We start from the raw sequence: 144,179 nt of genomic DNA, 5'->3' as shown, positions 1-144,179 counted from the left end.
TGCAAAATAAATTGAAATGCTGGGTCAATGCGAGACAGTTAGGAAAATAGTTCTCTTTTCCTTGTGAAATTACATAGATGAATTCCAGGGGGTTCATAAAGTCCAGAGAAATCTTTAATATTAGTGTGTTTGTACAATTATAATCTAAAAAGTATATATTGCCAGTTATGTTGATAGGTTTTCTTTTACAGTGAACTAGTCATTAAAAGCAATTTTCAAGAAATAAAGTGTTTCGTAAGCTCATATTTTTCCAGCTATAACTCCTCCAGAATTAAAGATCTTTTCTTTTTTCTGCTTTAATGGTGCTATGTTACTCAGTCTAGGGAAGAAAAAGCAAAAAACAAAGTCTTAATTCATCTTTAAAAACATAATTTCCTCAATGCCATGCATTCTTAGTCACAAGAGCTTAGTGGTATTATCCTTTGAAAAAAGAAAAAACTTTCCCCCACAAGTTCCCTTTTAAGAATTTATCTTGTATGAAAAATTGCACAAATATTTAAAGATGTATGTTCAAGGATGTACACTGCAAAAAAAAAGAACAGGAAAATTGGGGGGGAGCTCAACAAGAGGGTACTGGGTAAATACATTAGAGCACTTTTGTATGCTGCAATATGTTGCTTTTTGAAAGAACGAGACAGAACTGTTTTTATTGAAAACATAATATGTTAAAGCAAATAAGACACAGTAGTTAAAACAGTAGATGCCAGGCCTATCACCTTAACTCTGATTCCTGACCAAAATGAGAGAGATGGCAAATGAACCTCCTAGTAGATGCATCAGCCAGGGACCCAACAGGGAGCAGGTGGCACACTCTAGGGGGGGTTATTTATGAGGTGTGGGCAGGTGTGGGGAAACCATAAAGAAGACTGAGGTGCCCCTGGGCTGGTCATGCCAGGTGTTACAACCTGTAAGCATAAAAGATCAAGAGGAGGAAGCTGAACCCAGTGGGAGAGAGTGTGGAAAAGGTCACCTTCAGAGGAGCTGTGACCTTTGGACTTTGGTGGATTTTTTGCAACCAGCCCAAGGCCACTCTGCATGGAGGAAGCCAGGAAATGCAGAAACTGACTCCACGGGGGCTCCCCATTGGACAAACCCAGAGGGAAACCAGACACCAGGAGAGCTGGTCAAAGTGATCTTCAGTGTCTGTCTCTGAGGCAGAGGAGGGGGCAGAGGGCGAGAGGCTGGTGGGAGGGAGGGAATGGAAGATCCCCGCACAGTGCACAGTGCACAGAGCACACGCTATTTCATATCATTTCTTTTATCCCACTTTTTACTACTAATTACCCCACTAAAAAATACCTTATCACTATGGAAAAGTGTCCACTTTGTTTTAGTTTGCTTCAGATATAATGAGGCCACATAATAATAATTATTCTTATAACAATAACTTTTTTTCAAGAAACACTTTAGTGAAGCATTCTTTAGGCACACTCTGATCTAGCTGAAAATATATGTATTTGTGAAGATAATTTATTCATTGAATTTTGGATGTGACTCTAGGCAGGGAGAATAATGTAGCATAAGAAAGGACCATGATGAAGGTTTTCAAAAAGCATTTGAAGGGCCTGCATTAATATAGTTTGGAAAGAGGGTGGTTATTTGATTTGGGTTTGCAATTGTATTGAATGGATGGAAGAAACACTCAGAGTTCAGGGCAGTTAATACTTACATTACCTGCAATGAAACAGCTTTGCCATCCCGTGATTCTGAAACACACTGTAAATCTTATCCTAGCCTTGAAAATATATCTTCACCCATGAGTAGATTACCATACATAGATATTATTCAATAAGTACTTATGGATCACACATTCAGTGCCAAGCACCATTCTTGGGGCTATTGAAAGCACAATCGATAAGACAGACTTTGTTGCAATACTGATTAAAGCTTTGTTCAGACAAATCTTGCACAGAAGTCCATTATATTTTCATAAAAGATAGAAGATGAATAATGAAAAGAGCAGATGTTCGCACTTAATTAGGTGTAGGCGTCACCAGAGAAAAGCGTGGATGGTCTTTCTCCATTGCTAATGGGAATGGGGTTCTTGGGGTACCACTGGAGTAAGTATTCCTGGAGACCCCCATGGGAGGATGAGATGTGGTAGAAAGCTTTATTTGCATAAAACTGCATTCCTCAGCTTTCAAAGTCCCATTTCCTTTCATCCTGTCCAGGATGATGTACAGGTGGAGACTCAGTAGAGCTAGAAGCAAAATCAGGGTCCAAAGTTTCTGTTCCATGATAAAATTGGGTCCAGTTTAACATTAAGCTAGTTGCAGTCCATTAGTCCATTTTGTGGGGTCCACATGGCCACAGGGAAGCAAGAGAGCACACCACCTGCAACAAGAATCCCCAAAACACAAGAGAGTGAACTCCTTTGCAGGGGATTAAATATTTCAAATCCTCCAGCACTTGCAATAGCCACACCTACTCTGGCCAATGACCTGTTCCCAGATGTGACTGACAAATAAGTACTTTCCCTATGTCACCCAGACTTTTCTGGGCAGGGGTCTATTCTCCACCTTGTTCTGGCCCCTCCCCTGTGATCTGCAGGAAATGGACCAGTGACTTCTTGGAGAGTGTTAAACTGCAGCTTCCTGGCAAAGCTGCATAAGTGGCATGCCCATAATACTTGGCCTTCCCTCTGTTCCTTTTCCACCGTTAATAACTAGGTTCATTATAATGGTATCATCGGGAGCCTCGAGCCTTCTGCTTCCCTATTTCTTCTGTCTTTGGACCACAGTTCATGAGTAGGAAATCACTATCCTTATAAGCTTCACACAGTATTATCAACTCAGGGTTAAGGGATCACAGTGTCTACTGGAAGGATTAGACTCCAATAAACCTCACAGATGTTTGCCCATAATTTGCATTTAAAGCTTTTAGTGAATTATTTACATTAGTAAGTTTTGAAATACTCTAGTTTTATCATCCATCCATCCATCCATCCACCCATCCAATAAATGAGTACCTTCTGTATGTAAAGAGCTGAGGATACAGTGATAAAAAGACAAGATCCTTGCCAGGAAGATAGATTTTAACCCCTTAATCACATAATCAATTATTTAGTGACAATTGTGATGAGTGCTATGAAGAGAAAGTACAGGATGCTTTGAGAGCATGGGGCTGTGCAGGCTTCCTTTAGGAAGTGATCTTCCTGCAGATCAATGCTTGATTTGTAGAGATTGCAAACTCCAATTCCTTCAGGATGGCAGGCAGGTAACACACATGACAGAGGCAAGACTGATGGAAACATTAAGGCCCTGGGCAGACTCAGGAAGTTGACTGGCCTTAAGGTATTCAGATTCACACTTTAATCTTCTCAGACTGGTCAAACAAAAGTGGTCTGCAGCCAAAGACAGCAGAAGTGCTGGCAGGCTGCTCATGCTCCAATGATTCAGAGAGGGGGAAGAGCAGGTGCAATGGCCCTGAGGCAGGAGGGAGCCTTCTGTTTTAGAGAGCATGTATGGTGGAGTACAGAGGCTCAAGGAGAGAGTCACTCCACTGGGCAGGGAGAAAAGCCAGTCACTCAAGGCCTCATGAGCAGGTTATTTGGTCTTTATCCCATGTACCCTTGGATGCATTGAAGCATTTTAAGCAGAGAAGTGAATTAATTAGATTTATCCCTGAATTCCTCACTCTAGATAAGCAAGTTGGATGCTTTCTTCTTAGTCCTGACTCTGACAATGAAATTACAGGTGTCTGAGCCTTGAAATAAAAAGATTTGAAAACAGCTCATACAAAGATTCTTCTACCTGCTGGCTGATATGAACTTTGGTTCAATTACGGAAACCAAGATGGTCAAGACTCCCTATTCTCAAGAAATTCACGTGACTGGGGAGAGAGAACCTTAAGCCAATGAATATGAATAGCTGTGGTGCCAACAGTGCAATGCAAATCCTAAGTATGATGGGAGCTTGAAAACATGAGCCCAACCTGCCAGAGGCGGAAAGTCAGGTGAGACTTTACCTGCAAATCTAAACACTGTTGCTAGATTTATGATTTGGTTTAGTATTTTAAAAAACAACTCTTTTAAAAAAATGATCTCATGCCAACTTTTGGCAACTAACAGATATAAATGTATAAGATTATATTATTTGTGTATGTAAATAATTTTCATTGTCAGTTTGTCCTTTCTTGGTGGCATCATTTTGGTTATTAAGTAACCAAGGAGAAGGTAAGTGCTATGAGTCAGCAAGTCTCCATAATGTTCATGTAAAGGTGAAAACTTGAAGGTAAGGCCTGGCCAGTGTGGCTCAGTGGTTGAGCATCGACCCATGCACCAAAAGGTCACCGGTTTGATTCCCAGTCAGGTCACATGCCCAGTTGTGGGCCTGGTCCTCAGCTGGGGACATGCAGGAGGTAGCCAATCGATGTTCACTCTCATTGATGTCTCTATCTCTCTCTCCCTGTCCCTTCCTCTCTCTCTCTAATATCAACAAAGAAAGAAACTAAAAAAAAAACAAAAAAAAACTTAAAGTTAGGAAAAAAAACTGAGTAAGCCAGACACATATTCTTCTCCTTTTAAAAAAATGGAAATTACAAGCTTTTGCAACTTTTATACACAGTTCGACATGATGTATTTTTGTTTTGTTGTTATTGCACAAGACAAATTGGGTGAGCATGCTGATGTTAAAATTAACTCACTTTTATTTTCAGCTTATTTTTCCACTGGTATATTTTGGCTCAAAATTAATTTCTTCTTCATCTTCCACTTCTTATGACTTTGTATAAAACATGTTCATAAGGCATTAATGCTACGAATAAAACATTGGGATTAAATATCATTTCCTTCATGAAAATCACCTTTCTTGATATAATAATCCTTTCTTTTTACGCTGTCTCTAGATCTGGATTCAAACTGTCTAGACTTATATTAAGTTAAGATTCTACTTTATAGCTATTTCATACTTGCATAATTGACACAACACCTTGCGGTGTTGGAAAATCACCTTTCACGCAGAGATTTCTGCTCATGCTCAACAGAAGGGCTCTACCCTGCAATCTCTAGGGACGAGGAAGACTCCCAGCACTCCACATAGTGCACTGACGATGTGGATGTTTCTCTGACATCAGCATTTTGTTCACACTTCCGTGGATAATTGGTGTGCAGCTGTGGGATGGCCGAGCAGGCCAGGAGTCAGACAAGGCTGCCATCATCATGCTGACTGATTCGTTTTGCACAATGCTGCTCCCATGTCTCAGACACAAGCCCAGACATCTGCCAAACTGCTTTTTCCCTCCAAGCAACAAAAAGAAAAGAAAATGGCAGTTGTCATCAGCTCACTTTTACCCTGATTTATACAGTCCTTAGCAACCAGAATATCTACATTGGGACACATTGCAATGATTGTCATAACTTTGAAAAAAAACAAATCTCTGATCTTTTCCAGAAAAATGTGTCAATCCTTTGAAGATAAAAGCCATTAAAACCTAAAATTGAGAGGCAAAATAGATCATATCCAACTAAAAACTATTCAAACCAGACAGCTGACGGGGTATGGAGTTATTAGTGACAATAATAACTAGTGACTACTGTGTGCAATGTGTTAAGACTTCTAAACATATTATTCCATTTAATTCTTGCAACTATAAATGGTAATATAAGGTGACTGTTGTTTTGATGTTTAACATGTCTCTTCTTTATGTATACTAAAAGCTTGAAAGGATTAATGAGATGGAGAATTGGTACAGTGTCTATCATATAGGAAACATTCAATGCATTCATTTATTCAAATAAGTATTCATGAATAAGTGCCCAAGTTGTCTTTCGATTGATATGTCTTCTAATGTGGCTATTTAGGTGCCTTTAAAGCAAAAAGCACATTTTGAGAAGCACTACTAAAATGAAAATTCTCCTTCCTATTCTTAGAGGCCTACACGTTTGATATGCTGAACACATTGTTGGAAAAGTGCACCATGGGAAGCAGAGGCGGTGAAGTGGGGAGAAGCAGGACACTGGGCTGATTGCTCACCGACCTACCACCAATGAGTTCCAGCCAGCAGCTGGTGGTCAGGTATCAGACAGTGAGACAAGAACACTTTCCTCCATCAAGATCTAGATGGATGTTAGGGTCACATTCCAGTGGACCGACGTGGAGCCCCCCAAGGGCACCAACCAGTGTATGTGGGTGGCTGTTCAGGGTGTGACTCAGGGCAGCCAGGTGTTAGGAGCTCACCACAAGTCCACCAGGTGCAACCTGGAGAGGGCGGAGACTTCCAGGGTATTCCCTGCTCTGCAAAGACCAAGAACAGTGTTTCTCTGCACCTGGGCATCTAAACTGAGAAAGTTTAAACTCCTTAGTTTGACACCAAGTACTCTCAAGATCTTGCTCTAGCAGAACCCAACTTTAGATGTGAGCTCTACATCACCCCAAAAGGCATTCAATTTAGGGTCCAGAAAGTGCTCAGCATTTTCATGGGGCCATCTGCTTGCTCTCACTCCCCCACTACCTGGGGTGCCTCGTCTCCACCCACCCTCCATTACTCGTCCAAACCCCCACCTCCTTCAGAGCCCCCTGCAGAAAGCATTTCCTCCGCAGAGTACTCCCTGACCCACCCACCTGCGAGTCAGGCGTCATCGTAAGGTCCTCAGAAATTTTAAGTACTTTCTTTGTATTTTACATTTGCCACTTCCTGTTGGAATTAATATTTATACCTGTGGCTTAATCTCCTTTATTAGAGTAGAGTCTCCTAGGAGAGCGAGTAAGTCTTCTACATTTTTGTACTAACCATAGTACCTGGGCCCAGGACCTTAATTGAAGTGGTTATTCAATAAATGTCTAGTAAGTTGATCACTGTCCGTACTGCTGCCTATTCTACTGAGAGTGAATAAATAGCCATAATTCAATGAGATAGATAGATACACACACACACACACACACACACACACACACACACACACAGAGTTATTGCCTAAGAATAACTAAAGTAGAGAAAGCAGATTATTATACTGCAAAGTACAAATGGTGACGTGTTTAAATTAATGCAAAAACATATCGCCAATAATATTGCCTCACTAAAAGGTAACCAAAGATCTATTTATTATTCATCATAGCACAGGTTTTCTGAAAACCTCCAAGGAACAAGGAATGAGGTGAAGAGAGGGGCTTGAAGACAGTAATTTCAGGCTTCCTTTGAGAGCTGGCGTGCCGAGAGGCAAGAAAACCTGACTGCCTCCTGCAGCGGAAATGCATCCACAGTATCCGATCATGAAATGCGTGGCTTCGTGACTTCAGTCACCCTTGCTTTACTGAGAGCAACTGAGTGAGGCTGTGAAGAGGCCCGCTGTCTACTGCACCTCTCGCCTGGGACTGCACGGGAGCCACAGGGAGCCGGCTCCCTCCCTCCACCTGGCGTTTCCCCACCAGCCACATTTCCTGCCTTCAAAGGCCAGAAACACCAACCAAGGCAAAGGGGTGTTTGGATGCAGGCCAGGAGGAATTCACTGTATCATCAGCCTAGCTAACCAGGAGGTCTCACTAGTTGGTTTCATTTAGCTGGTTTTGCGATTGAGATAAAGTAGCTTGTTTGTGCAGAACTGATTTCCATTCTGGAAATGAACATTTAGTTCTCATCTGATGGGCTGGCAAAGTCCCCATGGTTTTTGTCCTCGGGAGTGTTGGGTACTCTCGAGAGTGTATGTCCCATTACACTGGTAAGCAGGCGCCCACAGCCAACGCCACGACCAGAGGCTCAGAAGGTGAGGCCTGCACACTGCTGGGGAGAGCCCCTGAGCAGAGCTTTCCACGTCCCTTGCTGCCCACATTCCCAGACAACCAAGGCGGCACTGAAGGAGGTTGCCTCTGGAAGGCCGCAGGCCCTGCCTGATGATGAGCTACAGCAGGGCCCTGAAGGACAGCTAAACAGATCTTCATTACTTCACATTAGGAAAATGTTACTTATTGACTAAAGGCCAGGGATTCAGAGCAGAAATGAAAACACAGACAATTCAAATGAGATAATCTAAAGTATAAGTTTAATTAAATTAACTAAATCAAATTCCATGTACTTTCATTCTAAAACTCTATTTCCATGAACTCCAATTACTTCCCTCTGTGTCTCTGACTTCAAATGGATGTCAGTGGTGACTGCACTGAATTCCTGCCCCCCCCCCCCCCCAGCTTTCATGGTAAAGGTGCAGTTATTAAGTGATTGCAGCTGCCAAATGTTAAGTGCCTTTGGTTCAACACAGGGACAGACACCAGCTAAGGACACCACCTAAATGACCGCACTTCAAAAGACTGGGTTCCTTTTGTTGTTTTTGCCCAATTGTTGTCCTTGCCCCCTCCCCCTCCAGAGAGGTTTATATGTGGGCGTTCCTCATATTGTCCAAGAGGTTAGCAACTTAGGTCTCATAAATGCTTTGCATTTATCTTTCACCAGCCTCAGAAGCCAGCAACCTGACTCATAAAACTCGGTCCATCAGGGTGATGGGAGCGACATCAGACAGAAAGGGCATGTTACAGCTGAACAGGCAGGTGTCCAGGGGGCTCCCTCCCAACGGGTGGAACCCGGTGGAATCGTTCTGTCCTGCAGTCACTGTTCTCAAAGCCAAACCAGCCTTATCCTCGCCCGCGATCACTCTCACCAGAGTGATTAACCTCACTGACGAGAGATCAACACGTGTGCCAAATGAAAATTTCACAGCTTTGACGGGCTCTGTGGACGTAGATCTGCTCCGGACTAAAGTCCCCCAAATCAATCAAATGTAACCTAATGACAAAAACATCCCAGGTGATTTTGTTACATTTTTTGAACTTTATAGAGACTAAATTCTCTAAAGCTTTGAGGTTAGAAACTTTATGGCAAATTGAGAAAAGTTTTCTCCAGTAATTTTGCTGACTAAATTTCCTGCTGAGTTTTGCTTCTCGGCAGTATAAAAATATGACTCTGGGAATTGTTACGACTACTTCTCCGTTGTGTGATGGAAGATCTCTCTAGCTGGCTGAGGGGCTGTCATTTAAATTGTGAAATGTAGTCAAATTCGCGGAAAAACCTCAACCTGAGATAATGCCTGCATAAACTATTCAACTGTTAGAATGTTATCACATCAAGTTTTCTTGTTGGTGATGGTGGGTGATTTTAATCAAATTGACTTTTATGTCATATCATAAAGCTAGCATTGGTTCTCAACATTGGCTACACTTAGAATTACCTGGAGGCTTTGAAAAATATGATGCTCACGCCCTACACTAGGCCAATTTCCTTGGATGGGCCTGGGTATTTGAATATCTCAAAGTTCCCTTGATGACTCCAATATGCAGCAAGAGTTGAAAACCACCAAGCTGTAGCCTGAAACCCAAATTTAAGAGGTGTTAGGTGTGGAAACACAAGAAAACACAATTAACTGAACTAAACTCCTAATTCACTAAACTGACCTCTATCCTAGGCACTTCAAATAAATTTCTAGTTATCCAAGTCCCCAAATTTCCATTTTGGGGACAAAAAGAGAGCTGCAGTATTTTATTTTGTGCAGACTGCGTGATTGCAGCACAGTAGGCGTTAGTGCAAGGAGACCTCTTAGGATCACGTTTCTGGAGAAAGCTGGGACTTGATGATGGGGAGCCTGGCAGGAAAGCCTGTGGGATGTGCTGACTCACGGTGGTCCCAGGAGCAAAGCTGCCCTGCTCCCTCCCCTTAGCCTCGGGAGTAAGTCTGTGAAGAGCTGAGTGAGGCCTTCCATACCAAAGAGGTGATTCCTTTAGCCAGTGTCCTCCTTGCATGGTGCACAGAGCTCAACTCATCAGCAAGAATTAAGTGACTCAGGCCTTTTCCTGACCTGGGCTGACTCCACTGTGGGAAGCTCTGTCGTGGCCAGCAGGGTTCATGATCCCAAACGAGGTCCTCATCTGCCTCTAGGAAGGGACTGACTCAAATCCACAGGATTTAGCTGAGGAGTTATTGTTATTTTATATTTCCAGGAAATTTTTTAAAAAATTAATCTGATATATCACCACACTATTAAAATTGAGTATGAGAAATGATAGGATATCTGGATGTCAAGTAACTCTCATTGATGATGTATACATAACTTGGCCTTGTTATGGCATTTTTTGTGTGTAACTCCCCCAGTTGGTAAATGGGTTCTACTTAGGCCCAAGGTCCAGAATGCAATGGCCCCTCCTCTCCAGGGCACGTCAAAACCTCCAGTTGAACTTGAATCTGCGTTTAAAAGACATGCACACCCCAGGTCAAGTAGCAGCCAGTTCTTAGACCCCAGAGATGGGAGGTGAGCACAGGAACCCTGTGCAATTTGAGCACAAGGACAATGACTATAACAGTATAAGTTACCTCTGACAGTGGTCTCCCGAAAATGAATAGGATCTTTTTAGTTAGGACTTTATTAATGTGAACAATATGAATATGTTTCTGAGGCATTACAGCCCAGCTTGCGTCTCTAAAGGAAACAGTAAGAAGATCATTATCTTCCACTGATGGATGCCTGTGAGGCCCTCCCACCGCCTCTGCAAATCCCCTTCTCCCTGCTCCGACTCCAACTTCCCCCAGTCAGGCATTCTACGGCGGCCTCCTTGGCTGCTGGACAGGGAGGTATAGCAATGTCCCGTGTGGCTAACGTGTCAATCCTTAACTCTTCATTTACCTACATATTGGTCACAAACACATTGTTTAGATATTTTGCAATTTGTGTTTTCAAACCTATGTCTAAATATATACCAGTTTAACTTAATGGAGAGTGTTATTATTGTTGTTATTGTTTTGGGGTTGTTTTTTTTATTGATTTTAGAGAGAGAGGAAGGGAGCAGGAGAGAGAGATAGAAGCATCAATGAGAGAGAACAGTGATTGTCCACCTCCTGCGTGCCCCACACTAGGGATCAGCCCACAACCTGGGCATGTGCCCTGACCGAGAATCGAACCGGTGACTTCTTAGTGCATGGGTCAACACACAACCACTGAACCACACCGGCCAGGCATTGTTATTGTTATTATCATCATGTTTGTTTTATGGAGAAAAGAGGAATGCAGTTTTGGGTGACTTCAACATAAGAGCACTAATATAAATATCTGTGGATTGACTGCTTGTCAAGTAAGAGATTTGACTAAATGTTTCACCTGGTATCTGATAGGACATGAGATAGACCAGGAGACTACAGATTAAGGACCTTATTATGAAAAAGGTCAGAATGGTGAAGAAAGAAATAATGGAGCTGAAGAAAATGTTCATGAAGGAAACATGAACCTGTAAGGTAGAGAGACACAAACAAGATGCCAAGGGAGTTCCAGACACACAAAAAGTTGCTGTTCACAATGGAATGGAATGAAATTGGGTCCGTGAAAGCCACCCAAGGGTCACTGTCAGGACAAGAGGAAGGCCACTTCCCTTAGAGCATCCCTGTCTGAGGGAAGTAGGTTTGGGTAGGTAGAGGATGGAGTTGAGACAGAAATGGGGTTGGAGAGAGAGATGGGAGAAAAAGGGGAGAGAGGAGGGGGAGAGAGAAAATGGTCGATACGGTAAAACTCTCCAGAGAGAATCCCTCTCACTGTGGACACCAACCAGACACATGATGCAGTAACTGGTGTCACCTGCACTTTAAGATAAGGCACAAACATGGTTATGTGATTTGCCCAAAGCCCTACTGAGCTGAAATTCTGACTCCTGAGACTGCGTACTTAACTGCTCTGTGTTAGAATTGAGAAAAAGAGGGCTCACATAGTAGCATCCCCTATTTTATAGGCATCTTATTGTCCTCCAGCCATCAAATTCATAATTGTACCTAGGGAACAAATAAATGGAGACAGTTTAAAAGTAGAGATAGCTCTGACTAGGGTGGTTTAGTTGGTTGGGTGTCATCTTGTGCACTGAAAGGTTGCTGGTTCGATTCTCGGTCAGGGCACATGCCTGGGGTGCAGGCTCAATCCCCAGTAGGGGGCGTGCAGGAGGCAGCCAATGGATGCTCTGCTCTCACATTGATGTTTCTCTTTCTCTCCCTCTAAAAAAATCAATTAAACAATCTTTAAAATTATTTAAAAATAGATGGAGATAGACTAGTTTGTAAATGTGCAGATTGGAGTAATCTGGCAGCTATTAATTAAACAAAACAAAACAAAGTCAGATGTAAAGGCTGCTTACCACATCCTAATAATTGATGAGGAGAGAACAGATATCGAAACCTGGGTGACAGTGCTTCGTTTACCCAGCCATCTATAGGAGAGTTAAAACTGGCACTTATCTATTTGCGAGGGTTCTCTAATTAATTCCACAACAAATGGATTCTAACAGACCTTGTTCTTTCACTCTAAATAAGTTATTCATGGAGGTTGATTTATGTGACTCTTTCCCCCCCTTAACATTTCATTATAGAGATTTTCAACTATACAGCCAAGTTGAAAGACTTTTCCAGTGAAAGTTTGGTGTACACAGCACCTAGATTTTTCATGCAGTTTACCCAGCAGAGTCCTTAGGAACAGCATCTTGATTGATCTTAGCTTCATCTCTGAGTCATCTCACAGTGCCCAGCATGATGTTTGTTGTTACCGAGGCATTTGGATGAGTGCTGATCATTCACTGTGCCTGAGGCAGGAATAAGTGATGAACAACTAATCAAGAGCAGAATCCAAAGAAGCAAAACAAAGAGTCCTTTTATGTTGTGCATGTTATTACTGGTAACCTCTCTCGTGAAAACTTATGATCAACAGTCACCTGGTGGTTTAAGTTTTGAAAAGATATCAAAGCTATAACATTTGCATTTTAAGCAAAGACTTCTTAGGATTATTTTTGTCCCTTATTTTCACTCCTTCTCTTGATTTTCCACCCATAGAGGCTGATGAAATGGGATGGAACATGGTGCATAAAGGGACATGTATTCTCATATGCACTGGCCAGATAATACTAAGTGCACTTGAACTTCTTTTCCAGCAATACTCAACCCTCCAGTAGAACATGGAGACCACACTTACAGACATTTCAACCTTTCTCTCTTTAGAAAACAAGCATCATCAACTGAGATAACTGAAAATACTGCAAGGGCAGCACACACCATAAACCACAGCTGTGAGAGCCATTGCCTACCGTCTAATGTGATGGTTGGCTAAGTGTAGCTGTTGTTATGGGTTGAATGGTGCCCACTGAAAAGATGTGTTGAAGCCCCAGAACCTCAGAATGTACCTTATTTGGAAATGGGGTCTTTACAAATTTAAACAAGTTATGATGAGGCCATTACAGTGAGCCTTGTAAATTCGGTATGTCTGGGGTCCTTGTTAAAAAAAAGGGGGAAATTTGTACCTAAAGACAGACACACAGATAGGGAGAATGCAGAGGTCAGGGTGCTGTGTCAGCAAACCACCAGAAGTTGGGAGAGAGGAATGGAACAGATCTCCCTCACAGTCCACAGATGGAACTTGGTCTCAGACTTCTAAACTCCAGCACTGTGACACAATAAATTTCTCCTGTTTAAACCACCCTATTTGTAGTATGTTTTTACTGCAGCCTAGCAAATTCATACAGGGATGTGTGGCAGGAGTTCAGAGACCATTGCCTTTGAAAATATCATCACACACACACACACACACACAAATAAAATTAAAAATTTATTTCTTTTTTTTCACATCTTCCCCAACATTTGTAGTTTGTTGATTTATTGATGATAGCCATTCAGACAGGTATGAGGGTGGTATCTCATTGTGGTTTTAATTCGCATTTCTCTGATGATTAGTGACCTTGAGCATTTTTTCATGTGTCTATTAGTCATTTGTATGTTTTCTTAGGAGAAATGTCTATTCAGGTCCTTTGCCCACTTTTTAATAGGATTGTTTGGTTTTTTGGTACAGTCTCATTATGGTGTAGGACTGGCTTCAAGGTAAGTCTTCTATAACCCTTCGCACTCTCGCTCTCTCTCACACACACGCACGCACACACACACTCTGTGCCAGCTCCTCTGGCTTCTGCACGAAGGCCACCGATTATCCTACAGCATCCTGCACTGGAGGTATGTGGGTGTCGGTAATGGGAGAGAAACAAGTTTTCACATATAAAGGCTGGATTATCATTCCATTCTTCATAGAAAATACTACAAAATTGTTATCTTTTGAAGAAATGATGCAAGACTCTGCAGCCAAAAATTATTGGGAAAAGAAATTACAGAGTATGTCAGGCTAATAAAAATACTTTGTTGTTCTTACGGATTTTGTAATACATATGGCATTTGCCAGCTTTGTAAGATTTGTGATTCTTAGTATTTCTTTTCTCATTATAGATATTCACTTTTATACCTAGTTTTGTATTTCTGATTTGTACTCTTTTTCTTAAATAAGACCTATGTCAAGTTGTATAAGCCCCCGAAATGCTTACAAAGAAACTAAGTATTCCAACTCCTACTCTGATGAACCTTGCAGCCTCTCGGGTCTACCCAGCCCATTCACATAGGGTCAGGAGCAGAAATGACCATGGAGAATCTGATCAGTGGTAATTTCCACCAACAGTAGGTTTTTGTTTTTTTTTTCTAATGACTTGTCCATGTTGAACAGTTTGATGCCATGAAAAAAAAATTGAGAAATTTCCCTTTCTCCATCCCAAGCCTCCATCCCAGTAGTTTTCCTTTATACACACAGCTCTTCATTTCCTGATTCTGGTCTGGGCTTGAAGCAAAGGTACCTGAATCCAGCCAGAAAAGCTGTTATTACAATAGTTTTGGCTTAACAGAGGCAGGAAATACCAACAACCTCATGTGAGCCATTTCCCAATGAAGATCCAACCTGAATGCATGGACGTGGGCCCCTGCATAATCCAGATGAGGTTCCGATAAGATACGGACATCTGGAAACACCTTTCCTCCTACTCTCAGGGTCCACTGGGTAGGTACAGCTTCTGCACGATGAAATGCTACAATACAGGGCTGGAATAACAGTTTTTAAAAATGCAAGCCCCTGAGAAATAACAACTAACATTTGTATTAGGAATATTGTTCCAAATACTAACTTTAATTGTCAAACAGAGAAAAAGATAATATTACCAACAAAAACAGAGAAGATTCAGTCTTATTTGTCGGGGGGGGGGGAGGGATTATTAGGTTCACTGTTCTCTCCTTGCACAATTAAGTGTTTCCACTTCAATCAGGCTCCAAGTTAAAACAAAATAGGGTTTCTTTCCCCAGTACATTCAACGGAAGAAATAAAGAAGAGAGAGATGCAGACTGCCTGATCCTCCCACAAAGACCATAAGCCAATTCATAAAACACATGAAGCACATACATTCCACAACATTATGCATCTTTTTTTCAGTGAAACGTTACTAACAAACTGATGTTATCATATCGATGTTGTGAAGCTTGAAACTTCATCGTACTCTCCAATATTACCTTAAATCCTTGTGTCGGGTGTTTATGATCATTTCTCTCATATTTCACCTCTCATATTTCACCTTCTCTCAAATTGTAGCTTTGCAATTTTTCTTGCTATTTTCAGTATGGACATAATTGTTCTGTAGCCGTTTACTATGCTAGTGATGGCATTCAAGTGAAACACACATTGTAGCAATTGTTGGCCTTGTTGTGACCTACTTGATGAATCACCCTTGGTCTACCAGCCTGTGGTTTCCCAGAACTGACACAAAGCTGTTTTTCCCCATTAATTGGAGGAGCCTGTTTATACAGATTTAAATACATGTCTGGGCTAGGCTGTTTGAACTGCTTTGGGAAAGAACTCCTAGGCAAGGCATCTAGGTAGCAGACTTTCTCCTTGAAGTCTAGATGGGAGGAAAATGTACGGCATGAGATTTTTCAAACAACTCCCTTTGCAAGAGAGCTGGATTTTTTCTTTGTATGGTTGGTTCTGAACATAATTGCATGACTTCTGTTAGTTTAGCTCCCCAATATTTTGGTGTTGATGCATCTACTATAAGAATGGTCACAAAACAGATACATTGGCACTGGGCAGAAGGATGCTTGGTCGCTAGAAAAGACCCAACTATTATACATCTCCTGCAAAGTCCTTCATGCAGAGTAAGAACTCAGGTCTCTGTCCATGGATGATTAAAGAAATGAATGAACTTACTAAGGAAGGAGCAGAAATAGGACATGCAGCTAAACTTTATGGGAAATGAGGCCCTGCTCATCTCAGAGGCTCACTTAGTCAAGAACCTTCTAATCCTAATGGCATCTTGGTTTGATGTGTGTCCTGGCACTGATGGAGCCCCACCAAGCAACCCAGGTCATGCCCATTCTTCATTGTATTACTGCTAAATTAAAGTGAATATCACTGACCATAAATTTTCCTAAAATCTCTAGTATCTATTTTATAAATCATTCTTGTACCTGGCCACTGTTCCTCCTCCTACCCACTACCTACCTTTTATCCTTTTGACTATTTATTTTATTTTATTATTTTTTTTCCTTTATTGATTCCAGAGAGAGAGGAAGGGAGAGGGAGAGGGAGATAGAAACATCGATGAGAGAGAACATTGATTGGCCGCCTCCTGCATGCCCCCCACTGGAGATCGGGCCCACAAGCTGGGCCTGGGCCCTGACCGGGAATCGAACCGGCGACCTCTTGGCGCATGGGTCGACACTCAACCACTGAGCCACACCGGCTGGACTTGACTATTTATTTTAATCTCCTGCCAGATTAAAAGGAATGGGGAGGAGCCTTAAGACCAGTTTTTCTCTTAATTAGAAACGCTTATGAAAAGAAGAGCAGGAAATGAGGGCAGGGAAGTGGTAGAAGAAAGAGGCTGGAGAGCAAACGTGTGCTGTGGGTTTCAGGTTGTCATAGGGCACCTGCTGCGCAGAGACCAGGTCAACTGAGAGTCGAAGAGGTAAGATAGCTACAAGTCATTCACCTTCTTCAATAAACCTAGAATTCACCCATCAGTCCAGCTCAACTTGATCCTAATCCTAATCCTACTATAACTAACATTCTAAAGCTAGTGATAGAAGGTGGTGGGCAAAATGGAATCCAAATAATAAAAAATGAACCTTGAAATTACAAATGAACAACAAAATCACACTGTAGGGGGTGGGAAAGGAAAGAGTTAACCCAAGTAATTTTGGGAAAAAGATTTGGTCTGTATACTAAAATGCAATAGACAAAAAGAATGGTACACAAATATATACTCAAGAAAACTGTCTCTCATGGGTATGGGTTAACAATTTTAAAACTATTAAATGTATATATGAGGATTGAACAAGAAGTAAGTCTACTATGGATAATGAAAGCAAGATTACTCAGTGTTAAAAAAAAAAAGGAGTTACAAATTAGGAAAGGGGAAGGCTAAATAAAATGAATTGTATGGTGTTGGATTAGAAATAGAAGTATCAGTATGAATGCATGGATGTGTGTGTTTGTGTGTGTGTGTGTGTGTGTGTGTGTGTGTGTGCAGGAGCACACACTCATGCACAGATGGGCTACTCTTAGCAGTGATGACCTAGAGTCCCCTCCAATCTCCCCTTTTTTGGAGTGCTAATCTAAGGTCCATAGAGAGAGAAGGAACATGTATTTTGTCAGTATTTTCGAGAGAAGTAGAAATTAGACTCACACTGAGATACCAGGCTCACAATGCCATTTCAAATGGGGCCAGTGAAGGCGTTACTAACCCAGAGCTCAGAATTGGAGCAGAGCTTCACAGTGGGGGAGGGAAGTAAGAAAATGCCAGTAACAGCTAAGGACCCCTGTTCCCAAGATGTCTCAATCCAGGAACCATGTTCTGGGTACTGAAAACTCCATCTATTCCATTTCAAAATATAAAATAGTCACACATTCAGAGGCTACAGCTTAAGTTTAGGATATATCCTTGATCTGTAAAATGTGTTCAAAGGCAGAAGTTCTCCTGTTTACAATCTGTGGGAGAGCAAACCTGAACTTGTAGGCCACTTTTAAGCCATTTTTGAATCAACAATGTATGAACAAAATGAAAAGCACAGCAATTCCAAAGCATCTCTCAGGGAATCTTCACACAGACTCAAGCTCCTGACAAACAAGTTACTTTCTCCAGAGAACTTTCCCATCTATTAGTCACTTGCATGACTTCTACTAATACATTAGTCAAAGAGGCTTGATGCCACATGGAATGAGTCACTCCCCATTGAGGGAAGTCTCTGAGGAGTACTGACAAGCAATCCATATCTGTTTCTAAGGAAGGATTTCTTTATGCATGAGTTTAAGGAGAGAGGATGACTGTAACACTTCACATCAAACCAAGACTTGAGTCACAAAACTAGCAGGCACCCAAAGCCTTGTGTTGATGGAGAGTGTGAAATCAACTACTGTCTACAATGTGAGCACTGTGATTTCTCTGACCTAGGATTTTCTTGTTTTTCTTTTACCCCTGACTGTGATGTCTTACCACTGTCTGTGAAAATCTCATGCCCTACTAAATCTCCCTTAATCTGACCAGCAGCCCCAAGAAATCAAAAAGAGTTTGTTAGACGTCAATGTGTTTGCTTCCTTTTCCTGATTGAACTGAGAAGTTTGCAATGGCAATATAAGTGAAATTCAAGAGATGTAATTGTTCATAAACCATGAAATCAAAGACCTAGCCAGGGGCTAAAATGATTGTGCACAGCCCTGTTTTCGATCTTAAAGGTATGGGCCTAGAAAGGGCAGCACTACTTACTGTCCCTTCAGTACAGATGGGAGCTCAGGTTTTCAAAATGTATCGAATAATTTATTCTAATTGAATAAACTGACATTAACTGAATATTGAATAATTTCTAAACCCAAAATCTAGGATTTATTTATCTAACAAACAATCCATAGTGACTGTTGATGACGTTGGAGGGACGTAGAGATGAGTAAGAAGATGTACCCTGCCCCTCAACAACCAACCGTAAGAATGGAAAGAGGACATGTAAACCAAATGAACAAATAATCTGATAGGACATAAAGTATGAGAAGGATGCAGAATAGCTTAAACGAGAGACCTTTTAATTCTAGGGGTGGCAGAGTCCTACCGAGAAAGTCCTGCAGGAACTGGCATCTGAGGTGATTCTGAAGGAGGAATCAGAGGTCGCCAGGCAGACTTTAGGGGAAGGGTAAGCAGGGGGCGGGAGGAAAGCAGGCCTTTCTTGGAAGCAAAGAAAACAGCAGGTGCAAATGGAGGCATAAAACAGTATATTATAAAACTCCAAGTCAGTATTATTGGCGAGTTAGAAGGGCAAGTTGACATAGGAGGCAAGTGGGTGCCTGAGGCAATGGGAGCAGATGCTGCTGGAGGCCATCAGCTGCCCGGGGCCACTGAATTACACCCACTGTCAGAAAAGACATGGTCAGACTCGCATATTGGATAGATGTCTCTGGGCGAAAACAAAATGAGAGACACTATGATGACAGCATGTATTTTGTACAGCCTGGTTAGAAATGTTTCTCCCCAATCTTGTTTTAATCATTTAAGTCCTACTTAAGAGCACTAGCCTTTCCTTTCTTCTGATCCTTCAAACCCCTTGCTGACTGTTAATAATGTCAGCAGCAATGACATGGAATGTGTGTGTTGGAGGGTGGCGGTTAGGACTGTCACCACCACCCCTCTTCCACCTGCTCCTTCAGCTAGCCCACAGAAACATTCTACCCTAAGTAAGGACACAGCTTCGAGACAAGGCCGAGTCCTACCTGCTGCTCTAAGAAGGCCCTCCAACATGCAAATTCTTTAGCACCCACCGAATAGCAGCAGAGGATTCACAGATGATCCTTTGTTTTTTCCAGGCCTGGAGGTCCCGCAATGCCTCTTGTGTAAGGCTCTGTGGGAAATCCCGCTCAGAACCCCACTAGTGCACAAATGGTTGGGAGAGGCCTCTGCAGGTGAGGCCTAGGGAGGGAGTATCCATTCCTCACTGATTAGTGTTGCTCCTAAAACTGACAACAAATGGTTTGCCATTGACTAAATCCTCAGCTGAATTTCCCAAGAGTCTTTGCAAGTTATGAGCTGCCACAAATCATTTTCTATCTGAGAAGGCAAAAACCTAGAACTGCTCCATAAAATATAAACAGCGTTGATGAACATTGACGAAACCAAAATGCATTTTCTGTAGTACTATCAAAACATAAAACTAATAGCTACTGAAAAATGCCTTCTGTTGTTTTATACATTTTAAATAACTTGAGTTAAGTGTAATAGGATTACTTCAGTTTACCTTTTTGATACTATAAATACCATGTGCCTGTTTTTCTCTTCTTTCCTTCTTTCTCTCTTTTTATTTTCACTTAGCTGTTACCAAGTAATAGATTGTTCATAATAAATTAAAACTATTTTTTTTTTTTTGTAAAAAATGAGTATCAATTAGTCAAGGTAGACAGATTCTTTCCCTTTTTCTCATTTTACTCGTAAGGTTGCCAGATTTACCAAAAAGAAATACCAGCGGCCAAGTTAAATTAGAATTTTACATAAACTAAAAATAACATTTCAGTATAAATATAGTCTACACAATATTTGCAACATATTTCTATCAAAAGTTTTTTTTGTTATTTATCTGAAATTTAAGTTTAACTGGGAATTTTGCATTTCTTTTGAAAAGCCATTCAAAAAGACAAGTTTTATTTCATGATATGTTTTGGTTAAAATATCTAGCCTGGAAAAATAAATAAATACGACCAGAAAAAATATAATAAGCTGTCCTGCTTATTATTTGGGGGGAGAATATAATGATTTCTAAAATCTTATCCCTGCATTTTCTGTATTTTGCCTAAGAATATACATTGCTCTTCAAATAAAACAATAATACAATTTAGATAGAAAAATATATCTAGTTGGAAAAACTCTATTCCCATTGTTTAATGTCCTTGTTACCCGCCCATATGGCACATTGCAAAGCTAACTTTGGCTGGTTATATCACTCCTAGTTTTAACCTACCCAGGTCTTCACTGGGCTGATATAGATGTCTATCTTTTAAGTTGAAAGTCCCTTTGTAATCAACTGACTAATTCAATCCCATGATCCAAGTGGTCACTACACATTATTAAGTCTCTTAAACAAGACCTGCTACTGAAGTTAAAATAAGAAATGTATCTGCCAATGAATGAATGAACGAACGAACAAACAAACAAACAAACAAACAGATGAATGAAGTTCCTTTGTCTTTTTGCAGACATTCATTTAAGTGGAGCAATGTTGGATTCACAGCCAGCAAAAAAAAAAAAAAAAAAAAAAAGTACAAACAATTTATACATGCCTCCAACTCACCCCCTCAACATGCTCTGAAGACTCAGTTCTTCAGAGAATTGTGGCCTCTTCCAAGGTGAGGTAACTATGTTGGTGTTGGCACTCTTCAGGAGAGGTTTTGTCAGCCATGTATCAGAGCCTCAGAAGGGCGTGGGGCAGGCTCTAAGTGAACCACGAGCTGAGACTGTTCCAATGGCTCTTATGTCATCACTAATAAGATATTTGTTTTAACAGGAAACTGTCACTAGCAAAACATAAGCTCTGGCTTTTACTTTAAAGGAAAGATGCCAGCTTCTAAGCTCATCCTTTAATTGCCTAATACGTAATAGAAGAGGTTGTTAGTGCAGCGAACAAGCCAGAACAGGGATGTGGAAGCCAACTGTTTTCTATTCCTGCTATTGAAAGTTCACATGAGAGCTGTGGTCTGAAGCCAACCAGAGGATGTAGCAGATTGGAGAAGACTTTTTTTTCCTTTAGGATCATAGCAAAGTATGTTGCCTTCTTTCCTTTGCAAAGCAACTTCCAGGTACTTCTCAGAGAAATGCTACAAAGATACTTTAGCCTAGATAGTCATGGTTTATACAGCTCGATGGTGCTGCCCACCCACCTCCGCTCTCCCTCACAGCTTTTGTTTTCTTGGTATGATGCTTAGTTGCTGGCATTATGAATGTGTCTTCTGAGGGGAAAAAAAAAAAAAAAAATGGGCACCTGTTATTTCTGGAATGAGTGTTCCATGCTTTTTATTGAGGTAAGCTATCTCTTCAGAGTACGAGTACTAGCCGACATGGGCCACCTAACCATGCCCCACTGCCCTCATGCTATATTTTTACCAGGGAATGTAAATTCTAGCTGCTATCTTCTGCTTTCTGCTGATTTACACAAGAAGCAAACTCTCTTCAGAAAGAGCATGATTTTTACAGTTACTAAAAACTTGACAGTTATTATTTACTGGCCCTCAACATCAGCTGCTCATCAGAATCACCTTAGGAGCTTTAAAAACAAACAAACAACAACAACAAAAGAAACTCTGCCAGGGCCGTATCTCAGAGCAGGTTAGACAGGATCTCTGCAAGTGAGACCACCCAGGGCATTGGAGTTCTTTAAACGCCCCCCAAAATGCTTCTCATGGATGGCCAAGGTTGAGGACCACTAATCTCAGTCATCAAGGCTCTTCTCAATGAAACAGACCCAGAGAGGCTGGAAGACTGTCCCAAGGTCCCAAAGCTTGTTAGCTAATGTGCCTTAATCTGTTTGTCTTCTAAGCTATGAAATCCTTGAGCACCTCAATTGTGATGTTGACATTTACATCTACATTGCCTACCACAATAAATCTTTGATAAGGACAGAAAAAAGGAAGAAAAGGAAAGACTAGAACCTGTTCTTCTCTTTGTCCCACAGTCTCTTATTAAGAAAAACTGTTATTAAGATAAACTACTATGAATTTTTTAGCTCCAAAAGCTAAGTTATTAAATATCACATTTCCCAATCTTATGACCCATTTATTTCTGGAAAAATTCTATAAGTCATATTGCCCCCAAAATCCCAAATCAAATGACTTTAGCCTGATTGACCCAGCTGTTTGAAGCTAAGTGCTTGCTTGACCTTGTTCAACACTTCATGCCTCACTAAATTCTCATTTTGTGGAGTCTCATTTATTTCCCCCGTTAAACTTGACATTCTTCCATTACTGGGCCCCTCAAAATGGCATGTTTTCCTTCAGTAGCAACACTCCAGGGTGAAGAAAAGAATTATGGGAAGTCTGTGCTATGATTAAGGAGACCCAGACCTAGAGCCATAGGCCTGGGAGTTGCTGAGGCCTCAGCAGTGTTCTAGAGTGATCTGCGGCCTTACTAGCTCTATCCACTGCCAGTCAGCTGGAAATCCAGTCACTGTGGAGTGGCATAAGGGCTCAGAATTGGGGCACAGATGTCTGGGGCCCTAAAACTGAGCAGCAGATAGTGTGGTGCGTGCCCAAGTCCTCACCTTCACAACTTTAGTGCACATTGATCAGCCTTCCAAATGCCTGCATCACACACTGCATTGCTTTACTTGAGGGTATTCTCTGAACCCCAAAACCCACCTGCCCACCTGTGCAACTGACTGAAAGTGTTGCAGAATGAAGGCCATGAACATCCCCCTACACATACTTCTACTGTAGCCTTCAACCCAAAATTGACAGGAAGTGGGGTTTCCAGCTCCCATCTCCCTCCCGTGCAGTAACTCGAAGGCTGTGTTGAGTCTCCCCAGGGATTAGGGCCTGGTTGCCCAGGTGTCACCTGCCTTGCTAATGTACCTTTTGTTAGCGGCCTTCCCTTCATGCTCCTTTCCCACTTCCTTGCTGATGTTTCCTCCACTTACCCCTCAAATAACGAAATCCTTGAGTCAAGGTCTGATTCTGGGGGAACCCAAAGAAGACATGGTGGCCTTGTCAGTTTATCATCATTTGCTTTAGGAAAGTCATTTAACCTGTGAGTCACTGTCCTGGAACGTAAAATAAAGAAAGAAATGTCAAGTCCTACTTGGTCACAGCATCAGGCAACAGGCTGCTTCATGAGGCTGCCAAAGCCCTTGAATCTGGCCCCAGCCTCCTTCCCGCCTTCCTTCCCTCCTGTCCAAGTTCTCCCCTCCCCTATGCTCCTCTCTGACCACAGGGATTTCCTTTGAACTCTTGCAAGTACCTTTGAGACTCTTACTCATGCTGCGCCTCTGCCTGGAACAGTCTTCTTCTTTCTGTTGTTTGGCTCACTCCTATGCACCCTCCAGCTCTCAGCTGAAATGTCACTTCCTGGGGGGGACCTTTTCTGATACCCAGTCTAGGCTCATGCTCCTGTTATGTACCACTAGATACCATGCTCCCACCGTTGCGTTTGGCATGTTGATAGCAGTTCCTATGTACTTCTCCAAATCCCCCTCACTCCCCAACTACTGTCGTCACTGGCCTTTAAGCTCCTGCGGACAGACACCCAATTTATCTTGCTCCCCACAGCATCCCTGCTACCCAGCCTAATGCCTGAACATAGTGAGTACTTACGAAATTACTGTTGAACAAAGTGCATACTTGTTTACTCAACTTTAGAGTTGAAGAATTAGAAGATTTGGGGATAGAAATGACAGTAAAGCCTTCCAACCAGAGTCTCAGCTCTGCCTCAGATGGTTTTCACCCAAGACGTGGCTTTCCCCCTCAGCCCCTGTCCTTGAAGCTTCCAGAGAAGGGTGTGTGAAGGGTGGATTTCTCTTCAGCTGAGAGCAGCTTTATCTTTTCAGACTAATGTGGGCTGTCACCCTTTTTAATATGAAAATGTTTTTCACTGTAAAGCACTGTGTTAAAATAATCCAGCCCAGTGCTTATAAAAAATGTGAAGTTACAGCTTAGAAAAAAAAGTTTAGTAGCAAACATTGTACATGAGCAAATGTTTGGAAGCAGAAGGCACAGTATTTATCAGCTGTTAAGATCAATGCTTACTTCCTAGGTGTGGGCCTTTGCGACGTTTCCTTTGCACTTGGTGGCCTTATGAGTGTTATCGCAAAAATTCCTGTATCCTCTCGGGATGGGGACAAGTGAAGGAAGCCACTCCTAATCTTTCGGACCACCACCTGTACTAAAGTCAAGTCCCAATTTCTTAGAATGGGGCCCAACTTAGCCTACCTTTTCCTCCAGGCTCATCTTCCTCCATATTCCGCCTCGTGCTTTCCTTGTACGTTTGTTTGCAGACATAGTATTGTTTCACATCTCTGTGCGGTGGCCCCTCCTCCGCACCCAACCACAGACTCCTCCCTCTCTCCCCACCCTTCCGTCAATTTTGCTTGGCGCTCCCATTCATTCTCTGAGACTGGACTCCGCCCCGGGCAGTCTTCTCTGAGCTTTCAAACTGGAAGTTCCACTTTTGGCTTCCAAGGCCCACTGAATTTTCTCCCAGAACATTCATGTATTAAAAATACTGGTTTGCCATGCCCCACCCACCTACTTCATCCCCAACCTCTTCACAGACTGTCTCCTCAATGCCAAGCACGGTGCCTGTGACGGAGCAGGCCATCAGTGAATGTTTGCTCAAATATACTTGTCCCAAGAAATGTCCAAGCCTGTAGAGAATTTGCATAAGAGTTTACTTGAGTCAAAACTGATGACAGTTCTTGGGAAGCAAGATCTCAAATGCTCTGGAGAATAAGTTTCGCAGTTTCCTTTATGTAGTGGAGACTGAGGGGAGAAGTAGGAAGATTACGTGAAGGTGGGAGCCAGCAAGGTGAGGACTGGGTTCCAGTTTAGTTACCGAGATTATGTGTTTTCTTGGGGGTGGTTATGCTTGTTTCAAAGCTGTGACAACCTAGATGCACAAGAAACACGGACAGGGCTTGCTTAAGGCCTGTCTAAAAAATTGCACGCCTGTGACCTGATTACCACCCTGACCTGCCCAGGAAGGAACGCATAGAGCTTTTTTTGTCCCCATACTAAACATATGATTGTGTGTGTGTGTGTGTGCACGCGCAATCTAGCCCTTTTCTGACCAACAAACAGTAGGTTAAATCAAATGCTGATAACTGATTTACCACCAAATTATTATTGAAAAGTTTTTGTCATGCGCAGTTTATTTACATACTATTCAATAAATTTGCACAGATTGGAAAAAGGAAACAACTTGACTTAAAAAAAAAAAAGTTTCTATAATGTGCACAAATCTCTCCTTCTGAGTCCCATGATCACAGACAACAAACAGTCCTGGTGAAACACCGGGGGATGGGGCATTATTCCAGGCACTGAACTGCACATTGTAACTTGCTATGCTTAGGCTTCTCACATATACGAATGTGTGGCAAATATGACTGCACACTGATAATTCCGAGGACGTCCGTTTTCTATTTTAATCAAACTGAATTGGAGTAGTCCTTTGTTGAGATGAATGAAATCTGCAGTTAAGCACTGCAGTTCATTTCCGAGGGCGGAGTTACCGAGCAGCCCAGCTCGTTCCGCCCTGGCGCCTGCCCTAGGAGCGCCCCGGCCAGGGTCCTCCCGGGGCCAGGAAAGGGCGGGGCCGCCAGCCCTGGAGCCGGCGCAGGATGCTCGGCCCCCGGGGACAGCAGGCTGCCGCACCACTGCTCCTGTGCCAGACTTCCAGCGCGGCTTGAAGTCTCTCCCAAGGCTGGGTGTCCGGGGCTCCGGCGTGCTCGGGCCTTTGGCACACTCCCACGTCCCTGCAAACCACAGTGCTGCTGTGTACTGAGCTGCTGGCCGGTGATGTGCTGCGCATTTGCATAATACATGCTCTCCTCGGCCAGTGGGGTAACTGAGATACTCCTTTTATTGATTTTTTTTAGAGAGAGAGATAGAAACTTTGATGTGTGAGAGAAAAACATTGATCATTGATCGGCAGCCTCCTGTGCGCCCCCTACTGGGGACCGAGCTGCAACCTGGGCATGTGCCGGACCAGAGTCAAACCTGGACCTCTCAGTCCAAGGGACGTTGCTCAATCTACTGAGCCACACCGGCTGGGCAGAGATCCTTTTTAAAATGAGTTTTCCATACCTGGTGAGTAGTAGTGTGGATGGAGGGGTTGTCTGCACTCATGATAATCAATGTATTAAAACTGTGATAATACTTAGAGCATCTATGTTTTTCACATATATCAGCTAATTTTATTCCCACAAAAAAAATTTTAAGAAAAAGATATCCTTTTACTTATGAGAAATTGAGACAGAGAGAATAAATGAAGGATGGAGAAATGCATCTCCAGTAACCACGTGGGGGTGGGGGTGGCATTTCCTGTCTTCTAATTCAGAACTCCAGCCATTCACCTACACACATGCACAAGCATACACACACACACACACACACAGACACACACACACACACACACAGAGAAATGCTTCACTTCTATAAAAAAAAAAAAACAAAGACGGGTGAGGGAAGAGCTTGTGAGGAACCAGATGTGTAATTTATATAACACAAGTCCTTTAGAAACATTCCAGGCACCATGAGAAATAAATTACAAGATCACTCACTGATAATTTAACTACAAACTAGGTCTGGTAGATCCTGAAATTGGCTCACAGTAAGGATGACTGAGTTTTGCCCTCGTTTCCAGCCTACTTTGTTCGAACACATAGATTACAATTATGAAAAGACAAATGTACTTGCAAGTTTAACTCCACAAATAAATGCATTCAAACTAAATTCCCTGCTAGCACCAGGATGTTGCTTCAAATGAAAACAATCGTTTTTAATGTGAAGTATGATATGTTGTCCCTACATATCTGAAGATCTCAAATGTCCACTTAGTCGGAAGGCCCAGCTATTATTGCATTGTAGTAGCAGGACTAAGGCTGAGAAGAGTTTGAAGATAGCCCTTGCAAAAGGTCTCCTGAGACTTGACAAGGGAGTGAAGTGCATAAGGATGAATGAACTCTGCAATCAAAAGTGTCACCTTAACAAGGTTGGATCCTACCACTTGCCCTGGGGTGATAGCTATTCTTTCTGGATTAATGTCACCGTGATTAATGATGCCAGTTAAAAGCCGAACATGCTGAGTGCTGACCTCCATGAAAGATTACAAAACTATGCAAATCTACTAGGGAGTACTGGGAAGAAGGCATGACACTGAGAAGAGTTTCCTTGTTACTCTGGTAGTTAAGGGTTTGCATTAGAATGAGGTCCGGTCATGACAATTTCTGTTTTAATTTGTCAATAGGTAACCACATATTTTAGTCACTGACTGCCATCATTACCAACTTCCTAGGTGCCATTATTAGAAAAGCTGCCAATCCTGTTGAAATAACTTAGAAGTCTATTTCCAAACAAGAATATAATAGTACGTATAAAAAATAGTCAATATTTAGCTTAAGTATTTTCTGGCGGTAGATAAGTTACATCCACATGTAAATTTACTTTGACCAAAGATTCATCATGTACCATTTGCTGTTATAAATCTATTAGAGTCACCGAAATTCTGGAAATTTCAGTTTGTTGCCTACACAATAGCCGTCATTAACTAACTCAGAGACTTTACCCTTGCTGAGTCCCCTGTGGGAACACTGGTCCAACTTATCCACATGGCTCCCTCCATGGGCTCCTTCAGGCCTTCACTCAGTCAGTCACCTTCTCAGAGAGGCCTTCCCTGACCATTTTTTAAAAAATGTAAGCCTTGACAAAGTGATCCAAGCCATGGACAAAGGATACCCACAGAGGGTGGTAAAATCCTTTCCAGGAATTAATTTACCAGTTGATGCTGCTTTCCAGCATAAAAGATTCTTCTATTTCTTCCATAGATGGAAGCAATTTAATATGATCCTAAGGTAAAGAGCCTTACCTGAGTGATGAAAACCAATGCTTGGTTTCAATGTAAAGAACCATTAAACTCATCATCTGATTTTAATACCAAGAAAGAAAAGGTATATTCAGGAAGAGTGGAGATGTTCTATCATAAGAATTTAAACTTGCTTATTTTCACTATTGTTCATGTGTTGAAAGAAATCTACAGTTATTAATAAATTCATAGACCTAAATTTGTTTTTAATTAAACCCTCCCTCTACTAACCCTGGAATTTTCCATACCCTTTTCCCATTTTATTTTTCTCCATGATCTGCTTTATTTTACACCTATTTATTTTGTTTCTTGTCTATCTGCCCCCACTAAAATATAAGCACCGTGAGACCAGGGAGTTTTCTTTTTTTCGCACTGTTAAAATCCCTATTCTTAGATGAATAGTACTCATTCAGTAAATATTGGGATGGATGGATGGATGGATGGATGGATGGATGGATGGATGGATGGGAATAGATGGGTAGATGGATGGATGATCATTGGACCCATGAACTTTTTCAGTTGGCTAGAATCTGACCCAGAGAGTAAGGTCCAGAAGTAAATAAAGGACAAGCTGATTTACTTGTGGCAGTTGTTAAGTTATCTGCTTATAAGCCAGCACTACTATTTCAAGCCTGAAATCCTGTGTTACTAATAACATTACCTGGTAATTTCTTCACTTATCCAAGACAACCATGTGGTATTGATCTTTTGAGGTAATCCTAAAGGAATAGTGTTTCATGAATTGGTTAAAAGAAGAGATTAAAGTGGTTACTGAAGATGTGTGTCTATGGAAGGAGAGGGGTGTATCAAATTTTTATGTGTGGTTGAACATAGTATTTACCTCAAGGGGCCCACTCTGAATATAGGTCAACAGCTCAATTGTCAGCAGTACTTTTTGTGAACATAAGAATTATTTCAGTTTACCTATTCTAAACGGATGAGAGGTTAGTTCCTATACCTGTTCTTTTCTGTATGTGTCAGGGTCACTGTGGCCACCAATGTCCTCACTCAAGGGAGAATTCCTGATTGGTCCTGGTGAGTCCTACTTTGATCGGGGATCCGGCATGACACCCCTCCTCATCCTAAGATGTCCACACCCCCTCGCCTCTGTGGGGGGTGAGGTAGAAAATGGACCTACAGGAGTTTAGCACCTAAAGATGGTAGATAATTCGCAGGCCACCATTCAGAGGCTCTGTGGGATCCTCATTAGATGATGACCTGTGACAAAGCTGTTTCTTCTCAGCTCCCTGACTTTATGGGTTGAAGGTTCTTCTTTTGCTCCCTGTCCCATTCCTTCTCTTCTTTCTCCGTTTCAATGATTCACCAGCCCTCTCCCCTCTCTTCTCCAGGTCTAGTTTTATTTAAAGAGTGAGATAAAACTGCTCTATGTACCCTAAAAAGCTTCCACTTAGGATGAATTTTTCTGTTAGCCTTTGGTTTTGAGTCACTGTGGCTGGAGAAGAAAGAAATGACCAAGAAAAAGCACAAATGAATATTTCAAGATGTAATCCTTTTGTACACGTAACGAAATCCTCTTCATCCCTTACCCTGAGATCCACTTCTTCCTTGAGACTGTGTCACTCTGCTCTAATAGGTAGGGGTCATTTCCTGCTCAGAGTGGCCCTGTCTACACCACTCTTTTGTTCTTGATCACACTTAGCCTTATATAATTTTTGTTTTGTTGTCTTTTAATACATTTGCAGTTCAGTTCTTGTTCTGTTGTTCTAACATGTTATCAGCCCCTTTAGAGCAAGAAAAGTTTCTATTTTACAAACTACTGTGCATTACACACAATACATCTTCCATAAAAGAATCTGCTGATGCATTGATCAAGCCCCAGTCTAGAGGCATCTGTGAGGTACGCGTGACTAAGAGAGGAGGGAAGTTAGTAGACATAAAGCAGTATTCCAAAGCTCTGAGATAGGGGTACCCTCCTCTCCTGTGTGTAGTCACTAGAGATCCTGACACAAAAGGCAAGATAGGAATTGCACTACCTAAAGAAACAAAGTGACAAAACCCGAGAGGGAAGTTTATATTGATGATGATGATGATGATGATGATGATGATAATGATGATTATGATGATGATAATGATGATAAATATTTGACTATTAACTATGCTCCAGATACCATTCTAGGCCCTTTACATGTATAAACTAACTTAATCCTTACAATAAATAGTTTACGTGTCCTATATTTATGTAGAAAACATATTTGGATGGCTTAGAAGAATGGACTCAATGTGAAAGAGCAAAACAGAAATGGAAAACAATGAAGTTTTCCAGTTAGTGTCATTTCCCATTAAAAGTCTAATACTCACCCCAGGAGGGAACAGCACATTGCATAATATTAAAGGCATTTGCATTTTGTAGCACTCTAAAGCTCTCCATTGCCAAGGAAAAGGATTTCCACTCAATTAGATGAAGCAGAGGATAATGCAGTTTGAGTCCCAAGATGTAAAAGACTTGAACAGACTGTGTGTAGGGAAAAACTGATTGAAGATGAGAAGCAGGGCTGTGCTGTGATATATGTTAGCACTGGGATAGTGTCTGTTGTGAGTAGTCAAGGTATTTCTCTTCCTTTGTTCCTTCGTGTGGCTGTCGTGGACGGCACAACTCGTTCGCAGTAGAAATGAATCATGCATCCTCAAATTGGATGTGGCTGGCGAAGTCTAGAGGGTTTGATCATTGAGTCGTGCATGGTCTAATGTCAGCACTGTGTTTACTCTGAATGTAAATCAACTTCCTGAGCTGGGACAAGCCAGTGGAGAAACAACAGGATAGATTTGTTGTGTAGGAAAAAGTAAAACACTGTATCCTCAAAACACATATTAAAAATGTAACTTTGGATAGGAAAAATGCTGTCATTATTATTGGTTATTAAATGTGGTTATGTAATCAGATTTTTCCAGGAAATTCAAATGTATGGAGCTATAGGACTCAATCAAATAAGAAAAAGCTAAAGGAAGTAGTATAAAGTTCTTAACCTGGTTTGGTGGTTGATTTCTTTTTAGACCCGGGGTAAATATAATTACCTCTTGGTGGTTCATTTTAGCCTCTACTTGAAGCATAGTAATAAAATTATGGTCAGTTTGGGTTTTAGTTTTCTGAATGAGCTCTCGCTGACTGGATTGTTTACTGAAGCCATGAACTCAAAGTCACATGCCCCCAAATCCACATGAGCCCCTTTGCCTCCACTGTCACTCGTTGTACCTTAACATATTCACACTGCTTGTCACCAGGGGACCAGACACAGGAGCTTGAAGAGAGCGGCAGGCAGTTGTTCAATAAGTAGTTGTAGAATGGATGCTGGTGAAAGTATAGCTTCAAATGTTACCTTGGGCAGCAGTGATCTGAAATGTTATCCCTTTTAAGCTAAATTTGGTTCTTCCACATTGTAAAATATATCTCAGGATGAACCCATAGTAGTCTGAATGGTACTAAGACTAGTCATTTACATGTGTAATAGATACGAATTGTTTCCTGACACTGAAGTGTGATAAATGTCACCAAAGGTGAGACATTCAATAACCAGCTACACACACACACTCACACATACTCACACACACACACACACCCTCTGCTGGGGATGAGGTAGAAAATGGACCTACAGGAGTAGGGTTCCAGGTCGAGGAGCACCCCAGCTTGACTGCTCAGGGGCCCAGCCTTGATAAAACCGCAGCCTTTGAAATGAGCTCCCCAGAGCCCAGCAATCTCTTTCTTTCTCTTTGTTGTGGAGAACTTGAAAGAAAAAGCCCTTATATATCTCCTGAGGCAACAGAGAACCTAGGAAGGGTCTCCAAAGGCTAGGTCCACCCTACAGACAATTTTTTTTGCCTCATAGAGGGTTTTGGTTTTGCAGCTTCTCTAAAATGTCAGGAGCTCTGGCATCACTGGGCTGACATCTGTGCATGGCAGTAAGAGGTTGGAGCTGAGTAGCAGCTGCCCTTTTCAGAAGGCCCCACTGAGCCAGTTCCTGAGTGCCCACCTGTCCGCGCACTTCCTTTGCCCCCGTGGCCTGCAACAAGTCTTAAGTTTTTGACCTGGCCTAAACATTGGAGGTGAGAGTGCAAAGTCTATAATAATGAGAGAAACTTCAAAAATATCAATCTATCAATATGATTGTAACACTGGCTTCTTGCATATTTGCACTCATAACTTCCTTCTCTTTCTACTTGCCATAGCAACAAGCAAATAATTGCACAGAACTTATTATGGGCCAGGCACTATTGCAAAATCCATATGTTACCTCATATCAATCTGCACAACAATTCTCTTTGAGACAATTATTATGTTTCTCTCTGCTTTCAGATGAAGAAACTAAGGGTTGGAAGTTAAGTAACTTGCCCAAAATCACGTTGCTAGTAGGCAACTGAATGAGAAACTAAACCCAAGTAGTCTAACTCTAGAGTTTTTGCTTTCAGCTACCACAGTGTACTTCCATGCCCTGGACCTACTCAGTTAAAATTTTTATTCTTCACAACATCTGTGGATTAAAGTTACTTTAAATCCCCAAATTTGGGCTGGTTTTGCCTACGGGCTCCCAGAACACCCTGTGCACATTACCTCCACAAACAGCCCTGAACTTGCCTGCCAACCCCATTATGAGGTACATAGCATTTAACCCACGTTTGCTGAATAAAATAATAAAGTACATGCTTTTAAAACTTTGTATTGATACCCTCTTGAACTCAAATTATTGTCATGTCAAAATCTGACCAACTACCTCCTGCTAAATGATCACCTTGCATCTTTCCAGCGCCATGTTCTCCTCTGCAAATGCAGAAACAATAGTTGTGATCACAGATACTGTGAGTAGTTAATGAATTATTTACAATGTTCCTAGCCCAGTGTCTGGCATGTAAAAAGCCCTCACAATATAGTACCTGCTGTTGTAGACGGTACTCGAATATTTCGTTCAACACCTTCATTTTAAAATTACTTCCAGACCCAACTGAAATTCTTGCCTCCAGCCTGCATGTGATTCCTTTCTCGTCTTTCCCTTATGTTTCTCCATCTGGCATGAAGGACAGAATGCCAGAAGCCACAGAATAGTAGGTCTCGGCCCCCAAGAGGAGAAATTGCACTTGAAGACTTGGAATGCAAGGTGAAGAAGGCATATTACTTTTATATTAACACCTACTAGCACATATTATAAAATATAACACAAAATCTGTATAAATTTTTCAGAAGATAAAATATAAGTCCTCAAGAAAGTTCTTACAAGTGGCTACTTTGGGATAATCCTCCCAGACCACTTTGGAAACTAGGTCCATTGTCCTATGAAAGTACTAACACCCGGCAGGACATTCAAAACTCTCCCTGACTTCCACCCTCTGAGTATGCTTTTGAGGTCGCTGGTTTCAGTGAGAACCTTCTCTATGAATGTTTTCAGGTACAGCAATAATAATGGTCTGGAGTGTACCATCACTCAGTTAAATAACTTACATAGAGTGCATCTTTTCATTATTCTAAGAACTCAGAGACATAGGTACAACTATTGTCACCTCTTTAAGATGGGAGACAACTTGGACGTCTTAAGTAATGTGTCCCAAGTCACCTAGCTAAGAAGCGGTGGAGTCATTCAAACCCAGGCATCCTCGCTCCTGGCCACTAGCGATGCTGCCTCTAGCGCAGTAACCCGCTGCTTTATTATTCTGGTGTTGACTTAAATATGCATATTGAGTAAGAGGTGAAACTCATGTCCTTAATTTATATTGTCTCTCCTTTTCCATCCAAACAGTGGTAATAAACAGCTAGTAAACTAAATAAATACAGTTTAGCATATAAACCCTTATAAATGGAGAGGAAGTTTTACTTTAGGTCCTTGCTTTTTCCATAAGATTTCATGTTTGCATAGTATCCAGAGTATCTTTAATAAAGCATAAATTTATATTACATTTTTAAAGCCTTTCCATGGTACACTTCTTTATAAAAATAATACATGCTAGGAAAAAATAAGAGCATTCCATGTCCAGCTGGTGTGGCTCAGTGGCTGAGCATCGACCCATACACCAAGAGGTCATCAGTTCGATTCCCCGTCAGGGCACATGCCCAGGTTGTGGGCCAGATCCCCAGTGGGGGACATGCAGGAGGTGGCCAATCGACGTTCTTTCTCTTTGATGTTTCTATCTCTCCCTCTCAATTCCTCTCTCTAAAATCAATAAAGAAAAAAAATTTTTTTACCGAGAATTTCACCTTAAACTACACTTTAACCTTCTAGAAAAGCTAAAATATTAATACTTTGTTCAGCCAAAGCTGAGAAGGAATTCTAGGCAGAACTCTCTAGTAAAACACTGTATTAAAAATTAAAATAAAAATAAGGAGTATTTTTAAATTTAAATAAATAGGAGAATTTTAAAAGAACATGTTGGTCTTCCCCTACCGTGTTCAACAGCTTCCATCCAAATGTCAGATCTGTGCTTCAGTGACAAGAGAGTGTTCAAGGAAAAGCCACCTCGAATGGGAAATACATTCACTACAACGTGTTCAATCATTTACATTGTCTGCCTTTTCACAATTCAAATGACTTTTGGTTGCACATAACTTTCCAAAGTAGCCAAGCTTCTCTTTAGAATGTTATTATATTTTTGAATAAAATTATTTTTTCCAATCCATCTGGAAATGCCTAAACTTTTCATCCAACTTCTTACAGATAGATCTCTTTACTGTAGGGACTGATGGAAAGGTTCATGTAAATCCCATGACTCAAATTCAGTGAAGTTCTTCATCACTACCAGAACCAGGTTTGGATGAGTTTATCTCTTTTGATTAAGAAGGTTACTTACAGGAGAGGCTGCTTGACTGGTTTTGTAATTAATAATGAGAGGGGAGAGAGAATAATCAAAATGAGTAGCTCTAACTCCTCAGGCAAATTTGTTACAAGGGCATTATAAAAATAAGCTTTTCACTTCATGGTAACACATACGATGTCATACTATGGACTGGAGAAAACGAGGTGCTGGCTACCAGTTTCCCTCTAACGTCTTCTCAATCAACACTGATCACAGTAACCTGTTCCACCACGTGCACAGCACGGTGACGTGTTGGCAGGAGCAGCCCCCGCCACAACCACCGGTCATTTGTGCTGTACGGAAAGAAGTAGCTAATGAACACCCTTTGGACAAGTCAAGTTGAAAATGTCATCTTCTGACCTCAGTTAAGGAATTATATTGAACCTGATCTGAAAGGTTGAGTGTTGAAAAAAACAACAACGACATAAAAAACAGAAGAGAAGAATCACTAAAAATACAAAAAAATTACATCTTATAAAAAGGCTATAAAATCCATTATCATCTAGAGTTTCTACTTCATTTCTCAAAGTCATTCAGAAGGCAATCCAACTCATAGATAATAATGCCCTTTGCAGAATGCTCTGCTGAACTGCTCTTCATTCCCAGTGACCGTGCATGCGTGTGTTTGTGTATGGAAGTGCGTATTCGTATGTTTGTCAGGTCTCCTTCAAAGAGATTTATGCAATGACAAAAATCTTGCTACAACTTTGGAAATACCCTGACCAAGGAGACAAAATATCACTATAATAAGAACAGTCAGTCAAAAAGGAGCTCAAAAGAATATATTTTCTTCCAAGTAAACTGTTTTTATAGGTTCTAAATCCTTCATATGGTTTCGACAAGGGAATAGAAATGAATGTGTAAATGTGAAATCTGGGAAAGCTATAAAATTTGTCGTTTATGTTGAATGAATTATCACTAATATTCAAATGAGCAATTACTAACAAATGGATTTCCCCCTTGGGCTACACGTTGTCACATTGTCACAAGAGAGGATTTCTTTATGCCTTTGTGTCAAAAGAGACCATGTCATAAACATGTTGGGTAGCATTTTATAATATAAAACCAGTGACAGAAAAAACAAAGAGAGGTGTGCGTGGGGCGTGGGGTGGGGGCGGTGTCAGCCTGAGTGACTGGGCCCAGGTAAAAAACAAGTAACGGAGATATAAGGAGGCAGGATGATTTTAATCAGCTCTTACAGCTTCTCTTGAACTGAGAAACTAAATTTGGTAATTCTATGTGAAATATTTTAGGTAATAGAGAGAAATAAAAATCCAGTTTACTTGGTAATGTGGTTAAAAGCATATCCCTGGAATAAACTTGAATGCCCTAAATATGAATTAAATGCTACTATCAAACTGAATTTACCAAGACAGATACAGGTCTTTTTATTGGTTTGTTATCTTTCCTGCAAGTATAATGACTGGTACACACTTGACATTCATTAAACAGTGTCAAGTCAGTTCACTAGAAATATTTTTTTACCTTTTTGCCAATAAGAAGAAGATAGTTGATGAACACTGACTCTATAAGGAAGTTATAACTGCCTTTTCTGAAATGAATGACTTTTTTAACATAGTGAGAATGAAACACATTACAAATATGCAGCACTTACTTGCTCTCATCTACAAAAGGGAAGACAAGCCATTGCTGCTTGCATCTTTTCTGAAAAATGCCACTAATCTATTCTGGTATTAATTTTTTTATTTGTATATAATTCTTTCTCTTAAAAAAATATAATGAGCCCTGGCCGGTTTGGCTCAGCGGTTAGAGAGTTGGCCTGCGGTCCGGAGAGACCCGGGTTCGGTTCCCACTAAAGGCACGTACCTTGGTTGCAGTTTGTCCCCAGCCCTGGTTGGGTCGTGTGGGTGGCAACCACTCAATGTGTCGCTCTCACGTAGATGTTTCTCTCTCTCTCTCTCTCCCTCTCACTCTATCTGAACAAAATACTGAAAAATGTCCTTGGGTGAGGATAAAAAAAATATATATATATATATATAATGAACTGACATTTTAGGTTTGGTTTTTCTTTTATAATGTTTTCTTTGATATATACATGATTAAATCTAATTTTGTTAAACCAAAGGATTCTAATGTTTTGTTTAAAAAAGAAAAAGAAAAAAAATATATATATATGTATATATATCTTTCACATGTATATAAACAAACTCAGAATTCCCACTGAGCTTTCCTAATTCCTAATTACATCCATCACTACCAATGTGGCTGGTTTTCAGCATATGATCAAGTTATCTGGGCTAAAGAGGAATATAAAACATGTCTTATGATGTGGTCTATTTGTGTCCCTTTCTCTTTAGGTACTTTTGTCACTAGACAGATATTTAATTATTTATTATCTCTTGTATTTTCCAGGTTGCAAAAAAAAAAAAAAAGTTTACATTGAACTCAATTCAACGTAAAAACATTTGAGTCTATGGAAAGATAAACTTTCAAAGAAGCATTGCAGCAGTATATGTCTCTTGTTTTCGTATAACCAGAAGGTAGAGTTAGTCATTGTTTTGCAAGGCTCTTTCATGTATAACCCAGTACTGACATTGCCCTATGAAGTAGATGGGATGCATTTTATTATTATTATTTTACAGATGAAAAAAGAGACTCGGTGAACTGAAGGAACTTATTCAAGTTCACACATTTAGAAAAGGGAGGCTAGTAACCAGATCTTCCAAATCAATTTAGCACTCTCTCAGTCCTACCTAGCTACTTTATTTTTTTCTTTGTGTTATAGTTTAAACAATATTGTTGGGAGGATAAGTGAATATACTACAAACAAGCAAATAGAGACTCAAAGGATTCTTTTAAACATTGGAGTTTTTCATAAAACCAATGTATCCTCCCAAGGTAGCAATTACATTGAGGTTTCAAGAAGAAATGATAAGGATTGAGAGTCATGTGCTCTTACTAGAATTCAGCACATTGATTATGATGAGAGTTTACTTAATGGTTTAAAAATCTCAAAGATATTTAGTGATTCCTACAAATGGTCTGGTGCCAGGATCACTGATGTTAGCTCTACCTAGTTTTTCTGTTTGTTGGTTGGTTGGTTGGTTGGTTTTTATTTGTTTGTTTGTTTGTTTGTTTAATTGAATTGAAAAGTATTCATTGAGCACCTAGCATGGCCCAGGCATTCCACTGCATGTCAGGGCTACAAAAATGAATAAGAATGTTTAATGAAAAAAGAAGGTAAGTCAATAAGTTAATTAAATTAAAACAAACTCAATGTGCAAATAGGATGTTATCAGAGTCCAGGAGTTACTTTCTTTTTTTGCCATAAGCAGTAGTCTGTGTTTCTTTGTAAATATTAACTAACCTGGCAAAGGAGACCATTAGTGAATAACAGTCACTCTGGGCCTATCTGCAGGCAGCTTTATTTATAAAAATTGAGGTAAGAAATGCCTTCTTTTCTCTGAGTAGCCAACACACTGTACTTAACACATTTCTCTATTATTGCAAGGACAAAAACATAGTCCAAAATAATAGGCTACCTGATCTGGTCAGAACCCCTGCCTGTGCTTCTTCTTCATCTGGCTGACCTCTACTCATTTTTTAAAAATATGTTTTTATTGGTTATTTATTTATTTATTTATTTATTTGAGAGAGAGAGAGAGAGAGAAAGGAAAGGAGAGAGAAATAGAAACATCCATGTGAGAGAGAAACATTGATCGGCTGCCTCCTGCACACCCCCTAATGGGGATCAAGCCTGCAAATGGACCATGTGCCCTGACCAGAATCAAACCAGGACTTTTCAGTCTATGGGATGATGCTCAGTCCACTGAGCCACACTGGCCAGACATCCTCTACTCATCCTTTAATGCTCTGCAGGAATGTTAATACTTTGAGAAAAGCTTTGTGGGCCTCCCCCACCCACTGTTGGCCACCCTACCACCCCTCTAAGCCAAGATGAGATTAATACTTATCTCTCTCTCTCTCTCTCTCTCTCTCTCTCTCTCTCTCTCACACACACACACACACACACACACGTGTTATTCTTATCACAGTGTGTTTCTTCACTAGGCTGTGACTTCGACTTCCTTAGTGACAGAAACTCCTGAGGTATGTATTCACAGGAGCTTCCAAGGACCTAGCCTAGAGTAGGGGACAGTGGCAGCATCTCCAAGGGGTGGCATATAATGGGGAGGAGGAATAGGATTTAACTACAACCTCCTCCCTCATAGTTTCTTTAACCATCCCCTCTTAACCCCAAATAAGCAGGCAGCACATCAAGCCAGTATGCACCCCAGACCCATGCGAAATCAGGACAAGTCCCCAGCACCGCTTCCTACCACAAGCTTAGAGAGCCCCTCCTACAGATCACTCCAGCTCAGTAAAACCTGTTTAAACACTGTAGGAGGGGAATCAAAATGAGAACTTGAAAGAATCTGAATGGCCATGATTTTTTAAAAATCAGGTCTATTGAATTATAATTTACATGGAGCAAAAATTTATTTTTTTATGTATAAAGTTTGATGAGTTTTGACAAATGCCCAGTTACATACCCACCACCAAATCGTGATAGAGAATATTTCTATTACCCTCAAAAGTGCTCTTTTTAACTACCAGAATGTTAAATGAACTCTTTAGAAAAACCACAAAACCTATCAATATTGCATCTTGCACAACTTAACACATTTCTCCAAAATGAATAGTTTATTTTCCCTTGGTCATAATGCCATCATTTGGTTGTATTGTACTTTTCTTTTGGAAACCTCAAAGCATTTAGCAAATAAGAATTCATTATTATTTTAAAAAGAACAACAAACCTGTTTCCAACTATAGATATTTATATTCCAGTTCAGTGAAATCAATGCATCTCTTCCCCAGTTAACCTGTATATATATTTTTTTCTTACCAAAGACTGTCATAAATATTTTAACAATGTTAGGTAGGTTGTTTTTAATGAGCTGGCCACTGGTGTTATCAGGTGGGCATTGTGCCTTTCCCTTATTTATGGACTATATTCCCTTGTGATGATTGTGAAGCGCTGTACACCCTGGGAACACTTACTACATTTGATTGGATTGGATGGACACATGGAATGACACAGCAAGCAAGTGAATGACTAAATGAAGGAGTGAATGCAGGCACGAATAAGTGGTTGCCTCCATTTTACAGATGAGGCATGTCTGAGAGGCAGGGGAGGCAGGTGACTGGCGGGAAGCCACACACTGATGTCAGATCTGTGCCGGACCAGATGCCCACCTTATTTTCTTTGCTCTATTTAGCTGTCAACTCTAATTTTGAAACATCCCCTTCATATATCAACATTAAAAAGTAGAAATGAAAAAATAAGACATGCACAAATTAAATGGCTTTTTTTAAAAAATGAATTTAGTGTGCAAAGATAACAGGGGTACAGATTTTAGGGGCAGCTTTTCACTTGATAAGAAGAATGCTTTACTCTCTGATTCACCAGTCCTCCTCCATTAAATAAATTCATAATACTTTTTGGTAATGCTCTTTGTGTTTCTTCATAAACCACTTTGTATATGACTGCCGTGTTCTTTTCTTAAGAGGCTTCTTCAGTGAAAAAAGACACAATTGCCTTCGCTGCTGCTGCTGTTAGAAGGAGCAGGGAGAGGACGCTGGAGAGGGTCCTCCTGGGGAGAGGTCGTCCATTGTCATGCCTTCGCGGGCACTCTCTTGCATTTTTCTCCACCTTCGGACAGATCAGGAGTACGTTTGATGGAATTTCCATGGAGAGCTTTTTCTGCAGCAATAGTAGTAAAAGAATTTTCAGGAGCACAAAATAAAAACGATCTGCATTTTATATGAAATTCTGATTTCCATGGTTCCTTACAAGAAAAAAAAGGGGCAAAGGTATTGAAGTAGCCCTCCCGCGGGGACTGACGGCCTCCCCGTGCGCCCCGAGCCGGTGCCCTCTCTCCATCCGCTGCTCAGATATTCATGAATCGCTGCGTCTTCCAGCATCGCTTTCTCTCTGCCTCTGCCCTTCTGGCGCGGCTCTCCCTCCCTCCCTCCCTCTGGCATCTGCTTTTCTTACTCCTTCCCTCAGCTGCTTAACTACAGCTCCCACTGGAACTTGCACAATCAAAAACAGCTCTGGTCCTGAGCAGCCTGCAGAAGCGCATCACCTGGAGCAGAGCGACCGGCTCGCGGCCCCGCGGCGGCGCAGCCAGGTACTGGGGCAGCGCCGGGCTGGGGGTTCCTTCTCCCGCTCGGCAGCGTCTCCCCGGAATCCGCTGCACCCCAGGCTCCTGCAGCAGTGATGCACGTATTTCGGAGCAATGATGGGAAGAGGAAAACCGCTGCCGGTGGCCACTGAAAGTGGGGAGAGGTTGCTGCAGTAGCGCTGCTGCAGAACGTGTGAGTGAGGACCTGCGCCCGCCGGATTCTCCATCCCGTTCCGTCTTCATCAGCGTCTCCGGGAGGGACACCGGGAAGCAGATGCTCTAACCAGGCCGGTGCCACCCTGGATCTATAACTGTGAACTTCGCACTGTGGAAAATGGTAAACAAAGACATGAATGGATTCCCAGTCAAGAAATGCTCAGCCTTCCAATTTTTTAAGAAACGGGTAAGGACAGGGGTTTTTTTTTTGTTTGTTTCTTTTGTTTTCTACTCCTCTCTTCAAGGCTTTTGGTTGCTTGGGTGAAGCAAGCCTGGGTTTTGTTGCCCAACCCTGAAGGAAAGCCCTGCTTTGGTGGCAGTGGTCCAGCGGGGAAACGTACCTGCCTTGATGCAGATTTGAGGGTGGGGGTGCCTGGAAAGAGTTGCTTGGGAGGAGGGGGTTGGACTGGGATGCCTTAAGGAGGGTTTGAGTTGGGACTGGGGATTTCTCAATCAAAGCCCCAAGCTTACAGGCAGTTTCAAAGTGACTTGATTTGGAGAGAGTTATGGCCAGTAATTTAGTCAGGGACGAATCCAGCAACTTGCTCTGTTATCTTTGAAAGGTTCAACTTTTCCTACCCCTTTCGGTCACTCAGCCTCAAGTGCTGCATTATCATCTTCATTCCTCAGAAGCAGCAGCTTCTGGCTTCCCAAAGCCATTCCGCCAGGAACTTTCTGAGTGTATTCCTGGTATACATAACAGAGGACAGGGATGCGCTTTTACAGAAATGATGGACTCCAGCATTTTAAATCCTCTATTTCAGGTTGCCTTAATTTTGCTTTGTATGACTGCCTGTATCTTGAAAACAGTGGGCAGTCTAAATTCAAGGAATAATATTAGGTTATGGTGCTGTATACATTTATGTTTTAAATTCCTCATTCTTCCATTCATAGTATTAATGTTCCACTGGTTATAAATGGGGGGGGGGGGGATTTTTCTGTGGGTTTCATAATATACTCAGTTCATTGTCATAGTCACACTGGTGGTCTGTATAAACCTACAAATTTATATATTAGTGGGAGGTAAGAAATGAATAATTGTTGACAGACTGATAAATGACACTCTTAAGGAGAGTTTCGTAAGCAATGAAAGCTTCCTCTAGCCCCCAGCAGCCCCATCCTATCTAATGTCCTAGGGCAATTCCATCAAAATGGCTCTCTCCATTCATTGATACTTTATTCAGGTTCTTCCTGTGCTGCTCCTGACTCAGCCCTTCACTTCACTCACCAGCAGAACACAATGAATTACAGGCTGTGCAGGTTTGTCTCCCTGCACTAAATGGACAAGCCAGGAAGACGGGGCTGGGAACAGCATGTCAGGCCCAGCCAGAGGGCCGGCACAGGCTCTCACATGCCTCCTACTGAGTTCTGCTTAGTAAAGCAAAACCTTTCAAGTCCATGGCCAAAACGTATGTATTAAAACCAAAGCAAAGCCAGCCTGCCCTGGCTGCTGCTCATGGAGCCCGGACGCCAGGCGAGGTAGGTCTCTCTAGTGCAGACAGCAAACTGAATCAAAGCCCATCAGTGCAACTTTTCAGAGGTCCACAGTGTGTCTCAGTTTTTTCCTGTAGCCGAAATCTTTCTTTCCAAGGAGAGGGCCCTTTGTGAAAACTAAGTTCCAATGGCAAACAAATGTTTTACTGATTAAAAAAAAAAAAAAAAATGCTATGCCCATACTTCAGTATTTAAACTTTTTGCTCTCTTTGAATTGATTGACTTATTTGGTGGTATTTGTGGTGGTGGTGGGGTGATAATTTAAAACTCCTCAGCAGGAATTTTTAATTTACCAAGTGTTTGTCACGTAGATTTTTAAAAGTTTTTTTCTATCAAAATGCTCTAATTGATATAGTAATTTTCTCTCTCTCTTTCTCTCTCTCTCTCTCTCCACTTAAAAGCATAATTTACCAATAGCCCTCGGTTGGTGTCTCTGTAAACCTTGAATTTTGCAAAGAACTAGCCAGGGTACTGATATCTTATCTGAGTGCGTGCCAAGAGAAAGGAGTTTACACTAAGATCTGGCAAGCAATGTCATCTGACTTGAACCTGTGTCTATCTATCATTTGTTGGAGAAAGGATCAGAACTCCCCCCTCCCACTCTCCTCACTCCTCAAAGATGCCAAACTAAGCAAAATATGACTCTGTGTCCAGTCATGACCATCCCAGGGATAAATTCCTCGATTCTTGTCTACTGGATCAGTTTGTACCATGACTTTGTTTTTGGTTTTGCTTTTTTGTTTATTTGTTTTGGTTTTCCATTACACAAATAATATGTAAATAACTGTGTAAGACATTGAGACAATACTGATCTTCCTCCCCCGTCTTCCTTCCTTCCCCAGAAGTAACTGTTGGTACCATATTTACATCAATGCTTTCCAAGCCTTTTCCGTGCATGTACCTACACATTGACATTCTAGGACGCCTTTGTTTTCAGCTGAGAATGAGCCATTCTTGTATTCTGTTGTTAAAGTTACACACATTTCTGCTTATTTTCTTTTTAACCTAGCTGGACAGTCTTACAAAATGAACCCTTTGTCCAGTGCCAACATAAAACTGTGGATGGATCTTGGGGGGAGGGGAGCATAGCTTTTTTAGAGCTTACTAAAAAGACTGAGGTGTGAACACAAATTTTGATTACAGAAAGCTTAAGTAGTCTTCCTAAGCCTCTGAGACATTCCCGAGGGAGCATAAGAAGCTCACCAAAAGAGAATATAGATTATTTGCCTCAGTCATTTATTTAAGAGAGTAAGTGTAGTCACCATTCACTTATTGAGTGCTTATTATGATTTAGACATCATGCATGGGTCAAGTGCTCTGCATGTATCATTTCATTTAATCCTCACAGTAACCCTATGAAATAGGGAAAAGTGTTAAATGTGCTAAGTGTGGCTTAGAGACTTTGAACAACCAGCCCAAGGTCATGTAGCTAAAAAGTCACAGAGCTTTGACCCAAAGCCTATGTTCTTCTTCTTTTTTTCTTAATCCTCACCCGAGGATATTTTTCCAGTTATCTTCAGATAGAGTGGGAGGGAGAAAGAGAGAGAAACATGGATGTGAGAGAGACACAGACACATGGACTGGTTGCCCCCCGCCCCCAACTCCAACCAAGACCAGGGATGAACTGCCTTTGGCCAGAATCGAACCCAGGACTCTCTGGTCCACAGACCGATGCTCTAACCGCCAAGCCAAACTGGTCAGGGCAAAAACTCGTATTCTTAATCCAGACTTTTATTTCAAATCACCCTCTCTCTCTTTTTTCCATAAGAGAATCTTTTTTTTTTTCCCCCAATTATAATTCTTAGGCCACTACCCAACTTACCAGATGGGTGAAGGCAGATAAGCCTCCAGGGTCTCCCTTTCAGCCCTGGTGGTGACCATGACCGAGGCAGCTCCGGGCAACCTGACTTCCAGGAACACAGTCTGAAGAAATGCGGTCCTGGCTTGTTCCCCCCAAACCTTGTGCTTTCCACTCTTATGTCTTAAAAGCTCAACTAAATCAACTTATTTTTATTTCGTTGAGAATTTTATTTGGTTGAGAACTCAGTAAGAGTTCTATTTTCACTCTCTAACGTGTTAATAAGTTAGCATTAGATACCTATGGATTACATTTTATTCTTACAGTCTCTAAAGATCTATTTAAGATTAATGGGAAAATGTTTTGAACAATTTTATTCTCACAATCCAAGAGCTTTAAAAGTTATCAAGTTGTGCTAATAGATGATTCATTTGCATGGATTCAAAGATTTGTGATTGAGATTCTTGCATTGTGACTCAGAAAATACAAACAAATAGCATTGTCTTCAACTTGATCTTTCATTTCGGAAACACAGTAGGTAAAAAGGACTTCTACATCTACAGTTACATTAGCTTTTATGAAATTTCAAAGGACATCTAGCCACATAGAATTTGAAATTTGGAATGAACCTTAGAAATCCTCTCGCTGGACCTCCCAGTTTTAAAGATGAGGAGATTTTGTGCCTGGAAGGTGAATCACCTACTCAAGCTAGATGGAGCTAAGCCACCCTTCACACGATTTTCACTTCCAGATCTAGCGTTCTTTGCTCTTTGTTCTGCTCTCAAATAAAAAAAAAATGCCTCTTGCATTTTTTTTTAACAAAAAGAAGGAACAAAATGCAATTTTTGTCTTCATAGAGCTAACTGCAATCGTGACCACAACTTTGGCAAGATACTTCTGTCTTTAGGTGATATTTTGTGATTTTGTGAACAGTTTCTTGTATTAATCTTTAATAACAATTAATTTTATAATAACAATCACTTATGTAGCACTAATATTCCTTGGCACTGTTCTAAGAGGCTTAAGTATATAATATACTTAGCATGTAATATATATTTAAATTCTCACAAACCAAACAAGAACAAAACAATGGTAGATACTGTCATTGTCCTGATTTCATAGGCGTATCGATGTGAATTCACACAGCTAGTTGGGGGCAGAGTCAGAGTTCGGATCATAATGCCTGTCTCCAGAGTCCATATTCTTAACCACTGTCTGCCCTGCCTGTTGCCATTGCACAGTCCAGGCTGATCAGAGAAGTGGAGGTACGACTGCCTCCAGCTTCCTCCTTTCTCTAGAAATGATGGGGAAGAAGGCAGTGGTTTTTAGCCTGGTTATGTTTACTCTAACAGAGCTGAGAAATGAAATAAAGCTCCTCTGAAGTGGTTATTCTCCACAACTGTTCCATGAACAATAGCATGCCTTTACTTTTTATTTTCCTTTACTGTTCTATTATGTCTGCTTAAAAGTATCTGAGTTGGGCCCTGGCCGGTTTGGCTCAGCGGTTAGAGCATCGGCCTGCCGTCCAGAGAGACCCAGGTTCGGTTCCCTCTAAGGTCACGTACCTTGGTTACAGTTTGTCCCCGGCCCTGGTTGGATCGTGTGGGTGGCAGCCACTCGATGTGTCCCTTTACGTCCATGTCTCTCTCTCTCTCTCTCTTCCTCTCTCTTCCTCCAACTCTATCTGAACAAAAAATGGAAAAATGTCCTCAGATGAGGATAAAAAAAAAAAGTATCTGAGTTGGAATAACAAAGTTTCTTTTCTTATTGAAATCCTCCATATCGTTTCAGAGGGCTCTAACATTTATAGAGTATTTACTAAGGGTTAGTCACTGTTCAGAGCACTTTACTAGTGTAATCCTCACAATCACTCTATTTTGCCCATCTTACAGCCAAAGCAACTGAGGGTCAGAGAGGTTAAGTAACTGGTCCAAGGTCACAGTGCTATGGAGAGTTGTAGCCAGAATTCAAACTCAGGGTCAGCTCTAGCACCCCTGCCTTCACGTTTGCATCCTGGGGGTGAACTTCTGTGATGCTAACACAGAGCAGGGTTGGCTCTCCCCCCTGGAAACCACCCGTGAAGATGATCCAGAGAGGATTGAGGGTGGAGGGGGGTGGTAGCTGTAACCATGGAGAGATACATTTCCCAAGGGACTCCTGAGGGCAGTAAGAACGCTTTCCAACAAATCAGAAGTCTGTCTTAGATTTCCCCAAGATAGAGTTGATCATACTTCCTGGAACCATGGTGGCCACTCCAATGGCTTTACTGTGCTTTCTTCAGAAGTAGCTGAAGTCTGAGCAGTTTGAGTCCCTCTGTGTGTGCTCCTACAACACAGCACACCTGTGGGAGCTGGAGGTGAGTCCGAAGTCCTGGTAACCGTGCAGTGTGACTGGGGCCATGTGCTGTGCTGGTAGAGTCCTTAAGGATGGAGATCCCCTGGTCCCTTGTTGACTGTATCCCTACTTGTCAAACATTTGTTAAATGAAAGCATGAATAAAAAGAATGAATAAATTCTGTATTAATTTGCTCCTTAGTCGTTGCCTTGTCCTCCTCCTGAACCTTCTTCCTTCTTGAAGCAGATGATGAATGCCTTAGGAATCTAATGCATTTTACTTCTCTCTCTGTTTGGATAAGGATTATATATAATGAAAGACTTTGAAAAGTAACTTAAATCTGGTTCAGAGACAAGCGTCACTACCTTAATAGCTGACAGGTATTTAGGAAACTTTGACCTTAGCTTGTTTGCTGATCCAACGCCCATTCTACAACTTCTCTGTAATGTGTTGCTTGTTAGGCCAAACAAGATGGATGTAGTAGTTTTGCTCATCTCTTTTTATTTTGTATTAATACAAATCATTGACTTCAATACCCTGCAACACTGCATTATGTAGTCTTCTACCTAGAATTCTAAAAACATCTTTTCAATGATTATTTTTCCTCATTTTCAGTGTGGTTTTAGGAGCTACTGAGTGTAAAATGAGTTTGAACTCAAGATGCTTGTCCACCTCCACCACTGAGCCTCAGAGGGTTGGACTGGTGGAGCAGGGTCACCTTGTCTGGCCAGCTCCAGCTCTGCTGGGGAATTGCCATGGAAAGCGGGTGAGAAGCTATTCTCAGATAGTAGATATTTGGTCACCTAAGCAGCTCTCGAGATGGCTGTACGATAGGTAGGCTCTCATCCTGCTATAGTACCTGGGAAATCTTTTGAATGAATATTGGATGATCTATAAATGCTTACTAAGATAAAGCAAATCTAAAATGGAGGAAGTGGGGAAGAGCCACTGAAATATACGTCCCCAATCAGAGATTTCTGATTACAGAAGCATGAGGGTTAGAACTGTAATGAGCAATGGATCAATGGAGAAGTTCAATTAGAAATTCAGGTCCAGCTAACAAGAGTTCAGTACAGCAGATAATGTGAAGGCACAGTTTAAAGTGTGGGTGTTTCTTTTTTCAATGCATACCAGTTACTTTTTTTAGAAGCAAGCTCCAAAAGTTCAATAGTCAGTAACATTCTTAACGCTGGTAGATCAGGTGAAGACTCGGGCTTACCAGGCTGTTTCCTGCCTGCTAGCTGTAGACTTGGTTCCTGGCTTGTCAGCTTGTCTCAGTGTGGGATTGCTGGCTCCTCGCCAACAGAGATAAGGACTTTTACTCCTTCTATGGGGTTTAGAAAGTTAGGTTCACAGGGCAAAAGGAATACGCACTTGGATCTCTCCAAGTCCTTCCTGCTGGGAAGGCAAAGGGCTCTGGCCTAGCCGTGGTGCACCCTCCCGGCCCAGAAAGGAGAAGGGCATTTGTAGCTGTCTACCCTTGTCTCCCGTCTAAGGTCAGGCTTCTCTGGCAGACTGCACAGTGAAGCTGGCAAATTTTTAAAGATTATGTGTAGAAGGAAGAGAAGGAGGCCGGAGGAGGACAAAAGCCAACAGCAAGTCACACTAAGGACCTCACTGGCTTCCTCCTGCAACTGCTTGACCTACAGAGACGGGATTACTGTTAGTGTTTGTTTATTTTCACACCGTTTCTCCATAGCACTCTATAATGATTTTATAAGTATTTATAATAGAAGGATATAAAAATCAAGGCTGTAACTAGGGCAGTAGGAGAGTCTTCCGCTTGGTAGAACAGAATGCCAAAATATTGCTGTTTGCTTTCCAGAGCCTGCTGTGACATTTTCCTGGGAAGAGTCCACTTAGCTATTTTTATAGCACTGGGGTCACCTTGGTCTCTTTTCCCTTCCTAGGTCAGGGCATTCACCCAAAATGCCATGCCATTTGCTTGGAGAATGACAAGTCATGTGGTTCTTTCCCTTTTCTCTTTCTCTCTTCTTCGCAATCAGTCTCTCTCTCTCTCTCTCTCTCTCTCTCTCTCTCTCTCTCTCTTCCTCTCCTCCTTCTCTTTCTCTCCTACTTCTGGAGAATAAGCTCACATCAAGGCAAAAGAAAGAAAAACCCGAATCACGATACCCCTAGACTCACCCTCCTTAGAAAACAGAGAACTTGTGCTTTTCTAACCCTGTGCCTTCAGGAATATCTTGCCCCCTGAGTCTGTTGAAGTGAAATCACCCAATATAGAACACCTTGGCTGTTCAGAGATGTTAGCTTCTGCAAACAGCAAGGTGAAAAGGTTCTCAAAACAATTAAACCACTTGAAGACCCGTCTTTATAGGACCAACATTAAAATATGCCAAGGAGGGGAGAAAAAGGAAAGTCACTTCGGTAAACATATTTTTTCAATGTTTATTAGTCACAAATATAATCTTTTCTGAAAATTAGCTAAATTGCCTTTGAACTTGGAATGTTTCTGGACCAGTACTCATTTGGGTTATAGTATAGAAAAAAAAGAAATTATGGGAAAGAAAACGGTGAGTATATCATGTAGGGTAGTTAAAAAGATCAGAGCAAGGTTAAGTAGCAATACAGTGCAGAATTAATAGAAAAGTAAATACATAAAAAGTGAACTTCCTTTACAGTCTCTTACAGCTTCTGTGAAACCTGGAATATAAACTCCCTGAGGACAGAGATCTCACCGACCCTGTTCACACTCTGAGTGCCTGGTACAAAGTAGACACTCAATAATATGCATTTAATAAATCAATAAAAATCAATTTAATCAAGGGGTTTGAGGAGGAAGTGTTATATATAATTATAATACAATTACTTGGTTAATAGAGAGGGAATAGTTAAAGAGGGAAGTAAGAATTTAAAGAAAATCTTGGCATTGTTTTCCCTGCTTCCAAGTACAGTAGTGCTGTTTGGCATTCTAACAAATAAAAAATGAGGAAGAATCAGAAGCTAACACCTAAATGGATTAGTATGCGTGAAAGCCAATAATAAAATGACATTTTTGTTTGTTTAGGCTTGGTAGAAACTAGATTTGAGTAATAAACTCTAAACTGCATTCTATTTCGATGAGAAGTTTGGCATTTTTATGATGCAAAATATAAATAATTTTTAAAAATCCTTATAACAAGTTGAGGGCTTGATTTATGAATATCCATATCTTAAAATCAATTTTACTATGCTTTTTTAAAGATTAATGAAAATATTAATGGTTTATTGAAGAAGATGTTTAATGGAATTATAAAGCTTAAGGAATTAAGAGATATCAAAGAAATTCATAGCACTTAATTCATGGAGTTAAATTATAAAATTTCCCTAGGAATTTTTTTTTTATCCTCACCCACGGACATTTTTCCATTTTTTGTTCAGATAGAGTGGGGAGTAAGAGAGGGAGAGAGAGAAACATCGACGTGAAAGGTACACAGCAATTGGTTGCCACCCGCACAATCAACCAGGGCCAGGGACAAACCACAACTGAGGTACATACCCTTAGCAGGAACCGAACCTGGGTCTCTCTGGACTGCAGGCCGACGCTCTCCCGCTGAGCCAAACTGGCCAGGGCTAAATTATAAAATTTCTAATCCATCTTTGTATAAAAAGTAAGAAAAGCTTCCAAAATTGATTTTTGTAGAGAAATGGAGGTGGTACAAGTTTGCTGGGACTGCCATACCAAAGTACCACAAAGTAGGTGGTTTAAACAGCAGACTGTATTGTCTCGTAGTTCTGGAGGCTAGAAGTCTGAGATGGAGGTGTCAGCAGGGTTGGCTCCTTCTGAGGACTGTGACAGAGGATCCATTCCAGGCCTTTCTTCCTAGCTTAGAGATGGCTCTCTTCTCCCTGTATCTTACATCGCCTTTCTTCTGTTTGTGTCTGTTCAATGGCCCCTTCTTCTAAGGGCATCAGTCATCTTGGATGAGCACCCACTGCATTGTAACGTTATTACCGTTATAAAGATCCTCTCTCCAAGTAAGCTTGCATCCTGAGGTTCCCGGGCTAGGACTGGAATACATTGACCCTGGAGTAACATGGGTTTGAACTGAGCAGGTCCACTTATATGTGGGATTTTTTCTAGTAAATACATACAGAATTATAAATGATTTTTCTCTTATGATTTTCTCTTCTCTAGCTTATTTTATTGTAAGGATACAGTATATAATGCTTAAACATACAAAATATCTGTTAAGCTACTGTTTATGTTATTGATAAGGCTTCCAGTCACCAGTGGGCTATTTATAGTTAAGTTTTGGGGGAGTTAAAAGTTATACTTGGCCCTGGCTGGTTTTTCTCAGTGGTTAGAGCGTCGGCCTGTGATCCAGAGAGACCCGGATTCGGTTCCCGCTAAGGGCACGTACCTCGGTTGCAGTTTGTCCCCGGCCCTGGTTGGTCGTGAGGGTGGCAGCCACTCGATGTGTCCCTATCATGTCAATGTTTCTTGCTCTCTCTCTTCCTCTCTCTCCCTCCCATCTGTCTGAACAAAAAATGGAAAAATGTCCTCGAGTGAGGATAAAAAAAAAGTTCTACTTGGATTTTTCACTGCATGGTGCTTGGAACCCCCAACCCCTGCATTGTTCAAGGGTCAAATGTATATAAATTGGCGGGGGGGGGTGCACTTTACCATTAACAGAGGTTTGTCTTTCCCATCAAAGACTCATTTCTATCTGAAATGAAACATCCCCAAGAGAATGGGCCCTAAGGTAGTATTTTATGCTCTGTTAAAGTTTTAGTTAAGTTCTAGGAACTATTATTGGAGAAAATCTGTAGCATTGGAGAGTAGCAGGTAGGACAGAAAGGTTTGGCAGGTAAGGATATGAGGGAGGAGTGGGGAGTGAACAGTAATTGGAGGGAAAGCGCTGCTCACTGTTATATAATAAAGCTTGGGAGCTAGATTGATGATGAGATGTCTCAAGGAGCACTTGAGAGCTTGCAACTAAGTAACTATGATCTGCAAATGAAGTTCTCTAAAGAGCTTCAGTAGAGAACATCCAAAAAAATTGCTTTCCCCTTTAACTACTTGACCTCAAAGATTAATTGGTACATAGCAAGAACTAGGACTCCCACACGTATTGTATTCAGGGCCTTAGTTATCAGCTTGGATAAAGTAGTGGTATCTTATTTGTCTATTAGCCAACTTTTATGTAAAAGGGCCCACACCTTAAATCAGGCATTTGCGAGTTACCCTTGAGACCTGACCTCATTCAGATGGAATTTCAGACTGTGTAATTTTTTTCATCTGATATCTTGACAGTTAGTTCTTGTGTGATACACTTTATTCTTTCTCAAAAATCAGAGCAATGAAAATTCATAACAGTGCCTCCCTTCCTAAAGTCATTAACTTTCAAATAGCAGGTTCAGAATTAGTGTTGAAACTCCACCCCCGCCCCCATGCCCACTGTTTTTTTTTGTACTGGCAGCATGAAGAGCCAACATGTATGAAGCACCTACATGTGACAGGCATTATGGTAGCTATGGGGGTATGAGAAATTATATTTTTCTTTATTCTCTTCATCTACCCCATCCATCCCTAGGAACTTGAATCACATCTTCCTGTTACATACTTTTTATAGTTCCATGTAACTTTATTATGGTACCGGTCAATCTATAATCACATATTGCTATAGGTATTTAATGAATGTCCTTCACATTAATCAATACCCTCTTATCTATGATCCCTATGAGGGCGGAGCTTTCCCCTCTTCCCCTTCCCTGTGCGGTTATAACTCGGGGTCTAGCTCCTGGAGGTTATCACTAAATTCTTGTTGAAACAAATGAAAAGATAGGAAATTATACAAATCTGATCGAAGGGGGAGAGGGAAAGGGAGTTAATCTAAAAACCCACATGAACATGCAAAGTCCTGTAAATTTTGTCCGGCCCTGTCTACGCAGGAGCACGCGTCAGCCTCCACGTGGGCGGAACACTGGTTCCCCAAGTGAGTCTTCTTTGGAAGCTTCATCGTTACTGATCCTCGTGAAAAGATCCGCATAATAAATGCCTCTTATAAGTTAGCAGTAAATTAAAGATTTTTCTTTTCCAAAGGAAATTACATTTAGCATGATAAAATCCCACACGTTCGTCGCAGTTGCCAGGAAACTCAAAGCTAAATTTAAAGGTAAATTTCATGAACGAATTAGACAAATCTTTGGAAATAACTTCTCAGTTGCTGACTTTGGTTTTAATTTTGTGTTTTTAACTCTCTTCTTAGTGTGTATCTCATTGTAAACTACTTCCGATGTTCTTACAAATGTGAATGGCATTTAATTACACAACAAAACAAAGAGCCGCTCTCAGGGTCCAATTACGAATATAAAAGCAGATAACCATTACAGTCCTGCATTGCTAGGGTGATGAGCAGCACACAGGAGAAATGTAGTTCTGAAATATGAAGTGCTTCTCTACTAGCTTTTCTTCTTGAAAATGCTTATTTCAGACCAGATGAAATCAACCGCCGGACCAGATAAACTGTAGGTTTATTACCTCAGATACACAACATAAGCCACTTGGACTCAAAGTGAAAGCATGGGAGTGTTTTCAGTTTGTCCCACCAAAATCTAGTAGAATTTTCTAAGTTGTATCAACTGCGCGAAATATGCTATCTATTGTTCCATGACAAAGTAACCAAAACTCAGTGATCAAAAAATCCACTCCCCACCCCCCACCTGTGATTCTATGGATTAAGAATTTGCATTCACTTACTAGGATGGTGTCCTCTGTTATGTTGGCTGGATCACTCACTGCTCAGCTGCATTCAGCTGATGGCTAAGCTGAGCCAGAAAGTCCAAGAAAGCGTCACCCTATTGCTCAGGGCCTCGTTGCTTCTCTTTTGTCCTCTTTCTCTCTCCATGCGCCGTGGTCTTCTGTACAGCATCGTGGTTTTAAGATAACGTCTTTAGAAAGCTGCTGGCTTCTGAGAGAATGTGCTTCCAGAAAGCAGCAGAAGCTGCAGATTGGGTCAGGCCCAGCCTTGAGGTTACAGTCGCTTCCCCTGCACTGATTCATTGAAAAGGTCACAGGGTCAGCTCAGATTCAAGAGGAGGAGGCAAACACTTCACCTGTCAATGGTGCAAAGGGAAAGAACAGAATGCTTGCATTTATTCCACTAAAACAGCACAATTGTCCAAATTGTATCCAACTGTACTGAATTTATCTATAACTTTTTAAATCAAAACATTTTCAGTTACAATCAAAAAGTAGAAGAAACACCCAAACTCTCATAGGAGAAAGATATTAAGAACTCTTAATATGGCATCAGACAAGCCCACTGGACTCAACTACATTATGTATAGGCCTTGTAACACTGGGCAAATTATGTAATGTTCTAATCTATTGGCTTATCTGTGAAATAATAACACTTACCTCCGAGAACTATTGTGAGGATTAAATGACATAATGCTGGTAAAGCATTTAACCCCAGTGCCTGGTATATACTTAGCACTCAAAACATATTAGATATTACCAAGGCAGACCTCAAAATTATCCAACCTACCTTTCTCCCCTTTTTATTATGAAATGTGTTGCAATTTTACTCATGAGTCTATTAGTAGACATGCTGTTATAAAACCTCTTTGCTTTTGGATTTTCTTGTTTAAAGATCATTTCTCAGAAGACCTCTGTCTGGTCAGCAAGCTCACACTTTTACTGAGTTACTGCATTGTTTCCAGAGGCTTAGGAACTAGTGGACAAATCGATTTATCTTCTATAGATACTTGTTCCTAGAGCAACTGCAAAGGTCTGACTTCATTGCTGAAACAGTATTTCACTTGCACAGGATCTCATTAAATCAAATGACACCAAATTATTCTGCTTTCTTAGTTACATGTGGGCAAGGCTCTGAGGAAGGAACAGATATCTAAAATCCTGTGTCCAACATATAATCAGATATTGATAAGATTCTCTCCAGATTGAATGCCAAGGTTTGTTTTCTAATCTGCCTTTCGCCATCAAGACTTGAAATCCATGTGAAAGTCTAAATCATAACCCATGTAACTCATGAACACTCTGAAATGGTCTTTAAATGCCCCCTTTTATGAAAACATTTCTACTTAAAGGCTTAAAAACTTGTATTGCAAGATATTTCATCCCTCTGTTCTCGTTGACTCTAAGATCAAGCTCTTTCATTTTGTATTTCTTCTGTTTTGTGGACACTTACCGATCTTCATCCTTCCCTTCCCTTTTCTGGCCTGCCTCCCTGGGGGCCAGTCCACCATGAAAACCCAGCGTGGCTTCTGGGGCACAGGGCTCCCTGGCTCTCCTACCTCTGGGCTATTTGTTGGTTTCCTTTTAGGTGACTCCTGCTCAATCCTGCCTCCAAAAGGCGGGTGTCTCAGATGCAACCCTTGCCTAACTAGCCCCATTCCCTCCACCACCTCTTTCTCTCTTTTCCCTCTTACTCTGATTCTCTATCTTTCTCACTTTCCCAGACACTCTGCCTCCTCCCCAGCAACACACGAATTCAGCCATTCCCACGCTTTAAATACAATCCACGCATCTTCCATAAATGCCTCAGTTCTCTCAATGCCAGATTGGCCTGTTCCCAGTTGTCTACTGAATAGTCCCCTTCAAGTGTCTCACAGACACCTTGAACTAATCATGTCCCCAACTGAACGCTGCTTTTCCTCCCCACCGAATATTGTTCCTTCTCCAATTTCCCCCAGCTCAGCGAATGAAACTGTCATTTACTCATTCGTTAGGGCCAGAAACCTACAAATAACCCTCTTTCTTTTCTTCCAACATCACTGCCATCCATTGGCCCATCTTACTGAGTTTACCCCTGAAACAGATTTTTTTTAAATCCTCTTCTCTTTATCTCCAGAGCCTCAGTGCAAGCCACCCTCGCCTTTTGCACTTTTTTAAAGAGCCTCTTTGCTCTCCTCTGTACACCTACTCTTTCCTGCCTTCGCCTCCTGGACTTCCCCAGGAAGAAATCAGGGCACTGAGCCAGACGGACAGCTTGCCCATGGCAGTGAGGTTGTCCTGAGAAGCAGGCAGTGACAGTGGAGGGGTCCTCGCCAGGGGCACTTGGAGAAGCGGCCAACTTGACCGAGAGGCCAGGGTCCTTCTTTGCAGCAATAGCCCCGTTCGCTCTCCCCAGTAGCTACTGTTCCGCAGCTATCTGGCCTCGGTGGTCTTCTTGGTATATTTTCTTTTCCTGAGTAAAAGAAGAATTTTATTTTGTGAAGAATTGAGATATTGGGACCCGCTTGAGAATAACTAATATTTTGCTTTCATTTAAATTATATTATTCATCCCCACCTACCTCGGAGCCAAAAAAAAGGGAAAGTCATGGGGATTGAAAAGCTATCAGAGGCTCCAAACCCCGTCAGAAAGAAACGGCTTAATTCTTTCTTTGAAACTAGAACAAACAGACATATCCAAACATTGAGTATTTCCAGACTGGAAATCTTTTTTTCCAGTTGGGAATCTTCTGGGGTTTTTTTCAGTGACTTACTAAGCCAGAGTATAATAATAATGTGAAGGACCACACTTTTTATGGGTTTTACTCTGTCAAATGACCACTTGGGATAGTTTTCAAAGCCTTCCCCCTTCTGAACACACCCAGCATACTTCATCTTCTCCCTACACTCTTGGTCATGACTCCCTACCTCTGTTACCTTGGGGGTCCATGGGCCTCCATCTCTCACCTGACCCCACCCTGGCCCCACCCTGAACTAAATTCCATACTTTTCCGGAGCTGTACTTCCATGAGGTCCACGATGCTCACCCAGCTACTATGAGTTGCGTGGATTGCTTTCTTCAAATGCCGCTTCACCTCCGAGTAAATGCTCATTTGCAGCAGTAACTACCCTTTATTTGGTTATAATATACCAGCACGAGTGGCATTTTCATAACACGAAATTAAGAAAATGTTCAATGACATTTTTTTTCCCTTGTGTCTCCCAACTCAGGAAGGCAAGTGCCCTTAACCTTACTTTACAACAGGGGCACTGAGTGTCAGAAAGGTTAAGTCACTCCCCTGCGGTCACACAGATAGAAAGGCCCACATCGACAGATGGCACGTGAGAGTCTCCTTCCGTCACACGACATCACTGCTCTGGCCACTCTTATGGTTTTTTGCTGGGCAATCGATGCTCGTGATCTATTCCTGCAGGAGCATCAGAGAACTGGGGTTCTTTGTTTCCCTGCTAGCGTTTTCAGTCTTTGGCCTTAGGCGTAGAAGGGAATCCACTTTGGTCAATTCCCTCCTAAATAATTTTGATTCTTCCTTCCATTAATTTACTGTCGGTCTGCTCTGCTGTTCCCGGCTCAGGCGACCTCCAGCCTTCCCTGAAGAACTGCCTCCACCTCCTGATTGGCCTCCTGCCACCAGTTTGCCCCACGGAATCCTCCAAACTGCAGTCTGGAAGAGCTTTCAGAGACACAAGTAGGAGTTTGGTGTCCCTGCACTTACAACAGTTCACTGGTGCATCACAATCCCTCTGGACCACAGGCTGACACTCTAACCGCTGAGCCAAACCGGCCAGGGCGTGCATCACAATCTCGAAATAAAGTCCTGACTCCTTAGCATTGCATATGAAGCTTACTACGATGCGGTCCCTGCAATCCTCTCTCACCCCTCCTCTCTTTCCCCATCTTCTTCTTCCCCTTCCTCCTCCACTAAATTCCATTCTCCAAATGTGCTGAATAGTTCATTTTTTCCCAAATAAACCATCCTGCCACCAGTCCATGGGCTCTGAACTTGGGGTTTACAGACCCTTTGCAGGAAGATAGATGTCAGGGAGAATTCAGAAACTTGGCTGGAAAAAAAGTGCATGTTTATTTCCATTGACCTCTAACTGAAATTTAGTGCTATGAATGTAAGCCAGCAAACTTTGGTAGTACTACCAGGACCTGTGATTTTTATTACTAAGAGAAATCACAGATATTTTCATTCACATGACAGTTGTTGAAGGTTCCACAATATATCATGTTTGCTTACCATTGCTGAGATATTTACATAGTTCCTAGCTCTCATCTGGACCTTGTTACCTAATGCATTAACAAAGAATCACATATAGTACTAAGAGTATTTATAGGGTACTGAAATACTTTGAAAAATATTTTGCTAACTGTACTTTAATATAATTGATTGCCTTTTTCACCCTATAATTTTACTTTATTCATTAAAAATGTGTTCTAGGAAGGGATCCTTAGGCTTCACCAGTCCCTTAGAAGGATTCAAGGCTCCAAAAAGTCCTTAAAATGTTCTTCTGACTTTAAATCCCATACTCTTGTCCTGGCCAATACCCACTCATTCTTCGGGGCTTGGTTTAAAGGTATGACTTTGCAAGTCCTGTTCTTTGATCCTCCAAAACTGAAAGTACCTTCTTTCTATTTCTTTAACAAAGAACGTTCCTCAGTTTTGGCACTGATATCACTGTGGCAGGGTCGCCTTTCATCCATTGGATTCTAGCACAGACATACGCTCTGCGGCTTATCCCTGCCGTATCCACAGTGCCCAACACATACTGAATGCTCCGTAGTCATCTCCGCTCAACGTGAACTGATTGTCATCCCATTTTAGTATTGTAGTTCATCCTGAACTATTCATTTATACAAATATTTACTGAGTCTCTACTAAGTCCCAGGGACTCTCTGGGCACTGGAAATAGAACAGAGAGTAATACAGACAGAAATACCCGCCCTAAATGTTTATGTCTTTGAAATGTGAGCCAGCCAATAAACAAAATTTAAAAAGTAACACATTTCTACTACAGAAGAATAAATACTGTATGATTCCACTCACATAAGGTCCATAGAGAAGTTACATTCATTGAGACAGAGAGCAGAATGGTGGAAGCCAGGGACTAGCAGGCAGTGATCCGTGGGGGATGAGGAGTCAGTGTTCAATGGGTACAAAGTTTCAGTTTGGTCTGATGAAAGTCCTGGAGATGGATGTTGATCTGGTTGAACAACTACGTGAATGTACTGAACTATACACTTAAAAATGGTTAAAATGATAAATTTTATGTTGCATATTTCATCATTTAAAAAAAAAAAAAAGGAGCGAAACACACTAGATGAGAAATGTGCTGTAGAAAAGTAAAGATGGGAAGGGTGGGGAGGAAGGGCCGAGAGGCAGGAGGCTAGGTTGGCCTCATTGCTACAAAGATTTTTTGCTCAGGACCTGCGCTACATGCACAACCACACATTCAAAAAGACCTCAATCTTCCATCCAATGATCAGTGGTACCCAAGTACAGCTTTGACATGTTACGTGCGTTACTACATTCCTGAGTCCACAGGATACCTTTCCTGAGTCCACGGGATACCTTTCATTCTCCCTGGCACTTCCCTGAAACTCAGTCAGTGCGTGGAATCCTCAGGAGAAACTGCATCTCACACTCTTCCTCAGACCTGCATTCATCTTCCCTCTTCCACGTTGCGGTTTGACATACGCACTTCTCTGCTGTGCGTCATCCAAGAATTATGAGGCCATTTGAGGAGGTGAAGATGACGAGTTTTTGAAAATCAGATAATTATATCTGATTTATGACTCCAATGTCTCCATAAATCACCTTAATATCCATGCTTCCCTGAGCCTGGTTTTACACTATTTGCTTTTCTTAACTCACAAAAGATCATCAATATGGATTCCAAGTCTAATTATAATCCTTTACTCAGGGGGTTGACTTCTGTTTTTTGTTTTGTTTTTTTGACATTTTAAATAAAAGTTTTTATTAAAGCAAATGTTATCAAGTCTTGAGATTTGAAGTTTGGTCTACATAATATCAAAACAACTGGTTATAAAGTAAAATTCTATCTAATCAACTCTATTTTTGGCTTTGCGAAATCAACTGGATAGCCTAGATGAATTTATTTTAACTGTAGTATGACTGATAAGTAAACACAGATATTCTGATACTTGGTTGCCTCTAATCTAAAAGTTCCACCACTTAGGGACACCATGACCAGAAAAGCCTCATGAAATGTTAAGTCTGATACTCTTTTGTAATGTTATTTCAGTTAACTATAACTTTTTAAGATTTTTGCAATTTACAAATATTTCTCAATGAAATAGTAAGACTTTTATAGCTTATTAAAAAGACAGCAGCCCTGGCTGGTTTGCCTCAGGAGTTAGAGCATTGGCCCCCGGATCAAAGAGTCGTGGGTTCGATTCCCATCAAGGGCAGGTAGTTCAGTTGCGGTTTGGTCCCTGGCTCCAGTTGGGGTCATGTGGGAGGCAACCAATCGATGTGTCTCTCTTACATCGATGTTTTTTTCTCTCTCTCTCTTCCCCTTCCTCCCATTCTATCTGAAAATAAATGGAAACATATCCTCAGGTGAGGATTTAAAAAATAAAACACAGCAAATTATGAGCCATCTTGCATTGTCTATATCTTTTTTTTTTTTTTTGGTACAGATAGAGTGGGAGGGAGAGAGAGGAAGAGAGAGAGAGAGAGAGAAACATCGATGTGAAAGGGACACATCGAGTGGCTGCCACCCGCACGACCCAACCAGGGCCGGGGACAAACTGCGACCGAGGTACATGCCGTTAGCGGGAACCGAACCCAGGTCTCTCCGGACCACAGGCCGACGCTCTAACCGCTGAGCCAAACCGGCCAGGGCACATTGTCTATATCTTAAATTATAAGTTTCTAGAGCTTGATTCTTCAAAAATGAAAATATTCTCTCCTTTCCACCTTCTTCTGAGACAGACAAAAAATAAATAAAATAGAATTTACCTGAGAATGCAGCCTATAAACAAGGGAGTTACTATGAAAACAGCACATGACTTGGAGAAGAAGCTTCCTAATCATAGTGCTGCCATTTAATTTCCCTCTTTGGGCCTTTTTTTTTTTTAATCTGTCAAATGGGAACTTTGACATTTCCATTATTGTGAAGATGTATTGGTAGTACTCCTAACATTCTTAGAAAATGGAAATATTTAAGTGACGCCTAAATCAGAATACTTGACCAAACACTACTGACGGGCTTCAATGTGTTACAAAGTTAGTTATGCATTGAAAACTTTTTAAAGCCATTTCTTTCAGGACTCAAATGAATTTTGGATTTCTTTCATCATTTTTTCCCACTTACCTGTGTTCGCTACTTAATATGTTTATAAAACGATCCTTTCTTCTATATCATAGAACTTATTCTTGGGCTTCATTTTCATAATGAAATCCATTTATGCAGAACAATGAACTCTTTAAGGTTTAATTGTAAGTATTTAATTTATCTAAGTCTCACTTTCCTCATCTGTGAAATGATTGGCTCCCCTGCTGAAATGTGTAACCAGTGCACACACCCACCGCTCTCCCAGGTCAGGACCCGAGAAATCTCCTCCCGCCCCTAAGGAGCTCTCCACCACCTACCTCCTCACTCCAAACCATCCCCCGCGGGCTGAGCTGCAGGGAAGCATTTAACATGCAGTGACCGGTGTGCAGTTGGCCTGCTCACAGAATTCATTACAAACCCTTAAGCGGGAGCTCGAGGCCCTAGCAATAGGATCTCAGTTGGGACTTTTCCACCTTCCCATCTTCTTTTTCCCTGCCTGTTCCTTGCAATCATTTATTTGCTCATTCAAATATATCTGTCGGGGACTGACTATCTGCTGAACACTAGGCTGTGTGCCAGTAGCACTGATGAGCCAAATCTGATGACGTTCCAGGCAGGGCACTTCTTGTGACTCAGGAGGAAACCAGGGAGGTATGAGAGGTGGCATATAGACCACGTGACTCAAGCAGAGAGACTGAATACAGGGGATAAGTTTAGGAAGTCAAGTAATAAAACTCAATAGGACCTCATAGACCTCCTTACAAAGTTCTGTCATTAGCTTAAGCATAATGAAAAGACATATTTATTGAATGGAGCTGCAATTCTCCATAATTTTTCTCCCTCAAATTGTTGCCTCTATAGTTCCTTCAGCATGAACTATACTCTTCCTCTCTCCAACTTATAACCAGTTTTTAGAACATCAACTTCAAATGCCATCTCTTCCAGGGAACATCTTCTCCTCTCCTTAAACCAGATTGGGTTTTTACTGCAGTCGTTTAAATCCTGGATGTAGAGGGTCCAGTGTGGTGGCCACCAGCTCTATGTGGCTATTGAGCTCACAATATGTATAAAATGATTAACTGAAGTGTCGCTAGTCTGAATCGAGAGGTGCTATCTGTGTAAAGTACATACCAGAGTTTAAGGACTTAGAATGAAAAAAGTAAATACAAAAAACTCCATTAATAATTTTATATTGATTACATTTTGACATGAAAATAGTAAACAAATTGTATTAATAAAATTAATTTAATCGCCCTGGCCAGTTTTGTTCAGTGGTTAGAGCATCGGCCTTAGACTCCAAGAGTGGAGGGTTCAATTCCTGTCAGGGACACGTGCCTGGGTTGCAGGTTTAATCCCCAGCCCTGGTTGGGTGCATTCCGGAGGCAACCAATTGATGTGTCTCTCTCACATCATTGTTTCTCTCTCTCTCTCTTCCTCCCTCCTTCCCTTCCATTCTATCTAAAATCAAGGGGGGAAAAATATCTTCAGATGAGGATTAACAAAATAAAATTAATTTCATTTTTTTAATTTAAAATGCCTAGTAGAACATTTAAAATTATGTATATGGTTCACATTATATTTCTATTGGAAACACTCTTCTAGACTATACACTTCCTGAATAGTGAGTGTTTATTCAATTATGTATACTTTTATCCCCCTAAGGAACACACTAGCTTGACTCAGTAAATATTATTTAAATTTATTGCTGTTCTCCAAAGCTTCGTGAAAAAGTACTTTACAATGTGTAAGTGCACTACTTTCTCTCTGAAATGTGTGGCCAGAACTCCACAGTGAAGACAATGGGGGAGGGAGCCCGTTTTCCCCTCGGCCCGCAGAAGGCTAATGTATGGAACATGTGGTGTGACCCTGGCAAACGCAGGGGCCCTGACTGCTGATTCAGAAGGTTTCTCTGTTTCCAAAACCAGAACTTTTATTGCAGTTGTAGAAGGAACTTTAGGACAGGAGGATCCTTGTGGTTTCTCGCTGTATCTGTGGAAAAAATCTGAGGTTAAGGTTTAAATTAAACTGACATTAAAAGAGCCTTTGTAGTTACTACGTGTGTTTTAACATCTGTTGCTATAGCTAAACTGACACTGATTATTATAAATGATGGCTCATGAGTGATGGAATAAAATGCAGTTTCCTGCTAATGGACATTTCCTAGTGTTGACTTGGTGCTCTTTAATGATGAGACAGAGACCAAGGAAAAATTATTAAATGTACAGAAAACATAGCACAGAAAAAATAATTGGATCTCAAGCATTTCTGGTATGAGAATAAAAGCATTTAGGACTTCCCAGGATCACCTCTGTAATTTTATGGATTATTTTGTTTTGGCTGACTTCTCCGTGGGGTTCATGAGGCTCCCCCGTGGTGACCCTTCATACATGTTCTCCTTTTTGTTAAGGGATTTCTGAGGATGAACAAACATATTTCTAATCACAAGATGGTTGGGGACACCTTGCTGCCAATTAGAAAATCTGATTCTGAGGATATTGTGCTTTATCCCTATAAAAAATATTTAGTTTTGTACTGTTCTCCAGGCTCATTTTCTGTTAGTCTCACGTAAGAGCCTTCTGCTTCAACCAAACTGTTCTCCTCATTGACCATTGGAAGGCCTGCTGCTTAGCTACATTCACCTCTCCCTTCACCCTGCTACGGACTGAGGGCTCTCTCTGAGTCTCACAATCAGACCCCCAAAACGTTGTCAGATTGAGTATGGAAATTAAGTATGAAGATTAAGTATGGAAAGAATCTCATACTAGTCCCTGTCACAGGGCAACAGCAGCCTACAGAGGGGTTGCTCCCACGCCAGGTGCCAAGTTTGGGTTCAATTGTTTGTGGCCAATATGACAAAGTCACATGATTGTTTTTTCCTCCTAAGGAGCAGAGGGAGGGGCAGACACCCAGAACTAATAAGCCAAGTATCATACCTATTTATGTGAGTGCTGTTTCTGTGTATTCCTAAGATCAAGGAATTTTCTTTAGAAATGATTTATGTAATTACGTCAATCACACTGTAGATGATGGGTGCTGAGATGAAAATGTGTTTGCCAATATGCTGTGGAGATCCGGCACATTCTTTGGCGAGGCAGCAGGAGGTAGGAGGTAGGACTCTGAAGGGAAACAGACCTGGATTCTGCATCTCACTTGCCTTGTGACGTGAAGCAAGTCAAAGAACTTCTCTGAGCCTCAGTGTTTTTCATCTATAAAATGGTGATGACGATGACCTTGTGGTGTGTTATGCGTAAAAGGTGATAACTATGTAGTGTTTTGGACATAGTAGATATTCAAAAATAGAAAGTTATGATTAATGTATTGGATTGTTATTGTTAGATATAATGGTAGAAATTTGACTTCATTTTTACTGAAATAATAGTCTTTATTTTATTGAGTACTGAACACTTATGAATCTAGAATGAAGGAGAAACATCAGACTCAGGTTCTATGACCTCAGAAATTACATCATTCAGAAATTTATGACATTGTACATGATTGTTGATTATATATGGCACTGAATATTCAAAGGAAAAAAAACCTCCTAGTCAGTCATTTGGCTTTGAGTGTGTTTGGTAGCCAACATGACAACCCTGTGGCGAATCAATACATCCTTTAATAATAACGTACATTTGTGTAAGCCTTTACAGATTGCAAAGTGTTTCCATAAACAATATCTTAACTAATTCTCACAATAACTATTCTGTTCTGGAGATAGTTGTCTGATGATGATAATGATAATGATAATGATAATTATTAGGAAAAAAATAGTAATATCACCAGGTAGTGGAGAGGTTGCGCATGTAAGATCGCACAAGCCAGGGAGGCCAGACTTGACTCTAATCTTCAATCTGGATAAAAGGAGAGAAGTAAGAAACTAATATCAAACAGGTGCATGGTAACTTTCACACGTTTTGTTTGGTCCTTGCAATAGGACCAATATCTTTCTGGTTGCCTATTTACACGCTGGGAGCTGAATTGATCATTTAATTACTGTTTTGAAATATGTTTTCTTTTTAAGAAGCTATTATATGTAAAAGTATGAAATAGGTCTGAAAACCTTGGTTAACTAAAAAATTATCAATTAAATTTTAATTTTAGAATAATTTCAGATTCTAAATGGATAAGCTTTTCTTCTAGTCAAGAACTAAAAAAAAAAAAAAATGTTTTTTTTGACATACCAGCTCTGGGGATTTGAAAATATATTTATTAAAAATTTCTTTATTTCAACCAGCTGGTGTGACTCAGTGACTGAGCATCAACCCATGCACCAAGAAGTCACCTGTTCAATTCCCGGTCAGGGCACATGACCAGGTTGTGGGCCAAATCCCCAGTGTGTGTGGGGGGTGGTATACAGGAGGCAACTGATCGATGTTCTCTCTTATCTATGTTTCTATTTCTCTTCCCTCTCCCTTTCTCTAAAAATTAATAAAGAAAAAAAAATTTTAATTTCTTTATTTCCAGGAAAATGAGAAATATCACATATAAGAGTACCATGGAGAATTTAGGAAAGTAGTGAAAAATATATTCAACTCTACAGTTTATTGTTTCTTTTCAGATTGATATGAAATAATACTTTTCCCTTTTTAAAATTTATTTTTGAAATATGTCAAAGTCTATGTCCTACATAACTACTATAATTGTATATAATTCAATGAAATAAAAGAAAGCAGAAACAAGATTATGTTAACCAGTATTAGAACGTATACAAAATCCCTCAAGTTAACTAGACACAGGGATTTAAAACAGGTATAATTTTCATGTAAGAACTAGTGATTGCAGTTAAAAGGTGTCTTGTTGTAAATGAGGGAATCCATTATATTCATCTCCAGTGGCAAGGGATGATTATTATTGTAATTATATTTTATATTGACTCCATATTTCAGCCAAAGTTGCTGAAGTGTAGAAAATATAATTATAGCAAGCAATTGCATGAAGTGTACATTGGGGAAGGTAAAATTTAAGGGAGAAGCCTGCCGGGAGTATGTGCTTACATAATGGCACCCAGAATCGGGTGTGTAAGGTACACTTCATGTATATATTTCAAAGGTATAGTTGGCTGATTCTAGGTCATCCAGCTTCCCGATGGTTTTCCAGAGGTTCAGTCAGCAGTTATGAGAGATGCATACAGTAGCATTAGGCATTACAACATAACAATGCCATTTGTACATTTTAAAGATAGTCTGTTTAAAAATTCAATTCTAGATTGTATGCTTATTTAGCATTGAAATATTTTTTTGTTTGCTACAATCTCACACACAAAAAAATCGTGGAAACTACATCGTTAAAGCAATTGGGCTGAGAGATGCCACCCAGTTTGGTAAGCAAAACACCAGCCGAAAGTGAATAAACTTGCTATCCTTATCCAAGTCTTGATCTGTTACACAATGGTTGGATGATATCAGGAAAACATCAGCTTTATCATCCATAAAATGAGAACCATATGAGCATGAATGTGGATGAATATTATTTATATGAGCCACAGTGAAGTTCTGGAAAGAACAGTTACAAGAACAAATAGAATTTTAAAGTGTTATAAGGAAGGGACTCATTTAATATCTTGAACCAAAACATATATTATTTTGGCAAGTCCCTCATGGAGGGAAAGATTGGTCAGACTTCATCTTTGATGTGTTCCCTATAGGGCAGCAGCCTTCTCTAAAAGAAAGCCCCATTTAACTTTTGTATACGGGAGGCCCCCAAACGCCTTGCTGTTACCTCCATCCATTGGTTCATCTTTCACATACTAGCTATTCAAACACTGCAAAACTGTTTTCATGGCCTTCCTACTTTTTCATCTCTATACTTCTTGTTTGATCTCTCTATCAGAGTTCTCCAGAGAAACAGAACCATTAAGAGAGATATATGAAGAGAGTTCTTTCAATGAATTGGTTCGTGTGACTGTAGATACAGCAAGTCTGAAATGTAGAGGGCAGACCAAAAGGTGGATGCTGCGATCTTGAGGCAGAATTTCTTCTCAGAGAAATCTGTTTTGTTCTTAAGGCCTTACAAAGGATTGGATGCGTCTCACCCAGAGGATAGATAGCTCCTTTAATTAAAGTCAAGGGATTGTAAATGTTGATGACAAGTTACAAACCCCCCTCACAGCACCACATTGATTAATATTTAATCTAATAACCAGGTACTATAACCTAGCCAAGTTGATACACATAACTAACCATGACGCTCCAGTCTACCTGCTCTCGGCTGAGTGCTCCTTAGTTTGTCAATACCCCTGTCTAACTCAGAACAAGTCTGAACCCAGTACTCCAGATTTGATTTAACAGGACAGAGGTCAGTGTATCACCTTCAGTTTTTACTTCAATATTTCTACTGATATAGCTTTGTCCAAGTAATCCAGAAGTTGGATTCGATTATTCTGATAAGGTTCAGAGCGCACTAAAATTCACGGGACTTTTCAACTTGAGCTGCTTTAAGCCAGTTTCTCTCATTATACAAATAGAAGAAAAATGATTAGTTCATTGACTTATCATATTTCAAGTGTAAAAAAGTTCAGGTACATAAGTAAACTTTATTGGCATATGAGGGACTTTCCTAGGACAAATTATGTATGGGATTATAATATGTCAAATTTGGACAAGATCATGAAGCTCTTGACTTTCCTCTGCCCATACATACCATGTGCCTGAAACTTTTTCTAAAGTAAGTCTAGTGACTCAGTCTTTCTGTCTCTTCTGATTCCCAAGTTCATCTTTGGAAAACTAACTGTGAATAATTTAAAATTAATTATCTTTATATATATATATATTTATTTTACATGCTTACAGAGGACTTATATCTTATCCACCATTGACTCATCTTCTAATTTTATCACTTGTTATCCCTTAATGGGTGAGAAAACATTCAGAGGTTAATTAGTTGCTCAAAGTCACACACCTAATAAGTGTTAGAAACAACGTGAAATCACATCTTATAACAGTACTAAGATACAAAGATAAACAAAATGAACAAAAGCTAAAACTATGAATGGATAGGTCTGTAAAAAATTGGATCAGGGACTTTTTAAAAATGGTCCTGAAGCTGAAACAGGAAATGAGGCTATGAAATTTCCAGAGATTGGGTCTGTTATTTCATTCAGAACCCCATGGGGTGACAGGTACATACTTAGCAACTACTATAACAAATATTTATATATTTTATATTTGTTATATATATTATTTATAACAAATAATATATGTTTTGATCCATACAAAATTCTGTTTAAAGTGATAAGTGACACAAAGATATGCAAAGTGAAATTTTTATCCATAAAGAATTTACAATCTTGTAAAGAACACAAATTAAGAAGCTAAATTAGCACCACAAGGTATCTATCCATTCCTTTACCCATCTTTTCATTCAACAAAAACTTAGAGATTTCTGTATGCCTTCAAGACAGCCATGAGTAAGATATAGTTAATAAAATAGTAGTAGGAAGTATACTCTATGGTGTAGAGACATCTTTATGCAGAGAAAGGCCACTTGGAAGCTTGAATGGGGCTGGAAGAAACTCCTCACCCAATAGACAAAATGATAAAGAAGAAAGTTGAGGATTCCAAGTAAAATAGGCCAAGTACTCCTACCCCCAAACATTCTCATGCTGGCTCTTATGTTTCTGGAGGAAATGACTAGGCAGGCAACAGCTAGAACAAGACCACTGATTATTCAAGGAGGTAATAAGTGGAAATATAGAGCCTGACATGATCAGAGAGGCAAAACTAATGGATGGAAAGGCAACAAGCAACTGGAGATGGAATTAGTGGCCACTTCCCAAATCAAATGTCAAAATCAGATGAATGCTACAGAAATTGTTGGTCTGAGGACATGTTAGGAATTTTACTGCAGTGTTCAAAGTTGTGTATACCCTCTTAGAAAAAGGAGTAACAACAAAAGTGGCAAAGAAATTAGTTTTACAGACTGAACCCTCAGGGGAGTTCCCAGGGTATAAACGAAGTCTTTCTATTTTTTATACATGTTATGAGCTATTTTCTCCTTACCCTTCTAGCATGACATGACAAAAAATAGTATCCTATATTTCTCATAATCTCAGGAGGGAAATGTGTTCATGGTAATCACCCCTGAAAACAAATGCTGGCTGGAATCATTAAAAACTGCACGAGTTATGGTGCTATAGAACACGATAGATTCACACAAGAAGTTTGTAGTAAAAAAAAAAAAAAAAAAAAAAGGTTCAAGGAGAAAGCTACTTCGGGGAGTGGTAAAGAGCATTTGTGAAGATGATTTGAGAGCTATGCTTTGAAGTTTGGGCAAGATTTGGCCTAACAAAACCGCAACGAGCTGAGGAATACAGGACACTAGTGACGAGTATGCACCAGCAGCCAGTGGCTTAACAGCTGAAAAGTGTAGGACTTGTTACAAAAAAATCAAGTAACCTGTTTGGGCTGGTGTGTGACACAGAAATAGGCCAGTCATGGGAAATTGTGCGAGGACCAGAGCATGAAGAATGTGGCTTGGCCCTTATTTAATAGGCAATGAAGAGTCATTGAAGGTATGAAGCAAGAAAGTAATATCATCAAGACTATGTTTTGGGAAGAGAGATCTAGCAGCAAAGCATAGGGTGCTTTGGAAAGGGGAGTGAGTGGGAGGGCTACTGTGATGTGTTGAATCACCACTTAACCTGTGACTCTTGGGTCCCTAAAGAATGTTTTCTATGGGGCTAAGAAGAGAAAGTGAACTACTGATCTAGGTGTCTGCTGATCACAGTCCTTCATTTAATCAATAGCTTTTCTTTACTATTTAGTTCACTAGAGACAGGCCTGGAGTTTAAAGTTCTTGTTTTCACTAATACACTCTAAGTTGTTGTTTTGTTTTGTTTTGTTGGATATATTAGCCAACGTACCCACAAAAATCCAAGAAATGTTATTCCATTTTTTTGAAAAATTCTTCCCTATTTTTTTGATTAGTTAAGATTGGTTTCCTTTATGCCCAGAACATTTGCCCTATATTTCTTATGACATTTAGGTGCCTATTTTACTTGAACTTGGATGTGGCCAAATGATTTTTTTTTTTACACTCTTCATTATTTCCCGGCACTTGGTGGCGAGCTCAGGGACAGCTGGATCGTGGAAAGAAATAAAATCCTGGTCGTGATCGACTGAGGATCTAAAGGGAGGCTCCACGATCCAGACCTGTCAGAACAATTTGAGTTCGAGCAACGTGACAGGTTTGTAAAATAGTCGTGTGCAATCTCTATCACAGTCTTCTGTCCTTTCCACCACACCGGCCCCAGTTTGATCTCCTCAGTCCCCCCAATAGAGCTGATGTTTAGTTGGCGTACATGGTAAGCCACACTGGTTTTAAAATATTGATATATTTCCATATAACCGTTATGGAATAGTCAGTAAATAGCCATGGCCGAGAACCCTCTGAGTGCCCCCTGCCCCCAACCCACCCAACTGCTTCTGCCTGTCCCAAAGGACTCTTTAAAAGCTCGCCACAACCCAGCAAGGAAATGGGTAGTGCTTGGCACAGCAGGGACCCGAAGGGACAGCCCCAAGCCGCCCCCATCCCAAGTTAACATCTGTGCCTGTGCCTCTTCGACATAAAATATTTTGAATTAGTATATCTACCTGAAAGCAACTTTTGTTCCCTGTGTACTTTTATTCTTCGCATCTAACTACACTTTGGTCCAGACTTACAATGCGCACTCTGAATGCGGGTTTAATAGGCCCCTGCAGCTCCCTTCTGCTTCTCAGTAGGTGGACCGCCCTCTCGGGCTCCTCCAAACCATGAGAGGCGGCTGCTGCTGGCATGTCCGCAGGGCACATCCCTAGGGCTTCCAAAAAAATGGAGAGAGAACTCTACCTTCCAGCTGCAGAATAAAAACTTTAAAAAGATCACAGAGAAGGATTCTGTTTGGCTCCATTTCAGCCACATGCCAGCTCTTAGACCAATCCCCATGGCCAGAGGCAGGGGATTCCATAATCGAATTTTTGTTAAATCCTCACCCGAGGACATTTTCGTATTTATCTTCAGATAGAGAGGGAGGAAGAAAGAGAGAGAAACATCGATGTGAGAGAGACACATGGAGTGGCTGCCACCTACACGACCCCATCCGGGACTGGGGAGAAACTGCAATGAGGTATGTGCCCTTAGCGGGAACCGAACCCAGGTCTCTTTGGTCCACGGGCCGGCACTCTAACTGCTGAGCCAACTGGCCAGGGCCTTAATTGAATTTGCCTGAATTATATACCTATCCTGTTCAGGCATCCATAGATTGTCCTTGGCATGTCACCAAAATCATAGTATTGGGGATGAGTAGTTCCCAAATGGGAAAGTGAAGGGAGGATGGGGGTGGGGTTGCTTTTACCATGAAAAGGAGGAAGGATGCCAAGGTGACAAACAAGGAGTGTACCCAACACTAGACTTCCCAAGCAAGGCTGCGTGTTTACATTCTTGCTTACAAGGTTGCGCAGAGTTCTTACTGAACACCTGTTGATTCCAAATGTGTGCATGAACTTAGTACCTTGACTTGTCTGTTGGGCTTTAGTGAAAGACTGGCACAGCATGACTAGAGGTTTCTACAAGCCGTCTTTTCATGCACAGTGTTGTATAGGAAAGAGGCTCTCGCCATAAAGCTGAAGGGTCTGCTGTTTCCTTTAGGGGTTTAATGAGGACCACATTAATGGAATGCAATAAATACATATTTCAGGACTATGTACCCCATTTCCATTTTTTTTTCTTTCACAAGTCGGCTCGTGAGGCATGGTATTGATATCCATTGGCAGGTCCCACTGTATCTGGAGAGGGTGAGGTCACCAAGGATAATGTTGCCAGGATCTTTATTTGATTCTGATCCTTTAGCTTTTATATTATTATTATTTTGCATATTACAAAAAAACGCATCTGTTCTGAAAATATTTTTTTTCCTTCTTCACTTACACAGACTCACAGTAACAGTCATTTTTCTCTGTCTCAAATGTCCTGAGGTCACAGTGAGTTTTCCAATTTCAGCAATTTCTGTGAGATCTTCAAACATCTGCAATTCATTCTCAATATATTCTCCCATCTTCCACATTTTTAGAACCTCACACAATTCTTGGACACAGTAGGTACTTAGTAAATAGCTATTTATTAGCTGCAACTCTCTTCTTGTTTTCAGGGAACAATTAAGTCTTACCATTTTCTTTTATAAACCATGAAGTGAGAAAAAAATAGAATCCCAAAGTAGAAACCTAAATTACCAAGGCAGCACAAGCAGCATTTGGAGGAAAATTGGTTTTGCATAAAATTGAAACTGAGTGTGCTCTGCAGCTTCTTGTGTAACAGGACTCGACAGAGAAGCAGAACACCAGGGAGCAGTAATAACCCCCCATTTTGGATGTTAATCATCTTCCCTTTCACTTAACACTTTCAATTTAATTAAGGAATATACACAGTCCAAATAATAAGACTTGCATTCAGTCTTTTTCATTGCCATTTAAATAGATTTACTAACCACTGTTCTTAACACCATAAAATTATTTTAAAGGCCTTCTGGGTTTGTTTGTTTGTTTGTTTCAGTTTATCTAATAGAGGTGACACAAAGTTACAAAAGTATGTGACTGGGTAAAGCAAATGTTACTGATCACGTGTCCATGCAGTAAACCTGTGCTGAGCGCTGCACACCGTAGGAGCAGGACTGTCCAACCCACAGCCGCAGAACTCCGGGAGCGGGAGCCTCCAGTGTGTGACAGGGCGACCGAGGACTGCAGAGCTCACTGGCCCCGGCCCTTCATTTCCCAGATGAGAACACTGACGTTCAAACGGGTTAAATGACTTGCTCAAGGTAGTGGCCAAGCTAGAACTAGAATCCAGTTCTCTAACTCCAGTTCATTTTCATTTCTGTAGAACATTATTTTTATGTCTTCAATGGTCTGGTGGTGGCTGTTGTTTAGTCAAGTGTGAGGAAATCCAGATCATTTGTAGAGTAACTGCTTAACCATGGAATAACCCAAAAACGAGATTATACTTGCAGCTTAGTAACCTCAAATATACCTAGATTATTATAGAAATTAACAGCTACTTGAAATAATAAAGCCCTGACACTTTTTTAGGTTTGGGGGTGGGGAAGAGTGGAGATGGGAAGGAGACGGTCTCTGAGGACAGCACAGTGGAGCTCCAACAAGGGGTGAGAAATAACACGTCCACTGTGTATTATACACAAAGATACCCCCTCCTAGTGCCCTCTCCTGGGTCTGCCAGGGACCTCCTACTCTCCCTACTGGTTCCCCAGACCTCCAAGACCCTGCTTACCTCATGCTCCAGTCAGCTGCCTTTGACCTTCATCCAGGTCACATAGAGCTTGAAAATAAAATTAAAAAAAATATATAAATCCTCTGGTAAGCCTTCACATTTTAAAAGTCCCCCTGGGTTTAGAAATGCATAAGAAGATGTACATTTTTAAAACCTCCTTTGTACACAGTGCTCATTCCTATAGCCTTGGTTCCCTTTCCCCTGGACCGACTATAATTCATTCAGAATACAGCAAATCTGATCATGCCACTCTCAAGTTTAAAATTCTTAAGGGTTCCCTCTCTATGCATTAAGGATAACGTTTCAGCATGCAAGCATTCCATCTCTTTGATATCTGACGCCCTTGCCTCTTTGGCTTTCTGTCTCGCCATATATGCTTACCCCCAAGGTTGGCTCCAGTCAACCCTAAGCATGCCTTTAAACATGCTATCCTCTGTATCCAAACCCATCCTCATCCCAGCCCTAACCTACTTATTCCCAAAGACAAATTGACACTAACTTAAACACTGTTCCTGTTGCTTCTTAAGGACGACTGCTTCTTATTTTTTACTCTTTGTGTCTTGCATAGTACCTAGCTTTAAACCAAACAACAAAAATGTCTTCATCACTTACTATATGCTGGGGGCTGTGCTAAGCTCTGGGATGTAAGAGTAAGCTTCTGTCCTTGGGAGCTGCAAACTCAAAGTGAAGGTAGATGAGAAAAGGGCGGGGGTATGTTAAAAAGAGAATGCACACAGAAGAAAGTTTGTAAATGTCTCATTAATGAAATGTGACATTAGCGTCTTTGTCTTTGTGACACTCACATTCTAATAGCGGAAAGAGACAAGTAAGTAAAGCAGAGTGAATGTGTGTTTCCATTTAAACAAATAAATACCACAATCGGTCAAGGGGTGGTGAGACAATGGAAGACTGTCCCAAGTGTGTGTTCTTTGCAGGAGTTCCTAGGTGGGTCAGAGGGAAGAGTCTGTACACAACCAAAGACGTAGGAGAGCAGTCTTTAAGACAACACCAATCAAATGATTTTGTAGGGGATCTAGGTACATGGAAGGCACAATGTGAGATGATAATTCAAATTCTAGAAGGCCCTGGCCAGTTTGGCTCAGCGGTTAGAGTATCGGCCTGCGGTCCAGAGAGACCCGGGTTCGGTTCCCTATAAGGGCATGTACCTCTGTTGCAGTTTGTCCCTGGCCCTGGTTGGGGTCCTGTGGGTGGCAACCACTCAATGTGTCTCTCTCACATCAATGTTTCTCTCTCTCTCTCTCTCTCTCTCTCTCCCCCCCCTCCCTCCCTCCCACTCTATCTGAACAAAAACTGAAAAAATATCCTCGGAGAAGGATAAAAAAAAAATTCTAGCCCTGGCCGGTTTGGCTCAGCGGTTAGAGCATCGGCCTGCGGTCCTGAGAGACCCGGGTTCGGTTCCCACTAAGGGCATGTACCTCGGTTGCAGTTTGTCCCCGGCCCTGGTCAGTTGTGCGGGTGGCAGCCACTCGATGTGTTCCTTTCACGTCGATGTTTCTCTCTCTCTCTCTGTTCCTCTCTCTCCCTCCCACTCTACCTGAACAAAAAATGGAAAAATGTCCTTGGGTGAGGATAAAAAAAAAAAAAATTCTAGAAGACTTTAGTATCCCAAGGCAAGGAATTTAGATTTTACCATTTAGAGAGGTTCTTCAATGTGTGTGGCACCCATTAGTGGTGAAATCAATTCAGCAGCTTGCCATCGGATTTTAAAGAAATAGACCAGAATAGGAAATAACAGCATACTTTATGTAAAAAGGGTAAATTTTAGAATGGAACTGGTTGTTTCAGTTATATAACTTTACGTCAGTCCTGATCAACAGATTTGAAAGCCGCTGCCTCTGGCGATAAGGAACCACTAAAGAGCTGGGACTTTTGCATTTAGAAAGATGCCGTATTTTCAGTAAGAATAGAGTAAAGGGCAAGGTCATTGGAAGGATGGCTTTAGGAGTCCAGAAGAAAGACAAAGAATAGTGATACTCAGAGACAAGGATAGAGACTTGAGAGCTAAATGACCGATAGACTTGATGATTCATTGCTTTTTTCCATCCTCACTGCTAATATTCTTGCTTGGTCCTTACCATTTCTTTTATCATCAATTTCTGACTCACCTAGCTACTTGTGTTCTTGACTATCTTGAATTCATTCTTAATATTGCATTGACGCCCTGGCCAGTTTGGCTCAGTGGTTGGAGCCTCAGCCTGAGGACCAGAGAGTCCCGGGTTCAGTTCCTGCTAGGGACACGTACCAAAATGTGTGTGTGTGTGTGTGTGTGTGTGTGTGTGTGTGTGTATTGCATTGAAAGACACATCTGACAATCTTACTCTCCTGCATACACTTATTGCTTCATGATCCAACCTTTCTATCAAGCTTCAGTCCTTGTCTCTCCCCTTTCAGTTCATTTGCTTCGCATCCCATGGGGATTTTTGCCTGTATAGTTTGTCTTCTGTCATCCTCTCTGCTGGAAATGTCTTTCCCATTTTAATTCACCTGACTTCCTTTAACTCAAACTTCAAGATTCATTTTAACCATTTCTTCCTTCAGGAAGTCTTCCCTGATTTATCCCAACTTGGCCAAATGCTCCCTATCTCTTCTCCCATGGCACTTTGCATAAAACTCTTTCATGGCTTGGAGCCATAACTATAATAGCAAATATTAACCAAGTATTCACCCAGCGCCAAGTGCAGGGCTTACCTTGCATCATCTCATGTAGTCCTCAGAAAACTCTGATGAGGTAGGTATTTATTATTATCTCCAGCTTGTAAGTATGGAAAGTAAGTACTGAGACGGCTCAATCAGTTGCCCAATCAGTGGTTCTGGCCTTTACAGCCAGGCAGTGTTGTTATTATACTCATGCTTATAACTGTTTGCTGCATCGTATGCTTACTACACTATGATAAACCCCAGGCTCATGGGTCAGTCTCCCGGAAATGCAAACCCCCTCACTCAAAGATCACTCAAGCAATCACATTTCTTTCTGTCCCTACCATAATGCCAAGCAGATAGTTGAATTGTGTTGAAATCTTGAAGTGCTACAGATTAGGGACCGAGAAGTGTCCATTGGATTTGGCAATGAGGTTTATTGGCATCTTGATGAAAACTCATTTCAGTGGAGTGAAACTGTCTCTGTCATGCACTTCACTTTAGTTCCAGAAAACGTTAGGTGACCCACAAATACTGTTTAATGAATAAATTGCAGTGGAGGGAGGAGTAAATGGACATCATTTCTTCGTGAAGCTCAGCCAAGCAGGAAAAGAGTTATTTATGGTGGTGAAAGAGGTTTGCTGAAGCAAGGAGGTCCGTGGCTTAAAGGGGTCTTTATGTTTTCAGTTAGTCTGATAGCTTTTTAGAGATATTGCAAGAACAATATGTTGCATGTGCTAAGAGATAGTAGCCAAGAGAGGGAGACATTGAAAATACTGGGAAAGGGGAATTTGGGGAGGAAACAGGAGGGCAAGGTTCCAAAGTGCAGTGGATGAGCGATGGACACTCAAGCCAGGTTCTTTCCCAGGGACCAGCAAGCACTATACTGCCATTTTCCTTGAGCCTTATTTTTCAATTCCAAAAGCAAATAACACATACGGTCCCTTAGAGATATTACCTGAAACAATTCTCTCCTACTTCCTCTTTGTTCTTTTTTCCTTTCTAATTCTCCAAATCCAGGAAAGACTAATCCAAACTAAAGGGATCAGTCCCAGAAGGTAAAGGACTGTAAAAGACGTTACCTTCATTTCAAAAAGAAAAACTTGTGTCAAGTGAATCCCTGTGAGGGTGTCTTTTCTATTTAAAACTTGGTGGGGTGGAGTGGGTATCTCAATGGGGAGGACGGAGAAGGGGGTTCTCTATGTAGAGAACTGAAGCACAGAGCAAGGACTGTGTTTGATGCGTAATCCTCGCAAGAAGACGATGTGGTGGAGAGAGAGGGCTGACAGCTGCATGAGAGGTAGCGTTGGGGATGCTGCCCGCTGTCAGCAACAGCATAGACCAGGATGGAAAGATTGCACTCCCCTCGTTCCTTCCTCTTCTTCGTACTCTCAGCCACTCCGTCCCCCAGGCTGGGCCTGGAGAAATACAGGGTTAGACCACGAGAATCTAGAACCAGATGCAAGTATTGTAGTCAATGCTGAGAGAAAAAGACCTGGAAATCCCAGGGCAACAGCAGGGGTGGACAGGGAATTTCAAAAGCCACTCAGTCTTGCCAGGGTGCCTCTCTGGGGCGGGATTACTTCGTAAGGGAAATAGATAGATACAGCATAGTTAAAACCTTGATGGAGGATGAAAAAAAGCATGTTGAGCCCTGGCCGGTTTGGCTCAGCGGTTAGAGTGTCGGCCTGCGGTCCTGAGAGACCCGGGTTCGGTTCCCGCTAAGGGCATGTACCTCGGCTGCAGTTTGTCCCCGGCCCTGGTTGGGTCGTGCGGGTGGCAGCCACTCGATGTGTCGCTTTCACGTCGATGTTTCTCTCTCTCTCTCTCTCCCTCCCACTCTACCTGAACAAAATATCGAAAAATGTCCTCGGGTGAGGATAAAAAATAAAAAAAGGAAAAAAGCATGTTGAGATCCACAAATGAAGACATACAGTTATCATAAAACAAAAACAAAAACAAAAACAAAAACAAGCAACTCCTATCTTTATCACATCTTCTTTGTAAGACCATGTGACAGTCTCTAGGGAATTAAACAAGCCTAAGAAGCTGTACTCGCCATTATGGTGCAGTTGGAAAGACGACATAGACATAACAACGAATAAGCATAAAAGTCCCACGGTTCAGCCCTGGCCAGTTTGGCTCAGTGGTTGAACATCAGCCTGTGGACCAGAGAGTCCTGGGTTCAGTTCCCGCTAGGGGCATGTACCACACACACACACACAAAAAGTCCCACGGTTTATATGGGCATTAAACACTACAGATGTTCAAAGAAAAGAAAGTATATGGTGACCACGTATAGCTGGAGCGAAGCTAGCAGATTAATATCACTGACCTCATATATATACTAGCAGCCATGTTACGAAGTAGCCCCGGGCAGCCACAAGAGAGAAACCGGCTTCCAGGAGCCTTGTCCTGAATCCTGTTGATGTCCTCGCCAGCCTGCCGACGGGCACCCTGGGAAAAGGAGTAGCTGCGGAGGGCCCTTTCTAGGATCAATTGAATTATCCAAATAATTGCACTGGAAAACTGGCTTGATTATAGCCAAATTGAAAGTTCTGTGACACCGTATAAACGAAGTTGGTTTTCTGTAATAAACGTGCCCCTTCAGAAATTGCAGGAGTTGTGTCCAACATCCAGTTTACTTGGATTTTAAGGACAAGACAGTTAGCTTTTCACTTCCGGAAAACAAAAGGGATCATGAGACCAGCAAGCACTGCCTCAGGTGTTCACACATGTGTGCCTGACCACTCTAACTGTTCTGCATCAGTTGATATCATTATCAGCTAGCCCATTTTCAATTAAGTAGAATATCTGTTTACTATTACATAGTAGGAAAAAAACCACACTTGGAAAATCCCCCACAGCTGGCCAATCTCTGTAATCACATCTGGCTATTTTCTAGTCTGAGGGATTATTGCTTTGGGCTATCTTTTTTAATTTTTTTTTCAAATAAATAAATGAATAAAGTCAGGGATGACTGGATTTAGGGGAAAAAACAGACTAATATTTTGCATACACAGTACTCAGTAAGAGTAGCCGGCTGGTTGACAGAGGGCCTTGCTTTCTCACCCCAGTGTCTAGAGAGGTAGTGGCTTCTAAGCCTGGCGCAGTTTGGAGACCAGGCTCCTGTAAATGAGTGGAGGAATCCTTGGTTTGCTCAGGGGAAGGAGGATGTCTCGCCCCAGTCCATGTTGGTTTACAATGTTCTCCACAGACGGTTGTATGGCTCTAAACAAAGCCGTCGCCCAGCTGGCCCAGCAGCCAGGCCTGCAGCTGGCGTCCGGGCATTCATCTGTCTCACACACACAGCTGCCACAGCCTTCGGAGAGCCACTGCCACTCGTCTCCGAGAGACTCTGAAAGCCACTCACTGTCAGGTACCCTCTCCAGCAGAGCAATCCACCGCCCGCAGAAGGAACACAATGGGCCAGTTTAGCTTGAATTCCCTCAGGGGCAGAGAGCACAGTTCTCCACTCACGGTTGGAGGGCACCTGGCCCGGCAAAGGCCCAAGGGGAGCCCTGTGCATTTACTCACAACCTGGCCTCTCTCAAGATCAAGTAAACATCATAAACCCTGTCATCAATCGGCCTATAAACACCACTTAGGAGGCTGCAGAGCCACTGAAATGTGTGAAGGAGTATCGAGGAAGGGACATACTGAAGCCAGCATGAGGATTTAGCCAAAAGAGATAAAGCATTTCAAGACAAAGTATGCAGTGAGTGCCAGCAACAGTGCTGTTACAAGATGCATTACTCTGTTTTTGTAACATCCCTTAGCTATAGCTCAAGCTCCACGTGAGATATGTTCTGTTAACTGTATTGCCAATGTCTTGATTATGCCTGACTCGTAGTTGGTCTTCAATAATGATTGGTGAATGAAAGTTAAAATGTTGAAAACATCAGATTGGTGGGGTTGTTTTTTTTTTTAGTTAAAAGTTATCAAATCATTTTATTTCTACGTCATAGAATTGTACTTCATACTTGGTCTGCTTGATAGAATAACTTCAAGGGTCTAATGGTGACCCATGAAGGTGTGGGGTAAATTTGAGTAGGGTTTTGCTCGGCCAACATTGTTTGTTTGCTTGGGGTTTTTGTTCGTTGTTTTGTTTTATAATTTAAATTTAAATGCCCTTAGTATACCGGGGCATTAGCCACAGTCCCCACCACTCCTTGTTTGTAAACCCTGGTCATAGGGCTTTATGAACTTCGTCTTCCAGCCAACACTTGAAAACATTCAGTTTGCCAGTTTATACCCTAGGAGAAACTAGTTCAATGATTTGCTTTAACCAAGTGTAAGTTTGATCACATAATAATTTACAGTGTGACTTTGGGCAAATTACTAACATCTTTGACAGCCTTTGCTCAAGGTCATCTGGACTATTTTGTGAATTCTTAGCTGGATATCAATTATTTTTTTAATCTTCAACCAAGGATTTGTTTCATTTATCTTCAGATAGACTAGGAGGGGAAGAGAGAGAGAAACATCCATGTGAGAGAGACAAGGCCTCTGGCACAACACTGACCAGGGCTGGGACCGAACCGCAACCGAGGTACATGCCCTTGACCAGAATTGAACCCGAGACTCTTTGGTCTGAGGGCTGATGCTCTAACTGCTGAATCAAACTGACCAGGGCACTGGATATCAAATAAAATGACAATTCCTTATGTGATTCGTAACCCCTATGATTTTGAATATTCAACAGATCATTTAAGTCTATCCATTATTTGTATACTTTGAAGTGGGATATAATGTATCTAAATTCTTGCCCTTTGATAAAACCAGTCTATAACATATTGAAGGTTAGATTCAGTCCATGGACATTTTTCCATTATAAATGAATAATTGTAAGGTGATATTGCATGAGATGTACTTAAAAAATAGTGGTCCATAAAGATAAGATTTACATTTCAATATACCAACCCTTTTAATGAGGCAGGCCATACAAATTCGTTTGAAGATAAATCTATTTAAAATTCTATTCATAGTAACCCCAAAGTTAAATCTATTTGGCCAAAGAGGCATTGAAAGTAAGCCAAAATAAAAGATTGTTTTTAAAATACAATGTTGGCAAATAATCAGGAATGATAACCAAATGCCAAGCTCAAAACCCCCTGAATAAAAGTAATAAAAACATTTTTGATCTCCAGTAAAATTAAGTAATTTTTAGATTGATCAAAAACACAGTTGGTACTAACATCAGGATGAGAGATTCTATTATAGTCTCAAACTTTTAGATTTTCATTTAAACTTTTACTAATGAATCAAATAAATACTTTGACTACACCTACTAATATGCTTATGGGCCCTAGAGTGCAAGAAATACTGATGGAAACCTCTCAAAGAGCGACTTCTTTTATAATCAAGTTTTTGCAATAGTGAAATATATGTTAATTTATCTGGCAGCAATTACATCCTAAGCTATGAGGTTAGAGTAACAGGGAATCCACCTTAGAGATTTATGAACTACCATTCTATCAGCATAATTATAACAGTAGAGTTAAAGTAAAATAGTCATCATCTACTGAACATTATGTGTCAGGCAAAACACTTGAACATTTGAAAACATTATAAAATCTTTACAACAACCTGGAAGGAAATACTATTTCCTGGAAAGTCATTGGTCAGCATGATAGAGAAGTTGTGAGACTGAATTCTCCTTTCATAAATATCTTTACACCAAATTTCCCACTGAAACTTTATTGCACATCAAAAGAGGTCAAAAGCATTTATTTATTCGTTTCTTTTGTATGTTGTAGGTACGAAGATGGATCAAGAGCCCAATGGTCAGTGTGGACAAGCATCAGAGTTCCAGCCTGAAGTACACAGGCCCCTCAGTGGTACACATCCCCCCTGGGGAGCCCGACTTTGAGCCTTCCTTGTGTCCGACATGTCTGGGAGACCATGCTTTCCAAAGAGGGGTTCTTCCTCAGGAGAAGGAGTCGTGTTCATGGGAACCTCAATCTGGGTGTGAAGTAAGTTTATAATTGCCCTGGATCCATTCTCCTAAAAGGATTCTAGACCTTTGTTTTTCTTGTATTTATGTTGTAGTATGCCAAAAAAATTTTTTTTTTAATGTACATTCACAAAGCTTCAGAGGAGGATATAGAATTGTGGCTTTAGTTGGCCCATTGTACTAATATTTTTAATGTATTTTATTTTTTAGAACAGTTTTAGGTCCACAACAAAAGTAAGAGGAAGGTATGGAGATTTCCTGTACACACTGTGCTTCCACACATGCATGGGCTTCACCATTATCAACAGTCCCCCAACCCCAATCCCCCCCACCCCGGAGTTATGAACCTACATTGACATATCATCACCCAAGTCTATAGTTTGCATTAGGGTTCACTCTTAGTGAACCAATTTGTAACGGCATGTAGCTATCATTAGAACATTCTACAGAGCATAGTTTCACTGCCTTAAAATCTCTGTGCTCCACCTATTTATCTCTCCAACCCCCTGGCAACAACTGATCTTTTTTACTGTTTTCATAGTTTTCCTTTTCCATATAGTTGGAATCATATAATATGTTGTACCATTTTATGCTGTTACAAGACTGATTCAGCAATGTTTTCATCCATTAGAAAGTCTCATTAGTTGTTTGTTCAAACAGAGATCAATTCTTGTATGATGCAGGAAATATATTATAATAGTAATCTACAGGTTTGTAGCTTCCACCAAAATGTTTAGCTCAAAATGATTTGACCCATAACAGAGCACTGTATTGACCTTTGACTATTTTCCCCATGTATACCCATGATTTTCATACGTACTCATAATTTTACTAAAACGTATTTTTCTCTCCTACTCTAAGAATTTTATTTTGGCTTTTAATATTACTAATCCATGAAGGCCAGATAACTGACTTAACTTGCAAGTTCTAAGATTCGGAAAATTTACAGTTGTATTTGTAGCTTATAATTCAGTTAGGCTCATATTTATTTTGACTTTTTAAACCATTACATGAAATGTTTATGTTATTTTTATTCCCATCCTATTGACATAAAAACATAACATTAAGAAGACAGAATGTGTTATTATAAAGTAGAATTAATTAAAAGTAATCTTCCAATATGTTATTTTAAATCAGTGCCTCATAAGGTGATAAATATTAATAGCTCCCCGTCTCCCTATTTTTCAAATGGTGTTTTTCCAGAGACAAAGAAATAATTTTAGCTACTAAAAGAAAAGATCATAAATCCTTGAATCTGAGTTCTTTTTAACTCGGTGATACCCACTGTCTCAGAATCTGTTCCCTCATGAAAAAGTAACAACTGCCTGCCTAATTTTTAGGGTTATTGGCAAGATCAAGTGAGATAATGCATATGAAATAGTTCATAATCAATAAAGTGCGGTGCAAAGAGAAATCATTATTACTTACTTTTGCTGATTTACATATTAACTAAGGCTGTGAATCTATAACACTAAATTAGACTTCCGTGACTCGGTGAGCACTTTGCTGATTGATGAATATTTGTCATGTACATTTAGTGTTCACCTACACACTGGCCTAATCCCAGGTTAACCATAACAGGCAATAAATAGATTCTAAAGGCAAGGATTGGTAAACTTTTTCTGTAACGAGCCAGATAAATATTTTGGGCTTTGCAGGCCAGTCATTTACATTGACGGTCTTGGTCATTTACATTCAGCCCTGTTCTTGTAGGAAAAGCAGCCATAGATAATACCCAAATGAATGAGCCTGGTTGTGTTCTAACAAAACGTTCATTTACAAAAACATGTGGCTGGCCCACCAGCCATGGTTTGCAGACTCATAGACTCAGAGTCTAAGGAACTATTCATGACTTAGAAGCAGAGAGAGGGCTCTGCAGATCCTATACAGAGCAGAAATACCCAGGACTAAATGTTTGCTAAAGGACCTACTAATCCCCCTTTGTTAGGAGCTGGGGATAGATTAATGAATAAATGGAATTCCACACAAGAAGAAACAATAAACAAATTGCTGGAAGGAATTTAAAGCAACACTGTGATTCATTCTTTTACAGGTGAATCATTCTCCAATTTACAATGGATTACCTGGTTCTGGCTTTGCTGGATTATTTTTTTTCCTTAAGGTCACCACAAATCAAGCAGACACTTCTATTTTAACAACTTTAAAATGAATCTATAGTTTGTGTTAGTATAGGGATTAAACCATGAAATAGTTCCTTGAGAAGACACCTCCCTCCTTTTAGGATGGGATGTTATGTGATGATATGATGGAGAAGCTGTTCAATGCCAAGGCCTGGTAGTAAAAACTCTAACCTGTTCCCTTGACAACTCCTGATGTGGATTATTTTAAGAAAGCCATTAATTCGTCCTCCCCTAACAATGTTCTCTCCTATGAAAACAGGTTATTCATGGTTGCCATACAGTTTCTTTGCAGGAGTTCTTTAGTAATTTGCAGATAAAATGGGATTTTTACAGTCTTTGGAAATGTAAACATATGTGCAAATAGTGTTGGACTCAGGATACATCCTGGGGCCAGCTCTGCCACAAGGTCAATACATGAACTTGAAAAAGCCACAAAAACCTTCCAAACATCATGTAACAGGCCTAATCTAATTAACTCTAAAGTCCTTTTTAGTCTTAAATCCTACAGTTGGAATTTGATAACCTTAAATGAAAATGAACTCTGTATTTGATGTGTAAAGATAAAACATGGAAAATGAGGTGAGAAATAGGAAAGCAAATAAGGTGCTAGTCCTTTAAGAGTAGTTGTGGAATTTTTTCCCTCTGACTTTAAAAATAGTACATTCTAAATGCTACCTTTCGTGGCCAAAAACCACTGAGTTACATTGCAATTAGCTTGTGCCAGGCCTTGCCAATAGTCTAGTTAGTGGCCTTTAAACACTCTTCACCACGGAAGAAACTAGCATATACATGTTGCCAACACATTCCCCAGGAGAACAGTGATATTGCAATGTTATAGTAGGGCTGTCTAAAGAGGACCTTCCTAAAAATGAGATGGAAAGATGACAACAAGCTGCTACTGAATAACGCATGCTAGTGGAATTCAGGTTGTAGCATTTCAGTCTGAAATCAGCTTTTAGGCCATAAAGAGATGGAAACCAAAGTAGTTTTTCAATGGGTGCATGTCGACTAAACATATTCACAAACTGCTCTGCACCGCGTCTTTCACAGCCCCTACAACATCCAGATCAACCAAGCTGGAAAGGGAGGAAAGGGGTGTTTTCCAGAGGGAGTGGGAAAGGAATCGTTAAGCAAAGCATGAGATTGGACCAAGGTGGCAGCCTGAACATGTAATAGCATCCTTCCTGCCTTAAATGACAAAAAACATCACACACACACACAGCATATTCTAATATAAAATAGTGCTAGAAAACAAAAGTATGCCATTGTGTGGATAAGAAATAATTAAGACTGCCTGGTAGGATTACAAGATTGATGAGGAAACCACAGTTCAAACTGATCATATTGAAGAACTGCAGCAGATGGGGCTGTTGCCAGCTTATGTATTCAAAGGGACCCAGTGAGTTGAAAAATAAAGATGTTCCTGGCAAGGTCTAATATAAGGAAAGTAGTTTTAGCAATATAAATTTCAGGCAATATACTATGTAAGACAAAAAAAAAATGTGAAAGGAACAAAGAGGACTATTTCACGTTGATGAAAGGTATCTATTAAGAAGACAAACCATTCACAAACCTTTATGCACTTACCAGGACAACAGGGACATCTTCAAAGCAACAACTTACAGAAATACAGAGAAAAACTGGCAAAAACATGTCATAGAGGGTAGTTTTTATCATAATTCTCCCAGAAATTACCAGTTCAAGAAGACTGAAGCTATGTAAGGGTAGAGGATTTTAATAAAACAATTGACTAAATATAATTTATGTGGAGATTTGTATCTAATAAATAAAGAATACGCATTATTTTGAGCACACATGGAACGGTTACAAACAGTGACCAAGAATTAGATCACAAAGAATATCTCATCAAATTCCAAAATACAGAAATCACACAGACCACACTAGCTGATTACAATTTGATAAAATTAGAAACTAACAACAACATAAGAGCTGTCTGCCATCCCCAGACAATCTATCCACGTGGAATCCACGAACACCCTTCCTAATAACTCTGGGTTTACATAGAAAATAAAAAAGGAAATTAAAAACTATTTTAAGTGCTTACATCACCATGAGGAAAATGCAAATTGAAACAATGAAATCTCATTTGTTTTTAATCCATCAGATTGTTAAAGGTTGTATTGATAAAAGTATGGGCCAAAACACTGTTATGGAAGAGTTTTGGGCAATGTTCCTCTATTAAAAACTTTAAAATCTCATACCTTGTAATTTAGCAAATCTATGGCTTCATACTTGTTTCTGTAATAATGAAGACAGGTACAATGATATTCATTGCAATATTGGAAATGGTGAAAAAAAAGAAAAATAGGTGACATCAGTGAGTAACAAAACTGTAACTCATAGGGAATTATTAATCATGGCATATTCATACTGTGGAATACAATGGAATTATGTCATACTCATACTAATTTATACTATGTGGAAAACAAAATTGTTAACTCGTAGGTGATTATTAATTATGGTATATTCATACAATGAGGTCTCATTAAAAATGAGATCGGTATGGACTGACATATCCCAAGGTATAGTAAGTTAGGAAAGCAGTTAAAGATGAATATGTATCTAGATTACCATATTTACATTTTTAAGACTTTATATTTCATGTCGGTGTATTATGTGTTTGTGTGTATATATAAATGCAAATAAGAAGATCTGGAAGTTTGTCCATCAAACTGAAATGTTGATTACCACCGTCAAGGCATTAAAATTGAGAGGTGATGAGGTGGAGAGAATAGTCAAGAAGGACTTTAGTCTTGTCTACATCGGTCAAATTTTTCAAGACCATATTAATACATTACCTGTAGCTCTGGGGAAAGCCCACCAGGAGACTCACTTGTAGAAAATGGTTACAGCTCAATCCTATTGGTAGAAAGTCAGACACCATCATAAAGATGGTTTCACACCATGAGATCATTCCTTCACCACAAAGTAAGGCTCCTAGAAGAAAATGGAAAACACACAATATTGATGTTCTCACAGCACGTTGCTTATACTTCTTTCTGTCAACTGTTTGGCCCTGCCCTGTGTGATGTTTGGTGTAAGTCCATTTATTCTCTAAGTTTCCAGCAGTTGATAAAACTAACTGTTTGCCTTGGCCAGTGTTGCTCAGTGGACTGGGCATCGTCCTTGCATGGAAAGGTTGCCGGTTCGTTCCATGTCTGGGCACATGCCTGGGTTGTGGGCTTGATCCCTGGTAGGGGGCTTGCAGGAGGCACTGGTAGATGTTTCTATCTCACATCAAAGTTTCTGTCTCTCTCCCTCTCCCTTTTTCTCTTTCTTAAAATCAATTAAAAAGAATTTTTAAAAATATTTTTTAAAAATGTATAATATGCTTATTTTTTGTCCCCTCCCAGGGCCTTACATACATGTTGTAGAGTTATGTACTCTCTTTTTCTCTTTGCCTTTGTTAGCTCAAATGGAACTTTTCTTCACGCACTTTTTGTTCACATGAAAAGGAGAGACTGAGAAAACTCTGCAGCCCACGCTGGCTGTAAGTCACATGCATGCCAGAGGCACACCTGATTCTCATTAAGGTCGCCCTGTCATATGGGATAGATCTGGCTGAGTGAGGATTTCCTCAGACTTCTCCATCTTCAATTCAAGACAGCTCACAAGGTGCTGAGTCAGCGACGGCTGAAGCCTGAGCAGGGGGGGCTGTTGTTTTGTGGGGGTTTTTGTTGTTGCTGTTGTTTTGTGTTTTGTTGTTGTTGTTGCTAATCCTCACCAGAGAATATTTTTTCTGTTTTTAGACAGGGAGGAAGGGAAGAGAGAGAAGGAAGTATCAATGTGAGAGAAACACGTCCATTGGTTGCCTCCTGCATGCATCCCTGACCCGGGGATCTAACCTGCAACCCAGGTATGTGCCCTTGCCTAGGGCTCGAACCCAGGACCCTTTATTGCTTAGCCGATGCTCTAACCAATGAGCACACCCTCCCGGTCAGTGTGTGATGTTTTTAAGGCCTAGTGTAGTCAGGCCTCTGGAAGCAGCCGTCCACCTTGGAGAAGTTATTAACCACGTTATTACAAACAGAGATGAACATGGAGCCTTTGACATGATTAAATACAAAGTTACTGCCTCTCCTTCCTCCTCAGGAAATCCCCGCAGACAATAATAGAGGCTCTTTTAATGAAGCCACCTTCACACATTCCGGCAGGGAGTCTGCTCCCCTCACTCCGTTTCCCACCCCACACCTCCGTCTGTGGCCCCGCAGCCCAGGGGGGTGCGCGGGACCTTCCAGCCCGTGGCTTCACTGTGTTGTCTCCAAACTGTTGAGCCTTTGAAGCCCAGGAAGCTCAACTGTAAAGTGGTCAGCTGAGAAATAGTTTCCATGCTGACTTACTTTCATATTGTCTTGAGTTTTTCTGATCTTTCTTAAGAAGAGGTTATAAAATATATACTTACATCAGCCAGATGGCTTTACAGATTTCTGGTTTCTTTCAATTTACATAGTAAAAATATTTTTTATGAAGGCTCTAGGGAATAAAATAATATTGCTTCAAATTGCCCTCTTCCCCTAGTTTCTGGCTCTTGACATGACGCGTTAGGGTCTCTGGCGGACGTCTGCTGATTTCTAAGCTTATCACCCACCATCATCCTTGTTCTGCATCAAATTTTAAGTCATGTAATCATTGAGAAAGCACTCATTACGGAAAATGAAAGATTAGACTACTAATGAATGGATAAGAAAATGCCGTTTTCTTTTGTTCTGTATACTTAGACTATGATGGAGGGGATGACATTCTACCCAGGACAAAGCCCGGGTTCTGCACCCAGCTCTGCGCTGGCGGGTCATGTGACCTTACACTTGTTACTCGATCTCCTGGGGCTCACCTGCATACTATGTGGAAAAACACAGTGTGCTCAACTCACCTGGCTGATGCGAGAAGATGGGGATCGAATGAGAGAGGTCATGTGGAAGCTCTTATAAAAATAACTAAGCAGCATGTGAAGTATTATTAGTTAGCAAATACGTCTCAGGGTACTAAAATCTGAAAAGATTTAAAGCAAGTAAATCTGCCTTAAGTAAATCATTCATGACATTTCCAAGCTTTCTTAATTAAAATAATAACAATAACAATCAAAATACTACCTGGAAAATATGTCTTGGGAAACATTTAAAATGACTTAGCACACTGCCTTTTTAAAATAATGAAAATCCCTATCGTTACTCTTGCCATTATTTATCAGAATATTATTATTCTAATACGGAGGCAGAGTTGGAAAAAAAAGATAGTTTTACCCATAAAAACTTGGAATTCTTTTCCCTAGAAAGGCAGCATTTAAAAAGATGTTTATTTCAGGTAGGAGTATATAAAATAGAGGAAACTCTTCTGGTGTCTCCTTGAAGTTTTCAATATCTTTTTTCTTTGTCCTATAGTAATTTGAAATGTCCTAAGTAACTTTCAATTTAAGCAATTCTTTTTAGCCAGAAGATGGAGAAATGACTACCTCGTTATTCAGTAGCTCCTGCTAAGAGCTATTGGTCAGCTACAATTTTCATTTTAAGATTTTTTTATCCTCACCCGAGGACATTTTTTTCCATTTTTTGTTCAAATAGAGTGGGAGGGAGAGAGAGAGAGAGAGAAACATCAATGTGAAAGGGACACATCGAGTGGCTGCCACCCGCACGACCAACCAGGGCCGGGGACAAACTGCAACCGAGGTACGTGCCGTTAGCGGGAACCGAACCTGGGTCTCTCTGGACCACAGGCCAATGCTCTAACCGCTGAGCCAAACCGGCCAGTGCTCATTTTAAGATTTTATGTCCTTTAATATAAATCCACATCCTTCCTGGCTTTTCCCCAGGATTTGCAAAAATTATGTAAGAATTGCCCTGGCCAGTTTGGCTCAGCGCTTAGAGCATCGGCCCTCAGACCAAAGAGTATCAGGTTCCATTCTGGTCAAGGGCACGGACCTCGGTTGCGGTTCAGTCCCTGGCCCTGGTCAGGGTCATGTGGGAGGCAACCAATCAATGTGTCTCACATTGATGTTTCTCTCTCTCTCCCTCCATACTATCTGAAGATAAATGGAAAAATGTCCTCAGGTGAGGATTTTTTTTTTAATTACGTAAGAATCATTATAATGGCATTATTGGCATGTTTAACATTAAATAATTCCATTTTCTGTACTGCTTTTATTTCTTTGCAGCCTCTCCATCTCTCCTTACGAGCGCTGGCTTTGTACGTGATTATTGTCCTAGTATATACATGATATTGAAACTGCCTTTTTTCAGTTAACATTTATTGGGAATGTTTCTACGTTGTAACATATATTTAGTTATTATTACCGTGGTTAACACTGCATCAAATTGATATCATTTTATGCAACCATATACCTACTGTTAGCACTTTCATTGTATTAATTTTTTTCCTCTTTTTGATAAAGCTGCAAGTGATTTTCCTCCTCATTTTTAGTAATCTTAAGATAAATTGAACCTTAGTATAAATTCCCAGTAGTGGAGTAGAGTTTAAAGATAATTATGGTTCTTGCCAATATACTTTTGAGACTAATGTAGAGTCAAAGCAATAAAAATGCCGCCGGCATTATCTAAGTAAACCTAATACACCTAATAGCACTTCATCCCTTGAAGGTCAGGACATGTTTCAATTTTTGTTAATTTACTTAAATGATGCGATATGCATTTCTTGGATGACCAAACAGGTGAAGAAATTGTTTCATTTTTTTAATTTGCTACTTGTAATTTCTAATGGGAATTGTTTCATTCCATGCTTGCCTACTGTATCTGTTGGAATTTTGCATTTATTTTTTTCAAGCTAAATGGATTATTTCAATGTAGATTTAAATTCTCTTTCAATTCTATCTGTGGCAGATTTTCCCCCCAACCCGAGTCTTGGTTATTACTGCTTGAAAATGAAGCGCGGCTGCTTTTCGTACAGTTGGGGAATGTCTGTGTCAGCTTAACGCTGAAGTAAGCACCCTCTCTTCCCCTAAGAGCTCCTGCCGCCAACAGAAGGGTTGCATGTGAAAGAATGCCAGGTCCCGGGTGGTTCTGGCTTTCTGTCGGTGCCACATGCACATTTTATCTGGCCAGACAGCTCGATAACCAGGAAGCTGGCTCCTCTTCCAGGAGAATTTCCATGTTTCCAGTCTGTTTCCAGCCTCTTAGTGCCAGGAGGCCCCTCCTTCTGATTCTGATTCGCTGCCGTCCTCTCTTCCAGAGGCGAGGGCCTGGAATCTGGAGGGGAGTTCCGCCAGAACGCAGGGCACAGGCGGAGGCAGCACCGAGTCCAGGGCCCTCTGTCTCCCCTGGAGGTTCTGACCAAAGGACTGCTTTCTCCACAGCTTGGCAAAGGCACCTGCTGCATTTAAAGACATGGTTCAAATCACAAACATTACATTTTAGAGTCAGGACTTTGGGGTAGAACAAGTTGGTGGCTGCACTCACAGTTCACTTTATTTTTTATTACCTAAGCTCTCCCAGGAGTTACATCTCCCCAGTATGCCTCCTTTCCAGGCGATAAGTCTGGACAGGGATAAGGGACTCCGTCCAGGCTATTTAGGACATAAAATATTCCAAGAAAGTTGCTCCCTGTCCTCTCCTGGAAACCTCTTACCCGTGGTTACACTCACTCTTGGGTTGGAGCACATGTTTTGGCTTGTGTTGTATGTAACCAAATCTTTCCTGCTTCTAATTAAACTTATTCCTTTTAGTGTAGTGCTTCCCAGAAACCATATGGCTATTTTCCACTCAAATAATATCCCGTCTTAGTAGTTCTGAGACTTTGAAATTTTTAAAAGAGGTATTTTTACAAACTACTAAAAAGTTACAAGCAAGAACAGAATTAAAAGAAAGTCAAATGTCATTGGGCTTTTTGGCATTATTTCTCTTCTTCTCAAAATTTGCAATTATATATATATTTTTTTTCTTGGATTGCTTATTGAAATTACAGAATTTAATCCATTAGGTGGCATCCTATGGTGTAAACTATTCTTTAAAGGACAAGGTAAATAAAAACATAAAAAATTTCAGGAAACATTTTATGATTACTTCTTAAAACAGTATAACTTAATTTTCAAAATAGCTTTTGGGGACCTGAAAAGACTGTTCTTATAAATCTTCTCAATAAAAAGGAGTAAAAATAATTACTATCACCTTGATATTTTCTATTCACACCGAATAAATTGTTTCTTGTTCATTCTGCTTACAGAGAGCACCTTGGAAAAACACCTAAATGTGCCAAGATACACAGTTGTTCATGGTGTTCAGGACAAATAAATCATTCTATTTCCACTTGTCACTGATGTTAGATCCCCTTGTCTTTGTGAGCTAGCAAATCAATCAATTTCTAGGCAAGATTCTAGCTAACTCAACTAGGGTGACATCATCTCTTGAGAGACTCATCAAGACCAGCAGGAGTCCACCAATACCATGTGACTCAGCTGTATTTCATCAGAAGGTTAAACTCTTCTTATTGTCCTTGAACAGCAGACATTGGTAAAAGAACATATTAAAACTCCCTTTGAAGTCAAGCCAAACTCCACAGCTTGCTATCTATAATTTCAGCTTATTTTTCCAATGTCCATCAGCCTTGATAACTATAAATACACAATTCTATTCTCAATTCCCTCTTTCCTGTCACCCTGGTAGGCTGTTTTCCTGTTGAGTTGATTTTAAAATGAACGTTTCATTTACATTGATGTTTCTCTCTTTCTCTCCCTCCCTCCTTTCCTCCCACCCTTCCTCTCTCTCTAAAATCAATCAATAAATAATTTTTTAAAAGAAATATGTATAACTTAAAAAATTAAAATAAAATGACATTTCAAAGATTCACCTAGATTTCTACTTAGGGGAAAAGGCAAGAATTCAACACCTCTGGCTGGTTAGATAAGAAGCAGACAGGTGACTCCCTTGTTTTGTAACACAGGGAGCAGAGGTTATCAGTGTTTGTAGACAGAAAATATTAAGTGCATTAACTTGGTGATACTATAAAAAGAAAAGAAAAGAAAAAAAGAATTGCATGTATCAGCAACACTGAGCTATTTTTAAAACAAAAAATCTGACATCAGCAGGAAGGGCAGAACTTTCAGGCAGTGACCAACCTATACAAAATGGTGACAGAGACATCAGACTGCCGAACCCCCTCCCAGCCCACCTTGGAGCTTGGGTTTGTTCTCTCAACTATTTTCTATGACAGGTAAGGCAGTAAGTATCCCAGTCAGTGCTTCCAAGAGAGGGCAGATGCTGACAAGGAACCAGGCCACTATAATACAGCGATACACGCTACCACAAGGGAAGGTATAAGCTACACATACGAGGGGCCCGTATCAGGAGGTCAATGAAGGCTGCAGCAGAATAGAACTAAACTAAGAAGTGAAGGATGAGTAAATTAGTGAAGTGGGGAGAGGTGGGGAAGAGAAGCCCAGGCAGATGGGACAAATAATCACAGGTCTGAAGACTGAAGCAACTGCGAATTTGGAGCAAGGAAAGCAAAGCAGACTGAGAAACAAGTGTTTGGATCATTACGGCTTTTCACCGGGCATTTGAATAATGTATATGCTATCCTCAGGAAACAAAGACCCATTTAAATGTTTCAGTCACAACAGTGTTATCATTAAGCATAAGGAATGGATAGGAGAGGGGCCAAATTCCAGAAATTCTTCCATTGGAGATTTATGGCTTTGGATTAAGGTTTATGGCTCTGACCCTGTTAAGGAAGAATATACTTGAGATCTAATGCAAGAGGCTTAGTTCTTGTTTTGCAAAGAGAAACAAGGATTCCAGATTTGGAACATTACTGAAGAGCTCTCATTACTGAGATGGAAAAAAAAAAAGGATTCATAAGAGGAGTCTGAAACCATGAACAAACTTTGTCATTTGCCAAGTTTCTCATTATTTGCTGACTGAAGAGAAAAAGTAAAATTAACATGTGGAATAATTGAAGAGCTTTAAAGAGGGTAGTGATTGGGAGGGAGAAGGGGACAAGGAGAAGAGGGAACAAACACTTTGGATGGATACAAAAATGATTACAGGCTATGTTTCTGGGAGAGGCCTACCTGAATGAAAGTCAGGGATTCTGCGTTAGGATGGAGTAGATGAGTAAGTAGAGAGCTGTAACAGGTGGGGGAGAGTAGATGTCTCTTAAATGCCTCTGCATTGGTGCCATGGGTGTCATGAGTCTGTATGGGAAGATGACATTATTGACCCTGCATCAATGTTCAGTGTGTTTCCTAGCATTACAGACTGAATTTGTACTGCTCTGTTTATACTCTCTTGACCAGTCTCACTGAAGTCTAACAGAAAAGTGTTCAATGGACTTGGAGGGTTAATCTAACAGACCTTCTCTGGACTTGAACAAGAAGCCTTGGCATTTTGGCACAATGCTCTAATCAGCTACACTAGTCAGACTCATGGCTTGAGATACGCAGAGAAAATGAAATAACAGAATTTGAAGAAGTGTTTTTCTTGGGTGATTTTTAGCCACCGAAGAATGCAAAAGTTCCAATTTTCTTCATAATTGAAATCATGACAGCTGCGAGAACTCAACTGTTTATCAAGACACAAGCAGAAGTCGTAGGCTGTATTTCATGGATTAGGTCTAAAAGCTGTATGTACTTTCATGAGGTCTCATAATGGAGTGGTAACGCTTATTGTGGATGATAATATTTATTTAGACAAGTCAGAACTACCAAGTACAAAAGATGTTTAAAGCAAAAATGGCATAGGCTATTTTGCAAATTATCTATAATTTCAGTGAATGGCATAAATTGTATGACACAGACTTGGCTCTGGCTTTCATTTTCATGGTCAAGGCAGCTTGTAAATCAGTGACATGACTCATGGGTCTCAGACATGGTGCATCAATCTAGCACCTGCTTTCTCAATCAGTCAAGTTACATTCATATCCAGACGCAAATGACCATATTATTAACCTCAGCCATCAGAACTATTAAAAGGATGTGCAAATTTAAGCTAATCGGGTTCATTTCCTCCTCATGGCATATACGTGCACTTAATTCATAAAAACAGTGCTATTTCTTTCTATTGAGTATCTCAGAAGTGAATGACATTTTGGGTTTTATGTTTGTGGCTTTGTGTGGGCCATATATAGGTACATTTTACAAAAGGCCACAGCAGATGTGACTTTGAACTGAGGCCATGTGACTAGCAGCAGCATGCTACCCTAACCTCACTTTGGGGAAATCCAAGCTTCACAGTTGCCACAAAGGATGTTTCATCAAAAGAGGGATTTTCCCCTCTGCTCTGGAACACATTACCTACTTCCCCTTCCTCAGCTCTACAGTACAAAAATATCTCAAAACAGCTAACAATTTATCCTGTCATGGGTGACTGTACTGGTGGGGGGATGGGGGACAGTGAGAATTAGGAATGAGAGGGAGCTCAGGCACTGAGGTATGAGGGGCAGTAAGGACAAGACCCCCAGAACACTCTGGTCAGCCCATCTTGCCTCTGAGCATGCTACTTGATAAAATCCAATAGTGAAAAAATTGATCACTGGCCCACATATGTGTCAAGCATGGCTTTTGTGTCAGATCTCAGCTCAAAGCCCAGCTCTAACACTTACCAGCTATATCCCTTAGTTTTCCCCATCTATGAAATGGATAGTAATACAAAGCATAAGGATTGCAGTGTGGTTTAAACAAGAGAGTACGTGGACATTTACTTCATTTGTCTCTGCTTCCATCCTCCCCAAACCCCACCCTGGTTTCCCAAGCCGAAAAGAAGTCAACGAGGTCTACACAGGGAAAATGACATGGTGATTCTGACTGTGTGCAAGGTAGTCCATCTACTACTTCTCCTTACTTTGTCCTTTGAGTCCAGTGGACACCAAAAATTAATCATAAGTCCATGTCCTGTGTCTTTTTGTTCAGCAGAAAGAACATTAGAAGAGGAAATAGAGATTGCAAAACAAGTACATTACTAAATGAGCTGTGTCAATATAACTTGTTGAACAAATGAGCTTTTTACTAGTCAAGTATTTGTCAATTTGTTTCGAGTCTCAGTTGGTACGTCTTGTTTCTGATTCTCCTGAGCTAAACCAGTGGGAAAATTGGAGGAAAGATCTTTAAATTTACCCTTCTCTAGGGCAAAATTTTTAGGATTCCTACCCCCATTTCGGAAGGTTAGATCTTTTCTGAATACCTATTACTGATAAAACCACACCAACTATTTACCCAACCCTCACTTTGACCTGAAATGTTCCTGCAGAAAAAGAATTCCATTGACATTTTGAGCCATTGAACTGCAGTCCCCACACCCCTCCAACACCCAGACCCCGTCCCCCCACCCCCCCCACACACACACCCCACCCCCTGCCTCTGGAAGGAGAGATTCTCTGTTTAATCTCAGGACAAGGCATCTGGACATCTCCTATCTTTAATTCTGGGACATAGTTGCTACCTGAAAGGCTGAACTACAAAGGCCTAGAATTTTTGTTGTTGTTCAGAGTTTTCTCAAACTCAAGTTCATTCATTTAAACTTAAATATAATCAAGACTTAGCTTTCCTTCACCTATAAAGATAAAATGCAATAGGGCTTTAAAAACATGACAATTATTTGTGTATTAATGAGCAGCATCTCGAGCTTTCTGAGTATAAACCAGCTAAACAATTCCTTTGTCCAGAGTTAATGAATAACATAGATCAGAAAATCACTGGCAATTGAATGTCTTCGAGGATTTTACTTTAACACTGTAAATTACAATGAAAATCAGAAGGCTATAACTGGATATATAATGAATTATCCCAGTTCCACTTTTATAATTTACTTTTAATATGCTTCCATTTAGGCAACTTAGAAATAAAATTTAATAATTAGTACGTTGAAGATGGCATATATTCTTTATTAGTCACTTGTTAATCCATGATTCTATATTTCCTATATGAGAAGGCAAAAGCTAAATAGGGAAACTTATCAATGACAACACTTTTTTGTATTTTATTTGGAAAACATAAGAATCTTTTTAGTTTTTTCTTTTTGTTTGTTTTTTTAATCCTCACCCAAGGATATTTTTCCATTGATTTTTAGGTAGAATGGACGGGAGAGAAAGAGAGAGAGAGAGAGAAACATTGATGTGAGAGAGACACATTGATTGGTTGCCTCCCACACAACCCCTACCAGAGCCAGGGATCGAACCTGCGACCCAGGTACATGCCCTCAAACAGAATCGAACCCGCAACCCTTCCATCCGAGGACCAACATTCTAACTGCTGAGCCCAACCAGCCAGGACTTATGGTTTTTTTAATCACTAGTTCAAATTCCTATTCAGACTGTCACTGTATACTCTAGTTCCCACTCCAGGACACATTAATGGCCCTGGCCAGTTTGGCTCAGCGGTTGAGTGTCGGCCTGCGGACCATAAAGTCCCGGGTTCAGTTCCCACTAGGAGTACGTACCACAAAAAAAGAAAAAGAACACATTAATGTTTTGAAGATTCTAAAAATTCTACACATTTGAAGACTTATAAAGCAACATCGGATAAATTTCACATGTTCAAAATAGCTTCCCCGCTGGCCCAGACCACCTATCTCTCTTACTCTTCCTTCTTTCAAAGTTTCATTTCAACACTGATTGAAATGCACAGACACCTGGATCAGCATGCGTCCACTGCCACCAAGTTCCTCAACCTGCCCCTGTCCTTTACCTCGGACTCGTGAGTACCAGCCCCGTGGCGGTCGCTTCAACCCATTCCATCCCTCCAGATTTAATGCCACTCGTCTCTGGTCTATCCTTTTTCTCACTCAGCAACACCATTCGTCCACTTGGGTCCCCTTTATACAATATCCTCTGGGGCTTTTGTCAGTAAACTCCATTAAGTCATTAAACTCTTCCTCAAAACCCTCCCTCTGTCTCTTACCTTGTCATGCAAGTTCGTAATATGTGACATATATTAAACAGGGCTTGTTGGCCAAGTGTGTTTTCAAAGTGCATGTAAGGCTTCCCAGAGCCTTCAGTGGGGAAATGTGCTCTGTGAAGCCCCAAGGAGACAGAGTCTGAGCATGCCCCAGAGACACTGGACCTGGAAGCTCTTTCGAAGGGTCCTCTTCAGGACAGTGCTGCCTTAGCTGATATTTGGCATTCTACCAATGAGGACTTCTTCTCCCGCACCCTCAAGGAGAAGTGGCTGGAGGCCAGGAGCTTGGCAAGTACTCTCCAACTTAGCCTTCGGGAACTTGACCTTGACTCAGCCACAGCCTTTATCGTTGTCATCTACTAACCTCCAATCAAGACACTTCTTCTTGCCTTTTAATCGCTTTGGCGCCTGCTGCAATAATTTTCCTCTCTACTCTTTCACAAGCAGTCATTCTGGGCGAATTCAATATTTACACTCATAATTAAGCTAGTAATAACAATAATAGTAGTCGTAGTAATGTATCCTTTTGAATATCTACTGTATACCAATAAGTATCTTTAACACTTGACATGCATTGTCTCATTTAACCTCTACAACCACTGTAAGAAAGGTATCATTGCTTCCAATTTGCTGATAAAGAAAATACATCATTTAGCAAGTCCAACAATATTCAGGATGTTAAGGGGCAGAACCAAGATTCAGAGCCATATTTAAATGATCCAAAATATCTTTCCCTGCTTTCTTTAGCTCCACTATATCTCAATAGCTTCCAACCTACAGGCACAGCCATGTGTTGGGTCTTACGATATCCTAACCTGCTCCTTCTCCAAGATTTGAAACTCTGCAGTGTGTTCTTGAGCAGGGTTTTCTGCCCTCTGATCTCACTCACGGCCGTCAGTCACCGTCTGCCCTTCTCCTTCATCATGCCCTCCGGTCATTTTCCCTGCTCGGCTGCTCTTCGTCATGTAAGACCATGTAAGATGCCACTTTTATCTGCTGAAGCTGTACGTCCTCTTCTCCTTTACTGGAGATTCCTGCAGGGTGTTTAATGTGGGGTGAAGCCCACATGCTGTGCATAGTTTGCAGATAGCTTAGAGCAAAGATGACACCTGCTTAATTTGTTGGCAGGATTATAAAACTCATTTGTAGTCATTTGAGAGGTTATGTGTGAGTGTATTCATCCTCCCCAACCATCTGACACCATCCAGCAACGTGCTCTCCCAGACCCAGCTTCAAATCCCTCGGTAGTCCTTTCTCTTGGTACCCAGCATACACTCTGTAAAATCCCAGACTCATGGGATATTAGGATTAGAAGGAACCACAAAATTTATATCGCCCAGCCCCTTCATTTTACAAATAAAAACCTGCAGCCTGGAGGGGCCCATAAACCTACATTATCAACAAGGATTGCTGGAAGGTTAGATAAAGGTCCTAGAAGTTGCCTATGCCCTTTCAAAGGGGAACTGATTTCAAGAATATATTCCTGACTACCTCTTCTTTGCCAGGTTGTAGATTCAAGTGTGCTAGCGAACACTCTGTACACATCTATTTCTCTTGATCACTCACTAGTTGAGAACCTAGTTGTTATCAGAGGGAAGTAGGACCGACTGCTTTTCATAGCAGCACAATGAGGTTCTTTCTGTTGGGTGGGACACTTTGTCCAGATTTCCTTTGCACCAGATGGCTGTCCCCCAAGGCCCTAACGCTCCTGGGATCATTAGGATTCCAGATGTGTCTGCTACTGTCGATCTGGGGTAATGTGACTGCCGTTCTCTTCTTGCCAAGTATGTGTTCAGCTGTGAGACGGTCTCAGATATGTCGCTTGGCTTGCTTCTAATATATTTGATCATTTTCCGTTTTAATTTCTGATCCGCAAAATAGGCATTATGCAGTACTTAAAGATATTTAGAGAGTAAGTAGTTAAAAAACCTTTCTGTATGAATCGTGTGTTCTAGAAATGTATTGTGAACATCTGAGGCAGACTAATTCCCAGGTCCCAGAGTTCCAAGGCGTCTCCGTTCTTAATACATGGAACTTGTGCTGAATCCAATTATACTCTTTCCATCTTGCAAAATAACTCATTTTGTGTGTTCGTCAGTAAGATGTGCTTTGATATTAGAAAAAAAAAATGTTTTTACTTTAATGTGCTCCAGATTGGAGACCCTTATTAAGGCCTGTCTGCCTTATTTCCCAGTTGTACTAATTAAAAGTACTAATTATTTCCATGCTAGTATCCCAGGACCATTTTCGAGGGAATTTTTAAAAATACTGACTTTGGAAATCAAGTGAAAATATTCATATTCTTTGGTCCTAACTTTTTAAAGTTTTTAGGTCAGTGCGTTTTACTTGCAACCCTCCTTCGGTTTCAGGTCCGTTCTGGATGTCTGCATGTGGGAAGCAGTTAGCTGCCAGAATCCCCCTTCTCCACAGCAGTTGTGCGTTGATGCTGAAATGGGACTTGCTTCACCCCGATGTTAATAGGCTTCTCAAAAGCAGGGTTTGTTTGTTTTTTAATCTAATTTTTGTCATTCATGAAGGAGTTAAACCAGATTTCTGAGATCCTTCCTACATGTAAAGTCAATGATTCTCTAAGACCTATGTTTGGTCACTTTTCTAATTCGTAAATCAACCCATTTTTTAATCTCATGAGAAAGGATCCAGGTGTGCTCAGGAAGGAAGTCAGTCGTTTACTTTTCTCTGCAAAGGTGGGAGAAGGGAAGAGTCTCTCTCCAGCTGGAGAGCAGTCTTTCCCCAGACACACAGATGATCGCTTTAAAAATTCTCTGGACTCCACGACAATCATACTAAAAAAATAAATGATTAAGTCACAGAAATTGAGAAAGCTATCATAGTGGGGAGTGAGATTTCTATTCACAGTTTTACTGGTATAACATTTTGTGTGCTATGTGAATTAATTACAGCATATTATTCTCAGTGGCAAGTTTGTTACCATTTAGATCCTCCAGAACTGCAAACATACTTATTTGCTCCCTTCAGTATACCTTTGCTTGAGAGAAGAGAATATTTTGGTGGCAAGCTATTTCAGTGGATTAATACTATGCAATAGAACAAACAAACAAAAAAGCTAGTAGAGCCCTGGCCAGTATGGGTTAGTGGTTAGAGTGTTGGCTCATGAACTGAAGGGTCATGAGTTCGATTCCCAGTCAAGGGTATGTACCTGGGTTGCAGGGTTGATCTCCAGCTCCAGTCAGGGTGCATGCAGAAGGCAACCAATCAATGTGTCTCTCTCACATCAATGTTTCTCTCTCTCCCTCCCCCTTCCTTCCTCCTTTCCACTCTCTCTAAAAATCAGTGGAAAAAAATATCCTTGGTTGAGGATTAACCAAAAAAAAAAAAAAAAAAAAGCTAATAGAAAACAAAACTAGAAGAACATCTACACAAAATAAAGTATATATAAATGAAATTGAGTTTGTTTTATGAAAATAAGGCCAATGAAAATGAATTCCACCAGTGGAATGTGTTTACTCAACAGTGGATTTACTTAGACATCCTGTAATAGCAGTGTCGCGACGCCTGCTGGGGGCGCTTTGTTGTTCGGCTGTAACATTGGTGGGAAGTGTAGGGAAACTGAAAATAGCAGCAGTGGCTGCTACCTGAATCCCATGAGCACTTAGGAGTTAATAACCTCCTAATTTTTGAGAAGGGGAGAATTAGAATTCAAATGGTAATGAACCATTTCATTCTGCAATTCATGTAATTATCTAAAAAAACAACAACAACAACAACAAAAACCCTTTAACATTCAATACTTAGAATAAGACTATTTCAGATATTTAAGTGGCTGGCAAGCTACCACTATATAGTCATTTCTTAATGACTATTTAAAGTCATCTAGCCCAGCCGGTGTAGCTCACTGGTTGAGCGTCGACCCATGCACCAAGAGGTCACGGGTGGGTTCGATTTCCAGTCAGGCCACATGCCTAGGTTGTGGGCCCAGTCCCCAGTGCAGGGTATACAGGAGGCGGCCAATGGATATTCCCTCTCATTAATGTTTCTCTCTCTCTCTCTCCCTTCCTCTCTCTCCAAAACAAATAAAAATTAGAAATAAAGTCACGTATCTAGGACTATTGATGGAAACAACACACTCTAGGGATAAAGCACAGAAGCAATTATAGGAAGTGAAAATACCCGATAGTATATAAAATGTGTTGGAACTGAGTCATATGTAATTTCTTATAACTTCTTCACTCTTAATTCTAGTTCCTGGAATCCTTCCTTCATAACTGACTCACAGTCTATTTTGGGTCAAACCTGCCAGCACTACAACCCTTTCAGTATACATTAAAATTCATGCAGAAAAGTTGGAGCCCAGTGGAACAATCAGATAAGCCTCAGGAGCGGCACACATGTGTGGCCCATGCTAACACTGAGCATGTGGCCTCCAGGTCCAGGCTCACCTAAGCTCTCCCCGCTTCAAAGTGGTTTCCTCACACTGTGTTTGGAAAAATGAGCTGATTAGAAATGCCTAGTTTGTAGTTTAACACTTGATTCGGTTCTTCATTTAGAATGTCTGTTTTTCCATTTCCTTCCTGTCTAAACCTGTCTAAACTTTTTTTATAATGAATTTTCTGTTAAGGAATTCCCTTATTGTCTTTTTCTCTAAAAACGGGTCTGGAGCTACAATGTCACCTTGATCTTAATTGCTTTCTCTCCCTTTTGGTTACTAGGTTCTTGGTTTCAGCGTTTACATTAAGACCCTGACTCTAAGAAGGTTCCTTCCAGGGATTTGAACTTCGGGCCTAGAAGGGATGTGAAAGCTCACACTGCACACCCTTCACCTTTAAGCACTGCCACCTAAGAGGATGCCCACAAAGATTATTTTTCATGGCTCCAGAGAGGGTTGCACAACTTCAACCTGCATTTAATGTTGACTTTTTTTTTTTCTTTATTGATTTTTAGAGAGAGAGAAAGATAAAAACATTGATGAGAGAGAACATCGATTGACCGCCTCCTGCTTAAATGCTACTACTCTGTCTAACCAAAGCCTTCATACTTCATACACGGCCTGTTTCCCTTGTTTATACTCAGTGCAGATAGCCAATCACTTCTTTATAAAAAATTCTCCCTACCTGTAAAGAATGTATTCAATAGCCACCTCGCCTTCTCTTCAAGAAAATGAATAACAGTCCTGTTTACCTCTCCTCATTGGTCTTTTTTTGCAACATTTGAATCATTTTGCTGGTTGCTTTCTAAATAATCTCCAGGTTTTCCAATCAGCCTTTAAACATGGAATTCTGTTCACATTTCAGAATAATACTAAGGTGAGACTATCCAACAGCTCCTTCATATCATACTCTCATTCTACATTTAATTATTTCTACATTGGTTTTTCTTTAAGAGGCCTAGTATTAAAAACAATTTTATGTCTAGTTTTAGATTTTTTCATGTAACTGATTGGTTTTTGATAAGGGTATCTACACAGAGTTGACACTAATACATAAGTTTTCTTCAGGAAGCATTTATAGATATTAGAACTATAGTTAAAATAGTTTTACTGTTTCTCCATTTACTATTTTGTCCAATATTTTTCCTCTATTTAATTTTGGATGAATTTCCCAGCAAGTTTCTGGCCAAAAAAGAGAAAAGGAATCTGAAATTAACTGCATAATACTAATACAATAACTATGCCAATTCAGTTTGGCATCAGTGAGATTGTGAACAAATTTAGAGTCTTTAGGAATGTTTTGGGCTATTTCTGCATTCAGGTTTATTGTTTCTCTCTCTCTCTCTCTCTCTCTGTTTCTTTCTTGACTTTTGGAAAGTAGGCTGAAAATAATTACAACATATGGAAGTATACAAATCAGTTTATTAATTATTAATTCCTCTGAAGATGCAGGCCTTTAGAAAAGGTAACCTTGTCTGGCATTCCAGTGCTGGTCATGGGAAGTTCAACAAAGCACTGCCCTGGCATGTGGACTTTCATTTACCTTGGGAAAGAACCAAGCCCATGGGGAGACTAGGCAGTGGAAATAATGACTGAGGTCCATAAGATGTAAAGGAAACTATTCACAGGGGAATTTTAACACTCCCTGTTCCCCTTTTCCCAGTAACATAAAATGAGCCTGTCATGGACTAGTATTAGGGAACCTTATCTTTGCACAAGTGCAGGGAAACTTGAGAACACCAAACGAGAAGACTGGAGGTGGGGTGCGTGTGCATTCAAATTCATCAATAATTCTGCACTAAAAGAAGTGTGACAGTGTAGCCTCACAATGTGTGTGATTTATTTTGTATAGAAACACTTTATCTCAAATCTTTTTTAATCATTAGGACATTCATCCCTCCACTCCATTTCTTAAATATGGACAAAGCTGTTCTGTTTGCGAGAGAGATAGATGATAGATAGATAGATAGATAGATAGATAGATAGATAGATCGATCGATCGATCATAGATAGATCATAGGTACATAGATAGATTTAGATGCTAGATAATTTTTATAAATTATTAAAATAATATAAAATATCATTAAAAGTTAAAAAGTAGAAGACAGAAGAAAAGCTTCCGTAATATCACTACAGCAAAGCAATTAACATTGCTTCATGCATTGACTTGTCTGTCCTTCTATATACAATTGAAATACAATTTTATATTGTGATTTATTTTATTTAACATAATATGGATAACAATTCTCTTACTATTGAAAACACTTAAGGGACACCATGTGAATAGTGGCTATGCCGTTCTTCACCCAATGATCTTCCCATTAAATGTTAGGTTGTTTCCAGGGTTTTGTCATTATGATTAATGTCAAGACAACTTTGTGCATGTAGAATTATGAATTATTTATGTAGGATAAATTATCTAAAATAAGATAAATGGGATAAAGGTATTGAGCATCTTAAAGCTCTGCAATTACTTCCAGAAAATGTTTTAAAAATTAAAATACAGTGATCAGCCTATGAGAAGACCAGTTTTACTAAACCCCCACCAACATTAAATATTGCCCTTTAAAAAATTAGTTGCATATAGTATGATGAATATAATCTTCTTTTTAAGCATGAATGTTGCAACCAAATACCATCATTTCTCACCCTATTTTTTCACATGGGGAGAAAAATGGAATGTGTATTATTTAAAATGTATGAACAAAGCACTTTCCACTTAGGTTTTCAACCTAATCAAGTAACTTGGAGTGTTCATAAGTGTGGTGATAAACCAGTGCACCAGCTTCAATTACGATCTGCCTCAATAGCCTCGGAGGCAGGTTATCTACAGCATTAAAGGTTAAAGTCCATCTCTTCTCGAGGAGCTACAGAAACTGCTGTGTTCTGAGCTGCTAATCTCGCAGCCCTACTCAGCAGCTATATTGCAAGGTCAAGTCTTGTTAACTATCACAACAAACTCTTACACCATTCACTGTCATTTTGCATTAGAATTTTTAGTGGCTTTAACTGGGAAACAAGGTGTTGACAAAAGCAACATTGAGTACAAGAAAAAAATTAGGAAGATTCTGCCCTGGCCAGTTTGGCTCAGCAGTTAGAGTGTTGGCCTGCGGTCCAGAGAGACCCAGGTTCGGTTCCTGCTAAAGGCACAAACCTCGGTTGCAGTCTGTCCCTGGCCCTGGTTGGGTCATGTGGGTGGCAACCACTTAATATGTCCCTTTCACATCAATGTTTTTTTCTCTCTCTCTCTCCCTCCCACTCTATCTGAACAAAAAATGAAAAAAATGTCCTCGGATAAAAAAAAAGAAAGAAAGAAAAAAATTAGGAAGATTCTAAGCATGCCTTTTCCTTTCTTTTTACCTGAATCCCTATTCTTGACCCTGAGACTTCATTCTTGTTATTCGCTACAGACAATAAACCCCAGAGATGTGTGTGCAAGCACGCGCACACACACACACACACACAAAATTATTGTAGATCTATATCTGTGTATATATGCATGAGTATTTTCTTCACAAAAAACTGTTGTTGGTGATTATTGGGATTGGGACTGAGGACAGATCTCTTTTCCAGACATTTCATCAGATAATCAGGAATTACCTTTTTTCTTTTCCTTCAGTAATCAATTTAGTTAAAAAACGGATCATTTCCATTAATGTTCAGAGAAGATAGTCTTCTATTTTCATGAAGAAACTAAGCATGTGGACCAATATAAATGGAACTGGCCCTTTCACATGGTTATAGAGGAAAAGTAACAAGATGGGGTGACTTCAGCAGATGTTTTCGTAATACACTGCTCAGATTCATTTTTCTTTATGCATTTAAGTGCTACAGGCTTAGTCTTGTGAGGTTAAAATACTCAATGCAAAGAGTAAGGGAGGTTTGGGGACCAAGTTGAGGTAACTACCAAGCACAGTATATGTAGACAAAGTATCGCTGTAAATCTACCCTCTGGTATCTCTCTTCAGCAGCCCCAGTGATTGGTAGCAACCACCAAAGCAGGTATAAGACCCAAGTGTTCATTCTCTTTGTAAACAGCACTTGTAATTCCTCATGGGAGAACTTGGGATACACTGAAAATAAGGTAACATAAGCAATCACATGTATCTGCTTACTTAGGACACACCTAGCTTGGGGCAGAACTGAATAGTAAGATAAATATGTAAAAAAGTAAAATCATGGTTTATTGTTCATTCATTTAACAAGTGTACTGTGGCCGATGCTAGCATGCTACTACTATGCTGAGGCACTGGAACACAGAATAACATGCTAATAACATGCTTTTTCTCTTTGGCTATAGGAGTACTCTCTCTCTCTCTTTTTTTTTTTAATCCTCATTGGAGGAAATTTTCTTCCATTTATCTTCAGATAGAGTGGAAGGGAGGGAGGGAGAGAGAGAGGAAACATTGATGTGAGAGAGACACATCTACTGGTTGCCTCCCGCACAACCCTGACCAGGGCCAGGGACCGAACCAAAACCAAGGTATGTGCCCTTGACCAGAATTGAACCGGAGACTCATTGGCCCGCAGGCCGACGCTCTAACTGCTGAGCCAAACCGGCCAGGGCTAGTCTTTTGCTCTAAGAAGGCTGCAGCTTGCTTATCGCCTTACCTGCTGCTTTTCTGGCTTGGCAGAGTGATGAGCTTCTTGCATCAGTTCATAGGTGGCTCCCGGACAGGTTCAAAGAAACATACATTCCAGGTCAAGGGTCTAGGGACCGACCGAAAAAGTGGGAGTGGGGTGGGTGAAGCCCACTTTTCAAGGCTGCCACAGAGCTGAGGAGGGGTATGGTGAGGGCAAGGAAAAGCAACACAAAGCTTTCCTACCATTTTAGGTCCCCTTCCCATCCCCACTCCATTTTTTTTTTATTCAGTCTTCATTGGATTGCTGTAAACTTTCAACTGTTTTTCCAGAGTTTAACAAATTCTGATTCTGACAGTTTTTTGTTGTTGTTTTGGTTTTTTCTGCAGTATTGCACAACGAGTTTTACTGTGCGCCACTGGGGTAGAGTTTCAGGAGAGGGGGAAATCTCTCACAGCAGGAGACCTTCCGGAGACAGGGCACAGGGCTACCACCCAGAGAGGGACAGCGCAAGGGAACTCAGGGGAGAGGTGATGTCACTCATCAACAAGGTAGAGTTTCTGGTTCAGAGAGCTCTGAAGAGCAGAAGTTTGGGGTCCTTGATCACCAGAGTTCGTCTTACTGTGGTTAGCAGATGTTGGGTGCAATTTCATGAGGTATTCAAAGCAGACAGGTTCTATCTAAATGGCTCAATATATATTTTAAATGCTTTGAGGCTACATTAAAACAGTGAACGTGTAAAACTTCCGTTTGGTGCCAATGCACTCTGAGGGAGTAGTCCTAGCCTGCTAGGAGTCAATTACATACGAGCAATATACAGGACCATCTTTAACCATTTATATAGCAGAATCCTTTTTTATGCGTAATGAGTCACTTCTCTCCTGTTACTTTCAAGAGTCTCTTTATCTTTGTCTTTCAACAGTTTGAGTATAAAGTATCATGGTGGACCTGCTCACTTTTTGATGTTTCTGTCTGGGGACAGGAGCTTGGAGATGCCTATTCTGCCGTTTTGTTGATGTCGCCTAATAGATAAGATTTTAAAGGTTAACTTGTAATTACTTCCCCGATAGTGCCCAGAGGTTGTTCTGAGGATTAACTGAGAAATTATGTGATAAATGTACCTGGCCCACTGTAAACACTCCATAAGAATATTATTAGTAATGATTATGCTGAAATTCGGTATGACTTTAAATGCTTGGTATTTTAGATCTAGAACACACATTAATACCAGATTGCAGTGGTATCTACTTCCTTTTTAAAGACCACAAAAGGTAGTATCATTCATTCCTCAGTTGTAGTCTCTTCCCTTTAAAAATCTAGAATATTTGTTCAATCCTTGACCAAACTGTGGACCCACAATTATATTTCAAAAATATTGTGAGATCTCTATGAGAAATGATAAAATACAAACTCAATTTATGTTAAGATTTTCTAGAGTCCACTGAAAAATAAATTTTTAAAAATGATGTATAAACAGAAAAAAAAAAAGGTGAAAGTTAAACCACATATGGAAAATGCTTGCAAAGGGAAACAACTAAGGCAGGATCTTCTTGGCGTTCTCGCAGACTGACACTGTTATTCTGCTGACTTCCCAGAAGTTAGGAGCTCAAGTGATCTGGCTGGGATCAGAACCTGCACCTCTTAAAGTTGAAATGCAGTACTCAGTAAAGCTATCCACTTCTCCACATGTTACATAGATGTTTTTTATTCCCTGGACATTCTCCCACTTATTTCTCCATGGGTCTAATGACCTACCCGCTGAATACCAAAGAGATGTCGGATAAAGAATCATTGTCAAGACATATGATTAACTTGGCTAAATGCTAACACAGTTTCGCAATGAAAACCTTCCATCTCTGCCATTCAAAACTTTCTAAAAGATGTATTCACGGTGTTTTTACTTATGCAAAAAATACATTTCATAATGGTCAGGTATTGTTTTCAACATGTGTTTCATATCAGGTACCAGAAAGGTCAAATGAAATCTAAAAAAAAAGAAAAAGAAAAAAGTTGGCCAGATCTGCTAAGAGTGAGTCTTCAGCACATCTGGGAACCTCTGTAAAAAAATTAACTCAACATTCTGGACTCTTGGGATAGCCAGATTATTAACTGGTTTTGCAGAAGCACTCTGTGCAAGCCAAGGCGTATAAGAAATATTTTTAGACCTGTAGACCATTAAATACTGCACAGTTAGCCCCTGCATGAGACAAACAGTGGGTATTTAAATGAAGATGTCTGGTTTCATTCGCAGAAGGAAAAAGAAACTGTGCATTTGTTGGCAATTACACTTGGCTAAAGTGTTATGGGGAGACTGAGTATCAGACATTTTTCTTAAAAGAAAACTAGACCTCAAGAATTATGGCATAGAACAAATTATAATCACATTGGCCTTGAATCTCCCATGGCTTCTGTTTAGGGAAGCTGTGGAACATTTCTCCTAGAACTTCCCATAAAATCCAGATTCAAGTTTCTATTTTTTCCTCCTCTTGTCACGTACTCTTTTGGAGGTAAGCTCAAGGAGAAAAATACTAATATATTGTCCTGTGCAATGAGAGGTATTCGAACATTTCTCTTTTCCCTATAAAGCCAAGGAATGGATGTTTGTTGATAGTCTAACTTAGGTCTGAGACTCATTTCTTATATTACCCTTCTATGGTACAATGACACTACAATAGCTATATTTAGTTTTTTCCCTGGACCCAGTGGATAAATACCATTTAATCCATATTACTTCTGTTTGGCAGAAGTTGGTTTAAGCAAGAGATCCCTGGGGACCTTAAGAATATACTGATACCTCGAGCCCCTCTTCCCTCTCCTGGCACTGGTATTTAAGTTCCTCGTGGTAACGTGTGGCCATGATTGAGAACCACTGGAAAGCAATGCATCTCAGATCTAGACATGGACTAGTCATGTGTAAATCCAAATGATTTATTGAATTGAGCCTGAATCTAAGCAAACAGTTTCAGAGATTATTTTTTCCAGCCACATATTGAGTTATAATTATAGAAAATCTGAAAGATGAAATTAGCCAATAGCTAATAATTTTTACCAGATATATTTGGTAGCAGAGTATAGCCTAAACAATTTTCTACATCTTTATGCATATATATATATATATATATATATATATATATATATGCATATATATAAAAGGACTGATCACTCTTCAGCAATCCAACACCAAGAATTCAAGAGGGCTAAAACACTGGAAGAAAGGAAGACATGTCACACCACAGCATTTTGGCACATGACTATCCCCTTTAATTCTAATGGCTTGAATTAAGTGGGATTTTTAATCCTTGTTCGTAATTGTTTAGGGATTAATAATGCAATCATTCAGCAAAAGTTTCCTGAATGCCTACTATGTGCCAAGCACCCCTGTAGGACTCATGAAATTTATAAGAGACCATAAAAAATGAATAAGGCAGTTATATACGTGGAGATGTCAGGTGCCAAGGAGATACATAAAGCAGAAAGGGGCAAAGACTTTTCATTTTAAAGAGGATCAGGAAAGGCTTCACCAAGAAGGTAACATTTGAGCAGGTACCTGAAGGAGATGAGAGTTATGAGCTCTCTGAACAAAGAAAGTTCCAGCCCGAGTGTCTAGCAAGCTCAATGCCTGGAAAGAAGTCTTTTTACTTTCTTTTGTTATTTATCCACACCCGAGGACATTTTTCCATTTTTTGTTCAGATAGAGTGGGAGGGAGAGAGAGGAAGAGACACACAGAGAGAAACATCCACGTGAAAGGGACACATGGAGTGGCTGCCTCCCCCACGACCCAGCCAGGGCCGGGGACAAACTGCAACCGAGGTACGTGCCCTTAGCGGGAACCGAACCTGGGTCTCTCTGGACCGCAGGTTGACGCTCTAACTGCTGTGCCAAACTGGCTAGGGCGAAGTTTTTTTACTTTTGTCAATATTATTTGCATGTAGATAACTCAATTAACAGAGCAAACCTTTTCTATCAAAAGATTCCATCTCTTCCAGCCTCCGTTCTAAGTCATTATATTCCTATTAACATGTTTGATTGTATGACCAGAGATAAGTAACTTTTATCAATTATTGACCTCTGAGGGAGCTAACCTTAACACTAACTCTAATTTTGCCAATTTTTTTCAGCAATGAGACTAAGGTTAAAAAAATATTACTATAGCCCTGGCCGGTTTGGCTCAGCGGTTGGAGCGTCGACCTGCGGTCCAGAGAGACCTGGGTTCGGTTCCTGCTAAGGGCACGTACCTCGGTTGCAGTTTGTCCCTGGCCCTGCTTGGGTCCTGCAGGTGGCAACCACTCGATGTGTCCCTTTCACATCGATGTTTCTCTTTCTCTCTCTCCCTCCCACTCTATCTGAACAAAATATTGAAAAAAAAAAATGTCCTTGGGTGAGGATAAAAAAAAATATTACTATGTTCTGCCCAGGGCCTTATACAAGTGTAGGGCTGCCACATTTTATTCCAGGTCTGCCTGATGCCAAAGTCATGCTCTAAAGAGCTATCTGATTATTTCCATCAACTTTAAGCTAAAATAAATGTAAAGATGCATCTCTTAACCATAGTGGATGCATTATAAACAACAGAAATAATTTCTGACTACCTGTGTGAGCTTCTGTAAGTCATATGACTTCTTTCAGAATTCATTTTCCCATTTATTAAACAAGGAGGTGAACCAAGTCATCTGTTAAATTCATTCTACCCACAAAATACTATTATTCTATGATATATTAACTTCGGCTGCTTTCATTTTTTGAGTTCTACCAAAGCATTGATATAGTCAATAAACACATATTGATTATCTTTTCTGGGCAAGCACAGTCTAAAACTACCATGTCACAAGATAATTTTTAAGAATTTAATTATATGCTTTGATATAGAATATGTAAGGTTTTGACCTGGATTCCAAGCAAACCAATTCTGTGTGCCTAATTTGCTTTGTGTTTTAACTTTCAAATGCAGGGGTGTAATCATTGATTCTGGTAATATTACTGAAAAAAATATGTAAGAAAATGGACTCCTTTACAACATCTAAAATGACCATGTATCTCCCTGGACAGGTTTGTTCAGTGGTTAGAGCTTTGGTCCGTGGACCAGAGAGTCGCGGGTTTGATTCTACCCAAGGGCACGTACCTTGGTTGTGGTTCATCTCCGGCCCCCAAGAGGGTTGTGCGGGTGGCAACCAATCGATATGTCTCTCTCACATCAATGTCTCTCTCTCTCTCTCTCTCTTTCTCTTCCACCCTCCCTCCCACTCTATCTGAAGATAAATGGAAAAATATCCTCAGGAGAGGATTATAAAAATACAAAATAAAATGACCATGTATCACCTCACTGCCCACGCATGTCACTCTATTTATTGCCTTCACAGCACTCACCTCGACCTCTAGCATTAGAAGTAAGTTCTTCAAGGGCAGGGATACACCCATCTGGTTCCTATTGATGCTTGTGGCTCCCAGCACTGTGCTTACTATACAATGTTATCCACAAATATTAGTTGAATTAAATATATAACTGGATCAATTTTTAAATTGAGGCTAATTCCAAGTTTTAAGAAACCAAGACCAGTTTTCAAATGATACGTTGAAATATAACAGTGGAACTTGGACTCTAGCCCTCAGTACTAACAAGTATGTTGCCCTGTAGTCTTCAGCAGAGAGAAAAGATCTTTTTCAGGTCCCCAAATTGTTGTTTCTCTAAACTATACTATGGAGGTAGAATACAGAATGCATCTGATTTGATAAAGCTTTAGCTGGGATGTCTTGACTTGATGTAGACCAGAGGTTGAAACTGAAACACTTGCTGGGCCAGACAGGAAACAGAAATAAGTGAAGTGGGCTGGGTGGCACATTGCCTTAAGCAGTTCGTAGTCACAAGGGACAAACTGAAAAACATCAAGAAGCAACAAGAATGCAAGTGAAATAAGGCGAGGAAGGAAGAACATTTGTCTAGTGGCTTGGGATCACAGTCTCTTCAGCGGCCAGGAATGGTCCCTGTGCCCCATGCTTTATGGATGTAATTAAGGTTAAGCAACTAAATGAGGATAAATCAATAGCTCACAGGGACCAAACCATAAGACCTATGATCTCTGATGAGATTCCTTCGCTAACACACCCGACTCCTGCTGTCCTTGTCCAAACTGCCATCTTGATGAGGGTGAAGGTCAGGGACACCAGCTACCCAGACTGGGATGCTCGCTGTAGTGAAATACTGTAGATGGACTCTCGTCCTGCTGTGTGTGAAGTGGAGGATTGTGGGCCAGAGGAAGAGGCTAGAGACACCCACCTGCCCGTGACTGCGAGTGAAGCCTCACCCATAAGCACCCGCAGGTGAAATGCCCGGGGAGGCCAGAGAGGCAGCTGGTGCTCCCAGGAGGACTGTAAGCCCAGAACATGTAAAGGGGCCCACATGTGCATGACAAGCCTGCCTTGCTAGCTTAAGCACAGTACAGGGTGGTTCCTTTAGCTGCCAGGGACTATGGACAGCTATGACCACATTGACCATCCTCCTAGTCACCAACTTCCAAAGCTCTGAGTGTTTGGACTCCTCCATCTTCCCTCTTTGTCAGTCATTCGTCAGCTCACCAAGTCATCCCAGCTGCCCTTGGCACATCCCTTTCTTTCCATTTCCACAGTCCCCAGCACGCTCTCGACAGCTTTCCTCCAACGGTTCAAGCAGACCCCTCATCTCCTCAGCTTTGGTGTTTTCGGACTCTGATCTTTCATACAAACTGCCGAATTCCCTCAGAGTAAAGGATACACTGATGTTCAAAGCCTTCCAGCATCTGGCTTCTACTTAGTTTCCAATCATTTCCTCCATGGGCCTCCGATTCCCAGGAAATTATTCAATCAGCAGTTGCTTAAATAAGTCTTTCAAGTTTGCCTTCCACACCACTGTTTGCATTGCTCTCCCCACTTTGGGTACCTTTTTGCTGTCCGTCCACTAAGCCAAATGCTGTCAGTGTTTTAAAATGGGGTTCAAATCCACCCTTCCCCTTGAAACCTTGCTCAACGACTTTGCCCACCGTCCTTCCTCCTCCTTTGGATGCTCCCAAATCAGAATACGCAGTCCAGGTGATCAACAGGTTTCCTTTGTGTCCTTGTAACCAGGACAGCTTTTGGGAAGTAAACAAATGGTCCATAAATACTTGTTGGAACCATCCAAGGGAAACAGTCAAGGAAGACTTTTCTTCCCCCTGAATGCACAAACTGAATTGAAATCAGTATTTGCAGGATCACTTTATGTCCTGTGATAGGGGGACATTTTCTAAAGCCTCACTAATACAGTTTGAGAAGCAAAATTACACGTCTCTGCATAGAAAGTGTTCTTGATGCTTCTGAGCATGAGGGAACCTGATGGGAAACAACTTCCTTGGCTAGTAAGAGTCAAGCATTTTGAGAATTTGTTTGTCTTTTTAAAAGGACTAATGACTTTAGCATACACTGCTAAAATGATGTATGGAAAGTCATATACAAATTATTATGAATAAAAGTAAATCAGGGAGAAATCCATGTGTTCTGATTCATTTTCTCTGTATCAGCCTTTAAATGTGTATGTGCATCTATATTTATTGATTTTGGACCAATGTTATTGAAATCAAGATAAGAAGGAATGGAGAGAGATGATCATAACTGTTTCCTTTCTGGAAATCCTACCAATAAATGAAGACTTTGGCTCTGGACATCTCACATCTCTCTAAATGTGATATTCTGATATACCCCTCCTAATAGTAAATCCCTTCTCTCCTTATTCAAATGCCATTATCTTTCTAGTGTCCTAATAACTTAGAAAATCACTTCTAGATTTCAAAACTATAGGGATTAAGCAATCAACAGTGACCTTCTGGAAATGACCCTCTTCCCTTCACCCTCACACGCCAACACTTTCAATTCTGTCAAGCAAGGACCCTTTATCTCCTTTCCTTCGAAGGATGTATTGAAAATAAGCTGAAAAACAATACCACTTCTATTAGAAAAATGACATTTTATGATGGCTCCTTCCCAAAAAGCTCTAAGGATTTAAATAAGTGAGGAGAAGTTCCACTGACTTGGTAGAGCTCACAATTTTAAAGGACCTCTTTTTTTATTCATTAGTTCTAAGTTTCTCTGTATGCAAAATAGTGCAAGTACCCAAGATGCTTTTCAGAATGCACATGCTGTCGTTTATTAAATAAATAAACTTTAATGACCCTCATTAAACTTTAGTAAATCTAATTATTGTTGAATTTGTTAGTTGTGATAATAGCATGATGGTTATGCAAAATATATATATATATATCATCAGTTAGAAACACGTTTCTAAAGAAATGGCAGATGAAATGTCATGGTGTCTAGATTTGCTTTAAAATGTTCCAGCCTATAAAAGGGGGATAGATGAAATAAGATAGGAAAAATGTTGATAATTGTTAAAACTGTATGATAGCCACATAGAGGTGTATTATATTGTTTACTTTTGTGTATGTTTGAGATATTTCATAATGAAATGTTGAAACACTCCATAACGCTCTGCTGTTCTTGTTATATTATTACCTTTTCACCCTTCTTCAGTCACACTCCCAAGGTGTATATCCTACTCTGTATTTCCTAGAGAAAGAAGGAAAGAGCCAGAGCCCATTGTGGGTCAAAGGTCGAACTCAAGGTGCCGGTCACTTCTTCAGCCATAGGAGTCTGTGAAGACTGAGCAGGATTGCCATCAGATAATGAATTTTCTCACTTATGTGAAACACCTAAAACTACAGGAATCAGTTTTAGGTTATTGCTTATAAATTGTTGCAGTATATTCTGTTATTAATGAATTTATATAAACTTGTGCTGAAAATTCACTATGTGTACTTTATAGATAATTTGCTGTGGGTATTTTGGTGCTTGGAGATCATGGAGAATTTCATGTTCTATTGCACAATAATAACACCAAGAGCAAGAAGAAATTCTTGATGGCCCTGAACTTAACAGTAGCAGCTTCAACCTATAGAAAATATTTTGAACAAAATAAGAATCATTTATCAGTAAATGAGATTTAGAGGGATGACATTTGTTTGATATAAAGACCAAAAGGACACAAGGTAATTAGAGCTCAGTGCAGAAAAAAATGCTCATACACAGCAGTTTTCCCAAATGGATCTATAGTTATAAAATCAGTTAGGACTTTTGGAATAAAAAATATAAAAATATGGCTAGATAATAGAGAATTATTTATAGTTTTTGGAAAAATTTTAATTACTCACATCTGGAAAGAATGCTTATAGTCATCCCCAAGAGTTGTCTCTCAAAACCAATTCCTTATTTTACTGGCTATGATCTGGCCCTTGCTGGGAGCTCCCGGGGGTTTAGCTCACCAGCCAGAGAGGATGACCTCTGTGGCAGAGTGATCGCAGTAAAAAGACTTAGAATCATTTCATAAGGGACAGTGGAAGGGAAAAGGGCTGGCTAACTGGAGATGGAAGGCTAGGGAGACACAGAATGGCTGCGTTCACGTATCTGAGATATTATTTTACAAAACAGAGAGTAGATCTGCTCTATGTAGAATAAGTGAGGGAAGTTTCAAGGATGCAGATTCTAATTAAACTTGCGGAGAGCTTTCTAACAATTTGGAGAGTACTTTAGAGCAATAAACACTTTGAAGAAATTTATACTTAGGCTACTTAGTTCAAAAGATATTTTGCAGAAATGTCATCCACAGAATGGTGCTAGTCCATACATTGTTTTTTCTTGAGATTTAATTTTAATGATATTTTTTACCACTAAAATCTTTTCCTTCTAAAATTATATTTCCTATAAATGAAGAACATATTACCTTACCAGAAAAATCCCACTAATAAAATGTAGACCACTTACCTATTCGTGTGTGAAATATTTTATGTGTTTGTCTAATATTTTAGCAGACATAGGTTTTTAAGATTGTGGTAAGAACACTTAACATGCAATCTATCCTCTTAACAAATGTGTGAGTGTACAATACAGCAATGTCAACTGCAGGCACCAATGTGTTCAGCAGATCTCTGGAACTTGATCATCTTGCCTAACTGAAACTGTATACTTATTAAATAGCAACTCCTCTTGTCCTCCTCCCAAGGCCCTGCTTCTATGTGCTTGACTACTTTAGATACCTCTTCTAAGCAGTATCCTGTAGTATCTGTCCTTCTGTGTCTGGCTTACTTTACTTAGCAAAATTTCCTCAAGGTTCAATCACGTTGTTGTAGATGGTAGGGTGTCTTTTTGAAGGCAGAATAAGATTTCATTACATGCATCTACTACATTATCTTCATTCAGGTGTCCATAGATGTTGAAGTTTTTTCTTCATCTGAGTCATTGTGAATAATGCTGCAGTGAACATGGGAGTGTAAACAACTCTTCGATTTCCTGATTCCACACATTCTTTGCTACCAGTTCACAAGAGAGTCTGTGCCAGACCGTTAATCAAGGCACTTCTTACTTCATCCTTAAAGACTTGTTATGGAAAAACAAGTCAATGGAACTAAACAATTTACTTAGTGGCAGTTTTTAGTACTTTGAGTATACACTGCAATGGAAGGAATTTAACCATTAAACAGTAAATACTAAAGACTTCATAGTAATCAAATTAGCACGCTATAAACCATATTTAAATGGAATGTCCTTTTTAACAGGAAGATTTACATTTCCCTGATTGATAATATGTTTTAAAGTCATACATCACAACAGTATAAAGCTGAGGGGAAAAAAAGACTATTACTGTTCCCTTGAACTTATTGTAAGAAATCTATTAGACGGATGTGCGCTAGGCAGAAACTTTAGGTTGAATAAACAATACATATTGCATATATGCATGTGCTACTGTTTAAACATATAGATTCTGTTATGATTATAAAATAATAATTCAATTTAAAGTGCTACTGAATTAAAATTAGCTCTTCCTTAATATGTATTTTTCCAAGCATATATATTAAAAGTACCATTTTTGTTAAGTAGAAGTCCAAAAACACTTATTTTATGTGATGAGTGTTCTTCCCTTATAAGTTTGTTTATTATTCAGGGCCTCTGCATACAGCTGTTTACCAACTGCAGAAAAGCATGGGGTGAGGATGCAAGTCGGGGCTGAACCTCATCCCGGTGTCCTCACCCAGCCATGAGCCCTGGTAGTGAAACTGGGTCAGGAGTAGGGTGACTAACCATCTGGGTTTGTCCGGGACTAAAAGTCTTATATCCTGGGAAACCCGTCAGTCCTGGTTAAACAGGGATGGTTGGTCACCTATTCCGGGCACCAGTGAGCCAAGCTTACCAGCGTCATCCTTGGAATCTCGCCTATAGAACTGTAGTCCTGCAACAACTGAAATCATGAAGCCATTTTTACATCACTTCTTTTCTCCTTATGTTTTCCAGGTGAAAGAACCATGTAATCATGCCAGCATCCTGACCAAGCCTGACCCAAGAACCTTCTGGACAAATGATGACTCAGGTATTCCTGGAGAAATGCGCCCCGGCCCTGTGATGCACAGAAAGCCTTCTGTGGAAAAGGGCGGCGCTAAGACAAGGCTTAAGGGAAATTTTTGGTTTTGCTTGTTTAGACCTAGTCTAACGCTTCAATACACTTCACAATTATTTTTTAATAATACAAGACCCTTTATGATATCTTCTTTTTCAGTAGCTGAAACACATATGCTATCAGGTTCAGTTCTCTGGATTTTGAAGTATATTCATGTGTTGGGGGAGGGGCAGAGAAATGAGTATTTCCTGGAGTGGGTGACAGAGGAACAGGATAAGGAGGGCAAGTACACTGGTCCCATTTTTTCTTCCAGGGGAAAGAAAGATTAAAAATCCTAACGTAAGTCACACTTTGGAATGCTTCGTGAAGGGCAGATAGGACTTATTCTGTCAACCCAGATGTAGAACTCTAATCGGGATCAGAGGAATGCCACTTTCTAAGATCGGAAAGTATGCTTCAGGTTCTATAATGCACTCAAAGGGTAGGGTATGTTCTTACAGACAGCAGAAGATATCTGTTTATTCTTCTGACACAAACACATTCAGCCATAGGCCTAATTGCACCAAGTAAAGACACTGAAAATGAAAAGGGGAGCTTACGCCAAAGGAGCTAAAATAATGAAGGGAGCGTTACGAGCGTTTTCACCTTTTCTAACTAAATAGAGAACCAGTGATGTCGCCTAATATGTGTGCTAAGCCTCATGGTTCTACGAAGTGCATTCACAGAAATCTGATTTAGTGTTTGTGGCAACCCCGTGAAGGGGGAGGGGCAGCCTGTCCCCCCTCTCCCCGAGCGAGAGATGAGATCAGAAGCTGAAAGAAGTTGGCTGACTTCTTTAAAGTTCATGACCAGAAAATACTGAGCCAAGGATAAGACTAAGAGCCTGCATGCACAGTTCTTTATTTCACTTCCTAGGAAGAAGCTCTCTTGTGAGAAGCAGGGCTAAATCTGTGCTTTAATCTTTTCTTCATAAAAGCGTCCGAGACCATGCCTATTAGCAGCAGCGGGAGGAGCTCAGGAGGGGGGGTGAAAAACTCTCTGATGCCTTTTTTCCAAAGACCAGGCATATGGTCTAAAGTTATTATCAATTTCATCTGTCAACAGAATTGTTCTGTCTTGTTTTATGTCTTTTGAAGAAAGATGAACAAACATGAAAGTGAATTGGCCTATTTATGCCATCATTTTGGTCCATTAGTAGAACAACCACAAAATAAACAGGGCATCCACTGGCTGAGACTGCTGTTAAGAGCCACAGCACATATATTGTGTGGAAGCTATGCAGAATAAAACATTACAATTAAAAATAAATGATTCTCGAAGTTCCATGACAAGAATGGACTGGGTGGGGAATCTGTGCAGGAAGGTCCAGAAAATGATGCTCTGGCACTTTTCTGAGCTGGAGAAATGGTTACAAGAAACATTAATGCAGAATACGTAGAGAAATAGAAACAGGTCTACTCATTCTAAAAACCTTTTAAAAATTATTTTTGTGTCGTGAATAAGGTTTTAAAGATATAGTGCCCGTCCTGCAGCAGCTCATCTAATGAAGATCCCCTAAACTAGGGTCTATGCTTAGTGACTCCTTCTGTGGGGGTAGGAGCTAGTGTGGTTCAATCAATTACTGTACAGTAGTATTAACATTTCTATCTACGGTGGTAGAATTATCTTTTGCTTCTTTTAATTCGGTCCATTTTCGCTTCATATATTTTGAAGCTCTGATATTAAGCACATATACTCTTATAATTGCTATGATTTGCTGATGAAGTGATTATTTTATCATTATAAAAAGTCCATATTTATCTTGGTACAAGTCTTTGTTTGAAGTCTATTCTTTCTGATATTAATGTAGCCAAGCCAGACTTATGCCTACACTTCACATGGTATATATTTTCTATCCATTTACTTTCAACTTATCTGTGTCTTATAGTTAAAGCGCTTCTCTTACAAACCTCAATTACTTAGGTTTTCCTTTAAATCTTACCTGACAATCTCTGTTTTTTTATTTTAGAATGTTTAGACCACTTACACGTAATATGATGGTTGACCTCATTAGATAAAAACTATACCATCTTGCTATTTATTTTCCTCATGTCCCTTCTCGTCTTTGTTTGCCTGTTCTTCCTTTGGTGACTTCTCTAAGATTATTTGAGTATTTTTTTAGAAATCAATATTAATTTATCTACTGACTTAACGGTGGCTCTAAGGATTACAATAAATAACTTAAGTTTTCAAAGACCATTGTAGAAACAAAAACAATATGGGTGCATTTTCCTCCCTCTCCCTCTCATCCTTTACGGTATGGTTGTCAAAAATATTACTTCTATATATGAAATAAAGCTTATAGTACAATGTATTTCAGGAAAAACATATTTTATATTTGCTCTGATTTCTACCATTTATGATGTTTTTTATTTCTTCTTGAAAATCCAAGTTTCTTTCCCTCAGGGATAATTTTCTTTTAGCCTGGAAAAACTCATAGCATTTCTTATTATGCAATGAGTCTCTGGCAATGGTATCTCTTAGTTCTCTCTTTTCTCTTCATGATATTCCTTTGTGAATAAAAATATCTTTATTTCATTCTTGAATGATATGTTTTCTAGATATGGAATTCGGAGTACTCTTTTTTTTTTCTTTTATAACTTTAAAGATGTTGGTCCATGGTTTTCTTATCTCTATAGCTTCTAAGAAGTCAGTGATTGTTTAAATTATTGTTACCCTGAATCTAATTATTGTTACTCTTGCTGTTTTAATTTGTTTTAATCTTTGGTTTTTTATCAATTTGCCTATAATGTGTCTAGACTATGATCTATGTTTTTCAAGATATATAACCTTCAGGTTTAGGAAGTTAAACATTCTTCTAGTCTATTAATAGTTTTCTTAGAATTTGAATCTGAGAGATGCAATTGTTTCTGCTGTGGTTTCTACACTGCAATGGGTCCTTTCTTCTTCAGCGTATCAACACTCCAACTAAAAGTTTTCCTAAATGCATTTCATTCTGTTCAATATAGACACAAGCTAAAGCAGGTCCACAGCCATCTTTCAAAATCATGCAAATTTATAAGTCTGTAAATGGATTCTTTACAAAGGCAATGTTCTAGTCACCATATGAATTTTATTATGGTAACCTTTTCAATTCCTGAAATAACTGTGATAAAATGATTCTATTATTTTCCACGGAAAAATATATCTCAGTGAATGGAATATTCCCATTCAAAGCCAACATCATCAGAAAGCATTTTACTCATTTAATCTAATACATAGTCTCTTGGTACATAGCTAAAGGAGAGTTAAATGTTAATGGTAACTCATTCACTGTGCTTGAGAGAAATAGCATTTAAATTTAAAAATTATTTTGTTTTGATGTAAGAAATTACGGAAGGTTAGCTCACCCTGAAATCTCGTGAGATTGCCTAGATTTTCTTACTGTCTTTTTGCATCAACTACCAGAGGACAGAACAGGCATGCTCAGTTGCCATATGCAGATATTGATAGTTGGAGAAAAAAAAGTAATATTTAAAAAGCTTTTTTTAATGTAATATAAAAGTAGTTTATGTTTACTATAGGAAAGAGGTGGAAAATAGCAAAAGGAAGAAAATTAATCACCCATAATCCTACCACCCATGCCTTTTTCATTGGACTTGACTCTCTCATGCATTCCGGCATTTGTTCTGACAATAAGCAAACGTGCTACACAAGTTTAGGCTCTTCTCCATTATCTTGGTTTTTAAGCTTTAAAACCTGAGCTGTTTGTTTTTGCACACCTTTATTTTTCAACTGCTGGTCCTACAGTGGCCTGTAACATCCTCTTAAATTAGAATTTCATGGTAGGATGAGTTTCCCCATAGTTTCAGAATGTGTGTTTTTCCCAGTACTGTTATTGGTGACACAGATAATGTTCTTTGCTTAGAGGAAGTCAGATAATGAAGTGGTTAAACAATAAGGTTTCTTTTGCAAGGGCCATGATTTTAACCAGGCACTCATTTTGTTGGGTGAAAATATAAGTCCTTATATTAGTGTCCTCCTGGGCTTTTAACAAGAACATGCGATTGTACCATTGGGATGTTCAAAATGCCTAGATTTCTTTCAAGAAAAAATTAAACAGGATGAATTCTTGTGCAAATTTTTTTCCCAGAGAGAAAATTTAGTTTTTCCTTATATTTTCAGGATTATGCTTTGTTTCTTTATATTTTCTAGTGATTCATCATATTTTAAAATTCAGCCCAAGTTTCTGGAGATGCAGAAATCATTACTAAGTGGTATATTCATATTTATTCAGGAGCAGTAATAGTTAACGTACCAAATGTAGAAATAAGATGATTCAGTTTGAAAACATGTGGGCCACAGAAATATTTGAGTATTTCAGAGAATATATAAAATTAGATCATTGAATTAATATAAGAGGAAGGACTTCATTATATAGATTTTTTTAAGTGAAGAAACAATTTCTAGATTTTTTTTTTTAAAAAGGCAAAAACATTCATATTTCTATCTAGAAAACAGTTGCTTCATCCCTCAAAGTATGGCATTATCTAATTCCCCCCACCTCCCCCCTCCAAAAATTGTGATAAAAGGTAAACACAACCTGCTTACATGGGAACTTTCTATCTGATAGATGATAGCCAGTGTAGACTGTGCCTCTTGCTATTCGGGATAAACCATTTAGTAAAAGTCTGTGATCTTTTAAGTGGACTGACCTCATTTGCTGAGGTCTTAACCACTAAAAATGACGGCTGTCTCAGTAATAAAAGCCATGTTACCCACAGTGAAGAATTCCAAACATCACATAATGCTGCCAGCGGCAGAGGACACGGACACAGCCCCCGGAAAGGACAGGCGCACTCGCAAGGACTCTGCACTCCTGCTGCCTCGGGCTTCCTCTACTTCCCAACTCACTTTTCAAAGTCGAGCGTAGTGTTCCTTCCCTCTGTCTCCGGCCAGGTAGCCACAGTCATCTTCAGTATCCTGAACCACGTCTCCTTCAGACAACTGAACTCCGCTCAGGGCTGACCACCGGCCATTTGCTCCTCAGTGAGCCCGAGCGGAGCAGCAGGAGCTGCTCAAGAGTTTGCCACCAACTTCAACGCCTTATTACCTGTGTGACTTTGGACACATGATTTCATCCTTGGGTGTTTCCATTTCTTTCACCTGCAGAAATGCAGCACTAGTAATAGGCCATAGAGGTTTGTGAGGGTTGAAAGAGATAAATGCCGGTAAAGGTGCTTAGTATATGTAGCATACAGTTACTGGTTAATTTATGTTAGTTCTTCTTGCTTAGAGAAAGAATCATGTCATGTATACAAACCTGAACAGATCCCCCTGCCCTATTATAGGGATTACATACTATGGGTTGAAAGAATAATACATTTTCTTTTGCCGTCACTGTTATTATGTCGTACTTTGCTAGATCTGTAGCTTGATTCTTTCTCCCTGAACGATGAAGCTCATCATTCACTGTCTCCTGTTGTCTCAGGCCCCAGACACATGAAAATAGATATATGGCTGGACATAATATTCTCAAGCTAAAGAGAACCTTAGATATGGTGTAGTCGTTTAGATAAAATACTGCCTTCTTAAACAAAGATCTGTGAAGTTGCGTGATTTTAACCATTACAATGGTTTAGAAGGTTCCAAGTTCATGGATAGGCATTTACTCCAGTGAGTAACAAAATGTCATTTCAAAACCTCTCCGTTTAAAGATACTGAGTCATGCTCATGTAGCATTTCAGTGTGTTTGACGGCAAAGTTCCTCAAATCTGATACTCATGATTGTCCTGCTGCCAAGTGTGTGAATGTGTGACTATATACTCAGTTAGCTCAGCACAGAGAACCCCCTTGGATTGTGTAAATTAAAATGTTAGCTTTCCGAAACTTTACAGTTGGAGCAAAATTTGTTTCTGCCTTTGTTGAACTCACAATTTTCTCTTCCTCTTTGTTATGACCAAAATTACTGTTATTTCTGCTCCTTTACTCAAGGCTAAACTAACAGTGTTCCACAATGGCTGCGTTTCTGATTCCCCAGGGCTCTTTTAAAATATTTTCACACAGTATTTTCTTCTGCCCATTTTATCCAAATTATTCATCTCATGTCTAAGATCTTTGGTTTCTAGGGTATTAAAAGACATTTTATTATGGTTAAAATGGTACCAGAAAAATTTCTGACTTAAAAAAACACAAGAAAATATTGGATTAACAAAATGGTTGTTAACCCTCAGGATACTTGAAGATGTTAAGAAAAATAAATAAAATGCAACTCCATAATTTTAGCAAAGTTATTTTTCCCATATTTTAATAAACTTTTTCTCCCTTTCTTAGTTTATGTCAGACTAATATGACAGCAGATTTTGAAAATCTGGTGAATTTTAGTTACAACTAATGTTAAAATGTCCTCATGTATTTTATTTTAAACACGATGAAATATATTTAGCCTTTGACAGCTTTCTTTTTGCCCAAAAAGAGTGTCCCTTAATACATGCTACTTAATACATATGACAATATTTCAGGAGGTTATATGTCTATCATAGGAAAAAATAAATGAAAAAATAATTTTGGATTTTTGCACTTAAGAGAAGCATTTTATTTAGTCATATATAAACATAGTTTTCAAACTCTGAAGAAAAATTGTTTTACAACTTTAAAATTGTCCATAATAAGGAGACTAGGCCAAGACTAAGAATGAAGACAGGCTATGCCAGGAATAAAGTGGCCCACAAAGAAGGGTAGGGTGGCAGAGAGAGAGGAATTAGGCCTGGGAGGTGGGATGGGCGGAGGTCGGAGGAGCAGAGGAAGGGGAATTCTGTGTGAACCCGGAGGCTCAGAGATGGGACCAGAATTAGAATTTAGGGCAGGGAGCCCCCAGCAATCTCATTTGTAAAATAAGAGTTGAAGCCAATCAACCCTAAGGTTCTTTCTTATTTTGAAACTCCTTTATTCTATGAAGGTAGAAATTGACTGTAAAAAGAAAATTAAAAGGATTTGGGAAAAAAAAATTGGCTCAGGGTGGGCTGGGGCCCTTGGAATAGACTTCAATGAGCAATGTACCTCTGGGGATCCATGACCCTCTCTCCTCAGAAATACGAGGCAATCAACTCTCTTCCACTGATTAAAATTTTGGCTCTTAGAGGAAAAATTTATATTAATAGTTCAGCTGCACTGTTCTTATAGGTATTTAATTACATAACACAAGTGAGCTTTCAATTATCCCATATCTAATCTTACCTGATCTTTCCAAATGCCCTGTGGGTATTGGATTAACAGAATGGTTGTTAACCCTCAGGATACTTGAAGATGTTAAGTGATTTGCCCAAAGCTAAGCATTGAGATACAAAAGCAGCCCTGGCCGGTTTGGCTCAGCGGTTAGAGCATCGGCCTGCGGTCCAGAGATACAAAAGCTAAGACGGAACTGAAGTCAGGACATTGAGTTACAAAAGCTAAGAGAACTGAAGTCAGGTGTCCTGGAAACTCCTCCAGTTTTTCTTCTACAGCTTCAAAAAGGTAAGAGTGGAGCTTTGCAATGGAAGTAGCTGGAGTGTGGACACCGTTGTTTGCGGAGAAAGCAATAAAGAAAGGATGAGATTTATTTATTTATTTATTTATTTAATCCTCACCAGGGAACATTTTTGTATTTATTTTTCAGACAGAACGGGAAGGAGAGAGGGAGGAAGAGAGAGAGAGAGACATCCATGTGAGAGAGACACATGGAGTGGTTGCCACCTACACGACCCCAGGGGGCCGGGGACAAAGTTTAGGGAGATGCAGGCCTGCGGGGGAAGAAGAGGCAGAAGAGAAAGGCATGGGCATGCTCCCAAAAGGGAGAGCGCACGTGCTGGGCCCTTGGTTCGGGGGTTATATTTTGTTAAATATGCTTTTATTGATTTTTTAGAGAGAGGGGGAGAGAGAGATAGAAACATCGATGTGAAAGAAAAACATCAATCGACTGCCTCCTGCATGCCCCCTACTGGGGATCAAGCCTGCAGTCCAGGCATGTGCCCTGACCAAGGAATCAAACCAGGACCCCTCAGTCCATGAGATGATGCTCAATCAGGTGGTGAGAGTTTTAAAGGCTGAGAGTTTAGAGGAGATCTTACGGGAGGTTCTCATCAGAGTATTCATCAGTTTTCCCATGTGTGCCTCTCAGGATCATGGTCTCCACTGATTGGTCAGCATCAGGGTAGGAGCTCATTGGAATTGTGACTGGTCCTGGGGTCACCTGCCTGGTTTGCTGTTTTTCTGGGCCTGGAGCTGAAATACAACTGAGGCCTAGATGTTCTCTCTAAGGAGGAAAGGTCAGGGGTCTAAATCCCATGACCAGTGGTATGTGCCAGGGAAGGAGAGGCCTCCCCGGGGGCAGGGCTGGTGCCAGTTTTGCCCTTTGCTAGACAGCCAACACTTCCCACCCTGGTGACCTTCTGTATCTGGCTGTAAATTGCTCGGCCAGTTTGTTCAGCGATCTGTCTCAGTTTCCTTATTCCACTTGCCAAGGAATTTTCCCAGCTTCTCACTGTCCTGCCTCACTTACGGAATCTGTCACAAGTCTTTGAAAAGTGGTGGGGTGGTGGTTGGGTTATTTTTAGAAAAGGCAATGAGCCCGCGATGATCCAGCCACGAGCCTCCACCCAGTCTCTTTGTGAGACAAATTATCAAAAGGGTCTGTGCAAATCAGGAAGGATTGTTCTGTAAGGAAAGATAATCGGTTCATGTGGGGAAGATGAGATGTGAGATCCAGCAGTACCATGTGCTTTCTAACAAGGTTACCTGTGCTAGACACTACTATTATTCCTGGAAGTAATCTAGTTATGTATAATGTATATGTTCCTCTTTGACATCTTTATGTAAATGTGCTCTCTAATGTTTTTAAAATATTAATATTTTATTTACTTATTTACTGTTGTTGTTATTGTTATAATCCTCACCTGAGGATATTATTCCATTTAGCTTCAGATAGAGTGAGAAGGGGTGGGGGGAGGGGGGAGAGAGAGAAACATTGATGTGAGAGACATATATCGATTGGTTGCCTCCCAAACAACCCTGACCAGGGCCAGGGACCAAACTGTAATCGAGGTACATGCCCTTGACCAGAATCAAACCCACGACTCTTTAGTCCACAGGCCGGTGCTCTGACCACGGAGCCACACCAGCCAAGCAAGAGGGATATTACTAAACCACTTCATTTGTTTAGCTCATCCTGTGGGCCAGGCACTCTTCTGGGCACTAGGGATCCTATGGGGAATAATCCAGATCCCATCCCTATCTCAGAGACTGCATTCGAGTTTGGGGAGACAAACAATAAACCCAAGAAACATGTCAGATGACAGAACTCACACACAGAACATTGAAATGAGGTGAGTGGCAACGGACAGCCAGCTGCTTTCACTGGGCCCACTGTGTAAACAATGTTTACTCTGAGCTCCAGCCATGTGAGTGTCGGGGGAAAGCACGCCAGGTGGAGGGCGCAGCGCACGGTCCCCAAGGCAGACACAGGCTGGGCTGCTAAAGGAACAGGGTCAAGGCGGCACTGGCCTGGAGCGGACAAGGGAGAGTGAAAAGACAGGGAGCTGGAGAGCGATGCGGTTGGAGGATGCTCTGTAGGTGTTCAGGACCTCAAGGTCCAGAGAGGCACCTGAGACCCAAATAACCAAGAGCACAAAACCTCTGACCACAGCCACAGTGACAGAGCGAGGGGAGGCAGGGCGGGATCGGGGGGTGAGCCGGGTGTGGGCCATTAGTACAGGAAGCCACGGGACATGGTCCTGGGCTCCCAGAGTTCCTTTTAGATTTGTCTTTTCCCAGATATCACAGAACCATACACTGTTAGAGCTGTGGGAGAACGTCTATCTCACTCCTCACTTGAAAAAGTGAGTATTCTAAAAGGTTAAACCTGTCGAAGCTTGCGTGTTAATGGTATTACGGTATAGCTAAGCCTTAGGAAAAGCAGAAGTATCCGTAAGCTTCCCTTTCCTTTGGGAAAAGCGCTGTTCAATTTCCTCAAATAAATAGACCATGGCCGAGTGCAGCAGCATTGATTATCACAGGCATTCTTGTTAGATCCAAGGCTTAGTAAGTGCCTGGCACAAAGGAGGTGCTCCATAGAGGTTGGAGTGATTCAAATAACAGGTGTGATGACTTGGAACTTGTTCCTCTTTCCATAATGCAAGGATATGCGCTGGATGACCTAGAAAAGGCATCTTCTTTGCTAGCTGGCCATCTCTGACCTTCTTTTAGTAACTTTACCCTCCCAATATGTCCTTATTTATTTATTTTTATCCTCCCTGGAGACATTTTTGCATTTATCTTCAGATAGAGCGGAAGGGAGAGAGGGATGAAGAAAGAGAGAGAGAAACATCGATGCAAGAGAGACACATTGTGCGGTTGCCACCAACACGACCCCAACGGGGCCAGGGACAAACTGCAACTGAGGTACGTGTCCTTAGTGGGAACCGAACCCAGGTCTCTCTGGTCCTTGGGACGACGCTCTAACTGCTGAGCCAAACCGGCCAGGGCAATATGTCCATATTTACATTCTATTATTTCCCATCCACCATGTGCAACTGAAAATTCCTTTGGGTTAGCTTTTGGCCCCCTCTCTGCTTTTCCACCCAAAACTGAAGCCTTCACTTCAAACATTTGGAGTGGGAAGTTTGAAGAACAGAGTGGATTATATTTTCCGGCTTTCTACGGAATTCCCACATGCGGGATTACCCTTGGCCCATCCTTGGCTGAGCAGATCCAGTGCTGCTTGTGTGCATGAAACACCGCACGTAGCACGATTATTTCGCCTTGTTAGAGCTCTTTGTATTGTACAATGTGTTTCGTTTGTAGCGGTGACATGTGTAGGGTGAGGATAAGGAGCACAGGCTTATTTTCTATGCGAGATTCCGATTTGAACGTGGCACTTACTAAGTTCTTTACTGCAACTATTTTTCACAATTTATATTAAGTAGTAGTATTCCCATTGTACAGATTAAGAAATTAAGATTTAGAGAATATCTTGTCTGTGTCTCACAGGTAATGAGCCTCAGTTTAGCCGACTAAAGTGTACCTTCAGCCTGTTACTGACACTCCTGAGCTTGCTGACATAAACGTTTATGTAGCTCAGAGTCAAGGTTGAAATCAAAAGGAAACTCCCTACACTGCTTTACATTAAAATGATGCCAATCAACCTTCTACCAGCCTTCCAGGTCCTGGTTTTTCCACTGCTGGCTACTATTACATTTATCTTATTTTGTTGCTGCAATTTGTAGGCAGGGTTTAGAGGCAACAGGCCTTAGGGGTGGCCTGAACTGTTCTTCCTGCTAGAGTGATTACAGGGTCAGAAATGGGAGAGAGTCACACTAAGCCAGCGAAAGCCGTTAGGTTTCCATTGGTTTGGCTAAAGATGTCTGCCAGAAATCCAGGCTCCTGACTTTCTATTGGCACTTTGTGAATCAAGTGGGGGTGAAAGAGACCCCTTTACACTGTCTTCATGTAGGCTGCAACTTTAACGTGTGTGTCCCAAGGACTCAGCAAAGAAATTCCAAGCCCTGTGCTGCCAGAACGTCAAGGATTAACATGACATTGGATCACTACAAAGTAATTGTTTTGAATCCAATGGAAAGGTCTTTTAAAATGCAAATGCCTCACCCTGGCCAGTTTGGCTCAGCAGTTAGAGCATCGGCCTGTGGTCCAGAGAGACCCGGGTTCTATTCCTGCTAAGGGCACGTACCTCAGTTGCAGTTTGTCCCCGGCCCTGGTTGGGTCATGTGGGTGGCAACCACTCAATGTGTCCCTTTCACATCGATGTTTCTCTCTTTCTCTCTCTCCCTCCCACTCCATCTGAACAAAAAATGGAAAAATGTCCTCAGGTGAGGATAAAAATGAATGAATGAATGAATAAATAAATAAATAAATAAATAAATAAATAAATAAATAAAATGCCTCACAATAAATAAATGCTTAGCACTAAAGTTATGTTGATAATGTATAAGTCTTTCAGTAAGGTCATCGTCCTCTTGTGTTTAGAAAGTTTTGGATAATGTTGAATTTTGATTTAAAAATTTTTTCCACTTGCTCTTATGTTACTTTTCATATTTAGAGAAAGCTCCCTGGATGTTATTTTCCAGGTCAAGCCTGAGAGCCACATGTAAAGCTGTCAAACACGTGTGACTCCTTGACCTTCGTACTGTGCTCTAGCTGACAGTTATTATTATTATTCACTGTTCATTGGATTATGTTCCATCAAACATTATAATGTTCCAAAGATGGAGATAGGGCAAGTTTTCAGCCTGTCACAGCTCCACTGATTTATTGCTAGATTCCCGTTCCTCCTATGTCAAGAGCAGCCCCTGGCCTCCCTTCTTTAATTTATGTTCTGATTGAATTTAAAAATTTACTGCAAACCATGCCCCTATTGCCCCTGTCCACTTGCCCATGGCCTGACTTTCTAGAAGGAATGGGTACAGACCATTGGTGTTTTTACTGTGAAGATGGTTATCCCTGTGCTAGACCCTAGCCATGCTGTCTAAACTTTTCATTCGTCTTCCAACTTTCAGCACTCCCTCACATGCCTGTGTATGTAAATTTGTTCATTTTTTAACGAGATAGGAAGAGTTAAAAAAGCAAATATTCTCAATAGAAAAAGTATAGTTGAGTTATCTATCACATTTTGTATTGAATTAACTCTCCAAACCACATTGGAATGTGTCACTTTAAAAGTCTTGGTGGAGGGATTTTCCTTGGTGCTTTTAGTTTGACACTAGAGCTCCATCTAACCTTGCAGGCAATTCCCCACCTGCCGGTCACCCTGTGAGCTCATGTTTCCCACTGCATCTCCTGCATCTAGTCCAGTGTCTGGTGCATAGCTCTAGAAGAATCTGTTGATGAATGGATGAATGAACTCCAACCATGACTAGAGCTGCCAAGGCTTAGAGGTGCCTGAGCAGTCTAATAATCCGTAGTCCTTTGGATGGATATATTTTTAAGACATTAATTCCATATTTATTGGGGGAGGAGGGAGAATGGAGCAGTGTGAGAGAGAAACAGATTTGTGCCAGCTAAGATTTTTTTCAATTATACTTGAAAGTGCTGTTTTCTGATTTCACCAGTAGTGACCACATACATTTCGCTTGTGTAAAGTCTGAGTAGAGAGAATGTTGCCAAATTTTTCCAGAGCTGCTACACAGCCCCTTAGCGTTTGGTACTCAGACTATTGCTTCTACTTAGAACAACTTTCCTCTTTTGTACCCAGCTGAGCTTTCCAGGATCAGCCCAAACGTCATTTCTTTGTGCAGACTTTCCTCACCAATTCCGTGCCTGCTTCAACCCAGTAGAAAAATCCTCCGTTCTACTCTGGCTGGCTCAGACTTCTGTGTTAACACTCATAGTGTCTCATTAGAATGAGAGCTTCTGTGAAGTCGGGTAACTGGATTACTCATATTTGTGTCCCTTGATCTGAATATTTGTACTTAATAAGTACTTATTAAATGCTTCCATGAGTGGACGGAAGGGAGACAGGGAGAGAAGGAGGGAGGGGAGTGGGGAGGAAAGAAGGATATGGTCCACATCTCTCATGGACACTAGCGGAGAGCAGGGCTCTGAGGCAGTTGGCTTTAGTGGGGAAGAAAGTGGGAGGCAACAGTTCAGAGTATGGGGGGACCAGCTAGTGCCGTGGGTGGGACGTAGGAGAAACATAGGAGTCACTAAAGTGACAAAGAAGGGGTACAGGAAGAAGGTAAATTTGGTCCTAAAGGCAAGTTTTGCTAGTTAACAATTTTGCCTATCATTTGCACAACTCATAAAAAAAAATTGCTAATCTTTAATAGTTAAAAATGCCATTAGGTGAAACAATGTACATGATGTAACAAAACCCTTTCCAGGGTTCTTATGTGTATAGTCTTGTTTATTCAAAATCATCATTTTGGGAAAAATAAGTCCTACGGATAGAAAGCATGTAGTTTTGTGGGTTTAAATAACTCTTAATGCTATTATTCTAGATAACATGTTCTTCTCTTAGTTACCATATCACATACTTATCTCCTTTATGCATGTCAATTTTGACAATTATGATTACAGAAGGTAATAATCACTAACCTGTGTTCTATAAATAGACATTTATTTAATTACCACTGCTAGTTACTTATCTATAATAGCTGTCCTAAATAAATTCATCTGTCAATCATTCTCTGATGAATACTGTAAAAAAGATACACGCTTGGAGGCAACCTTCAACAAAAATGAGTCCTTTTAGTTGTTTTCTAGGGTGACCACTGTGTTTTCCGGTATTTCTATGTGCGTTCTATGAAGCTCCAGGAAAATAATTCTATAACCATCAACTGATAAACCAATAAGTATAAGAACCTAAACTGTGTACAGGATTATTCTAGAATGTATGGCACTTTGAGCCATACAAAACAACTATATAACCTGTTACCAATGGGAGATTGAGTTCAGGGAACGAAAACCAATCCAGCTGACACATTTAAGTAGTCCAAATGGGGATATAGTTAAGTCCTTATAAAAATATTTTTCAAAATATTTTCTCTAATATATTGAGAAATGCCAGTCATTTGTTTTCTGGGCCTTTAAAATAAATGGAAAGGTCATATCTTAACAAAAGTTTCAGGTTTCCATTTTTATAGCCCATCGCTAAGAAAAAAAAAATTAAGTAGAAGAGCTACAATGATTTCTGATGTATTAAAGTACATACATGAGAAGATGTGTGTGAATCATTTTCATTTGAGAGTTGTGACTGCCGTCTGCCCAGTGTGAGGCCTGAATGCGAGAGGACTGGCTTGGGGCAGTGGGCAGGTAATTAGCCTATCTCGTATCGAGTCATCTGTATTTTCCATGACTGCACCAGGTGTTGTAAAGAAAATTTCTGGGACTGATTAAACCTCAGGAGAGAATGCAGTTCGGAGTGGTTCTCCCAGAGAACACGATCGCCCTCTAGGCTGCATTTACTAGCAGAGTTTTGTGATGAAACCCTGGCCACTTCCCACCAGGGAGTCAGAGGGAAGGGGCCAGATTCCTCCTGATAGGAGGACTTTCTGGACCAAAGAAAGAAGCTGGCGACAGGAAGGAAGAAACAGATCAAGCACTTGAATAGCGGCCACAGCGCAGCTTAAAACCTGTGCAGACTTAACAGGCGCGCGTCGCACGCAGTTCCCCGCCTGCCTCCCCCTAACTCCGTACGCCCGCCGCCCGTGTGTCACCTTCCTGTTCGGAAGTCTTAGTAGGTTGCTGGGACAGAACAGGGGGCGCCTGCTCCACCCATCAGGTATCCGGTTGGAAGAAAAGCCAGTCTCAACAACTTGAGTTTCCCTGTTAAATGATAAGTTTAGCAGAACATTCGTCTCCAACTGCTGAACATTAGGGTGTAGGGGAGGGAACACATCAGACGTCCCTTTTCTGTTCCAACCACAAATCATATGGTGGTGCCTCTTCTTTATTCCACTTAGAGCCCTCTAACTTAAATTCCATGTTCTTCCTGGAATGCATGCTGGAGCGGCAGGGCTTCTTTGAGAAAATGAACCCTATGCATGTGTTTTGATTTTTCTGTACTGATTTGTGATAATAATCAGTCAAGGTACATTTTTGTGTGTGTGTCTTGCTGAGGGTGTAATAAACCCAGGACGCTGAGGACTGTAATTTTCTGAGTGATGTTGCAACCGAAGGAATAAATGGCCCAGTGTTGAACTTTGCAGCCTGCTCCCTTCCTGTATGTAAATTGCCTTTATATAAAGTGAGGTTGATAACACAACAGGGACAGGCGCCTCTGACTCCTCGGGCTCCCCTGTCAGCTCAGCCTCCAGCTTTATCAGGCACATAGCAGGAGGCTATTCCAGCCCTAACTGAGCTCTATCTACCTCCAGTCTCCAGAAGGTAACCTCCAATCTTCATATCCTAGGCGACCTGAAGAATGAAAGAGGAGGCTATAAAATCCCCTTTGAAAGGTTCGTCTGCTTTTATTACTACAATTTGGATGAATTGGATAAAACAAAGATGCTTCCGAGGAGGATTTGGGATTACTTGGCATGGGAAGGCACAGGAGGTGGGACTTGGGGGGGAGGGGTCTCTGAAGGAAGGTTTCTTAATTTAATATTTTAAAATCAAGCAAGCAAAATCTTTGCACAGGCTGCTGTTCCTAGGAAGTCTTTGCAAAATTTGCTAACTCGAAGGGAGAAGGAATGGTGTGGGAGCAGGGCTGGGCCGAGCGAGGCTAATCGAAGTAGTACACTGGGGCATTAGCAATAACAAATCATACTATATGAAGAATCCATGCAAGAGTAAGCAGAAGTGGGCCAGTGACTGTGGTTTGGAGTTTCCTAAACCTTACTTTAGGTTGAAGCATCAATTACAGGCAATAGTAAGTGCTTTTTTTAGGAGTGGTTGCTGAGCCAAATATTTCTCAGCCAGTCTCCAGGAGAAAGGATGTGTGTACCCTTCTTACCAGTGAGGCTGTGGTAGCTGAACAAACCAAGAAGCAGTTGAGGCCACGGATCATATCAGGGCAAATGAGGTGGTTGTGTCTGCAGAGTAAATCCGTGCCCAGGACCAAAGAAAACTTGCTTCAATGCTATTCTTGTTTTGACAGCTGGTATTTCGGAGTGTCAGACCCAGCAGGCTACTCTGAAATGGCAGGGCCCTTGGCAGCAAGGGGTCATGGCGGGGCAGCCACCGCAGAAAGCACCAGGGAGCACCAGGTACCAGGCCCTGCAAATCTTAGTAATTTGCAGCCTTTGCTCCTGGCCCAGTGGTAGTACTGGCGGCGTCCCAGCCAACTCTGGCGCGACTCCTCGCGCCGGCGGTCAGACTGCAGGTCCCAGGTATCTCCCAGTGGTGGGGTTACAGGAAGTCACTGCGCCGCCGCTCTGCAGAGCTTCCCTCTCTGCTTTCTGGAGCCCTGGCTCCGGGCTAATCTTTCAGGAGCTAACGGTTCAGTTTATCTGGGACTTGAGAGAAAGAGCCAGGTGGTAAAACCGTAAGCCTCCTGGGCTAGCCCTTGCAATAGACCAGGGGGGGAGAAAGGAAGAACGGGACAGACTAAGGGACTTTAAGATTTCGTAATGTGACCTGGCCGAGTTCTCAGGTGGCAGGGCGGAAGAGAGAATCGGGAGAAGGCGATGCCCCAGAGTGCAGATCCCGCGCCGCCGTCGCTGCCCGGGGTCATGCCAGGTCGGTCCCCAGCGCGGAGCCACCGCTGCCCTAACTTGCCACTTCCTCACGTGTTCTGGGCATGGCGGGGATCAAGAATGCAAGGGGGAAAATTACATGCGGAAAGGACAGAATGTTCTCAGAGATTACTTTAGGGAAAAAAAAGTGAAATGCAGATTGTATTTTTTTCCCGAAGTGCAGAGACGAATTTTATTTCCGCCCCCTCCCCTACACATTCCTGACCTCTCCCTCCCCCTTCCCTCTTTCTTTCCTTCCTTCCTCCTCTTCCAAGTTCTGGGATTTTTCAGCCTTGCTTGGCTTTGGCCAAAAGCACAAAAAAGGCGTTTTCGGAAGCGGCTCGGCCGTGCACAAGGGCCGTTTGTTTGTTTTGGGACTGGGGCAGGAAATATTGCCCGGCCTGAGTCACGGCGGCTCCTTCAAGGAAACGTCAGTGTTCTCCTGTCGCCCTCGCCGGCTGCGCGCCCGGCTGCCGCTTTCCATGGGGGAGATGCAGGGCGCGCTGGCCAGGGCCCGTCTGGAGTCCCTGCTCCGGCCCCGCCACAAAAAGAGGGCCGAGGCGCAGAAACGGAGCGAGTCCTTCCTGCTGACCGGACTGGGTAAGCGCCGCGGCCGGCACGCGGGACTTGTGTCACTCCCCACTAGTTGCTCCGCTCCAGCGAGAGGGGCTGGGTGTTCGTGGTGTTGAGACTGGAGGGGTGAGGGCAGGGGATGGGCACGGCGGAGCGAGGAGACTGGCGGGGCGCCCTGGCCGCGAGCTGACCCCGCAGATAGGGGCGCGGGGTGCCCTCCCCCGGCGCAGCCTCCCTGTGCGGGACAGAGCACCGGGCTGGTGGCGCGCGGCCGCCGGGCGAGGGCAGCTGAGGCTGCCCGGTGAAGTGGGGGAGAGGGTCGGGCCAGGGCCGGAGTGCCTCGAAGTCAGGGTCTGATGGCCAGAGCGAGCACAGAGCCGCCCGGCGGCCGCGCACGGGGCGGAAAGCACCCAGGGGCTGCGACTGTGATTTCCTCGCCCAGCGGAATAAATGAGAAGGGTGGAAAATTACCCCGGGCTCTCACCCCCTCTGCACGCCCACGCCTGCGGTTTCCCTCTCTCGGGCCCTGGAGCGAAAAAAGTTGTTAACCGCCCCGCGCCGGGCCCTCCCCCGGCGCTCCCCGCACCCGGCGCCCCCCACACCCGAGCGGGCTCGCCCTCCAGCCGGGGCGGAACCGCCTGCCGCCGGCCGCCGAGCAGCCCGCCGAGCCGCGCGGCCGCTGGGGGCGGGGCCTGGCAGTGCGAGTTCCCCTTTGTCACGCGGGCCCCGCCCCCGCGGCGGCGCAGCGCTTATAAGGCGCGCGGCGCGGCCAGAGCGAGCTGTCGGTGAAGCCGGGGTCTCGTCGTCACCCTCTCCGCGCTGTCTCTGTGCTTTCTGTGCTCTCTTTGGGGCGATGACTGTGAAAACTGAGGCTGCTAGGGGCACCCTCACTTACTCCAGAATGAGGGGAATGGTAGCGATTCTGATCGGTGAGTGCAGGAATAAGACCGGATTTATATTCTAGGACGTGCCAAGTGGAAATTTTTTGAAGATTCTGCATCAGATTAGTGCGTGTGGCGTCGGAAGTTACAAAGCCAATCTAAACATTCTTTTCTCCTCTCTAATTCACAGCTTTCATGAAACAGAGGAGGATGGGCCTGAACGACTTTATTCAGAAGATTGCCAATAACTCCTATGCATGCAAACAGTAAGTTGTGGGAATCGGGGGGAAATAAAAATTAGCATAGTTTCAGGTCACTGGCAGTAAAGACATTCTCATAAGTGTGTTGATCAGGAAGCCGAAGGCTTCCCCGGGGATGGGGATCCCTTTTCAATTTCCAATTTACTTAAAACATTTTAAGCACTTCAATTTGCAGATTTGGCTTGTTATGAAGCTGTAAGATAAAATTTCCATCTTTGCCTAATTCACCGTGTTTCCATGAACAACCCTCATCTCCTTATTTAACTGGGTTTATTATTTTCTTTGGCTAATTTCTTTGAGTAATTTTTTGGGTGTTTTTAGTTGAAACATTGAGTGCTCCGAGAATAGTTGAGCCAGAAATTCACTATTTGTGTTGGTGTGCCCCCTTGTGGCGAGTTAGGAGGTTCTAAATTGTTCCTTTTCTTTGCAGCCCTGAAGTTCAGTCCATTTTGAAAATCTCCCAGCCTCAGGAGCCTGAGCTTATGAATGCCAACCCTTCTCCTCCAGTAAGTATTCTCTATTTGTACTGCGTCTACGTAGGAATCTTGTCAGTGAATCAGTACTCCTACATTGATTAATTAAAATGGCATTTCTAGAAATTAGTAGCAAGGCAGGAATGCCTCTTTAATTCATGCATAACAAGTGACGTAGCACTTAAGTATTGAGTCAGTGTAGTATTTTAAAAGGCATATTTCGTAAAAGATTTATGTTTATATTAGCATTGTGTATAATTTCTATATTCTAATTTGAGATACATGCATGGATAAAAAGTAGTTTTGAATATTTTTAGATGTGTAGTGACTTGCCTCAGTCATTTGCAGATGTAATACCTTTGATAGTGCCTACACTTTATTATTGATTCCTTCCTTTGAAACCAAGATAATAAAAGAAAACAATTTATTTTTCAGCCAAGTCCTTCTCAGCAAATCAACCTTGGCCCATCATCCAATCCTCATGCTAAACCATCTGACTTCCACTTCTTGAAAGTGATCGGGAAGGGCAGTTTTGGAAAGGTACTTTCAAATCTGAAGACCTCCTTATCTATAGCCTTTGATGCACTTATTATTTTACCTTCTCCCTGGCTGCAGATAGCAAAATGATTTTTTAATTGAAATTTCAGGTTCTTCTGGCAAGACACAAAGCAGAAGAAGCATTCTACGCAGTCAAAGTTTTACAAAAGAAAGCGATCCTGAAAAAGAAGGAGGTATGAGTTGTGTGCTTGATGGATTGGGGTTGGAGACAGACTTTCATTGAATAGTTTCACCTTGGAATTTTCGGTGCCACGTTGAAATTTGCCACTAAATCTTAATGTTCTTTTCCTAGGAAAAGCATATTATGTCGGAGCGGAATGTTCTCCTGAAGAACGTGAAGCACCCTTTCCTGGTGGGCCTTCACTTCTCCTTCCAGACTGCTGACAAACTGTACTTCGTCCTCGACTACATTAACGGTGGAGAGGTGAGCGGAGGGAAGATGAGCTGATTTGTCTGTGCACCGGGGGTTTTAAAAGATAGTTAGGGGGGAAAAGTTACCAGAATTAGCATTTCCTTTAACCTGCCAGGTTTCAAATAGTTAATAGACTATTTAGGGCCACTTCCTGCAATTGTTCTCTTTAGCTATATATGTCCAGACTAATTAAATGCATTGTTATCAGGCTTTGGCAACGCAGACTAACTTTGTTCTGTCTCCACAGTTGTTCTACCATCTCCAGAGGGAGCGCTGCTTCCTGGAACCGCGGGCCCGTTTCTATGCTGCTGAAATAGCCAGTGCCTTGGGTTACCTGCACTCTCTGAACATCGTTTATAGGTGAGCTGAGGAGCTCTTAAGGCAACCTTCTTGGGTATAAAGGAGACACAGAAGCCCTAGCCTTTGAAGGGCCTTTAAAAAAAAATGTGTGTTTATGTACAACTCGTTCACCTAAAACCAGATCCCCTAGCATGGAGCTGCCTTGACTCCATGCCACCAGGGAACTAGCCAACTAGGATTGGACCTAACTCAGAATAGATTAGCAGAACAAGGGCTCCCTTTTTTATTCATGATACAACTGCAGTGAATGTGAAATGCTTCTAATACCCCTTAGCAATTCTCTTTACAGAGGATTTCTTATGAAGTGAAATTAACTTGTACAACTACTTTTCTGTTCATTTTTTCTTACAGAGACTTAAAACCAGAGAATATTCTGCTGGATTGCCAGGGACACATTGTCCTTACTGACTTTGGGCTCTGCAAGGAGAACATTGAACACAATGGCACAACATCCACCTTCTGTGGCACACCTGAGGTAGGAGCATGCTTGATTTGGTGCCTGGTAAACCCTCTCCTTCCCAGAGAGATAAGTGCAATAATGCTTTTAACTACAGAAAGAGGCAACTGTTCGCTGAGATTTCTTAGTTCAAATCATTGCAAGTAAAATACACCTGCTATTTGATGCAGCATGAGATATTCCAAGTCTTGTGTTGCTTTAGTTAAAACTAGCTGTTTGCAAGATCCACATCAAAAAAGATTTCTAAGTCCCCAAGTAAGATACTGTTGGGTAGCCAGTCAACCTCGAAGTCCAGTAGTTTTATCAGGAAGTCATCTAAAGAAGCATATTCTCCGAGTGGATCCAGGGTCTCAGCTCTTACAAAGTGCATGCCTGCCTTGGGATTGCCTGGTTTCACTGGCTCTAAACTCTCTTCTTCTGGTCTGTCTTTCAGTATCTCGCACCCGAGGTGCTTCATAAGCAGCCTTATGACAGGACTGTGGACTGGTGGTGCCTGGGGGCCGTCTTATATGAGATGCTCTATGGCCTGGTGAGTAGCACATCGAGAATCATGGAATGTTGTCCTGATTTGAATAATGTTCCCTAGAATATACTCTTCTTAAAATCCAGACTCTTTTGGGCACACGGACCCCATTATAGACCTGGTCACTGTGTCTTGCCTTTTATCAGTAAGCTTATCAAATGCTAATAAAAGGCATATTGGTTATTTTGTAAGCGTTTTAGGGTAAACTCTTACCTAGTAGAGTTATCTTTTGTGAATTCACATCTTACTAGATATGGCCACACTTAACCTATGTGAGAGTGAAAAACGGCTTTATTGGCATCTACCCCCTGAAATGAGTTGCCAAAGAGATACTTAAAAATCCAACCCTATCAAGGAAAAGACAGTGTCAAATCCAACTTAATATTTTGCAGCTTAAATCTTTTTTCAATATTGATAATGTGTGCTGTACAGAACTTCCAGTTAATTATTAAGTGATTTTTCTGTCTTCTTTCAGCCTCCTTTTTATAGCCGAAACACAGCGGAGATGTACGACAACATTCTGAACAAGCCCCTCCAGCTGAAGCCAAATATCACAAATTCTGCGAGACACCTCCTGGAGGGCCTCCTGCAGAAGGACAGGACAAAGAGGCTGGGTGCCAAGGATGACTTTGTGAGTGATTGTTTCTGTTCCCCCGGTTGTCTGGGAGCTGCACTAGACCTCACCGCCCTACTGGAAGTCTGCCTGTCTAAATTAACGTTGTGTTTCTTCTCAACAGATGGAGATTAAGAATCATGTCTTCTTCTCCGTAATTAACTGGGATGATCTCATTAATAAGAAGATTACTCCCCCTTTTAACCCAAATGTGGTGAGTATCTTTCTCTCTCCTAAGTATGGGGTGGCCCAGAGGGCATTTCTTTAAGTCAGATGTGGTGGTGGTGGTGATGGTGGTGGAGAGGGGAGGGCTCTCAGAGAATAAATTGACAGATATTTTACTCATGGACTATGATTTTACCTAGAGAAAAAGTAGAATTTGTGTCCCAACAAAGCTCACCTACTTTTTCAATACATTTATCTATTAAAGTACTAAAAGACAAAAAGGGAACATTCTCCTCATTTAAACCTCTGGGTTTTGTGCTTGAAATGGATAATGATTGTGGAAGTTTCCATACTGTGCCCGAAAGACTTGAGCACCAGAATTTAAAGCCTAAATGAGGATTTCCCAGCCCTGCATCCAATGTGAATTCTTGATGCTGAATGTGGTTTCTCCTTCCTGCTACAGAGCGGACCCAGCGACCTGCGGCACTTTGACCCCGAGTTTACTGAAGAGCCGGTCCCCAACTCCATCGGCAGGTCCCCCGACAGCATCCTCCTCACAGCCAGTGTCAAGGAAGCCGCCGAGGCCTTCCTGGGCTTTTCCTATGCACCTCCTGTGGACTCTTTCCTCTGAACAGTCGGGTTGGTTCCGAAGGACTGTGTGTGTTTCAGTGTTTTCGTTAGCCTTTTGGCGGGGCTGCCAGCTGACAGGACATCTTAAAAGAGAATTTGCACATCTCCGGGAGCTTGCACATCTTGGCAGTCTTATTGCACACTGTTTGCTGGAAGCTTTTCGAAGAGCACATCCTCCTCTCAGTGAGCTCATGAGGTTTTCACTTTTATTCTTCCTTCCAACGTGGTGCTATCTCTGAAATGCGCACGAGAGGGCTGCCTCGCACAGAGGCAGCAGTCACACTAGAAGAAGGACGCTGTTCTAAGAAGGACCTCCTGAGGTCGATCGGGGCCGTGATAACGAATCTTATGAAATGTGCCTTTTCTGATGAGATCGTGTTAGCTCCAAAGCTTTTCCTGTTGCAGTGTTTCAGTTCTTTCCTTTCCCTGTGGATTACTGTGCGAGCAGTGGTCTGAGTGTGGTGTGCCTACTCGCGGATGGCTTTGGTTATCAGCGTCAATGTGACACTTGCAGGACACTACAACGTGGGACATTGTTTGTTTCTTCCATATTTGGAAGATAAATTTATGTGCAGACTGTTTTTTTTGTTGTTTTTTTTTTTGTAAGATATAGTCAATAACTAAAATTTATTGAAATGGTCTTGCAATGACTTGTATCCAGATGCTTAAAGAAAGCATTGCTGCTACAAATATTTCTATTTTTAGAAAGGGTTTTTATGGACCAATGCCCCAGTTGTCGGTCAAGCCTGGTGTTTTCATTGTTTAAAACGTCACCTGAAAATGGGCATTATTTATGGGGTTGTTGTTTTTTTTTTTGCATTCCAGATAATTGTATGTATTGTATAAAGTCTGTACATTGGGTTATAACACTAGTATATTTAAACTTACAGGCTTATTTGTAATGTAAACCACCATTTTAATGTACTGTAATTAACATGGTTATAATATGTATAATTCTTCCCCCCTTCCCACCACACAACTTTTTTTGTGTGCGTGATAAACCAGTTTTGGTTTGCAATAAAACCTTGAAAAATATTTACATAAATTGTGTCATGTGTGTTCTTTTGTATATTTTGGTTCAGGGCTGGGGGGGCAATAATGGGTCCTTTTAAAATCTAGAACAAGGAGATGCTGTTGTAGTTGCAGTAGTTTGCTTCCAATAGCAGCTTCTGACTCCAGGGGAGTATAGGGTGGTCTTAAATCCAATTTATATTCCAGGTCTTCTTAGCATTTTATGAAGTCAGTTATTCATAAATCCATCCAAACAAATCCTTTGCAATTTACGGGTCTCACAAGGTCAGCCATGATGTAATGTTCCCTATATTTATTGCCTGTCCTGTGACGTTGACTGCTGTTTGTCTGGACATTTAGCTTGTCTGAAGTAACAGGTAATTCCTTCAACAAATATTTGAACGCCTACTCTGAGCCAAGCTCTGTTCTTAGTGCTGGGGATATAGCAATGAGCAGAGCAGACCCATCACTGCACTGATAGAAAAGGCAGACTTTTTTCAATGAAGCAGTTTATTGAAATGGAAATCAATATCATAATCTGCAAAGGTAGGAGAATGCCACTAAAGAGGATGAAGATATTTGACATAAATGGATATGTTCCCCAAAAGCTGAGCTGGCAAGACTTCTAGTTTGAGAGTACCCAGAGCTGAACCGAGTCCATTTGAACCGAGTCCAGTGCTGGCTCAGAGAAGGATCCCCAAGGAGCAGCACATTCCTGGCGTGGACCAGAAGCCTCTTGAGCAGGTGCGTGCCCAGCCTGCCTCGACCAGGCATACTCTGGGTCTGGCGTGCAGAGGCCTCTCCTAGAGCTCATCCCACCGGAATAGTTACAGTGGAAAAGGGGAAGGTAGCATGATATTAGATCATCTTCTTCCATCCTAATTGTTTGGACTTACACATTTTCTAGGCTTTTCACACAAATTCCTAGCAAATGGAGTCCGACCCCCAACAGCTGATCTTACTGCTGCTTTCTCCTCTAAGCCTACTGCATGGTCTACCCTGGTCTCTCAGGTTGCAGAGTGATTTCCCCTGGGAAAGTTGTCATCTTCCTTTTCATCGTGGCTCTTTCTCAATCCCACCCCACCTCCAAGGCTTCTCAGGGCTGAGCAGGTGTTTGGAGATCACGTGGTCTTTGTCCCTCACAATCCACTGAAGGAAGGAGATGAAAGTGACTCTGACTTCTTGCAGAAGGTGGCTTCCAGTCAAGGCTCTGCATTTTAGTTGCTGCTCTACCTACAAACAGTAGCTACATACCAAATACCCTACCAACCCAAATGGCAAAATCAACTACAGTGACAGAGAATCTAAAGCCTGCATTTTCCCAGTAAAGACTGATGCTAACTCTGACAGGGAGATTATTTTGCATATCTCCCCCTCGTTCTCATTATAAATAACAGTTATGAATTTCACCTTGGACAAAAAGTGCATTTTTATTTGAACACAGTTCTTGCAGGCTGGGAATCTATAATCTGATTATAAATAACTCAGAGAGGCCCGTCATGGATTACAAAGCTTATTGATTTTTTTCAAGGGTAGGAATTTGGTTTACTGGGTTATAGTCAATCACTATTCAAGATCTGATTCTCATTGTTCGAGACCTGAAAGGAGCCAGAGGAATCCTGCATTGTCACAGAAATGGGAGGAGA

At 41.0% G+C, this 144,179-nt stretch overlaps 1 protein-coding gene across 3 annotated transcripts; it reads left to right on the top strand.

Moving 5' to 3' along the window:
* Positions 1-41,064: 41,064 nt before the first annotated feature.
* On the top strand, positions 41,065-142,561 carry SGK1 (serum/glucocorticoid regulated kinase 1). 3 transcript variants are annotated; one of them, XM_036248710.1, is made up of 14 exons: positions 41,065-41,741; positions 81,851-82,066; positions 118,374-118,449; positions 137,262-137,337; positions 137,762-137,837; positions 138,240-138,344; positions 138,452-138,535; positions 138,655-138,786; positions 139,022-139,134; positions 139,486-139,609; positions 140,025-140,120; positions 140,590-140,745; positions 140,852-140,941; positions 141,356-142,561. In XM_036248710.1, the coding sequence occupies exons 1-14, from the start codon at positions 41,673-41,675 to the stop codon at positions 141,521-141,523; spliced, it is 1,581 nt and encodes a 526-aa protein (XP_036104603.1). In that variant the 5' UTR covers positions 41,065-41,672; the 3' UTR covers positions 141,524-142,561. The 3 variants fall into 3 exon arrangements, with proteins under 3 accessions (XP_036104603.1, XP_036104604.1, XP_036104605.1); XM_036248711.1 differs by lacking the exons at positions 41,065-41,741; positions 81,851-82,066; positions 118,374-118,449 and adding an exon at positions 135,779-136,217; XM_036248712.1 differs by lacking the exons at positions 41,065-41,741; positions 81,851-82,066; positions 118,374-118,449 and adding an exon at positions 136,982-137,119.
* Positions 142,562-144,179: the final 1,618 nt, after the last annotated feature.

Source organism: Molossus molossus, unplaced genomic scaffold (assembly GCF_014108415.1).
Source record: "Molossus molossus isolate mMolMol1 unplaced genomic scaffold, mMolMol1.p scaffold_m16_p_8, whole genome shotgun sequence".
NCBI classification, from domain to species: Eukaryota; Metazoa; Chordata; class Mammalia; order Chiroptera; family Molossidae; genus Molossus; species Molossus molossus.
The sequence above is the reverse complement of the archived record's forward strand: the minus strand, read 5'-3'. Positions and strand labels throughout refer to the sequence as shown.

What these genes read in the sequence shown, in the direction of transcription:
- SGK1 (XM_036248710.1), top strand. Translation starts at nt 41,673, where the DNA reads ATGGTAAACAAAGACATGAATGGATTCCCAGTCAAGAAATGCTCAGCC. An exon ending in ATGAGATGCTCTATGGCCTG is followed by an intron (nt 140,121 to 140,589) that starts GTGAGTAGCACA and finishes GTCTTCTTTCAG; the next exon opens with CCTCCTTTTTATAGCCGAAA. An exon ending in CCCCTTTTAACCCAAATGTG is followed by an intron (nt 140,942 to 141,355) that starts GTGAGTATCTTT and finishes TTCCTGCTACAG; the next exon opens with AGCGGACCCAGCGACCTGCG.